Source organism: Schistocerca cancellata, chromosome 8, assembly GCF_023864275.1.
Source record: "Schistocerca cancellata isolate TAMUIC-IGC-003103 chromosome 8, iqSchCanc2.1, whole genome shotgun sequence".
Classification (NCBI taxonomy): Eukaryota; Metazoa; Arthropoda; class Insecta; order Orthoptera; family Acrididae; genus Schistocerca; species Schistocerca cancellata.
The window spans coordinates 362,379,632-362,520,430 of NC_064633.1; the positions used below are offsets into that span (position 1 = coordinate 362,379,632).

Consider the following 140,799-nt stretch of genomic DNA (forward strand, 5'->3'; position numbering starts at 1 on the left):
GCGCCCTCAGGAGGGCTCTGCATCTACCCATGCAGACGAGTTGCACGCCGCTGCTGAAATCCCTCTCCTCAAAGAAAGATTCCAATATCTGGCAAGGACTTTCTATGAGAGCTCTTCCACACCTGGAAATAACCACATTCACTCCCTAGGTCAGTATGACATGTCGCGCGACAAGCACAAACACCCTATGACGATCTTCGACGAGTGAGTCGAAGAGAAAAATCCCAAAATTTCCAAGTCCTAATACCAATACTTAAATCTTAAAAAACCCAACATCTTTCCAACCTCATGCAAGTACAAGACACAACCAGAACACTATATACAGACAGCCAAAACTATCAAAGATAATAATCACGCACACGCAAGCATTACATGTGGAGTAAAAGTCAATGATGGCGGAAAGGTTATTCGCCGAAATATCGTGGGACTTCAACGATCGCATCCGGCTGGACACCTAAGAGCCCTGGAAACAACACGAACGCCGGGAAAGCCTCCGATCACATGTTTTGGTTTCGTTCCAAACAAAAGCTAGTTTCATAGCTTTGTGTTCCTGATTATGAATTCATGTGTGCGTTGCACTCTCCGAATTGCATTGTGAGTCAACCTTGGGTAGAGTGATTCCACATTTTTTCTGCGTATCAAACAGAAGCTGGTTTCGTTGTGTAGTACTCTGTGGCTACTTGTTCCTGCCGACGAATTCGTGTAAGTATGATGCTCCTATTCTACTTTCTCTTTGTACCCATCCGTTTTACGTATTTTCTCGCATTTAATGGAAAACTCCGTGTTAGCAGCAACTTTTGGCATTATTGGTCTTTAGCTGTATTACATTTTGTCATGGGACAAATTTGTTTATCCGGTTTGTATGGTGTTGCGTCTTGCCAGTGAGTATGTCACCGTCGCCATACCTCTGTATAATAACGCAGGACAGTATTCCAATTTGAGTCTTTTGTCATGTGACGATATGATGTACATTCATTGAAAAGCTAAATGACTTACGATGAAGGCGCAACTGTATTTATTTATATATTTGTGTGGAGCTTTTTAGCGTATTAACCAGATGGCAACAACTTGCTGTAACCGGTAAAGTGAATATTTTTTTATACGTCTAACCGATCGTGAAGTTATAAATTATCAGATAAACAGAGAATAATAAGAATAAGTAGTGTTGTTGTTGTGGTCTTCAGTCCAGAGACTGGTTTGATGCACCTCTCCATGCTACTCTATCCTGTGCAAGCTTCTTTATCTCCAAGTAACTACTGCACCGTACATCCTTCTAGATCTGCTTAGTGTATTCATTCCCTGGTCTCCCTCCACGATTTTTACCCTCGACGCTGCCCTCCAATACTAAATTGGTGATCTCTTGATGCCTCAAAACATGTCCTACCAACCGATCCCTTCCTCTACTCAAGTTGCGCCACAAACTCCTCTTCTCTCCAATTCTATGCAGTACCTCCTCATTAGTTACGTGATCTACCCATCTAATCTATTCTCTTCTTGTCTAAACCATTTATCGTCAATGTTTTACATCCATACATGGCAACACTTCATATAAATACTTTTAGAAAAGACTTCCTGAGACTTAAATCTATACTCGATGTTAACGAATTTCTCTTCTTCAGAAACGCTTTTCTTGCCATAGCCAGCCTACATTTTATATCCTTTCTCCTTCGACCATCATCAGTTATTTTGCTGCCCAAATAGCAAAACTCTTCTACTACTTTAAGTGTCTCATTTCCTAATCTATTTCCCTCAGCGTCACCTGATTTAATTGAACTACATTCAATTATTCTCGTTTTTCTTTTGTTGATGTTCATTTTATATCCTTCTTTCAAGACGCTGTTCATTCCGTTCAACTGCTCTTCCAGGTCCTTTGCTGTCTCTGACAGAATTACCTCAACGTTTTTATTTTTTCTTCATGGATTTTAATTCCTACTCCAAATTTTTCTTTCGCTTTCTTTACTGCTTGCTCAATATACAGATTGAATGACATCGGGGATAGGCTACAAACCTGTCTCACTCCCTTCTCAACCACTGTTTTCCCTTTCATGCCTTTCGACTCTTCTAACTGCCATTTGGTTTCTGTACAAATTGTAAATAGCCTTTCGCTCCCTGTGTTTTATCCCTGCCACCTTCAGAATTTGAAAGAGAGTATTCGAGTCAACATTGTCAAAAGCTTTCTCTAAGTCTACAAATGCTGGAAACGTAAGTTTGGCTTTCCTTAACCTATCTTCCAAGATAAGTCGTAGGGTCAGTATTGCTTCACATATTCCAACATTTCTACAGAATCCGAATTGATCTTCCCCGAGGTCCGCTGCTACTAGTTTTTCCTTTGGTCTGTAAAGATTTCGTGTCAGTATTTTGCAGCCGTGACATATTAAACTGATAGTTCGGAAATTTTCACACCGTCAACACCTGATTTCTTTGGAATTGGAATTATTATATTCTTCTTGAAGTCTGAGGGTATTTCGCCTAGTCTCATACATTTTGCTTATCAGATGGTAGAGTTTTGTGAGGCCTGGCTCTCCCAAGGCTGTCAGTAGTTCTAATGGAATGTTGTCTACTTCCGGGTCCTTGTTTCGACTTAGGTCTTTCAGTGCTCTGTAAAATTCTTTACGCAGTATCATATCTCCTAGTTCATCTTCACTCACGTCCTTTTCCATTTCCATAATATTGCCCTCAAGTACATCTCCCCTGTATAGACCTTCCATATACTCCTTCCATCTTTCTGTCTTCACTTCTTTGCTTGGAACTGGTTTTCCATCCGAGCTCTTAATATTCATTCAAGTGGTTCTCTTTTCTCCAAAGGTCTATTTAATCTTCCTGTAGGCAGCATCTATCTTACCCCTAGTGATATATGCCTCTACATCCTTACACTTGTCCTTTAGCCATTCCTGCTTAGCCATTTTTCACTTCCTCTCGATCTTATTCTTGAGACGTTTGTTCTCCTTTTTGCCTGCTTCATTTATTGTTGTTGTTGTTGTGGTCTTCAGTCCTGAGACTGGTTTGATGCAGTTCTCCATGCTACCCTATCCTGTGCAAGCTTCTTTATCTCCCAGTACTTACTGCAACCTAAATCCTTCTGAATCTGCTTAGTGTATTCATGTCTTGGTCTCCCTATACGATTTTTACCCTCCACGCTGCCCTCCAATGCTAAATTTGTGATCCCTTGATGCCTCAGAACATGTCCTACCACCCGATCCCTTCTTTTTGTCGAGTTGTGCCACAAACTCCTCTTCTCCCCAATTCTATTCAATACTTCATCATTAGTTATGTGATCTACCCATCTAATCTTCAGCATTCTTCTGTAGCACCACATTTCGAAAGCTTCTATTCTCTTCTTGTCCAAACTATTTATCGTCCATGTTTCACTTCCATACATGGCTGCACTCCATACAAATACTTTCAGAAACAACTTCCTGACATTTTAATCTATACTCGACGTTAACAAATTTCTCTTCTTCAGAAAAGCTTTCCTTGCCATTGCCAGTCTAAATTTTATATCTTCTCTACTTCGACCATCATCAGTTATTTTGCTCCCCAAATAGCAAAACTCCTTTACTACTTTAAGTGCCTCATTTCCTAATCTAATTCTCTCAGCATCACCCGACTTCATTTATTACGGGTTTTTATTTCCTCCTTTCATCAATTAAATTCAGTATCTCTTCTGTTACCCAAGGATTTCTACTAGCCTTTGTCTTTTTACATACTTGATCTTCTGCTGCCTTTTCTATTTCATCTCTCAAAGCTACCCATTCTTCTTCTACTGTATTTCTTTCCCCTGTTCTTGTAAATTGTTTCCTAATGCTCTCCCAGAAACTCTCTACAACCTCTGGTCTTTCAGTTTATCCAGGTTCCGTCTCCTTAAATTCCCACCTTTTTGCAGTTTCTACAGTTTTAATCTACATTTCATAACCAATAGATTGTGGTCAGAGTCCACATTTCCCCCTGGAAATGTCACAATTTAAAACCTGTTTCCTAAATCTCTGTCTTACCATTATATAATCTATCTGAAGCCTTCCAGTGTGTCCAGGCCTCTTCCACGTATATAACCTTATTTCATGATTCTTAAATTAAGTGTTAGCTATGATGAAGCTACGCTCTTCGCAGAATTCTACCAGGCGGTTTCCTCTTTTATTCCTTACCCCCAGTCAACATTCACCTATTACTTTTCCTTCTCTTCCTTTCCCTACTATCGAATTCCAGTCCCCCATGACTATTAAATTTTCGTCTCCTTCACCATCTCAATAATTTCTTTTATCCCATCATACATTTCTTCAATCTCCTTGTCATCTGCGGAACTAGTTGGCCTATAAACTTGTACTACTGTGGCAGGTGTGGGCTTCGTGTCCATATTGGTTACAATGATGCGTTCACTATGCTGCTCGTAGTAGCTGACCCGCGTTCCAATTTTTTTATTCATTATTAAACGTACTCCTGCATTACCCCTGTTTGATTTTGATATATAAGTAGTAACAGTCTAAATCGAAATATTTTTTATTTATATTGGTGGTGTCTGGTTTCATTTATCATAACCAACATTGTACCACAGTTTATGTACGCAGACCACTTGAGGAGTCGTCCAAATATAGCCGTCATTGCTCGGTAAACTATCTTATGCTATAAAACAGCGTAAATTAATTGTGGCTTGATGATGGTTATGAGAACCGAAACCGTTCGTCACCAATAAAAATGTAAAAATATTACAATTTAGACTGTTACTATTTATTCTTATATAAACCCAAAAGGCGCTGAAGTTTCAATGTGTTGCCAAAATCTTTCCGAGATTGATGTTGAATAAATGTTTTACGGAGATCTTACCTCAACAGATTTGTCAGACCCAAGCTTTCGATGACTTCCTTCATGTCATTGCGAGAAGATTTCAGGTCTAATTAAGTAGGTCGAATTATATTATGGGGATATCACGAAGTATTTCTTCAGAAATATCGCCGCGAAAAACTACGTTGTCTCCAATAGTGTCTTTCATCACTGTTCTCTACGTTTGTAAGTTCACGTCAAATTAATAATAAATTAATACCATGTAATGCGTTTTGCGATGTACCAATACTAATCTATTTATTGCAGACTCGCCGTCTATTCCCGTACATACGTTGATATGAACTCTGTTATTCATTTTCCGTCAAGAATCGCCACCTGAATTCTGTTCCAGTTAACTATACACGAAAAACTTTACCCGGCAGGTAAAATCGACTTCGTCTTCCGTGGTGCAAGGCTGCCAGCTTTTAACCACTGATTTGATGATATTTCTTTGTTATCTTGAAATGATAGCCTTATCTTTCATACCTAGTATCAAATCAACGCACAAAATCAAGTTAGTCCTTTTTCAGATGTTTCAAAGATAGCTCTATTTCAAAACAAACGATGAAGGAAACATGTGTTCTTATTATCAGTGCTATAGTAGTAATAATTCTACAGACTGTTAGCAGAACATCAACTTTAAAACCAGCAAAGCGAGCACTTACGTAGAACATCAGCTAGAAACCTTCCCACTGAAGATGCCTTTCGAAAAATAAAGACGAAACACGTATGAGGTGACAAAACTGAAGTTATTCAGCTGCATACAAACGAACCAAACGTGACAATTATTACACGCAACAGAGAACGACAGTACAACGCAAGTTAGGGACTATATTTCCACAGTCTCCAAGCGAACATATTTAAGGAAAACCTCTCTAAACTCTTAAAATTCTTGTAGAACCAGATTAAAGTGTCCGAAATTCATTCGCTCCACTTCACTTTTACGTTGCCACTCTAGCATAGCCATTTACAATCTTTTGGTTTTAACAAATTAATATTCCTGATGTAATAAAGTATTATTGGTATACCTAAGTGGACTATTGTATTACTTGTATATAAATTCAGACCAGAAAGGGCGCAGAAGAATGCACTGGTATCAGCGCTTTTTCTCAATACGTTTCGGTCGCTAAGTCTGGTGCAAAGAGGCGTAAAATACCCAAGCACAAAAATCTTCAGCACACTTCCAAGTAATATTAAATATCTACGAGGTAATAATACACTATTTAAAAGTAAACTAAAGGAATTCTGCTTGTAGAAAAGTTTCTATTATCTAAATGAATTCCTTAGCATAGGTAGATAAGATTATTTCCCGTGTATTTCTGTGTATTCCTGTTTCAGTGTAACTTGTTGCTTTAATTGCAATAATTTGCGTACTGTAAGTCAAGAGCATGCTCTTTTTTGCTGTACAAGTAACTGTTTGAATAATATCTGAAAATTGTACGTTAAACTCCGTTTGTGAGTGTAATTACGCCTTATTGGTTGCATTTTTACTATTATTTTTATATTTGTCTTCTTGATCTTTGTTTGTGGCCCTTAATGATACGAACATAATAATAAATTAAATATTTTGGCTCATTCTACATCCATGGGTTACAAAACAAAAATGAAACTGTGGAATATGTATTGCAATAAACAAATGCAATTAACATTATAAACGCTAGGGACGATATTCCATCACACTTACTGACCGACTAGACCTTGTGCTGTGCACTACGCGGTTTTACGAACCTTCACAACTAGCATTTGGGCGTAGCGGGCAGGTTTTAGGCTGGAACAGTGGTATCAATTTTGTGATGAGTCAGTGTATTTGCGGAATTGCGCTTGAAATTGAGGAAGATATGCAGTGCTCATGTTTCTGTCGTTGCATAGTGTACCGTACTGCATTTTGTTTGAATCTAACCGGGAAGCAAGCCGGCCTGTGTGACCGAGCGGTTCTATGCGCTTCAGCTGGAATCGCGCAACCGCTACGGTCGAAGGTTCGAATCCTGCCTCAGGCGTGGATGTGTGTGCTGCCCTTAGGTTAGTTAGGTTGAAGTAGTTCTAAATTCTAGGGAACTGATGACCTTAGATGTTAAGTCCCATAGTGCTCAGAGCCATTTGAACCATTTGAACCGGGAAGCAACGCGTTTCCTGGTAACATTCTTGTGCTGCCGTATTTGCTTGCTAAACTCAGAATTGTCAAGTCAGCTGCCTAATGTGCTTTTTCCGGCTGTAAGTGGGGAATAACTAGTCTGGTGGCGATTGAGGAAAACCACAGACAGTGTGAGATCACTTTTTCCTGGAACCGACGTTGCAGAAAGCACGTAGCGGTAGTTTTAGAACTCTGTCAACCGAAGCCAGTGGCACTAAGTTTCAACACCGAGAGCCACAGACTAAAATTTCCTTGTGCTCTACAGCAGCACAGTAACAAATGCTGTGTTGCAAGAGAGGAACTCCAGAACCACATTGTGGTTCCTTAAAGCTTTGCAACGTCACTGCCCGTTATTAAGCACGACCTCTGAATTCCATTTCGTTATTCAGTCAGATCTGGATAAGATTTGAATGTGGTGCAAAGATTGTCAACTAGCTTTAAATGCTCATAAACGTAAAACTGTCCGCTTCACCAAACGAGAAATCAATAATATCAGTGGGTCACCCATGACTATAATATCAATGAGTCACGGTTGGAATCGGCCAATTCATACAAACACTTGGGTGTAACATTTTGTAGCGATACGAAATTAAACGATCACGTAGGCTCAGTCAGCGAAGCAGGAGGCAGCGTGCAGTTTAATGGTAGAGCTAGCTGACAAACCCGGCTTTGCACGGTTATTCATTTTGCCACTTGTCTATTAGAAACGAAACCTTATATGTACTCCTCCAGTAGACTCAGTGTGACACTATCCCTAACGCTGGACACAGCTGCTTCGCGTGCCTACAATACGATTTTGTAAACGGCTCAATGGCAACGTCTCTTCGCAGCTCTACAGACGGCTAGTTTTCACCCACAGCCGCTTGCGCTTCGCAGTTCAAAGCTGCCAAAAGCGCTGCCAGATGTTAGGGATTTCCTTACTTTCACAGCACTGCAAGAGTGTCTTAGCAGTAAAGCTGTAGGTGTAGTAAAACTTCGTGCATGATGTGGCATTTTTTACGCATCTCAGTTTTTATGGCGTCATATTTCTTGAATTATGCGTTGTACAGTGATATATTTGTGTATTTACATTCAGCGGCATGTGTGGATACTGTCAGCGAAATATGTTGCGAATAGAGCCAGTAACAAAGGCATATAATGGAATGAACTCGATTTAAATAATATGATGCTAAGAGAATTAGTTTAGGCAACGAGAACTTAAAGTAGTTGATGAATTTTGTTCTTAGGGCCGTGATGGCCGAAGCAGAGAAGATATAAAATATAGACTGGTAATGGCAAGAAAGACGTTTCTCAAGAAAGGAAATTTGTTGGTTGATTTGGCGGAAGGGACCAAACAGGGAGGTCATCGGTCCCATCGGATTAGCGAAGGATGGGGAAGGAAGTCGGCCGTGACCTCTCAAAGGAGCCATCCCGGCGTTTTCCTGAAGCGATTTAGGGAAATCACAGAAAACCTAAATCAGGATGGGCGGACGCGGATCTGAACCGTCGTTCTCCCTAATGTGAGTCCAGTGTGCTAACCACTGCGTCAACTCGCTCAGTAAGATATTTGTTAACATCGAATATAGTTTTAAGGGTTGGGAAGTTTTTCTGGAAGCATTTGCTTGGAGTGCAGCCATGTGTGGTAGTGAAACGTGGTCGATAAATAGTTTAGACAAGAGAGAATAATAGCTTTTGAAATGTGGTGCTACACAAGAATGCTGAAGATTAAACGTGAAGATCACGTAACTGATAAGAAGATACTGAATAGGAATGGAGAAATTTGTGGAAGAAATTTGTGGAACAATTTGACTAGAGGAAGGGATCAGTTAATAAGACACATTCTGAGATATCAACGGATCACCAGCTTAGTACTGGAGAAAAGTGTGTGTGTGGTTTTTTTTTGGGGGGGGGGGGCTAAAAGTTATAGAGGGAAACCAAGAGATGAATATAGTAAGCAGATTCAGAAGAATGTAAGTTGCAGTAGGTGTTCGTAGTAGATGAAGAGGCTTGCACAGAATAGAGTAGCGTGGAGAGTTGCATCAAACTAATCTTCGGACTGAAGACAACAACAACGACAAAGTAATAAATCTATATAACATGCATGATGCGGCAGTTTTAGACGCATCTCGGTGCTTACGGCGTTATATATCGTGAACTATTACAGGTAAGTAGTTCTTACCCCAGAGCGATTGTTATCTGACAGAAAGGAATATGTATACCAAGTTTGGTTGACATGGTTGCATTAGTTTAGGAAGATATGTGGAAAATACACACACACACACACACACACACACACACACACAGTTTTTATAGTATGTTTCGATACTAGGGAAACGTTATCAGTCTATATAGGAGATTGCTTACAAATCACTCGCGCGACCCATCTTAGAATATTATTCAAGGGTGTGGGACCCATACCAAATAGGATTAAAAGGAACACTGAACGTATGCAGAGAAGAGCAGCGTGAATGGTCAGATTTGTGTGACTCGTGGGAGAGTGTCACGGAGACGCCGAAGAAATTCTTGAAAACAGATGTAAACTATTCCGAGAAAGTGTAACTACTAAATATCAATGACCGACTTTGAAAGATGACTCTAGGAATACACTACAACTTCTACTACTTATCGCTCTGGTAGGGTTCGTGGAGACAAAATTACATTAATTTCAATGCGCTCAGTGGCATTCAAACAGAAGTCACACTCGTATGCACGCACTGCTAGAGATGTGCAGCAGGGGAAACAAATTATTCCCCAGATTTACTAAGAAAAGTTTATTGAAGGACCCGGATGAACCGTCAGCTCTCCTACACCACTAAAACCTTGTAAATAAGCGTAGCTTTGTCCCGTCAGACACGGCTGAAATGGTCGCAACTCCTATATCACTGATAAATGGCCTGTAGCAATCAAACTACTTTCAAAATAATCTGAGATGCTTGCACGTGATAGGAAAACGAGCTTCGCCTTCACTGCACCGCCTCCAACAACACTGCCGGGAAATAAAATCCAGCGCCCTCAAAAACTGTGTCCAGTGGCTGAGTTGTCGTGCCTATGCAGGACGTGCTGAGTTTAGAGGTGGACAGGGTTTGAAACAATCATTCGATGGTACAACCATGCCCCACCGCCAAGTACGGACTCCTATTGAATAGCTTCAGCTATTTCAACGGCGTGACAATGGGGGTCTGTCGGAATCTGGATGCATGTATCGCCGGATTGCTGCACATGCTGGGCACAACGAATTGGAGCTCTGTCGCTGCCTTCAGCAGCGGTCTGTGGAACGTTCCCACACCTGCGGTCGTTGTTCTGGACGTACAAGTAGTATAGGCACACGTCAAGATCTACGTATTGTGGGAGCAGGGACGAAATCTGGGCACATGTTACACCTGCCGTGTCATCGGGAACCACTGAGAACCGTCCGCGCCGGCCGTAGTGGCCAAGCGGTTCTAGGCACTTCAGCAGGTTCGAATCCTGCCTCGGGCATAGATGTGTGTGATGTCCTTAGTTTAGTTAGGTTTAAGTAGTTCTAAGTTCAAGGCGACTGATGACCTCAGATGTTAAGTCCCATAGTGCTCAGAGCCATTTGAACCATTTTTAGAACCGTCCGCTTGCCGCACGATTAGGATCACGTGTGCCTTCGGCCAGGCTAACACTGATACCACGATACCGCAAAGTACGGTTACTCTGGTGTCGTAAAAGAGTTGACAACAAGAATGGAATGGCGCTCTCTTGTCTTCAGTGATGAGAGTAGTTTCTGTCTTTGTGAGAGTGTAGGACGTACATGCACGTATACGGCGTAAATCAGGTGAACTGCTTATTCCAGAGTTAATTTGCCCACAAGGCACAGGTCCCATCCCAGGCTTCATGGTGTTGGGAGCCATAAGCTACAATCCGCGGTCTTATCTGGTGTCACTTCTTACTAAAGTAACCAGTGCCCGCTACATTGCACAGGTTGTTATCCCTGTGATACTGCATTTTCTTCGACAGGAGAGTGCTGTGTTTTTTCAGCAGGGCAATGCACAACCACATATGACTGCCGTGACACAATGTGCTCTTTGTGATGTACAACTGCCCTGGTCAGCAGGATCACCATATCTCTCGCCAGCTGAACACATATTGAACATGATGTAGCGGTATCTTACTCATTCTCCGAAACCTGCATGAATCATTGCCGAATTGCAACAAAAGGCCCAAGATGTTTGGGACGGTCTATTGCAGTATATCATTCGGCACCTTTATGATCGTTTGCGTGCGCAAATACAAGCCCGCGTTCAGCCAGAGGGGGGTACTCTGTTGATGCGATTTTTTACCGCACTTTACCGTGACATGTGTGTTTCATTTGTTTGAAATTTAACTTAGTCCTACAATGATTAACCACCTGTCGCCTCACTTGTCAATAAAACGACCTTGTCCTTGAGGGTGTTGCAATTTTCTTCCAGCAGTGTAGTTTCTAGCAATTCTTGCCAAAAATCTCCTCCACGAACGAAACAAGGTAATAGTTTACGGTAAAACGTGAGAAGGACACACACAGAAGCACCAAACTTTTGACAGGAACAACCGAAATTTATTGTCTTGTGTTAGAACTCATGAATTCTACCTTGGTCATCAACCAAAATCTCCAGCTAATCAATGGCTTCATGATGTTCTACGTGGCCGTTTCCTACCAGATAGCTGTACACCTTTTAAACTGTAGCACTCATCTACAAAACCAGCAAATGACCCAGCTGAATCTCATTCCCGTGCACTGCAAGGCACTATCATAATCTTTCCAAGCTTTCCTGAACAGGTACGGCAACTCTGTTGATCCACAGGGCCCACAACACTCTTTGACTGGTACGTGTATCCTGGAGCTTCGCTGCTCGCTGCTGGCTTATCGCATCCCAGCGCTCCCTGGGAGTCTTATTGTACGAGGGCAGTTCAATAAGTAATGCAACACATTTTTTTTCTGAAACAGGGGTTGTTTTATTCAGCATTGAAATACACCAGGTTATTCCCCAATCTTTTAGCTACACAACACTATTTTTCAACGTAATCTCCATTCAATGCTACGGCCTTACGCCACCTTGAAATGAGGGCCTGTATGCCTGCACGGTACCATTCCACTGGTCGAGGTCGGAGCCAACGTCGTACTGCATCAATAACTTCTTCATCATCCGCGTAGTGCCTCCCACGGATTGCGTCCTTCATTGGGCCAAACATATGGAAATCCGACGGTGCGAGATCGGGGCTGTAGGGTGCATGAGGAAGAACAGCTCCTCTCGGGTGCGAAGACTTGTGTGAGGTCTTGCGTAGTCATGAAGAAGGAGAAGTTCGTTCAGATTTTTGTGCCTACGAACACGCTGAAGTCGTTTCTTCAATTTCTGAAGAGTAGCACAATACACTTCAGAGTTGATCGTTTGACCATGGGGAAGGACATCGAACAGAATAACCCCTTCAGCGTCCCAGAAGACTGTAACCATGACTTTACCGGCTGAGGGTATGGCTTTACACTTTTTCTTGGTAGGGGAGTGGGTGTGGCGCCACTCCATTGATTGCCGTTTTGTTTCAGGTTCGAAGTGATGAACCCATGTTTCATCGCCTGTAACAATCTTTGACAAGAAATTCTCACCCTCAGCCACATGACGAGCAAGCAATTCCGCACAGATGGTTCTCCTTTGCTCTTTATGGTGTTCGGTTAGACAACGAGGGACCCAGCGGGAACAAACCTTTGAATATCCCAACTGGTGAACAATTGTGACAGCACTACCAACAGAGATGTCAAGTTGAGCACTGAGTTGTTTGATGGTGATCCGTCGATCATCTCGAACGAGTGTGTTCGCACGCTCCGCCATTGCAGGAGTCACAGCTGTGCACGGCCGGCCCGCACGCGGGAGATCAGACAGTCTTGCTTGACCTTGCGGCGATGATGACACACGCTTTGCCCAGCGACTCACCGTGCCTTTGTCCACTGCCAGATCACCGTAGACATTCTGCAAGCGCGTATAAATATCTGAGATGCCCTGGTTTTCCGCCAAAAGAAACTCGATCACTGCCCGTTGTTCGCAACGCACATCCGTTACAGACGCCATTTTAACAGCTCCGTACAGCGCTGCCACCTGTCGGAAGTCAATGAAACTATACGAGACGAAGCGGGAATGTTTGAAAATATTCCACAAGAAATTTCCGGTTTTTTCAACCAAAATTGGCCGAGAAAAAAAATGTGTTGCATTACTTATTGAACTGCCCTCGTATAAACGCCACAGCCTCGCTGCTAGCGCATCACTGCTCGCTGGTCACACAGCATCTCGCTTTCCGGCCAGGAACATTTACCCTGCGGCTTTTCACGTCGCTAGTTGAGTGAATTACTTGCAGTGTCCGAAGCAAAAACCACGTTCTACGCATCGTCTGACGACAACAACAGCTGTTCGTTCACGCCAAAAAATGCGGTTACTGACAACGACAAGAAGAAGAGGTATGGATGGCCACATTGAATGTGGATCGTCCACGATGCGGATACACCGTCCAGTCCTGCCTAGTCACAATAATGTGAACACCTGTCAGAAGCCAGAACAACCAACTTTTTCGAGACGAGGCGTGCAGGAAGAGCGTCAACGATGTTCTGGAGGTACCGACAGGGATGTGGAGCCATGCCAACTCCAGCGCTGAGGCCGGTTAAGGACCCATGGTGCGAAAAGTCCGATGGAGATGGTCCCACTGATTCTCGATTGTACTTAAATCTGGGGAGATTTGTGGACAGGGTAGTGTGCTGAATTCGAACCACGCACGCTCGTACATTGCGAGGTGTTTGACACGTTGCTGTATCCTGCTTGTAGATGTCATTGTACTGAGAAAAAACAAGCAGCGTGTACGGGTGGACATCGTCCACTCACCAGTGAAGGAAATGCACATAGTGGGAAAACGTGGCGCAGAAGCGATAAAACCTGGGCTATAGAGCAATGAAAGGAAGTCATTTGGTCAAGTGACTTTTGTTTCATTGTTTCCAACTTATGACTGAGTTTACATCCCGAGACTGAAACATGGCTAAGATCTCTTGGCGACTTTGGCAGCAATATCATCGTATTCAACTGGCCCCATGTGTACTCTGCAAGGTCGTATTACTGCCTATGATTCTGTAACCAGTTTGGCTGATGAGCTTGTGAAATATGTGAGCCAATGCCGTCACAAAATTTAACCGCGTGAGAAGAAAACGGTTCTAAGAGATCTTCTCTACGTAATTTTGACCGTGAATTCATATGACAACTTAATCTGGAAAAGGTTGATGAAGTAAATTTTAGTTACTTATAGTCAAAAGAACCCACTGCACTTGTGAACTATAGTCACAAATACTGCTGGTACCGGCTGTAATTGTTCATTTATAGCTTTTAAAACCCATCATCTCGCACTTGGTCATTACTATGTGGTAATATGATGTTCTACTGAATATAAACACACTTCGTGCAGTTGGACAGTTGTCGTATTTATACTCTCCATCGATTGCGTGTCTTGCACCAATAACAAAAAAGCAGCTACACTATGATTGGTCAGTGCTCGGAATCTTATGGCGGACGTCACAGCTTATATAGGTTACCATATACCACAACAAATCACGTATATGTGCGTAACAGAAACACTGCACACATATAAAGCAACATATATGTCCAAAAGAAATGTGAAACACTTGCAGAAACCGCGAAAATAAATTAAAAGAGAAAAACGGAAATGATGAATAACAGTGACAGCTTTTAATGCTGAAATAAGTAACGTCAACACAGATTGTGACACACATCACTGAAACTATATTTATTTAAGAAAAAGAAATATTGAAAAACTTGTCACGAAATAAAAGAAATTACAATTGGAGCTGCTTGTCTATACGGACTCAGTGTGAGAGATAGTGAGAGTTTTACGTTGCAGCTTATACACTGAAGAACCAAAGAAACAGGAACACCTGCCTAATATCGTGTAGCCTCCGCGAGCACGCAGAAGTGCCGCAACAAGACTTGGCAAGGACTCGACTGATATCTGAAGTAGTGCTGGAGGGAAATGACACCATGAATCCTACAGGGCTGTCCATAAATCCGTAAGAGTACGAGGGGGTGGAGTTCTCTTCTGAACACCACGTTGCAAGGCATCCCAGATATGCTCAATAATGTTCATGCCTGGGGTGTTTGGTGGCCAGCGAAAGTGTTTAAACTCAGAATAATGTTCCTGGAGCCACTATGTAGCAATTATGGACGTATGGGACGTCACATTGTCCTGTTGGAATTACCCAAGTCCGTTGGAATGCACAGTGGACATGAATGGATGCAGGTGATCAGACAGGTTGCTTACATACGTGTCACCTGTCAGAGTCATATCTAGACGTATTAAGGGGTCCCATATCACTCCAGCTGCACACGCCCCATACCATCACAGAGCCTCCACCAGCTTGAACAGTCCCCTGCTGACATGCAGAGTCCATGGATTCATGAGGTTGTCACCATACGTGTTGTGTGATGGCCTTAAGTTAGTTAGGTTTAAGTAGTTCTAAGTTCTAAGGGACTGATGACCATAGATGTTAAGTCCCATAGTGCTCAGAGCCATTTGAACCATTTTTGTCAACATACCCGTACACGTCCATCCGCTCGATACAAATTGAAACGAGACTCGTCGGACCAGGCAATATGTTTTCAGTCATCAACAGTCCAATGTCAGTGTTGACGGGCCCAGGCGAGGCTTAAAGCTTTGTGTCGTGCAGCCATCAATGGTACACGATTGGGCCTCCGGCTCCGAAAGCCCACATCGATGATGTTTCTTTGAATGGTTTGCACGCTGACATTTTTTGTTGGCCCAACACTGAAATCTGCAGCAATTTGCGGAAGGATTGCACTTCTATCACGACGAACGATTCTCTTCAGTCGTCGTTGGTCCCGTTCTTGCAGGATCATTTTCTGGCCGCAGCGATGTCGGAGATTTGATGTTTTAGGATTCCTGATATTCACGGTACACTCGTGAAATGATCGTACGGGAAAATCCCCACTTCATCGCTGCCTTGGAGATGCTATGTCCCATCGCCCGTGCGTCAGCTATAAACCACGTTCAAATTCTCTTAACACGTTCGCTGCCTCTGTAATTGGCCTTGCGTTGCCACGTAACCAATTATGTTTTTAATAGAATCTCAAACTGTACTGGTAAAAGTAGTTTAAAATGTATTTATTTTATAAGTAAAAGATAAAATTTACTCTCGTGAATCAAATTTTTTTTCGGTGCGCACTAAGGCGTCTGTGGCTTATCAGACCACATTCTGTAGCGGGTGGCCATGGACACGCTAGTGCGTCTCGTTTATTTGTCCTGAAAATTGTGACACTTTAGAGTACTACATTTTTATTTTATATTCAAAAATAAAACGAAACATCTTACTGACAAACGACATATTTATTAAACAAAAAATATAGTAGAAACAGTATTCAAAATCAAACACAAGATCTTGAAGAAACTTCTGAAAAACAATGTATGTCAAATATCAGACGCATTCGGGAGGACGACGCTTCAATCCCACATTCAGCCATCCTGATTTAGGTTTTCCGTGATTTCCCTAAATCGCTCCAGGCAAATGCCGGGATGGTTCCTTTGAAAGGGCACAGCCGGCTTCCTTCCCCGTCCTTCCCTAATCCGATGAGACCGACGACCTCGCTGTCTGGTCTCCTCCTCCAAAGAACCCAACCCTCAAATCTGAGAAAAGATACGATCAAGAACTTTACCGATTGCATTCAAACAAATAAAATAAATACAAAGTTCAAGAATAGTACCTACACATAACTGTCGAAAAATGAAAGAACAACGAAAGTGCTATTCTTGGAGGGGCATTTTTGTGCCAGAATATTTACTGTGCGTTTGTCAGTATCATTTCCATAACGTGGATAAAAAGTTTCTTGTACTAGCGTATGGTTTTTCGTTCCGAGAGGTAATAAGATAACATCTGATCGTGCCGATCAACTCTCAACATAAACTTATTGTAGTTTACAATGGCCAAGGGCTTAGATTTCTTCTCCTTTGTTTTGTTTTTAACCTCAAACATTTCATTTGTAAATACATTATAAAAGTAGCAAATCTCCCTCTTATCACGCCACTTACCTACCATAACTCCTTCCGCAAATCTGGCAACGGCTTCACCTTTTCGTAATTTTGCCTTCTGTATTTCCTTGGGTGTATACTTCCTGTTCGCCCTCAGAGTTCCCGTACAGTGAGTCTTCTTACCCAGGAGCAACTTAGCCAATGCGAAACCATTATAGTAATTGTCCGTGTACAAGTGATGATCAGCATTCAACTTTTCATCCAGTAAATGAAGAAAATTTTTTTGCGCATGGCCTCTTTCTCCGAAATCGTCCAGCATGCCAGCGTATAACGCGAATTTTAGTACCATTCCAGGGGGAGTTGTCAAAATATATAACTTTATGCCATATTTGTGCCTTTTTTATGTATTGGCGGAAAAGTGATCTTCCACGCCAAAGGATCATTGATTCGTCCAGTGACAGTTCCCGTCCAGGGTAGTACACTTGGCACATCCCTTCATTGAAAAAATTGATAACTGGACGTATTATATACAACCTGTGGGATGATTTTGGTTCGCTCTGTTTTGGATTTTCAGAAAAATTCAATGCACTTAGCATTAGAAGAAAACGATTTCGTGAAATACTATCGGCAATTCCTTTCACGTGAAATAAAGGGTCCTTTTTCCAATAGTCCTGCAACTTCCTCATCTTTACGTTTCCCACGTACAGGAAAACTCCCAAGAACACCTACAATTCGCCAACCGTCACATCTTTCCAACAATTTGTTCGTGATTGTTCTTTGGTTCCCACAGAAACGAATAATTCAATTGTGTTTCGATTTGTTCCTTCTACAACCTTCAATAGAAATTAGTCCGTCAGCAAAAGACGAAAATAATCTAAGGGAGTGTTTCCCGTTGGTTGAATTAGCAGTCCTTCATTTTTTTATAAACGTGCAATTTACCATTCCAGCTGGCTCTCTTTCCCATGCAACACTTGTATCAGGTACGTTATAACTTGTTACCACTCCTTCTGCCCTTTCCCTGTCTCTTGGATTCACAGCCATTTCTACAGTCCCATCTAAAGAAAACTCGGCTCTGTCAGACTCTTCACTGGATTCACACCCATCCGCCCCACTGGTCAATTCCGTTTCCGAATCGCTTTCTTCTAATATTCGTAATAATTCCGCATCCGTTAGTTTTTTGTACGTTTATTGTGTCGCGTAATTTACGTTTCTTAGGTTCTGAAGGGCCCGCCGTGTCACGATTGTTTTCCATTTTCAGTCCCACAACAGAGAAAAACTGTAGGGAAAAAACGCGAACCGCACCCGTAAGAATTGAAAACAATACGTTCTTAGAGCGCCTGCGCAATAAACCACACCGAATGGCTGTGCCCGACTAAACCGTGGTGCCTCGCAACAGCTGAGTCACTCGCCGCGCAGGCGCGTCCGCGGCATGTGCACCAGTATCGGCAGGGCGCGCTGGTGCACCAATGGCAGCGAACGCGTTAAATCTTGATAACATGGCATTGTAGCAGCAGTCACCGATCTAACGACTGCGCCAGACACTTGTCTCGCATAGGCGTTGCCGACCGCAGCGCCGTGTTCTGTCTGTTTACGTATCTCCGTATGTGAATACGCATGCCTAAACTAGTTCCTTTGCCGGCCCGTGTGGCCGTGCGGTTCTAGGCGCTTCAGTCTGGAACCGCGTGACCGCTACGGTCGCAGGTTCGAATCCTGCCTCAGGCATGGATGTGTGTGATGTCCTTCGGTTAGTTAAGTTTAAGTAGTTCTAAGTTCTAGGGGACTGATGACCACAGATGTTAAGTCCCATAGTGCTTAGAGCCATTTGAACCATTTTGAACTAGTTCCTTTGGCACTTTAGTGTATGTTCGCGGTCGTGCGAAGTGAAGTCAGGGGCGGCTCGTTGTGGTAGCGGTATAATTACAGTGGTTCCGTCATTCATGTAATAACAGCAAATATCTCCTGTTTGGCAAATACTTCTTCCGGCACTTATTTTATACAGGGTGGTCGGAAATTCCCGTTACAAGCTTCTAGGACTTCTAGAGGGGAGTGAGTACGTAATATTTTGAAAAGGAACACATTTCCGGAAACGTACAGTTTACGTGCTACAACCGTTTGAAAACATGTTTGCTAGGTAGGTTAGCAACAGGATAGTCATAGTAATGGGTCCTTACGTCAGATCAGCTGATGTCATTTGACATCCTATTCTACCTCATTGACCTGGTTGAACCTCATTCACGCATCTTTCAGTGTTGGAGCAACACTGTTGCAACAGTGCAACAGTGTTGCAGAAAACACCGACTTGATCTTCCTCAATTCCGAATCTCACTGCAATGGAAGAGCTGCCCGTCGCCTTTATCAAGATAGTTCTCCACAACTTCAGACTACATCGCGTACCCTTTTCGCCACAATGACGCAGCGGTTTCGAGAAAGGGTATCTTCACCAGCAGCAGGCGTGACTGTGGCGCTCCAGGGAAGCCCCACACGCCCGAACTGGAAGAGGCGTTAGAGCATCACGTTGATGAGAAGCCGTCAATAAGTAGACGAGCAGTCTCATTGTCTACTAATGAGTGGAACTATAAAACAAGTGATTTACGGGATCACGCCCAGTCAACTACTTGTAAAAATGGTAGCATTAGCAACACGTTTTCAAATGATTGTAGCACGGATATGGTACGTTTCTGAACATGGGTTCCTGTTCAAAATATTATGTACTCACTCCCCAAATGTTCAAATGTGTGTGAGATCTTATGGGACTGACGTACTAAGGTAATCAGTCTCTAAGCTTACACACTACTTAACCTAAATTATCCTATGGACAAACACACACACCCATGCCCGAGGGAGGACTCGAACCTCCGCCGCGAACAGCCCCACAGTCTATGACTGCAGCGCCTGAGACCGCTCGGCTAATCCGGCGCGGCGGTTTGGCTTCCGCAGAAATGTTGGAACACGTGAGGCAATACTGACCCTACGACTTATTTTAGAAAATAGATTAAGGAAAGGCAAACCTACGTTTCTAGCATTTGTAGACTTAGAGAAAGTTTGGCGATGTAGACTGGAATACTCCCTTTCAAATTCTGAAGGTGCCAGGAGTAAAATACAGGGAGCGAAGGGCTATTTATAATTTGTACAGAAACCAGATGGCAGTTATGAGTCGAGGGGCATGAAAGGGAAGCAGTGGTTAGGAAGCGAGTGAAACAGATTTGTAGCCTACCCCCGATGTTAACAATCTGTATATTGAGCAAGCAGTAAAGGAAACAAAAGAAAAATTCGGAGTAGGAATTAAAATCCATGGAGAAAAATAAAAACTTTGAGGTTTTCTGATGACATTGTAATTCTGTCAGAGACAGCAAAGGACCTGGAAGAGCAGCTGAGCGGAATGGACAGTGTCTTGAAAGGAGGATATAAGATGAACATCAACAAAAGCAAAACGAGGAATGTAGTTGAATTAAATCGGGTGATGCTGCGGGAATTAGATTAGGAAATAAGACACTTAAAGTAGTAAAGGAGTTTTGCTATTTGGGGAGCAAAATAACTGATGACGGTCGCAGTAGAGAGGGTATAAAATGTGGACTGGCAATGGCAAGGAAAGCGTTTCTGAAGAAGAGAAATTTGTTAACGCCGAGTATAGATTTAAGTGTCGGGAAGTCTTTTCTGAAAGTATTTCTATGGAGTGTAGCCATGTATGGAAGTGAAACGTGGACGATAAATAGTTTAGACAAAAAGAGAATAGAAGCTTTCGAAATGTGGTGCTACAGAAGAATGCTGAAGATTTGATGGGTAGATCACATAACTAATGAAGAGGTATTGACTAGAATTGGGGAGAAGAGTAATTTGTGGCACAACTTGACTAGAAGAAGAGATCGGTTGGTAGGATATGTTCTGAGGCACCAAGGGATCACCAATTTAGTATTGGAGGGTAGTGCGGGGGAAAAAATCGTAGAGGGAGACCAAGAGAGGAATACACTAAACAGATTCAGAAGGATGTAGGTTGCAGTAGGTACTGGGAGATGAAGAAGCCTGCACAGGATAGAGTAGCATGGAGAGCTGCATCAAACCAGTCTCTGGACTGAAGACCACAACAACAAGATCTCTGATTTTCTCGTCTTGGTCATTTCTCGAGAAGTGTGTTGGGCGTGTAAATATATTGCCCTGTTCCTCTTGAAACATACGCTCTCGCAATTTCAACAGCAAACATCTTCGTGGTACACAATGCCTCTCTTGCAGCGTCTGCCTCTGTAGCTTTGAGCGCATCTCTGTAACACTCTTTACTCGACGCAACGTGCCACTCTTCGTTGGGTCTCCTCTGCCTCTTCTATTATTTCAGTTAGTTAAGGTTCCCAGACTGCTGAACATTACTGAAGAATCGATCTTAAAAGTATTCTGTAAACTACTTCTTTCGTGGATGAATTACATCTCCTGAAGATTCTCCCAGTGGGTCTCATCCTGGCACTTGTTTTTTCATTTATTTGTTTCATACGGTCATTTCACTTTATGGCGCTACTAGGTATTTTACAGTAGTTACTTGTTGTGAATGTAGTAACTGAATCTACTCCTAATCCATCTCCAACATCCACGGTAGCAGAATAACGTTTCCCTGTTCCAGTTCCTTAGTGGTGGCTGTTGCATGTTCTAATTATAAACACCTCTGTGATAGGAGTGCACTATAACAAAGATTTGGCAACACAGTAAAATATAACAAATAATATTAATTAAGAGTATGTTACAAATGGTATTTTGGTACAGTTTGTTGTATGGCACTTGATGTCGTAAAGCAAATACAGTAATACAACTAACTTTGCTGTCTCTTTGTATCTATGATATTATAAGTATCAGTGATAGTAATGTCTGCAGACACTCTGTTATTGATTCAAGTTCTCCTTAAATAGCGACTGCTAATGCGGAAGGTAGTCTTCAAAGCACACCCTAACCTCACTACAGTCGCTGAAGTTGGCAAGCGTTGCTGCCTGTGAATCACGGGATCCCAGGTTCGATTCCCAGCCAGGTTGGGATTTTCTCTGCCCGGAGACTGGGTGTTTGTGTTGTCCTGATCATTTCATCATCATAATTAATGACAATGGCTAGACTGGATTGTGTAAAAATTGGACTGTGTAAAAATTGGGACCTTTTTACGGGCGCTGACGACCGTGCAGTTGAGCGCCCCACAAACCAAACATCACCATCATCGTTGAAGTTAACTGTCTAACTGCTCGTGCAGAACTGTTTATTGCTGTTGCGGAACTGTGCGAGTATCTACGATGCATGGTGTTTTTGTGACTCCCAGCGGTCTGCAGTTGACAGCGTTCTCTATTGACTGTCGCCACTATACTCAGTTGTACAGCGTGCCGAAGGAACTGGTGCAGGAGCAGGAAGAAGTCCACGTTTGTGAGCGCCATCTGCAGGCTGTTGCCAGGTGAGTGGTTGTACATGTATGGTGGAAGCCTCTTGCAGTACCTGTTGTGTACCTCTTGCTTGGTACACAACGGTTTTTTACCAGTAGTGTAATCTAAACATAGTGTCCTTGCATCAATACTCAATCCTGTACATGCCCTCCTTCATTTTACTGCTGTCTTCTGGTGTTGCTTGTTTCCTATAGCACCTACTAACAGCATCACAGAGCCTCCAACATTATCCAGTTATCCAGTAGATATTTAATAAAACTTGAAGACACTAGTGACCCTGCAAATGTTTTGGAGTTCACCCTAAATTACCGTTCTGACTGTCAATTTCGTTCCATTAAGAGCGATGTTTTCAATTCTATCTGCAAAGAAATGCTGAATGGAATCGCAAATATGGCCTGATACTCGGTGAGCTCCTATTTTAGTCACTAAACAACACAGCGGAACCATACTGAATCCCTTCTGAAAATCAAGGAACACATCGCTGTGGGCGTCTCTGCTGCGCTCTCGACCTTATGAACGAACACAACGACCAAAATTACGCAATATCTTGTTTATGGAGTCCATGCTAATTGTTATAGAGGAGAGTTTCGTTGTCCTTTTTATTTTCGTTAACGTGTACCCCGATTTTAGGGTTCCGTATGTCATACTAGAGTCTACAGTCCCTTGGTCATGTACAACATGGAAGCTTCTAAGTCAGTGCAATGAAAAGATACGGGCATTTATCTTACATATTTCATATTCGCTATCGCACTTATCAAAACCTATAGATGAACTACCTATATATTTATTTTATTTATTTATTTAACCTCTCTTACATCGGACCAGTGTTTCACCTACACAGTGCCGTTTTTTATTACATAGTTACCTAATAAATGACAATTTCAATGTGAGAAATAGTATTAAAATGATTTGAGTGTCTATTGTGAACAATGCAAGTAAATACTGACTATGAACTAATAAAGTACTGGCAGTACTTTTGCTATGCTGCTGTTACTAATTGTGATAATAGCAATAATAATAATTAAATGGCAATAATAACAACAGTAATAACAATAATGATAGTGGCAGATATAAAGTGAATTTAAAGGTGTACAGAACAGCTGTTTTTTTATATAATGAGTTCTGGTGAATGAAAATTTAAGGAGTCTGCATCACCTAAGAATACTGGAAACTGAGGAAGATCTGGTTGAAAAGAAGGATGTACAAGGGTAACGACTGCATACAGGGACAATGGTAATCAATATTGTTGCTTCAGCAGATATGACATTAATTGTCTTCTGGAGCTGGGGATGTTATTCGGTCCTCTAATGTTGGTTGAAATATTTATGGATCATTTTGAACATACTTTTCTTAAAAGAGAACCTTTTAGTGCAAATATCAAACACTGGTTTAGATATGTGGAGGATTTCATGTGTATGTGAACTGGTACTACAAGACAACTCAACACATTTTTGGAAAACATAAAAAAATTCAGTTCACAATGGAGATTAGCAACAAATCTATAAACTTCTTAGATTTCATCATTGACATCAGTACACACACACACATTATTTCAAAATTTATAGGAAAACTACAACTACAGACACATAAATACCTTCTTGCTCACAACACCCCATAGCTCACAGACAAGCAGCTTTCCACTCAATGGTATACCGTCTCATATCTATCCCCATGTCCAGAGATGATTTTAAAGCTTAGATACAATAAAATTTATTGCCACAGTCAATGGCTACAGTCTAGTTCATATTGACCACATCTTGCATAGGAAACAAAAATGGAAAATTATACCTCTCCTCTATGTCCCATCTGCTTCCCCATCTACCGTCTGCAAGAAATGGTGTAAATTACCATATCTAGGACAGATTGTAGCCAAAACGATACACCAGTCACGCTGCACGTCAACAACCACCATTCTTATTAATCACCACATTGCCATTCGATTGTCAATTGTCGACAGTCAAAACCGGCGTTTTTATAGCAAAGGTATTAACAAATATATTGAAACCATAGACATACATTACTGGACTGGTAAATATGTAGCTTTTACTGAAGTCTGAAGTGAGGTAATATGGCGACGTCAGGAAGTGTGTGTGCCTAGTACTAACGCAATCTGCCATTGTGAGCTTTACGAGGTGCTTAAAGAATTTCTGCAGTTAAGCAAATATTTATACGCTAGTACAATGGAGAATACTACGAACAAACGGAGGGAGTCGCCATGGGTAGCCCACTCTTACCGGTGGTAGCGAATTTGTACATGGAGAACTTCGAGGAGGAAGCCCTGTCGTCATCCGAATGGAAACCTACTTGCTTTTTCCGTTACGTGGACGACACATTCGCAATCTGGCCACATGGTATGGATAAACTCCTTGACTTCCTTACACATCTGAACTCCATACACCCCAACATCAAAATCACTATGGAGACTGAAACGGAGGGTAAATTACCTTTCCTTGACGTCTTGGTCAAGAAAAGGGCTGACGGCACCCTAGGTCATGGGGTGCATCGGAAAACAACGCACACTGATCTGTATTTGCACGCAGACAGCTGCCACCACCCTTCACAGAGGAATGGGGTACTTAAAACTCTAGTACATAGGGCGCGCACTATCTCTGACGCAGAGAGTCTACCCCAGGAAGTGAAACATCTAAGAACTGTATTTCGAAAAAATGGGTACTCAGAGTGGCAGATTCAACGTGCTCTCCGCCCAACCACTACAGCACAACCTGTGGAGATGGATGAAATCACGAGGGAGGAGGTAGGCACTGCGTTTATTCCATATACAGGCGCACTCTCGGGGAAAATCGACCGCATTTTGAAGAAACACCGGGTCGGAACTATGTTTTGTCCTCCGAATAAAACTCGTGCACTGCTGGGGAGCGCCAAAGATGACCTCGGTTTGAGTAAGGCCGGCGTGTACCAGATTCCGTGTCAATGTGGCAAGTCGTATATTGGTCAGACGATGCGTACCGTCGAGGATCGATGCCGTGAACACCAGAGGCACACTCGACTGATGTATCCGAGCAAGTCGGCGGTCGCTGAACATTGTTTGTCGGAAAATCACGCTATGGAGTATGAGCACACGAGGATTCTGGTACAGACGTCTAGATACTGGGACAGCGTTGTTAGAGAGGCCATCGAAATTCGCACCAATGACGACCTCATAAGCTGTGACTGTGGCTATAATCTTAGCAAGGCTTGGAAACCAGCGATTGGGTTAATCAAGAGTAAATCGAGCAAACGTATAGTTGTGACGACCACGGCGGACAGAGCCATCACACCGACGTCTGTTCCACCGCGCGACCGCGGCGCGGGGCGCGGACAGCGGAGGGAGCGCGCCGCGGGCGGAGGGTATTTAAATCGGCCGCCACCGCGACCGAACCCAGTTCCCTCTGAGCAGCCATAGCGTACGGATCTCCGTGCCGGCACGTTCACAGGATTTCAGTCCGTCAGTTCACCTGATGATGGCGACATGTATGATCACCGAAATATTGTGCCCGTTGGACACTGTAGACCGGCAGTACACCCGTGGATATTTTGATTACCAGTGATACTGTATACAGTATAGCCAGTCTAGTAATGTATGTAATGATACATAGTACATAAACCATTATAAAAAAAACAAAATAGCGAAGGAAAAAAAATTATGTAGACCCAATAGATCTTCATTTATGCAATTGTGATCTTAGTTGCCGACATTGGATATAAGTAAATGGCCTTTATTTTTCGAATATGCATTTTATAAAACAGTTATATATTATCATGACTGTCATAGCCACTTAAAATTAACTATGCTCTCATTTTAAATTGTGAGGCGTTTGGCCTCATGTAAGAGATAGCCTTAATCTGGTCGTAGCAAGCAAGCTGACAAATATAAAATTACGTTTCCTTGGAAACTTCGAGAAACTAAAGCATGATACTAATTTTATCGTATTTCATTCCACGAATATATTACAGATAGTGCTAGACATCAGGTGCTTTGATTTAGTGTTCCAAGTGCATGCCTTCTTCGCACGTCACTTCGACAGTTCTGATGGTCTGCCCCATAAACATCTCAAATTGACACGGAATGCGCCATACACTAGGTTTCCTAGGGCCTGGCTCTTCCTTAAAATTACAAAGTAGAAAATCACTTGAGGCGCCAGAGGAACACGACTAACAAGTGAACATTCCCAAGTGTCAGTAAATGAACATGACGAAACTTAGCGGGTGTTTAGAGCGGGAATACTAGTGCAATGCATTTTTTTGTTTGTTTGTGCTCAGTTCCCCTTTTAGGGGTAAAACACACTCTGTGAGGTAATGTAGCATTTTAGGTTCAGAGGATATGTCTTTGAAATTGTGATGTATAAAAAGTGTTTTCCATATAGAAGTTGATATGTAATTAATGTTCTTAGAAACTCTATAATCAAGTTTTGTAATAATTTTAAATTTTGCAAAGACTGCATCATCATTTATTAATTTGAAAAATGAAAACTTTTGTTATAACATAAATTAAAGATGCTTTCAAGCCACATACATCGCTGTGTAATGAAGATGGTTCCTAAAAAACCATTTTTGGAAAATAAGCTGAACACAATGAGCTTCCAGGTTATTTTTAAAATACGTAATTAAATTATCTAAACATTTATTACTATTCTAATTACTTATCTTATTTATATTTATTTTACATTTTAAATTATTATTTTACATTCATGTTTTTTTTTGTTTTTTAGTTTTTTGTTTCACATACATACATTTTGTTAATTGAAAGTATGTAACTCACCATTAGTTTCTTTTAAAACTATGAAAATGTGGGTGGTCAGCGTGAAAAAAAAACGGTTTTGATCGTCGTACCCTAGGACAAGAAACATCTGGTGATCTCAAAGGGTTCAACGGCACACGTACAGCTTTTGATGCTGGAAGACCTTTGTGAGGAGACTTTCATATCTAGTTCTGTTGAATGATTATGATGTCAGTTTCCACCTGAGAGAAGATGCAATCAAGCTGCAGTTATTAGTACATATCAATTCTTTTCGCCAGGTCTTACCAATGTAGTGAAATATACCTGATACAAATCTGGATATTTAGAGGATCAGTGGCAACAACTTGAAATCCTCCTAAATTTTGTTTTAGAAATTTTGTTTTATATTATCTTCTGCCTCGTATGTATCACGGGAAGAAATTTCGTTCATCTTATGTGCATGATGAAATAATTATGTTTTAAGCATTGCCTTAAACATTATCATTATTTTCATTATTTTCTATCATAGTAATGAGTTACTTATTGCTTTCAGTTAACAAAACACACATATATGAAACGTTAAACTAAAAAACAAAACAAAAACCATGAACGTTGAAAGTGTAATAACAATTTAAAACAAAACAAATATAAGTAAAATAAAGAATTATAATAGTAATGAATGTTTAGTCATTTTAATTATGTATGTCGAATATAACCTGACAGCACAATGTGTACACCTTATTTTCCAAAAATGATTTTTCAGAAACCAGTTTTATTACACAGGGACCTACATGGCTCGGAAGCTTCTTTAATTTATGTTGTCACAAACGTTTTCATCTTTCAAAATAATTTATTGTGGTGGGATACTTAACAAAATTTCAAATTATTACAAAAGTTGATTACACACTTTTAGAGAACATTAATTATACACAAAAAAAGTTTTATATATCATCTCTTCGAGGACATTCCCTCTAAATCTAAAATGCCCTTAAAAGTGAAACTAGGCACAAACACAAAACGACATGTTGCACTATTTTGCCCCCTTTACACACCGACCAAGTTTCATCAAGATCGTTTATTGACACTTAGGAATATTCCCTTGTAAGAAGTCAGTCATCCGAACATAGTGCACAGAAATGGTATCATTAGTTTGGCTGAAACCCCGAAAATGTAACATCAATCAATCACACAGATCGGTACCCTGACGATCACAATATGAAAAGAGTTTCCAGAAATATTGGTGCCTAGGCCAACGTACATATACCAATGGACACAAGACGCCCACTTATTTCAAACTTCCTAGCAGATTAAAACTTTGTGCCAGAAACCTGGAACCCTGATTTTCGCAGACAGTTGCCCTACTGACTGAACTATCCGAAAATATCTCATAGCTCACGAATCAGCGCACACTGCACTGGAGAGCGAAAATTGAGTCTGGATTATCTCATTCATTTCCTTCAGTTACCGTTCCCCTCGCTATGAAAGAGGGAAGTATTGGCAAATGGAATTTATGTATAAAAATACTGCGTTATTGCAACGGGGACGACTACCCTGGGTAACGGAGCCTGTAGCGGACATAGAGAGAAGAACAAAAGATCTTGAAAGACATCAGGGGCACGAAAATCGAACGGACATATAGGTCAAGATAAGAGTGTAGAACCAACCCCACGCATGACACAGAGGTTTCAGATTCGCCGATGAAGAAGATGGACGGCAGCATCTTGACTGAGAAGATATGGAACGCAACATGCTTAATAGAAAACAACTGAACGATAGATAATGGTTCAAATGGCTCTGAGTACTATGGGACTTAACTTCTGAGTTCATCAGTCCACTAGAACTGAGAACTACTTAATCCTAACCAACCTAAGGACATCACACAGATCCATGCCCGAGGCAGGATTCGAACCTGCGACCGTAGCGGTCGCGCGGTTCCAGACTGTAGCACCTAGAACCACTCGGACGAAAGAAGTGATACAGGATTGGGAAGCAATTAGAATAAGAGAAATAAAGTATGTACACAGTGTTAAGTGCCTGTCTCCTGTGCAGAAACGCTACATGAATGAAGCACTCATTCAGAAATTCCTTACCAATTGTCTTGATTGAGGTAGCGCCGCCGGTCCCTGTAAAAGTACCTGAGAATTGAAAGACAGTTTGCCAGAGCTTGGGTATTTATTACGAAGCGCTTTTACTGAGGTATCTACAAGATAAGTTATTTGTGTGACTGCGTGGTGCGACATACCCACACACCCAAATATATTCAAAGAGGCTACTTCGGCAGAAAAATGAAATCATGCAGCTAAATATTATAACACATCTCTTTCTAGCCTGTCTTTAATAACCCATATTACACGAAGTATGAAGCATGACCCTTTTATGAAAAAGTGTTATGAAACGATCAGTGGTATTACACACGGTGGACCACTAAACCCAGTATACCGTCTTGCCAAAGAGTGCATGACCTACACGAATTTTCACCTGCTTTCTCAGCGCGTGCAAAGAGCTTCTGCACCTCAGTGCCAACATATATGTGTGTCTCTGGCGTCAGCAGTCAGACTGAAAACTCCCTTTCATGGGACTGAGTTAACTGATCATGCGACCGAGGAATGGAAGATCACACTGTCATTTTACATAAACAGAAATAGGACCAGGCACGCTAACAAGGACACCTCAAACAGCAGTTTAGGATCGGCGCAGCTATAAGAACGCAATGGGAGGCCACAGGATCAAAACAAAAATCTTGGAAGCAAAGGTAGAGGAGTCATAGAAGTGAGAGGTATAGGGAAGAAACGAGACGTATTGAACAAGACACTTGTTATGAAAAGGGCCAAAACAAACAAAATTCACTTTGAACATTTTTTTGTAGGCGACTTCAAACAACATTTTACAAGGTATTTTAAAAAATTTATGACACAGAGCAGTATTAATACTTCTTATTATTCTTCAAATAAATTTATATGAACACTTACAAGAAGGTGAAACACCGAGAAGACATGGTCGTATGTAAACATAACTTCATAGACGTTCACACCAGGGGAAGGTGTGTTAGCGATTAGAGCTTCAATTGTGTGTGACAGGTAGGACAACCACCAGAAGACATTAGCGTTTTTTGTGTTTAGTATTGTTACCAGGCGTGGGAGGGTATATGATGGGTGTGAACAGCGTCAGATGTTGAGTGATCACTGTGAAGGACACAGAGATACCGCGTCTTCGTGTGAGACAGCGTTGTCAGCACCTGTCAGAGATTAAAAGGGCACTCATTTTGGGTCTCCATTTGGGCGGCAGGTCGAATCGTCAATTATCCAGATTCATGAAACAGTCCCCCAGTGTTGGACTGTATGGCAAGATGAGCGTAGGCATATTCATCGTCAAGGTACTGTTCGACCATCTCTGACTACCACAAAGAAGAATCGCATTTTGCACAAAGCACGTCTAAACCCATCAAATTTTTGCTTGCCATCAGAGAGGAAGTAATGAACTCCGTGCAAGATTCTGTATCATCCCGAAGCATTGGTCAGAGACTAATAGTAGCCGGACTAGGGCATTAGCACACCATTCTTAGGCTGCCGTTAGCACCACGGCTGCATTTGGAGTGCTGCCGTGACCAGAAAGCATGGATTGCTGATAAACGACGTCACATTTTGATCAACAGTGAATCGTGGTACGCCACGACCCTAGATGACCATCATTGTCGAGCATGGCAGCGACCTTGGGAGAGGTCTCATTCTTTCAATGTTTTGTAGAGGCACGGTGGTGTTACTCTTGATGTCATGGTGAGGGGAGCCATCTGGTATGACTTCAAGTCCCAGTTGATGTTTTGGTGTTGTCAGTTGTCGGTAGTACTCTCGTGGTGTGGTCAGCCGCTCAACGCCAGATCTGGACATCTGCTTCCATAGGGAGGTGTAGAACGTACTGACAGCTAGATTTTAATCCAGCAACAACTTGAGGAAACTCTGGTGGACGTCCTGCTTCCCCGGGTATTAATTCTCATGCGACAGTAACGTAGAGCCATCATTCAACAAGGCAACGCTCGTTCACACATGGCAAGTGCCTCTATGAACTGTCTGCATCACGTTAACGTACTACCATCTCCAGCAAGTCCTCCAGGTAAGTCCCTGCTGGAACATGTGTGGGACCATGGGACCAGCTAGGCACCAATTCCATCCCAGTGCCAGTATTTAGGATATTGTAAAACAGTGACTTTGTCAAATACATAATGCACGTGGTAAGGCTACTGCGTTTGTCAGGCCAGTCCTCACCGCAAAGGAAGGAGGGTAATAAAGTTAATCCTTTAATTCTGATCACAGATTCGAACTCCCACGGACTCTTTCAACCGCGCAGTTGAGCGCCCCACAAACCAAATATCATCATCATCCTTGAACTCCCAACAAATGTCGTGTAAATTGATACTATACTCAGAGTGGTCAGTAAATTAATTTACAATTCGTGCCTTAATTGCACATTTAATACTACTAAACTAATTTCCCCAAGTCCGCAGACACTATCGAGGTATCCTACATAGAGGATAATCGGTTGGTGGGGGCTAGGATAATTTTGGCATTCCCCATTTATTTAATGTAGATAACACCCAAGATGGTGAACTCTAGCTTGGTTTGCTGGCCGTTATTTCGAATGACCGTTGAAGCCACGCGTTGGCGGAGATATACAAAGTCTTCCGCACTCTGGGAATCTGCTCAAGTTCGGGCCACCCAACTTGAAGGAATGAACCTGGCCGCTCAGGCCAGCCAGAACAGCAGGAACAGTTACATCTAGAACATCTATTGGGCTGGCTACAAGGACCTTTCCGTACTCCACGGAGGTGCCCTGTAGTTCATCGACCGAATCCTTAAGTAGCCCGGAGCTCAGCTCACCTACTCCGTTGCAGTTTCTGAAGGTGTCGACACTGCGAGGTTCAGCGTGCAGCGGTTACCGCCATTTTGTGGCAAGCGTTTTCCTCGATTATCTTGGGAGCAGCATTGCGTACGTATCCGCGAGCTGTTCGTGATGTTTATACTTATGAAGCACGCCGCACCTGTGATGATTGCGACTATGCTGTCGCTACATTTGCACCGTGAGATACCGGCGCTGCAAGCAGCGTGGTAAGCTTTATTATTTGGGCCCTGTTGCTGTAATCGTATTCCTGACTCATGACTAGTTTCTATTGTGAAAGTTAGTCATGTTAATTCATTTCCTCCGCTCTCTAGAGACTGGTCTTTATTCTGAAGACGTTATAGTTTGTGTGAAGTTTTATTCTTTTGATTTTCCCTACAGCATGTCCATTGCTCGCCCAATGGTTGTATTACTGTGATTGATAGTTTAAGAAACTTGTATCAGAGCTATCTCTCATTATTTGTCCTTTTCTAAATAGATGTACTGCCAGACTACACTGAATTTCATTAGCGTGTAGCTTTCCTGCTGTCCCTTTCTGTTAATCAGTTCTTTCCTAGGCGACGGAACACCTGCTGTAAGAAACGAAGTTCGACGCCAGGGAGAGAAGATCAGCAGGCAAGTGATCTGCTTGGGGACTATGACAGATGGTACATCTCCGAAGGCCATTTTTTCCATCTTTCGATAATCTGTATTAATTCAGGCTCTTAAGAGGAGAGACAGCAGAGACCTTAGCCACAGATATATACGGGGTTGGAGCGTTAATAGTGGCAACTATCTATTTAGAGCTCGTACAAAATAGATAGGTGTTTCAAAGTTTTACTGACCTTCAAAGTAGTCAGCATCATTGTGTATAACGTGTTGCCAGCGATGTGGAAGTCGTAGGATACTCTTAGTAGTGCCAGTTGTGTTGACAGTTCGAGCGGCGCGGTCTATTGCCCGACGAATTTGTAGCAGTTCTGAAGCGAATGCCGTGAAGTGTTTCCTTCAGTTTAGAAATCGAATTCAACTCACGAGGGGTTACGTCAGGGGAGTGCAGTAGGTGGATAGCACTTAGCAGCCCTATCAGTCAAACGAATCAGTAACAGCTTGCATTACACGTGCTTGAGCATTGTCCTGCAAAATGATGGTCATATCCTGCAGAAAGTGTCATCACTTCTGTCTCTATGCTGTTAATTTTTGGGACACAACCTACGACCAGCTTAGAGACAGAAGTGATGACACTTTCTGCAGGACCTGACCATCATTTTGCAGGATAATGCTCAAGCACGTACAGGCAATCTGTTACTGATTTGTTTGACTGATGAGGCTGCTAAGTGCTATACCACCTACTGCCCTGCTTAGAGACAGAAGTGATGACACTTTCTGCAGGACCTGACCATCATTTTGCAGGATAATGCTCAAGCACGTACAGGCAATCTGTTACTGATTTGTTTGACTGATGAGGCTGCTAAGTGCTATACCACCTACTGCCCTCCTCTGATTTAAGCCCTCCTGAGTTCAGAACGATTTATAAACTGAAGGAAACACTTCATGGCATTCGCATCAGAACTGCTACAAATTTGTAGGGCAATAGACTACGCCGCTCGAACTGTCAACACAACTGGCACTGCTAAGAACATCCTACGACTTCCACATTTCTGGAAATTGGTTATACATAATGATGGTGACTACTTTGAAGGTCAGTAAAACTTTGAAACACGTATCTATTTTGTACGAGCTGTAAATAAATAGTTGCCACTATTAAAGTTCCAACACTAGTATTTTCGGTTACGCTGAGATGTTCCAGTGTTCAGGTTAATTGTTAGTAAATCTCTTTTGTGATGTGGTCAACCACTCGACATCCGATCTGCATATTAGCCCCCATAAGTAGGTGTCGAGCGTATCGACAGCTAGAACTTGCGTCCGACAATCATCCATAAAATCACTCCAGGTATTTCAATATGTTACAGGGTGGTTATGAAAGGGTAGTTTATACGCCAGTTATGTGTACCTGATTAATCCTATGGTATCTTACCTATGCCTCTGAGTCGCTGTAGATCGTTTACATTCGTGTGATCCACGGACAGCATCGCAATCGGCGCAGTGTAAAGTTTTCTTAAATTTTATTGTTCTCCAAGATTAAAGTATATCACACAGCAATTCATCAAGTTCTTTTAATTAAAAATCAGATGTGTTACAATCTTTCACACCTATCTTAAGTACGCCTTGGGTCCCACAAGGCTTTTGATGCCATCTCCAAACATTTTCTCGCCCTCTTGATTCGCTTCCTCGTAGCCGCTAAAAGTGCTTCTACAGTTTTTCAACCAGTCCCGAATTTTCGGATAAGCACTAAAGTCCACTCCCATCGCCTGTTAAAAAGAAAAGTATTTTTAAATACTCTGCTGATTAAATGCTGAACATTTAACTTGCTATTATACTTCTAGTGTGAAGTAATCACGAATAAACTAACAGAACTTCTAATTTTTGTAATGGGTTTCTACACATAAGGGATACTTGAGACAGAATTTTAGTATATTAGGTTTTGTGCCTGGAAGTAATACACACCACTGAATTGAAAGTTCGTTGATCAGAGTATTCATTCTATAGTTAATTAGTTCTTTATAAATAGTTAGCCGTGCGGTTAAAGGCGCTGCAGTCTGGAACCGCAAGACCGCTACGGTCGCAGGTTCGAATCCTGCCTCGGGCATGGATGTTTGTGATGTCCTTAGGTTAGTTAGGTTTAACTAGTTCTAAGTTCTAGGGGACTAATGACCTCAGCAGTTGAGTCCCATAGTGCTCAGAGCCATTTGAACCATTTATAAATAGTTACACTTAGTAAAAAATATTAAGATGTCCATCCATTAGCTTAGGGACAAACCACACAAAATACACCACATTCGATGACAGAAGCAGGAAGCCTGTACAGGTCTATGGGTGTTGTATTACGAATAGTGATAGACATTCACCACGTGACTGAATATCGACAGTAACTCATTGCTTTTAGTTCCCGATACCCCAGCCATGTAATTATCACCACACGTGGCTTCCATTTGCTGTTTCCTCAGCGTGCAATCTCTGGGGAAGATTTTCAGCAAGTCCGTCTTCGGAATTAGGTATATGCCTGTCGGTCTTCACAACATTTGTTTCCATCGTTTCCTTGGTGGACCTTAGTCCGTCCTTTCTTTCGAGTTGTAGTTCAGAATTTTCCTGGTACGAGTTTCATCTCTCATTCCATTTGATGTTTCCTCCTATCAATGTGTTCAGTTATTTCGCCATTAATAGCATGTGAAGGGTGGCGCACGAAATGTGTTACCAATTGTTTCTTTCACAATTTACGACGCACATTAGAGTATCCCGCTGGCATCTCTACAGCAGTACCAGCAAAGCTTGGAAAAACAAATGAGTTACGAAATGACGTGTAATTCACGATCCACTAGGAGACTAGTATGCTGACAATGGAAGACTGACGACACAGCAACGATCGGCAATTGTGTTACTTTTTCGTGAAACAAAAAGCCTTGTTGTGACTCAGAGGCGTTTTCGACAACAGTTTAACACACGATGGGTCCCTTGCAAGAAGACCATCCACAGGTTTTACGATAAATTTGTACAGGAAGGAACAGTATTGGAAGCGAAGCGACTTCGGCGTAAGCCTGTTTGTTCGCCGGAGAATACTGAAGCGGTACGAGTTGCTGTACAGAGAAGTCCCGGGAAATCGTGTAGAAAGGCAGCAGGCAACTGGGAATATCCAGACGCTCCGTTCAACGCATTCTTAAAAGTGACCTCCATATGTACCCATAGAAGATGACCTGTGCGCAAAAGCTCATTGAAGAACACAAGCAGCGGAGACTACTGTTTGCTCAGTGGGCGGAGGATAGGGAAAAAACTCTCAACAACGTTTGGTTTTCAGACGAGGCGCATTTTCATTTAGACGGTGTGGTTAACAAACAAAATTTACGCTTTTGGGCCACTGAAAACCACAAGTGCTTCATGAACGACAACATTATGCTCCGAGGATTACAGCGTGGGCAGCAATTTACAGTCATGGACTTATTGGACCCTTTGTCTTCGAAGATCTACGAACAGCGAGCGTTATTTGAGCATGCTTCGCAATAGCTTCATTCCACAGCTTCTTGCTACTGCCTTGCCCTTCAACACGCAGTGGTTCATGCAAGATGGAGCAAGGCCACATACTGCAAACACTGTGTTGGAGTTTTTACACGAACATTTCGACATGTGGATCATTTCATTCAGGTTTCCAGGTCGCTTCAATGACGGACAAAATTGCCCCCCCCCCCCCCCCCCCAATAGTCCAGACCTAAATCAATGTGACTTTTTTCTTTGGGGGTACCTAAAGGAAAAAAAATTCCCAAAATGTCCACTTGATTTAATGGAGTTCAGAAGACTTATTCTTCAAGCTTGCAGTGCAATTACGGAAGACATGTGTCGTAGGGTAAATACTAACTTCAGTGTTCGTTTGAAGGAAGTTTGGAAACGAAATGGTGGATACATTGAGCATGTGCTGAGTTAGAACAAATCACCATGGACGGCTCTTCATTGTAGTATATGTTCCTTTCAGATTGTATTGACAATAAAGTTTCTACTCAAAAACAAAGTGGTAACACATTGCGTGCGCCACCCTGTACATTCAGTTCATTTCGAATGTTTTCACTTTTTATTAAGTTTTTCCTTGTGCAACCTCTCTCCCCCTCATGATTCTAATCTGTGCTTCTTGTATTTTGTTGCCATCTTTATTTTTATTTAGCAGACTCTCGCTTCCATAAAACGGTCACTGAATCGCCATTGTTTTATGAAATTAGTTTTTATATTTTTTCGGGCTTTGTATCTAAGTGTTCTGTTTATTGTTCCATATATGGATTTCCGGATTTGCAACGCAGAATTCGGAGTGGCACTTGACGGGCAGCAACCAGCAGCCTTCCAAATTTAAGAGGCATAACAGGAAGTGACATCATGATAATGTGACTGAAAGTATCGTAATCTTTTATCTTTAGATGATATAAGAAATTTTGATAGCTACATTTGTTCTGTACTTCGAGATATCAATAATGGTTCCTCTAGAGTGCTTAACATCTCTTGGATTTAAGGAAGACGAAGATAAGACAAACATGAACACTGTGGTTTGTGAAACTTTCTCGCAGATTAAAACTACGTGCCGGACCGAGACTCGATTCATATCAGCGCTCACTTCGCTGCAGAGTGAAAATTTCATTCCGGGCTTTGGTTTGTGATTATTATTAGAGAACACGGAAAATTTGTTACTGAAGTAAGTAATATAAATTGCACTGAAAATCAGACTCTCCGTAGCAAGAAAAATTTAAATGTTGCTATACCAACTGCAGAAATGTTTTATGATAACATTATTATGCGAAGAACAATTAGAGAAGAGGCAGCATGTTATGTTAAAGAAGGAAATATATGATGCATCTACACGGTAAATTCTCCAATTTAATCTCGAGAGATATGTCGTTGAGGCAAAACTACCATTTCTCCTACACGAGAACGACAATGCGGCATCTAATACTGAAAAAAAAATCAGCGGGGAAGCACTGGATCGATTTAGAGAAAATATAAAAATCCTTGATTATACTATATGAATTGGAACTGGCTGACACTAAAAAGGCTGTACTAATGGGTGAACTGCCTGTGATATTGTAGAAGGTTCAGGGGAGTATGTTTTCACGCTTGTAGATAGTTTATTTACAGCTGCAAATTTGAGGGGATGGAGTGACGAGCAGTATGACACGGTTAAAATTGACAAGGGATGCCAGGACATAAGTGATGACCTACGAGAATTTACAAAATGCACGATCTTTCGAGGACCTGGAGGAAGGAGAGGTGGAATGGTGTGGTAGTAGTATTAGTAGTAGTAGTAGTACGGTAGATCTTCTACAGGATGCTGAATATATCCTAGTATTACAATTTAAGAACAACAAAAGTAAAGTAATTCATATATACAGACTTACAGGTCTTGTACGACAAGGATGGAATAAATAATCAATCGTGGCCGTATAGCAGAAACCAACCGGCCATTTATCTGAAATAATTAAGGGAAGCAACGGAAAACCCAAACAAGAATGACCGGATGAAGACTGGAGCCTCCACCTTCCTGAATACTGGCCCACTCCGTTTCAAACAGCGCTACCTCATTCGGTTCACCCCTGGTATACAACACTGTTTTACAAATAAGTTATTTAATAGTAAAAAGGCTAATGCTGCACTGTTCGTTCATTTCTCACTCTCAGTCACTGCACACACTATACACACATTGGTTCATAGCACTGCACAGACTAACAGCTGATGTCTGCACCACTTTGAGCATCACAGCTTCCCACCTGCTAGCCGGGAAAACCGAGTCAGCTTCCCTCTATAACGAGTGACATGTTGAACTCAGAAAGAGTATAAGTGTTAGTATTTTATTGCGTAGCTTTGCGAACAATTTTTCCCAGAAAATGAAAAAATGAAGGAAAAAACGTAATGTGAAAATGAAGTGTTAGATGTTTTATTATCGTTATTATTATTTATATTACATTTTTTACAAACCCTCTATTCTGTGTTATGTAAATAATCTTTCAGTGTAAAGAATATTTGCGTTGATAAATACTATTTAACTGCGTTTTTAAAGAAATTTGTTTCAGTAATTTCTTTAAGATCCTTCGGTGATTTATTGTAGAGTTTTTTTTCTTAGTAGAAAATGGTGTTTTGAGTCTAATGGTCTTGCTCATGAAGGAGGAAAACCACGCATAAGTATTTTCGTTAGTAGCTCAATTCAGTGCTGTCCAGTCACATTAATGTGACCACCTGTCAAAAGCCTGAATAACCACCTTTTGCAGTGCGAACAACTGTGAGATGTGCAGGAAGAGAGTCAGTGAGGTCCTGGAAAATACCTACCATGATGTGGAGCCATGCCGACTCCAATGCAGTGGTCAGCTGCGCTACGTTTCTCGGTTGAGATTCCTTGGCGCCAACAGCCCGATCTAACTGATTCCATAGATTCGCGATTGGTTTTAAATACGGGGAGTTTGATGGTCAGCGTCGCATGGTACACCCCAGGTGTTACATGCTTCACCCACTGTCCCTGCTGTCGAGACATCTTCGCGGGTACCGGGCACGGGGAGTGGCGGGTTCAGCGGCGTTCTCGGCGCACCAGGCGGAGGGTCAATGTGAAGGCTGGCCGTGTGGCGTCGCCCGCTCTGCCTGTGAGTGGACATGTGGCCGCTCCTTCAGCAAGGTCCGAGCAGGCACACGGGGGGAGGGGTTTATTAGTTATTGGGAGCTCCAACGTTAGGCGGGTGATGGAGCCCCTTAGGGAAATAGCGGAAAGGTCGGGGAAGAAGGCCAGTGTTCACTCTGTCTGCTTGCCGGGGGGTCTCATCCGAGATATGGAGGAGGCCCTGCCGGCGGCGATAGAGAGCATTGGGTGCACCCGACTGCAAATTGTTGCTCATGTCGGCACCAATGACTCCTGCCGTCAGACGTCATCCTCAGTTCGTACAGGCGGTTGGCGGAATTGCTGAAGGCGGAAAGCCTCGCTCGCGGGGTGGAATCAGAGCTAACTATTTGTAGTATCGCTCCCAGAACCGATCGCGGTCCTCTGGTTTGGAGCTGAGTGTAAGCCTTAAACCAGAGGCTCAGACGATTCTGCGGAGATCTGGGGTGCAAATTTCTCGACCTCCGCTATCGGGTAGAGAAATGTAGGGTCCCCCTGAATAGGTCAGGCGTGCACTACACGCCGGAAGCGGCTACAAGTGTAGCGGAGTACGTGTGGAGTGCACATGGGGGTTTTTTAGGTTAGAGAATTCCCTCCCTAGGCCCGACAAGACGCCTCCAGAGCCGCGGCAAGGTAGGAGTAGGCATAATGCAACAGGGAATAACAATATTAATGTGCTAATAGTAAACTGCAGGAGCGTCTATAGAAAGGTCCCAGAACTGCTCTCATTAATAAACGGTCACAACCCCCATATAGTACTAGGGACAGAAAGTTGGCTGAAACTAGACGTAAACAGTAACGAAATCCTAAACTCAGATTGGAATGTATACCGCAGAGACAGGCTGGACAGTGAAGGGGAAGGCGTGTTTATAGCGATAAGAAGTGCAATAGTATCGAAGGAAATTGACGGAGATCCGAAATGTGAAATAATTTGGGTGAAGGTCACGGTTAAAGCAGGCTCAGACATGGTAATTGGATGTCTCTATAGGCCCCCTGGCTCAGCAGCTGTTGTGGCTGAGCACCTGAAGGATAATTTGGAAAATATTTCGAGTAGATTTCCCCACCATGTTATAGTTGTGGGTGGAGATTTTAATTTGCCGGATATAGACTGGGAGACTCAAACGTTCATAACGGGTGGCAGGGACAAAGAATCCAGTGAAATTTTTTTAAGTGCTTTATCTGAAAACTACCTTGAGCAGTTAAACAGAGAACCGACTCGTGGCGATAACATATTAGACCTTCTGGTGACAAACAGACCCCAACTATTTGAAACAGTTAACGCAGAACAGGGAATCAGCGATCATAAAGCGGTTACTGCATCGATGATTTCAGCGGTAAATAGAAATATTAAAAGAGTTAGGAAGGTTTTTCTGTTTAGCGAAAGTGACAAAAAGCAGATTACAGAGTACCTGACGGCTCAACACAAAAGTTTTGTCCCAAGTACAGATAGTGTTGAGGATCAGTGGACAAAGTTCAAAACCATCGTAAAATATGCGTTAGATGAGTATGTGCCAAGCAAGATCGTAAGAGATTGAAAAGAGCCACCGTGGTACAACAACCGAGTTAGGAAACTGCTGCGGAAGCAAAGGGAACTTCACAGCAAACATAAACATAGCCAAAGCCTTGCAGACAAACACAAATTACGCGAAGCGAAATGTAGTGTGAGGAGGGCTATGCGAGAGGCGTTCAATGAATTCGAAAGTAATATTCTATGTACTGACTTGGCAGAAAATCCTAAGAAATTTTGGTCTTATGTCAAAGCGGTAGGTGGATCAAAAAAAAATGTCCAGACACTCTGTGACCGAAATGGTACTGAAACAGAGGATGACAGACTAAAGGCCGAAATACTAAATTCTTTTTCCAAAGCTGTTTCACAGAGGAAGACTGTACTGTAGTTCCTTCTCTAGATTGTCGCACAGATGACAGGATGGTAGATATCGAAATAGACGACAGAGGGATAGAGAAACAATTAAAATCGCTCAAAAGAGGAAAGGCCTCTGGACCTGATGGGATACCAGTTCGATTTTACACAGAGTACGCGAAGGAACTTGCCCCCCCTTCTTGCAGCGGTGTACCGTAGGTCTCTAGGAGAGCGTAGCGTTCCAAAGGATTGGAAAATGGCACAGGTCATCCTCGTTTTCAAGAAGGGACGTCGAACAGATGTGCAGAGCTATAGACCTATATCTCTAACGTCGATCAGTTGTAGAATTTTGGAACACAATTCGAGTATAATTACTTTTCTGGAGACTAGAAATCTACTCTGTAGGAATCAGCATGGATTTCGAAAAAGACGGTCGTGTGAAACCCAGCTCGCGCTATTCATCCACGAGACTCAGACGGCCATAGACACGGGTTCACAGGTAGATGCCGTGTTTCTTGACTTCCGCAAGGCGTTCGATACAGTTCACCATAGTCGTTTAATGAACAAAGTAAGAGAAGCATGTCATTGTCAATGGAGAGAAGTCTTCCGAAGTATGAGTGACTTCAGGTGTGCCGCAGGGGAGTGTCATAGGACCGTTGCTATTCACAATATACATAAATGACCTTGTGGATGACATCGAAAGTTCACTGAGGCTTTTTGCAGATGATGCCGTGGTGTATCGAGAGGTTGTAACAATGGAAAATTGTACTGAAATGCAGGAGGATCTGCAGCGAATTGACGCATGGTGCAGGGAATGGCAATTGAATATCAATGTAGACAAGTGTAATGTGCTGCGAATACATAGAAAGAAAGATCCCTTATCATTTAGCTACAATATAGCAGGTCAGCATCTGGAAGCAGTTAATTCCATAAATTATCTGGGAGTACGCATTAGGAGTGATTTAAAATGGAATGATCATATAAAGTTGATCGTCGGTAAAGCAGATGCCAGACTGAGATTCATTGGAAGAGTCCTAAGGAAATGCAACCCGAAAACAAAGGAAGTAGGTTACAGTACGCTTGTTCGCCCACTGCTTGAATACTGCTCAGCAGTGTGGGATCCTTACCAGATAGGGTTGATAGAAGAGATAGAGAAGATCCACCGGAGAGCAGCGCGCTTCGTTACAGGATCGTTTAGTAATCGCGAAAGCGTTACGGAGATGATAGATAAACTCCAGTGGAAGACTCTGCAGGAGAGACGCTCAGTAGCTCGGTACGGGCTTTTGTTAAAGTTTCGAGAACATACCTTCACCGAAGAGTTAAGCAGTATATTGCTCCCTCCTACGTATATCTCGCGAAGAGACCATGAAGATAAAATCAGTGAGATTAGAGCCCACACAGAAGCATACCGACAATCCTTCTTTCCACGAACAATACGAGACTGGAATAGATAGCGGTACTCAGGGTACCCTCCGCCACACACCGTCGGGTGGCTTGCGGAGTATGGATGTGGATGTAGATGTAGAGGAGCCCAGTAAACTCATCCTGGTACTCTTCCAATCACGCACATACTTCACTATCTATGTGACATGTTGCGTTGTCCTGCTGATAAATGCCATCGCACCGAGGAAGAATAACCTGTTTGCAGAGGTGGTTGTGTTGATCCCAGAATGACGAGATCACCCAAGGAATTCCCTCTGTCGTGGGCCCCTCCGACTATTGTTGGCAGGTATTCACTTCCAGACGTTTCACGCTGTACATGCCATTGACCATCTGCCTGATGGAGCATAAAACGTGATTCTTGAAAAATCTGCCTGTCGCCACTCAGTTGTGGTATCGGCCAGAGAACTCCAGCCTTCGTCGCCATTGAACAGCAGTCAGCATGGGTGCGTGGAACAGGTGTCTACTGAGGAGGCCCTCACGGAGCAACGTTCGCTGTCACTGAGCAGACGTTGTTGGTAGCCTTTGTTTATCTGGCGCTCGTAGCTCAACAGTTGCACGTCTATTCCCTCGTATACATCTCCGCAGACCCGCTCATCCCAGGCGTCTGGCCTGTGATGCACCACAGTTGGCTTGGCGCCAGCTTTGGTTAGCGCTATTTTATCATGCACGGTACACTTCATAAATTTATTTGTCCGTCGCTGACATAGTAGACCGCAAACCTTCTTTCCTTCCCGTCTGGGCAAGCTGTGCAGTGACTAGAGTACATGTAACTTACTGGGACAGGGTAAATGCTAGCTACAATGAAGTCGATAATTCGAGTGTAATATTGGCATTTTAATTTGCTATCCCACACAACTGACAAAATTTACAAAAAAAACTGAATTTCTTTGTCCACCCACACACTCCTGAGAATGGCACATTAACAATTTGCAATTACGCGCCCGTTTTACTGGCAGCTGCGTTGATAAATACTCGGCACCTCGGATGGATAACTACCAGATCAGGAATATTAGGTAAGTCGATGGAAGTGGTTAACCGTTGGTGAAAATCTCGCTTCTGAGCACACAAAGAGCTCTAACCGCAGAACTCTGCACGGAACACGCGTTGGTGTAGTGCTGCGATACAGACCGTATAAGACGATGGCCAAGACGGCGTCTCCAAGTCTGTACCGCTCGATGGTTGAAGGCGAAGTCCTCTCTCTCTACAATTCTCTCGTCTCCCACACGTACGAAAACGCGGCGGAAGAATACTCAGTTTCGGCCAATGTCGAACGCTCTACCATCGCCGAAATCCCTCCAACGGCATTTCTGAGATCTACCCAATGATCGAGTAGGTCATAACGCCCCTAGGCAAACGAAATTCCCGTCTTCGCCACGTGTTGCCCAGCACAGGTGGCTCCGTATGTCGGGCTATCCCGAAAAGCGCCGTATTGTTACGCGTTTCCGGTGACCGCAACCTGCCGCCCACGGCGGCCCGGAGAGCTACGACCATCTGCAGACTTTACATTCTACAATTCTCAACTCCCGAGACTTTTCACCGACGCTTAAGTTAGTGGCTCAATCATGCAGACATGCAGGGAATACTGCTCGAGAGTGCCTCATATTTATCATAATTCAATAGAGTGATGATCTGATGCCCTTGCCAGTCGCTTTATTATTAATACTAATGTTGGTAAGCTAACGTGTAAGTGCCCATGGCCTGGCACCTTACAACTTAACCACGGCGGTCGGCGAACAGTTCACAAACTCAGCCGTTTCGGAAATGCCTTCACCCTTGGCCCGAACGCTAACGATTTGCCCTTTTTGGATGTCAGATACATCGCTCCGTTCCCGCAACGACTGCACTGTTTCCAGGTCCCTCCGACATGCTTCATATAACCTCCATTGCTAGTGTTATCAACTGTCGTCTGTGAGTGATTATTGGTTGGTTGATTTGGGGGGAGCAGACCAAACTGCGAGATCATCGGTCACATCGGATTAGGGAAGGATGGGGAAGGAAGTCGGCCGTGCCCTTTCAAAGGAACCATCCCGGCATTTGCCTGAAGCGACTTAGGGAAATCACGGAAAACCTAAATCAGGATGGCCGGACGCGGGATTGAACCGTCGTCCTCCCGAATGAAGTCCAATGTGCTAACCACTGCGCCACCTCCTCCTTAAACGGAACTGTGTTGACTGCAATGACTTTATCACAAACTTATGCAGTTACCAGCACTAAGACAGTGGTCAGCCAATCACATTCTGCGAAATTATTGGATATCTTATTGTGGGAGATATAAAAGAATGGGACACTCGGCAATGTCAGCGCAGGTTTTCACAGGCACGGGAAAGTAGGTCTAGAATTAGAGCATTCTCCCTGGCATTAAGCGAGAAGAAGAAGACCGGTTTGGCCAATGGGCAGCGTTCTCAGTATATGAGAGCACTGGAGACATGTGTACATAATCAGTGGCAGGTTATTGTTTGATCAGCTATGTAGGAGGAAGGATGCGTAAATTTCTACTAGAGACAGGTATGCAAGTATCCATAGCAAGTTATGGAGTACGTGGTGTAAGGAATTTGAACATACCTTATCGTATTGCAAACTAAGTGATGTAGGTGGGATAGTACTCATTCGCTTGGTTCGTCATTTATGAACTTCTGTGTGAGACGCGAAAAATTCTGGCTTCGCTTGGAAGTACTTCCTCGACTTTGCAACAGCTGCGATGTCATAGTTGGACCGTATTTTCTGTTTAAACATCACGTGAAAGTCGATGTGGAACAACACATAGTCGAGATGGATGGGTCGCTGTTCAGTTTGGGTTTTACTCCAGAAAAACTGAAATGCCTTCCCAGACTTCAGGGAAGTTGCGTCCACAATCCCTTAGAAACAATTCACCAGACAAAATACCGAAAGGTATAGGGTAGTTAGTCTGGGTGGACGTAGGAACAGATTTTAGTTAATATTTTGTGTGTAGGTGAACTCTTGACGGAAAACAAGGAACGGGATATGACAGCATTTTGTATACCGTAGTGTATCATATGTGAAAGAGGCAGTGTCCATCAGCATCAGTCTGCATCTATCACGAGACGCATTTATAGCCAACCTAGAAGTCCTGGAGAAAGAAGTATTGGATAGGAGTCTCAAAGTAAATTGCTCTAAGCTAGGAAAGTCTGCAAATTTAGTCACACTGTGCAATGAAGTGACAGGGAGGAGATAGAAAAATTGTTAGTAGACTACATAGATTTGTTTAATCCTTCTAGATCATTGGCAGATACACTGATAACACAGCATACGATTCCCACTGGGAATGAACCACAGGTATGTAGGAAACCGTAGTGAGATCTACATCACCTCCAACTGGTGATGAAGAAATTCATAAATAGTAACGATAATGCTTCATTTAAGACGTGATGGAAATCTTTGTGAATCTTTTATGGATGATGAATGATTGTACAATATGGTGGCATATAGGTCAGTCTTTGCAGTGCTGTCGGTGGGAGGTACAAGTGAGAGAACGTTTCAAGTGAGCTCGGTGACTGGTGGCAGCAACGAGGAGGTCAATTCAAAATTTAAAAAAGAAATTTATGTAAATTATAGTAAGGACTTAAAGGAATCAAACCTTAAAGCCAGTTACAAAGAGCCTATTAAATTAGGCGAATTGCACGTGTAAAGATGATTCCAAACAGTAAAGAACGAAATCTATTGAAGTAAAGATGCAGCAACGAACGACGGACGTTTAAAAGGAGGGCAAACAGCTGAATGTCGTGTGATGTCACGGACGGTAGCAGAGAAAGAGGTCTGGTAAGGATCAGACATCGCGCCTTGCGAATTAACAAAATAACGTCAGGGCAGAAACTTGATTAATTTTTTTACGGAAACCTGATACGAGAAGTGCCACGAGCCAACAGTAATTCTAGAAAATGTATGCAACAGACTTTCTTAAGTTTGTAAAAAGGCGGTAAATCACGGAGTTTGACCAACAAATGACACCTGTAAGTCGGTAATGTGCACGCTGATACAGTGTGGCAAAAATGAGAAGAATGATTATCCTAACAGAGAACAATGGAATTCGATGTTAACTGTGTCTGGTATCGCAATCATGTTAGGTAGCTAACATTTAACTGAAAATATTTGATGAAAACAATGTGAAGTTCATTTCATCACATCATGTGACAGATAGATTTCCTGACCTGACGGCGACCATACAAAGTCATCAATATAATTGATTCAAGAAGATGAAACTATTTTTTTCCTTGTCACAAATATTACTCCATGTAGTCAGTGAATATCTAAATGTTTTTCAGTTCCTCAAAACGTCTAAAGCACATTTCCAGTACACATATTAGGACGAAAGAAAGGAATTCCAACTGAAGCTGTCTGCTGTCGCTACAGACATTGAGAAGAGATAGCCTCTGATGTCTTCTCACTGTTAGTAACCTCCTAATACCTATAGAGTGTCCAGTGATACTATACAGAAAGCATCAACTCCTGGAAGACAAATAGTAAACTTTTATTGACTTAACATTTAAAACTGCAGTTCAAGTTATATTCCAGTTTAGGTAAACTAACAGATTAGTAGTTCGCTGACTTTCATGCAAGGTCCATCATAAACGATATCCACTAATTCTGTTCGTTTTGAAAAGTCTTTACCACTGAGACATTATGCAGTTAGTTTTAGCACAGAAAATTTATTATACACACATCAAAAAAAGTTTTCCATCACCCCAGTTCCCAGATCTCCTGAAGACAGACGCAGACTGTGGCTATTGTATCACAGACATACTCGCTTTGACTGTTCAGAGATGTCACTAAACCCCCCAAAAGATGTAAACAACCATGCATGAGCAGTGCCTATTAGACGGAGGGGGTCCGACAGATGATCAGTTTCAGTTATTCCACCAGGAAGGAGGTACACGGCTCGTGTTGTCTGTAGTTCAACCATGCCTAGACGGTCAATGCCGCGGATAGATCGCGCCAGGAAGAGCTCTCAACAAGGGAATTAGGGAGGACGACGGTTCGATCCCGTCTCCGGCCATCCTGATTTAAGTTTTCCGTGCTTTCCCTAAATCGCTTCAGGCAAATGCCGGGATGGTTCCTCTGAAAGGGCACGGCCGATTTCCTTCCCCATCCTTTCCTCACCCGAGCTTGCGCTCTGTCTCTAATGACCTCGTTGTCGACGGGACGTTAAACACTAATCTCCTCCTCCTCCTCCTCCTCCTCCTCAACAAGGGACGTGTCCAGACGTCTCGGAGTGAACCAAAGAATTGTTGGTCGGACATGGAGGAGACACAGAGAGACAGGAACTGTCGATGACATGCCTTGCTCAGGCCGCCCAAGGGCTACAGGGCTACTATTGCAGTGGATGACCTCTACCTACGGATTATGGCTCGGAGGAACCCTGACAGCAACGCTACCATGTTGAATAATGCTTTTAGTGCAGCCACAGGATGCCGTGTTGCCACTCAAACTGTGCGCAATGGGCTGCATAATGCGCAACTTGACTTCCGACGTCCATGGCGAGGTCCATCTTTGCAACCACGACACTATGCAGCGCGGCACAGATGGGCCCAACAACATGCTGAGTGGACTGCTCAGGATTGGCATCATGTTCTCTTCACCGATGAGTGTCGCATATGCCTTCAACCAGACAATCGTTGGAGACGTGTATGGAGGCAACTCGGTCAGCCTGAGCGTCTTAGACACACTGTGCTAGGAGTGCAGCAAGGTGAAGGTTCCCTGCTGTTTTGGGGTGGCATTATGTGGGGCCGACGAACGCCGCTGGTGGTCATGGAAGGCGCCGTAAAGGCTATACGATACTTGAACGCCAGCCTACGATCGATAGTGCAACCATATCGGCAGCATATTGGCAAGGCATTCGTCTTCAAGGACGACAATTCACGCCCCCATCGTGCACATCTTGTGAATGAATGGTTCAAATGGCTCTGAGCACTATGGGACTTAACTTCTTTGGTCATCAGTCCCCTAGAACTTAGAACTACTTAAACCTAACTAACCTAAGGACATCACACACAACCATGCGCGAGGCAGGATTCGAACCTGCGACCGTAGCGTTCGCGCGGTTCCAAACTGTAGCGCCTAGAACCGCTCGGCCATTCACCCCCATCGTGCACATCTCGTGAATGAGTTCCTTCAGGATAACGACATTGCTCGACTAGAATGGCAAGCATGTTCTCCAGACACGAATCCCATAAAACATGCCTGGGATAGATTGGTAATGGCTGTTTATGGACGACATGACCCACCAACCACTCTGCGGGACCTATGCCGAATCGCCGTTGAGGAGTGGGACAATCTGGACCAATAGTGCCTTGATGAACTTGTGGATAGTATGCCACTACGAATACAGGCATGCATCAAAGCAAGAGGACGTGCTACTGGGTATTCGAGGTACCGATGTGTACAGCAATCTGGACCACTACCTCTTAAGGTCTCTCTGTATGGTGGTACAACATGCAATGTGTGGTTTTCATGAGCAATAAAAAGGGCGGAAATGATGTTTATGTTGATTTCTATTCCAATTTTCTGTACAGGCTCCGAAACTCTCGGGACCGAGGTGATGCAAAACTTTTTTTATGTGTGTAGTTGCGTAACTGTGGGCCCAAAATCTCCAATCTTGGAATCAACTTCCAGCATTGTGGCTTCTAACGTTAGTTCACATACATGGGCGAGCATGTCACTGGGTACACACCTGTGACCAAATCTTGATCTAAATACCGATAGACGCAACAGAATCTGCGTGCCATCCTATTGTAGGGGCTTATTAACTGTCGACAGGCCAACACTTAGACAACCAAGCCTAGCAGACAGACTTAAGGTTGGTCACAGGAAGCAGACAAAAACAGCCACATATGCATGCAGTAGCATCGTGACAACGAGGTATCAGCTCACCAAGAGGGAAAGCTTTGGCCAGCAATAAAACTGTAAGGCGGCCATGTGCAGTGACGGGCCTGCCTGAGGATGCTGGCCAGGCTGCAAATAACTTATTGGTTCATGTGGAGAGCGAAAGAAAATTAACTCAAGTGAAAGTAGATTGATTACTTGAATTATTAATTTCCTAACATTCGCCAGTTGGTTTGCAGTGCAGTCCACTACAAATTACATAAATTAATTGGACAGAGTGTCAGTCATTCAGTTGAGATTGGTTTGCTTTACAAGAAGACGATTTGCAAAAGTTAATTAGCGTACAGCGAGAGGTACATCGCAGTGGGATAATAGAAGAGAGTGCCAGCCCATGGAGGACACCAGTAATAATTGTAGCAAAATAAAGCTCAGTTGGGACCAAGGCACACAGATTCTGTTGTGTCTATCGGTATTTAGATCAAGATTTTGTCACAGGTGTGTACCCAGTGACAAACATCACAGAAACTTTAGATGATTTGCGGTAATGCCGTTATTTCACAACCAAGGAATTGTGAATTGGTTGCCGTCAGCTGGAGGGAACATCAGAGGATCGACCCAACCCTGCATTCACCATTCCACCCAGTCACTGAATGCCATTCAGACTGAAGAATGCGCTGGTGACATTTCATCACCTATTAGATGGAGTACAATGAGGCCTGAAACCAAAGTAATACACGGTACAGTTACATGACATTACAATTATTTCCAAGTGCATTTGGTATGTTTAAGGGACATCTTTATTTAAGGGACATCTTTATTCGATTACAAATGATAGAACTAACACTTAGTTCTGAAAAGTATCATTTTGTGTTGAAAGAATTTCATTATTTGAACCTAAGCCCCCAGCTCATGCAAGCGATCCAGGAATTTCCTACTCCTAGTCTGGAAAAAGCGCCATAGTCCTTCTTAAACTTGGTTAATTATTACGGGAAGTTTGTGCCGAAATTTACGAAAATAGCGAGACCCTTTGTATTTTTGTTAAAGAAGGGTACAAGAAGCTTTTGCTCGATTAAAGGACGTACTAGCTACTGGTCCTGCCTTCAATTTCCCAGATTATCAGAAACTATTCGCATTATCTTCTGATGCCCACAGCCACACCTTAGGGTGCATACTGAGTCACGAAATAGATGGAGCAGAGCATCGAATACCTTAGGCTTCTAGGCACCTATATAAGGCAGAAAATAATGCAAAAATGAATTTTTCACTGTGCAGAGGAGTGCGATCTGGTAAGAAACTTCCTGCCAGATTTAAACTGTGTGACATGCTGAGATTTGAACTCGGTACTTTTTTCTTTCGTGGACAAGTGTACTACTGAAAGGCTATCCAAGCATAACTCTCAAACGGTCCTCACAGCTTTACTCCTGCCATTACCTCATCTCCCATCTTTTGAGCCTGGGTATATGAAAACTAATGCCATGAATTTCAGTTTGAAGAAGGAAAATGACATTGTTAAATTAAATGTAGATGGCACCTCTACAGACTGTGTAACGAATGCAAACTTTCTAGGAATGAATGTTGATTCTCAGTTGAAGTGGTGTGAACACACAAAGATACTTGCAAGCAGAATGTCATCAGCATGTTATGCCGTTTGAATCCTGTCATCAGTGTGTAACATGCAGTGTCTTTTAGTTACATACTATTTATATGTACACTCAATTCTTAGCTATGGCATTCTTTTTTTGGGAACAAATGCACAAAGTACGAACATAATTTTCAAACTTCGGAAAAGAGCCATAAGAATAATAACCAAAAATAGTACTCGAGCTCATTGTAAAGGTCTGTTCAAAACACTAGGGACTTTACCTGCTGGTTATTACTGCACAAGCAGCTCTGTCCATGACCATGGAACAAGAGCTAGACTCAACTTACGTTTACCAAGAAAAAATAAACATAAAACTCAAAACAACGTTTTCTACCAAGGAATGAAACTGTTCAATAAATTACCAAAAGAGATTAAAGAAATTGCAAAAATACACTTACATAAAAAGCGAGCTAAAAAGTACCTGTTACGCAATACATTTTATACATTGAAGGATTAATTAGATAAAACAGAGTAGGGATGTGGTAAAAAAATGTTATACAAATAAATAATAATAATGATTATAAACATCCAACATTCCACATAATACCTTCACACTATGTTTCTTTCCTTCTTTTTTCCTTTTCTAGAAAAACTTACCCCCAAGCTATGCATAGCACAATACTAACACCTCTTTCTTAGCTCATCTCACTTATTATAGAGGGATGCTGACTCGGTTTTTCAGAATAGCAAACGGGAAACTGTGGTACAGAAAATGGCCCAGAGAACACCAGCGTGTCAGCGTGTGTGTGTGTGTGTGTGTGTGTGTGTGTGTGTGTGTGTGTGTGTGTGTGTGTGTGTATAGTGAGTGAAGTGTTAAGAAACGATGTGTGTATAGTGTGTGCAGTGACTTATAGTGAGATATGAGTGAACAGTGTGGCATTACATTATTTAATGAGTTATTTGTAAAAAAAGTGTTGTTCACCAGGGGTAAATCTAATGATTGCCTCTAACTAGAAGTCTGTAAATGTATGTGTATACGAATTAGCTTATTTTAAATTGGTCTAAACTTGGAAATACTTTGACATGTCCTATATCCTTGTAAAAAGAGATCTATGGATGCATACAGCTACTACTACTACTACTACTACTACTAGCCCAGACAAGGTCTGCAATAGGATGCGCGCAAGGGTTGTGCAGAGCAATGTAGCGCACACCCAGGAATGTTATTAGGCTCAGATCGACCATACGCAGTACACAGATGGCTGAATGGTTGCATACCTTCACTGTTCTGACACCAAAACGAATCGGAACAGACCGTCACAATCTTTCGTTCTCAGATTCCAACGCTTTCCAGCGCCCAAGCCAGTCGTTTCCAAATAGGGTTCCTGCTCAGAAGCCCATCAGTTTACCTTCGCGCAAAACATACCAAGCATTGCCGGTTTTTTTTATTATTATTTAATACACAAATGCCGCACACAAGTGCTAGTTAATACATATTGTAATTGCATCACATTTACGACCACTAGAACGTATTCTGTTTGAAGAAATGAACATGAGAGGGATTACTGCGAATCTTATGCCACGACTGCTTAATGATCAGCAGCAACATCACATGGAGTTCTGTAGGGAACTTGAACAGTTGCTTCAAGACTATCTATACTTCCTTCCCAACATTGTCACTGATGATGCACGTTGTGTTTATGGCTGTGACCCCGCAAGAAAGCAACAATCGTCGCTATGAGAGATTCCTACGTTACCTTGACAAAAAACGCTAGACTAGTGAAGAGTAACGCTAATGCCTTGATGATATGTCATATTGATGAGCATCTACATAAATAACTCGTTCCTCTGCCACGGGCTTTCCTCAAAGTATTCCACCACGATGTTCTAAGGCGTTTGTAGGAGAATATAAGGAGAAAACATCCACAGAAGTGGCGTACGAACGACCGGGTTCGCCACCAAGACAAAGCACGACCGAATTCATTCTTTATTATTTAGGAATTTTTCAATAAAAACAAGATACCAGTTGTCCCCTGTCCGCCTTACTCACCAGACTTAGTTTCGTATGAATTTTTCTACTTCCCCAAGATGAAAGTTCAATTGAAGAGACAATGATTTGATACTGAGGAGGAAATTCAAGTGAACTGCAGAGGTTACTTAACACCCTAACAAAGACAGACTTCCAGGATGTATTTCCAGAATAGCAGAAACGTTGTGATCGGTGATTCCTCTCCCAAGGTAACTGTTTTGAACGGGAAGATTCTGAGTAAGATCTAAATAAGTCGTAATAATTTTAACTAATATATTCGGGAACTTTTGGATACCACCTCTTATTTCCACTTCTCTACAGAAGACAATGTGAAGATAATGCTAATTAGACGTCCCTGAGAGGAGCTTACCTGCAGAGTGCTGGCTGTAACCCCACAGGAGATGTCTGCCACAGTCGCGTGGTGTCCAGCTACCCATCCAGTTGGCTCCAGGTACTTCTCCAGGTTTCCAAGAGCATCATATATGGCGTCTCTAGCGTCCGCATCCACATTTCTTTTCCCCAGGAAGAAAACAGGAAACTGCAATTATGTAAGAGCGTCAGTAAGATACCGTCTGCTACTTTAATCTGGAATTCAGGGTGATGGATACTTAAAATGACTGGACACTATCGACGAAAATACATAACTTAATAAAAAATCATAAAATAGGAAACTTAAGTTCCTGTTTCTTCATTTTACAGCTACATCTCTACATCTTCCACACAGGTAATTAAACAGTCCGTGTAAGCACAAAAATCGTGATTCATGTCTGGTTACTAGTCTTTGGCTTATCACATACTCCTTCTTACCTGAAATAGTGGAAGATATTGATTAAAAAAAACTGTGACCATTACCGTATTATCTATCATGCAAAAAACGGCACTCGACTACGTAAATTGTAGTATGTGGCTAAATAAATCTGAACATAATTAAATAAGGTACTCTTCAGTCTTAACTAGGTATAGAAAATAGTATGTATCCTTAGATTCTCAAGTAACTAGAAATGAGGTAGCATCTGACTGGAGTAACGAAACGTGAAGTGTTCCTCAGGGTTCTCTACTAGGGCGGCTTCTTTTCCAGACATACACAAATTGTCTACCTTAGATGCAACTGGACACTCTAGTACTGTTCTGTTTATGAATGATACAAGTTCAACTACATCTACGTCTACACTCTGCAAGCCACTTTATAGTATTTGGCGCAGGTTACTTCGAATGCTAATGCCACTTGTCACTTTTCCTGCTCCAGCCACAAATAGTTTATGGGAAGAATCAATGCTAGTAAATCTCCATGTGACTTCCAATCCCTCTAATTTTACATTCATGGACGTTTTGCAAGGTATACGTTGGAGGCAGCACATATTGGATGACTCTTGTAGAGATTGACAATCCCAGAACTTTAACAGTAAATCACTCAGTGGTCCAAAACGTGTCTCTCGCAGTGTCTGCCACTCAAATTGGCTGAACATCTCCATGATAGAGAAGGGGAAAACTGTTCTTTTCAGAGATTGGATCAGAGCTGTTCACTCCCTGAAATGAACTAGCTCTTTTTCATGACTCACCACTCATTCACAATAGAAAATAAATGGAAGGCACATTGCCCTTTAAACTTGGTTTATTCCAGTACTATACCTGTATTTTGATCTTATTTGATCCTATTTTGAAGTAACACAGATAATGAGTAAGAATTTTGTATTGTTTATTGAAATTTCCATGATATGACAAAGTTTTTGATTGTTGATTTATTTTCCACTATCGTGGTTTTGGCTTTGTAGCCATTATCATGTGCAAAGGTGAAATATTTATTACATATCTGAATGATTGTAATATTGTGACAACAATCATTCAGACATGTCAGATATGTAATAAATATTTCACCTTTGCACGTGATAATGGCTACAAAGCTAAAATAGCATGCTGATAACGACACTTTTGAGTGCCCCGCAAAACAAACCTCCACATCTAAATAGTGATAGTGTGAAATGAAGTAATAATAAAACTTAATCAAATTGTTGCATTTTCATTCATAAAGTACAGTATGACTGTAGCCCGCAATGAAGGAAATATCACTGATAGGTTTATATTACATCCTGCATCACTTTGAGATAGAAAAGTTATACATTTCATCCGGTGGAAAAAATAAAAATATTACAATAAAATTCTAAGTATTTCTATCAGGTAGGGAAATTTTGAAAATAATACTGATTCATATTATGTAAACAAACTTTAATTGCATAAAAAGTAACATACAAAAACTGTAATATATTTTAGTATGCACAGTCGACACACACAATGGGTATATTTTATAGGAAAAACTAATCAATGTTCTGGTTTATAAATAAAATTTGTTCAATTTTACTAGAAGTGAGTCTGTTCCTTCTGTTGTTGCATATTTGTCCTGCTTTTGAGAAGATACGCTCACAGGGAACTGATGTAGCCGGGATGCATAATATTTGCAGGACTAGTTCATACAGTGTTGGGTACAGCAACCTTCTAGTGCCCCACCAGTTTAATGGATCGCTGTTTCTACACAAATATGTCTCAGACAAATATTTGTCTAGTTCGACAATTGCTGCACATCCCGGGTCATGACTTCCTTGGAGCTGATTTATTGTTTCATCGAAGTCCTCCCAAATTCAAGAGCTCTCGCCTGTTATGGTGGTAACTGGTTCAGATCGTTGATGTGTTTCTTCTTGTTGAGCTAGCAGTGATTTCATTTTTGCTATTACACTCGTGTAGCAGTCATGGAACGTCGACTCATCAGCAAATCCTTGTTTTTTGAACCGGGAGTCCAATAAAGTTGCTTGTGCAACCACTTCATTGCTGGAGATGACCCCAAATCGCTCTGACACATTTTGCGATACGTTTATCGGTTCGCTCGCAATTAAAACGTAAACTCGAGTGTCCATAATAAAAAAATCCTATAGTAAGAGGAGTCGTCAGGAACCTAATCTGATCAGTTTAAACAAATAAAAATAAAATAAAAACAAATGATGTATACATAACATAATTACGTAATATACATACCGGTATTACTACGAAGAACAATATCCAGTAGAGACGAACTCCAATGTAGAGGCGCTGAGTCAAGCAGGTCGAGCCGCGAGCTGTATTACTGCGTGAGCTAAGACCGCAGAGACCAGAGTGACACCTGAGTTGCTTTGCTCAACACTCTGGCTAGAGTCGAGAACGGTGGGGTGAGCGTTGAGCAGGCGAGTTCCGAGGGTGGGGGGAGCGGTGAACGGCCACCAGTCACCCGCTCCGAGACAAATTGTCGGTTCTCTTACGAGCAGGTTGTTGCAAGTAGTTCTTATGTTCTCCGCTAGGAGGCTCTCTGTCCTGTTGCTTGCATCAACTGCCCAGAGGGCAGGACGTGCGACTGAAATGAGCGCCGACGGAGTGCAATGCTAAGTTAAGGTGCGCCAGACACTGCACGTGGCAGAGGAAGCACAGAGATCGTACGGCATATGTGAAACACAAAATCCAATGGGGCGCTGCACAATGCAGGCAGCCAAGGCAGAAGCAGGGCAGAGGCCGGCGCTGGCTGTGTTGTGTGGTGTGCAGTGTGCTCTGACCAGCAGAGGCCCCGCTGATCTGCTCTGACTCTCTCTCTCTCTCTCTATCTATCTCTCTCTCTCTCTCTCTCTCTCTCTCTCTGCTGTGGGTAATGTTTGGAGCTACCGTTCTTTTTTTCTGAATCACTGATTGTTCACTCCTTTGAAAGATTCAGCTCTATGAATCAGTTCAGGAGAGGGTCCCCCATCTCTAATCAGGAGACCGCTCTGGTAGCTGAGTGATCAGCGCGACAAAATGTCAATCCGAAGGGCCCGGTTCGGAAATATTCTGCGCTCAGGGACTGGGTGTTGTGTTGTCCTAATCATCATCATTTCATCCCCATCGAAGCGCCAGTAGCCGAAGTAGTGTCAAATTGAAAGAACTGCACCCGGCGAACGGTCTACCCGATGGGAGGCCATAGTCACACGACATTTACATTTTTTTACCATTTCAGGAATATGTAATGAAACTTGACTTGGCTGATAACCCAAGAGAACTTCATCATCGAAGCTCGTTTGTTTGTGCATTTCAAACTGCCTTGTATGCGGCAGTGCAAGGATCTGCCTATGTATGTCAAACTGTATTGCATCCACCAAAAAAAGTTTCTAGCTCCATAACTAAAACTGATGGAAATTTGCTTTAAATTACATTGTAAGTGGTTTAAATACATCAATAACATGACAGAAAAAAACTTTTCTACTTTAAAAAAATATAAATCGTTGCTGCAATTCTCTAAGATATAACTAAAAAACTGTCTAATGAAACAAGTTTACTGTTACCTGTCACAATTTATTTCTACGACGCGTATCAGAAGTTTAAACCTCCATCATCAGATGGATTTACATGAATTGCCGCGACAAATGCGTGTTGTGTTACGACATTAGTAATGAGTCATACACACATTTCGCCTCACATTGTATTTTACGTGTACAAGTAGGGTAACTTTGTAACTGTCCATCACGGAAATGTACACACATCAAAAAAACTTTTGCATCACCTCGGTTCCGAGAATTCCGGTACCTGTACAGAAAATTGGAATAGAGATCAACATAAACAACATTTCTGCCCTTTTTATTCTTCATGAATACCACACATTGCATTTTGTACCAGCAAACAGCGAGACCTTCAGAGGTGGTGGCCCAGATTGATGTACCCACCGGTACCTGCAATACCCAGTAGCACGTCCTCCTGCATTGATGCACGCCTGTATTCATCATGGAATACTATCTACAAGTTCATCAAGGCACTGTTGGTCCAGATTGCCCCACACCTCAACTGCGATTCGGCGTAGATCCCTCAGAGTGGTTGGTGGGTCACGTCGTCCATGAACAGCCCTTTTCAATCTATCCCAGGCATGTTCGATAGGGTTCATGTCTGGAGAACATGCTGTCCACTCTAGTCGAGTGATGTCGTTATCCTGAAGGAACTCATTCACAAGATGTGCACGATGGGGGCGCGAATTCTCGTCCATGAAGACGAATGCCTCGCCAATTTGCTGCCGATATGGTTGCACTGTCGGTCGGAGGATGGCATTCACGTATCGTACAGCCGTTACGGCGCCTTCCACGACCACCAGCGCCGTTCGTCGGCCCCACATAATGCCACCCCAAAACATCAGGGAACCTCCACCTTGCTGCATTCGCTGGACAGTGTGCTTAAGGCGTTCAGCCTGACCGGGTTGCCTCCAAACACGTCTCCGATGATTGTCTGGTGGAAGGCATATGCGACACTCATCGATGAAGACAACGTGATGCCAATCCTGAGCGTTCCGTTCGGCATGTTGTTGGGCCCATCTGTACCCCGCTGCATGGTGTCGTGGTTGCAAAGATGAATCTAGCCATGGACATCTAAGGTGAAGCTGCTCATCATGCAGCCTATTGCGCACCTTTTGAGATGCAACACGACGTCCTGTGGCTGCACGAAAAGCATTATTCAACTTGGTGGTATTGCTGTCAGGGTTCCTCCGAGCCGGTCATCTACTGCAGTTGTAGACCTTGGGCGGCCTGAGCGAGGCTTGTCATCGACAGTTCCTGTCTCTCTGAATCTCCTTCATGTTCGAACAACATCGCTTTGATTCACTCCGAGACGCCTGGACACGTCTCTTGTTAAGAGCACTTCCCGGCACAAAGTAACAATGCGGACCCAATAGAATCGCGAAATGGACCGTCTAGGCTTGCTTGAACTACAGACAACACAAGCCGTGCACCTCCTTCCTGGTGGAATTCCTGGAACTGATCGGTTGTCTGACCCCCTCCATCTAATAGGCGCTGCTCGTGCATGGTTGTTTATATCTTTGGGCGGGTTTAGCGACATCTCTGGACAGTCAAAGGGTCTGTGTCTGTGATACGATATCCACAGTCAACGTCTACCTTCAGGAGTTCTGGGAATCGGTGTGATGCAAAACTTTTTTTGATGTGTGTAGTATTAAAAAGTGAATTGTTATACTTATTCATTTTGCCACTGCTGGAAACATAATTATTTCAAATTACCTTTATACTTAATGTTACCAACATGCCATATAGGTTACCTAAATGTGTACAAAGTATTAAGTTGTGTAAAAATGGCAAAAATGAATCTGTGGCAATTGGAGATATTTATACTTATATTTCTGTTCATTTATGCAACCAAAGAGCTCCACAACGTTTTCTACAAAATAGTGTTATGTTTTATTGTATGTTCTTTGTACTTATTAGATTCTACACTCCTGGAAATTGAAATAAGAACACCGTGAATTCATTGTCCCAGGAAGGGGAAACTTTATTGACACATTCCTGGGGTCAGATACATCACATGATCACACTGACAGATCCACAGGCACATAGACACAGGCAACAGAGCATGCACAATGTCGGCACTAGTACAGTGTATATCCACCTTTCGCAGCAATGCAGGCTGCTATTCTCCCATGGAGACGATCGTAGAGATGCTGGATGTAGTCCTGTGGAACGGCTTGCCATGCCATTTCCACCTGGCGCCTCAGTTGGACCAGCGTTCGTGCTGGACGTGCAGACCGCGTGAGACGACGCTTCATCCAGTCCCAAACATGCTCAATGGGGGACAGATCCGGAGATCTTGCTGGCCAGGGTAGTTGACTTACATCTTCTAGAGCACGTTGGGTGGCACGGGATACATGCGGACGTGCATTGTCCTGTTGGAACAGCAAGTTCCCTTGCCGGTCTAGGAATGGTAGAACGATGGGTTCGATGACGGTTTGGATGTACCGTGCACTATTCAGTGTCCCCTCGACGATCACCAGTGGTGTACGGCCAGTGTAGGAGATCGCTCCCCACACCATGATGCCGGGTGTTGGCCCTGTGTGCCTCGGTCGTATGCAGTCCTGATTGTGGCGCTCACCTGCACGGCGCCAAACACGCATACGACCATCATTGGCACCAAGGCAGAAGCGACTCTCATCGCTGAAGACGACACGTCTCCATTCGTCCCTCCATTCACGCCTGTCGCGACACCACTGGAGGCGGGCTGCACGATGTTGGGGCGTGAGCGGAAGACGGCCTAACGGTGTGCGGGACCGTAGCCCAGCTTCATGGAGACGGTTGCGAATGGTCCTCGCCGATACCCCAGGAGCAACAGTGTCCCTAATTTGCTGGGAAGTGGCGGTGCGGTCCCCTACGGCACTGCGTAGGATCCTACGGTCCGGTCCCAGGTCGACGGGCACGTGCACCTTCCGCCGACCACTGGCGACAACATCGATGTACTGTGGAGACCTCACGCCCCACGTGTTGAGCAATTCGGCGGTACGTACACCCGGCCTCACGCATGCCCACTATACGCCCTCGCTCAAAGTCCGTCAACTGCACATACGGTTCACGTCCACACTGTCGCGGCATGCTACCAGTGTTAAAGACTGCGATAAAGCTCCGTATGCCACGGCAAACTGCAAACTGGCTGACACTGACGGCGGCGGTGCACAAATGCTGCGCAGCTAGCGCCATTCGACGGCCAACACCGCGGTTCCTGGTGTGTCCGCTGTGCCGTGCGTGTGATCATTGCTTGTACAGCCCTCTCGCAGTGTCCGGAGCAAGTATGGTGGGTCTGACACACCGGTGTCAATGTGTTCTTTTTTCCATTTCCAGGAGTGTAGATGCCTTGTGGTGTAAACACAACAGAAAAAGGAGTCTGTGACTGCTGGAAGCATTTTTCTTTTTAACTTTGACGTTTACATTTTCGTTTAACCTTTCAAATAAATATCACTTCAGAACTATGAGCCATCTAGTGAAGTAATGTTACGTTTTCGTCTTCTTCTACTAGACAGTGGCAAAGCCGTAGCACAATGAATAACATGTATTAATTCAGATAAATCCACCTGACGATCTGTGTTTAAATCTCTGAAACTTCTCGTGGAAATAAATTGTAGCTGGTAACGGTAGACTTGTTTCATTCGACACCAGTAACAGCCACAGTAAAGACTAACCAGAAATAATCACATTTAAAGTAAATAAACTACATAGATAACTCTGCAGATACACATATCTTATTTTAACCTTTTAAACAAATATTTCTTTCACTTATTATTTTGTAAATTACAGGCAAAAGCACCTAATCTGAAACACCGTGTATATACACCAACCCTAAGGATTTTTGTGGAGGGTGTTGTGAGACTGGACAAATGCTCCAAGTAATTAGAGTGTCTTTTTTTATTTAGAAGTACGAAGAAACTATAGTAAAGGTGTAAATTTTACAGGAAAATGTACGTGTACATTTATTATCTTCACTTTAGAGATAAAACTTCGCTAATAGTTAGGACACGAGCGTAATTACTGGGACGATCACATCGCACTAAGGACTGAAGCAATAACGACACGTGTGAACATACATGATAAGCAACGTTCTAGGGTGGCGCCTAAGTCAGGTTCCTGTGGCGCAGGATTGGCCTAAATCATATCGCAGTTTTGTTAATTCTAAATCACGAGGAGTAATATTTCACTGCGTCTAAAGCTTGGTGCATTTGTAGACATCACAGACTGGCAATATTTTCGATTTTAACACTGACGAACTTTGGAATGTTTCCGCAGCAATAGGACTCTGGAGCAGTGTCACAGTCTCCCCTTGTGATTTAGGCGAGCGTAATGAGACGGCCTATTCAGGGCTACCCGTCAGGATGGGCGAGAGAAATGGTGGGGAAGCGGACAGATTCAAGCCGGAGTGTGCAGTGAAACTGTGGTAGCAATGACAGATATTTATTCAAGCAACCTTGTACAGCACTCCGGCCCGCCTCCGAGCTGCACTATGTGCGTGCAAACCCAGTCAAGCGCAAAATACGCTGACGCGTCCCGATCATGTGTGGTGGCGTCTGTTGTCCTGGCTCAAGGTGGTTGCTGCCACAACAGCAAAGGCGAGTGCGGACCACTCACGCCCTCCGGAGTAGTGTCGGCTAAGAACCTCCGCGTTTACTAGTTGTCCCTATGTCATGCACTTGAGTGCGTTAGCCGATGCTGGATGTCCTGATGCGGAGCAGTGCCCCGGTCAGCCCACAGGGGTAGACCAGGACGGTGGCCGAAGTCGTCTAGGTGGCTAGGAGGCCATGCGGTCACGCGCTTCCTCCAGCCGGATCGTAGACAGTTTGCAGTTCATCAGCCGAAGTCGCTCTGAGGGCGGAGGCTGATTTTACCCTAACTCCCCGCATTGGTGAAACTTCCCAAAAGTCCCACAGCAGCCACACAACAGGTATGGCGTGCCGGAACTCGATGAGTTAATCACCAGTAGATTGTCAACCGATTTCATCACAAAGGGCAGGTTATGGCTTTTCTGAAACCCAAAAGCCCGTCATTCTCTCCGATTCAACATACAGACAGAATGGCAGCACGGCTGTATCCCTTGGACCCCTAAGCTTCATTATTTATACCCTCACAGCTACTCTTCTGTCGTCGTCCTACCAGGTGGGAACTAGTAAGTTTACTTCGTCGCACGTGTCCTTTCAGCTTTTCCTAGCTCGCTCTGCCCCAAGCACAGGGAGCTAGGCCCACTTAAATTTGCAACATGTGAGTTTCTCGGTAGCATGCAAGGGCCCCAGTTATAGAATATTACTTCACTCTCGGTCATACCGCGTTAGCTGTTCCATGCACTCGACTTTGACAGGCGTCACAAACTCCCGTCTGCCCGAAGTGTTTTGTCGTAATGTTAAAATACTGTTCAGAGGCTTACTCGATTAACACATGGGTTGGGCAGGTCTCTACTGCTTGGGCGCGCATAGGAATTAAACTTTTAAAAAAATCATAATTCGTGCTCCGAACTTTTTTGGGGCACAGCACGCCTCCCTTCTTTCGAAAGATTCGTACCGAATCTTGGAAGATGCGTATTTAATTAAAATTACTCTTTACTAAAAAATTCCGTGATTGCAATACCCAGCTCCAACTCAGCTGTCCGACATTGGTTCCTCCCTTATCAACCACTAACATGAGCTCACTCTCAAAATGCGTCTCCAGGGCCTTATTACCAAACAGCCCTTAATCTACTGCTTATACTACTTCATACAGAGGTTCTACTTCAATGAACTGTTCCCATGGCCTATGTTGACTAACCACTCGACTGGCAGTTGATGCATCGGTTGACCTGTTGACTGTGTCTATATGTGATTATTGTAGAAATAAAATTGCAAATACCAAGTAGAAAAACGCCGCAACTGGTAGCTGAAATACTTATCGATATAATCTTATGCTGACGATTTTCTTGTAAACTTTGGACATGTTGTAACACCCGCTCCACTGAAATTTACCTCTGCTGTGATTCAATAAATTTTTCTACTGTATGCATAAGTTCAGGGTTGAGGGTAGCATTAAGGTAAGTTAAATTTGGGTCGGTAATACCCTTAGTGAACCTTCCAGTTCAAATGGTTCAAATGGCTCTGAGCACTATGGGACTTAACATCTGTGGTCATCAGTCCCCTAGAACTTAGAACTACTTAAACCTAACTAACCTAAGGACATCACACACATCCATGCCCGAGGCAGGATTCGAACCTGCGACCGTAGCGGTCACGCAGTTCCAGACTGAAGCGCCTAGAACCGCACGGCCACACCGGCCGGCGAACCTTCCGCCCAATAGAACGTATTTCGTGTCAATTTCATGACAATCCTATCAATGAGAACCGTCAGAATACAGAAATCCTTCCCGACAATCTCACAAGCCATTTCGTTTACGATAATACCGCTTCCTTGCAACTCTTCAACCTGTTTACCTTCTCCATAGCAAATTGCCAATACAGTTTCTGGCGAGAAGAGAGCGTATAGTAAGTGGCTCCCTTCCTTCTGAAACTAATACCGTGTGGACAAGATGTCCTTTTCGCAACTCGTTCATTCGTTTTCCCTAAAATCATACTCGCCTCAGATGTCCTCATATCCGCCTGTATCGGTCTTTCTGAACAATACTCGCTTGTGCACACTTCTCTAAAGTCGCAAACAAGATACCCACATGAGGTTCTCTGTTATCCGAAGTAAACAGTGCCTCGTGCGCCCTTATTATCACCCATTTCTCTATTACACACAAAGTCGCCACCTGAGAAAAGAAATTGCTCATCATTCCCTCCCTCCTTCCAAGACGACTAACCAATAGCAAAGAAACCTAACAATAATCCTACAATGATAAAAAAACACGTGGTAACGACATAAAAACACTAAATCCAACGGAACGGAACACAATGCAAAACATACTCATAACATAAACGTCAAGAATAAATCCAACACGACCATAAATAGCCAGGAAACTGAGAACATAACTGATTACGTGGCCTCAAAGCATAAGGCATGCCTTGTACCTTGCGCTGTCTAACTGCTAGAGGTTCTTTCTTCCTGCCTAATGCAGCTCTGCATGCCAGGTCGGTAGCAGTTAATTGTGGTACCGCATCCACCAAACTCGTAAAAGGTTTTACCCGACTGATGTGAACAATAGACGTTTCAGCAGGAAACTGTACTTTTACGATAACTGGTCAGGTCATCTCCACGACCCGATATAGTCCATGATATTTGCTCAATAGCTTCTTTGTGTTTGCCTACCGTTTACAGGGATCTGTGACCAACACACACTAACCTTTGCGATACTGCGGTAGTTTGCCCATGCACTTATTCGGCAGTTCCTGGCATTCCAGAAACTTCGTGTTCGTCTTTTGTAAGTTTCTCCATACCTCTCGTGTTCTTCTCTCAATCTTCTTCATTGATTCGCAAATCGGTCCTAATTTAGGGGGCCGCCATCTCTGTCCCGTACACTACCTCAGGTGCTAACAAGCCTGTTCCCGTATGGAACCTTCGAGTGGTACGCAGAAACCACACATAGAAAACAGGTATCCCAGTTGTAGAATCTAGAATTAACGTAAAAACTTAACATTTTTGAAATGGTCTTATGGACACATTCCGCCCTACCAGTAGTTTGAAGGTGGACCGGGCTCGTTCATAATTTCCAGATTTGTACCAGGATGTTGTTGTTGTTGTGGTCTTCAGTCCTGAGACTGGTTTGATGCAGCTCTCCATGCTACCCTATCCTGTGCAAGCTTCTTCATCTCCCAGTACCTACTGCAACCTACATCCTTCTGAATCTGCTTAGTGTATTCATCTCTTGGTCTCCCACTACGATTTCTACCCTCCGCGCTGCCCTCCAATGCTAAATTTGTGATCCCTTGATGCCTCAGAATAGTCCTACTAACCGGTCCCTCCTTTTTGTCAAGTTGTCAAGTTGTGCTCCCCAATTCTATTCAACTCTTCATCATTAGTTATGTGATCTACCCATCTAATCTTCAGCATTCTTCTGTAGCACCACATTTCGAAAGCTTCTATTCACTCCTTGTCCAAACTATTTATCGTCCATGTTTCACTTCCATACATGGCTACACTCCATACAAATACTTTCAGAAACGACTTCCTCACACTTAAATCTATACTCGATGTTAACAAATTTCTCTTCTTCAGAAACGCTTTCCTTGCCATTGCCAGTCTACATTTTATATCTTCTCTACTTCGACCATCATCAGTTATTTTGCTCCCCAAATAGCAAAACTCTTTTACTACTTTAAGTGTCTCATTTCCTAATCTAATTCCCTCAGCATCACCCGACATAATTCGACCACATTCCATTATCCTCGTTTTGCTTTTGTTGATGTTCATCTTATATCCTCCTTTCAAGACACTGTCCATTCCGTTCAACTGCTCTTCCAAGTCCTTTGCTGTCTCTGACAGAATTACAATGTCATCGGCGAACCGCAAAGTTTTTATTTCTTCTCCATGGATTTCAATACCAACTCCGAATTTTTCTTTTGTTTCCTTTACTGCTTGCTCAATATACAGATTGAATAACATTGGGGAAAGGCTACAACCCTGTCTCACTCCCTTCCCAACCACTGCTTCCCTTTCATGCCCTCGACTCTTATAACTGCCATCTGGTTTCTGTACAAATTGTAAATAGCCTTTCGCTCCCTGTATTTTACCCCTGCCGCCTTTAGAATTTGAAAGAGAGTATTCCAGTCAACATTGTCAAAAGCTTTCTCTAAGTCTACAAATGCTAGAAACTTAGGTTTGCCTTTCCTTAATCTTTCTTCGAAGATATGTACCAGCATAGGTGTTTCATAAATTCTGAAACAAGGTTCATAGCCTGATCCATGACTAAGGTATCAGGCGCTCCAAACTTAATTATGCAACCGCTAACTAATGGCTGTACAGCAGTTCTGACATGTTGGTCTGGAATTGCTACCATTACTAGAAACAATGAGAAATGATCGATGATCGTAAGCGCATACCTATTCGCTGTAGGCGTTCTGTTAGATGGTCCGTAAACGTCAAATTTGAAATGGCTTCGACACCTCTGGTAACCTCTGTAAACGGATTTTATGCCTAGAAATACCTGCTCTCTGTACGCATGGTGCACAGTCTCTGACATACTGCTCCAGGTTGTACTTTTTATACCTCCACCAAACCCGATCCGCAGCACGCCTATCTGTTGCTCGTGGGCCACCTTGACCTTACAACATAAGGCAATGAGGCCGTTGTAGCACTTCCTTTTGAAAAACGTGGTCTGCGTTTCGTGACTCCTCTCAACAGATTCTCATGTATGATAAAGTTCGGCTGTGACTCAAAAGCCTGGCGATCTTTATCTTCTGCTTGTGCCTGATACCAACCCAACACATTCTTGCCAATGTACCCAGTATGGCTATGCGAATAACATGTCCGCATTTGCATGTTTTCTAGCAGGTTCTATACAGCCTCGCAATCAAACTCACTAAGCTTGACAGCCCAACGCGTTAGACGGCTAGAAGGGTCTTTTAGGCCAAGCAACCATTTCAATGAGTACATGACCACTAACGCTTCCTTTTCAGTTGTTACGTTCCGCCTTATTCAGCCGTCTCGAAGAAAACGCTACTGGATGCTGCTGTACATCTGCCCCAAAAGGCCGGCCGGAGTGGCCGAGCGGTTAAAGGCGCTACAGTCTGGAACCGCACGACCGCTACGACCGCAGGTTCGAATCCTGCCTCGGGCATGGATGTGTGTGATGTCCTTAGCTTAGTTAGGTTTAAGTAGTTCTAAGTTCTAGGGGACTTATGACCACAGCAGTTGAGTCCCATAGTGCTCTGAGCCATTTGAACCATTTTTTGCCCCAAAAGACAGCTGACTGCTTCGTTACAGGATGAACTCTTTTTCAAAATCTGAAAAAAACAGTACTGGATCCGCTAGCAAAGCCTCCCTCAACATCTCGAATTCTAGTTGACACTCCTGTGTCCACTGAAACTTCACCTCCATTTTGCGTAATATGTTCAGTCACACCGATTGTTTTTGCGAAATCATTCACGAATTTACGGTAGTAGCTGCACAACTGACGAACGACTGTACTCATGTCTGTATGGTCGTCTGCAGTACAGGAAAATTCTGAATTGCTTCTTTAAGACGAGGATCTGTCTGCACACAGCGCTCACTAATTACGTGTCCCAGACAATTACCTCGAGAGTGAGCAAAATGGCACTCCATGCTCAGGGTGAACTGTGCTGACCATAACTTACTAAAGACGTCTAGAATCGTCTCACAAGTTTTGGAATATCATCTGAATAGACTAATTAATGTTTTCGGGAGGACGACAGTTCCAATCCCTGTCCGGCCACCCAGATTTACGTAACCCTGATTTCCCATAAATTGTTACAGACGAACGCCAGGATGGTTCCTTTTGAAAAAGGCATGACCGAATTTCTTCCCCATCCTTTCGTAATCCGAGCTTGTGTTCTAACTCTAATGGCCGTGCTATCGACTGGACGTTAAACACTTATCTTCCTTCGTTCATGTATACTGCAAAAATTCAAACTGAGCATTGACAAAAACTGTGTAGTTTGTTCCTTGATTGCAAATCAAAACATTCTTTATTTATTCCAGTTTTTTCATCACCATCATTATCATCATCATCATACTGGCATGTGTAAATCCAAGGAGAATTGTTAGAGAGTACAGAAAATAACTTAGCCCACATCTAAGCAGATAGAATGGTAAATAAATGGACAGTGGCAGAGGTGGGGTCTCCTATAAACGTGACTACAGTGCAGTAGCGATAGGGGCAGTTAAACAGCCTTCTCACAAGCAGAACTTCTAAGCTACGGTCAGAGAGTCTGCAAACGATCGTAGTAACAGGTTATGCCAGTGGGATCAATAATTCGAGAAATTAAGTGTCTCACTACAGTACAGAATAAGAAAAGCAGCGCATAAACGACTGAGATTACAGCTCCTAACACAGGAAGCGCACAGCTCAGCAGACGGCAGCAAACTACGGCGGACATAACTTCGGAACAAAGCAGTGGTTCGCCCAAGGCTGAGAAAGAGAATGCATATCTGCGAACATGCAAGCTTTTTTTTACCGAGCTCTACAGCCTGTGATTAAACTTTTCCTTAGCAGTCTTGAATGACGTCTCAGATGTGCTCTGCTGCGAGCATGCCAGCTTTTTTTTTTTTTTTTTTTTTTTACCGAGCTCTACAGCCTGTGATTAAACTTTTCCTTAGCAGTCTTGAATGACGTCTCAGATTTGCTCTGCTGATGGACCTGTGGTTACGGTTTCTTTTGGGGTTCTTGTGTTAGGAATCCGTTTTTCCTCATATTTATGTAGTTCAATATCGATTGCAGTCCAAGTTATATAGCACCTTTTCATTTCTTTTTCTGACCCATTTTTGTGTAGCTTGCTGTCGGTGCGTATCATTAGCAGTTGTTCTGCTCTCATTCCTGCTATGTAGTCTCTGATTCTCTGTTAGGTGATGCAAGACAGAAATTGTACCCTCTCTTGATAGGATAACTGCAGATCAATATAAAATCAGCACCTCACTTCGACAGTCGTTTGCGAAAAGTAAAGTCAAAATAGAAGCAAATTCTGCAGCGTTCATAAAACCAAAAAACAGATACTTGAAAGTCAGACACACGATACAGATACCCCAATTGCTACTTCACATCATGTAATGGCAAACCCTTTCAACTAGAACCTTGGCAAGAGGAGAACGTCGAGTGGCCCACACTACCAGCGCGATTAGTAATGGCTGTAACGACTGCATCACTTCTACCACCACCAGCTGCAGTCTGGCCAAACGTGATTGCCCTCTGCGTAATTCCAGTTTATGGATGGAGTGTTTATCAAAATGAGGAATGGTCTAAAAGCTCCCGATCTCTGTCACCCTCCACAGATAGCAGCGTTTGCCTCATTCTAGTAATATAACAAATTTAAAGGGTTTGTCCTTCCCAGACAAGTACTGGACATTACAATTTCTCAGACTTTCTCTACGATTCGTTGTCATGTCGTAGAATCGGATGTGATGCCAGCGGGCGGCGTCTTTCCAGCACAATATTTTGATGTCGTAAATCGGCGTCTTCATCAGGTGTTTCAACATCGAGTTTGGAAGACACGAACCACCGGCAGTACCGTACTGGGCATGTTTGCTTGGGAGTCAAGTTTTGCATCTTTTTCTCTGGGAAGGTGCGCTGCCGTTCTGGTCTCAAGTTCCTATTTGACACCAGAAGACGGTCAGTGAGTCTCAGCAGTAGGAGCAAAGGTCCCCAGGGAGTTGAGCAGTTTTGTAGAAGTTGGGCTGCGGCCCATTCTGTTCTTTTTCTGGCGGGCGGCGGCACCCATACTCGCTGGGTGTAAGGGGCGCCGAGCCGCTACTGCTGTCCCCAGAGAGTAGTTAAGCACGATGCTTTGCCTTTTCTGAACGGACATCAAATGATAGGCCTCTGTGGCGCCGTCCGACCAGCCTCACAAAATCTGTTACTTTCCTCCGAAATGTGGTGTATTCAATTGACTAGGTCACTCCTGCCACCACGCGTGGCGCAAAGAGGCTGTCCAATTGGTGGTACTTTGCTTTGTGCGTTTTGCAAGCCTAAAGTGATAAGTGTCTGCTGCATCCCACAGTTTTTGTGTGAAATAAGCGATATTCTCATTTGTCATATTGACAACAGTATTAAGTTGCACCCTCCATGTGGAGTTTCATGAGAGTGGGCAGTTGAGGGCTGTGAACTAAGATTTTACGCAGCCGCCTGGTGCTGAGTGGCGCACGCTACTGATTTTAGGAAAATATAAAATGTCGCAATTGCGGTAGCCTGATTCGTATTCTGAGCAGCCGACAACTTAGCTAAAACTTCCTGGCAGATTAAAACTGTGTGCCGGACCGAGACTCGAACTCGAGACCTTTGCCTTTCGCGGGCAATTGCTCTATCATCTGAGCTACCCAAAATATCCTGAGCTAACCCAATATACTTTCCTTCAGGAGTACTAGTTCTGCAAGGTTCGCAGGAGAGCTACTGTAAAGTTTGGAAGGTAGGAGACGAGATATTGGCAGAAGTAAAGCTGTGAGGACGGGGCGTGAGTCTTGCTTGGGTAGCTCAGATGGTAGAGCACTTGCCCGCGAAAGGCAAAGGTCCCGAGTTCGGGTCTCGGTCGGGCACACAGTTTTAATCTGCCAGGAAGTTTCATATCAGCGCACACTCCGCTGCAGAGTGAAAATCTCATTCTGGAGACAACTTAGTTGTTCCGCAAACAGCTTGTGTTGCCTAATTGATTACAAATTTTTTGGTCTTTTTGTTTCGTTATCTTTGCATTTTCGAGCTGCCCAGATGAGGAAATCTTGTTGCTCTTTTTCTATGCAGTCTTCCACACAATTTGGTACCTCACACAATGTTAGCGTCATTTTCTGCAGTTTTAGATAACTTCGCTCTCTACCAATTTTTACGTGTGTTCTAACTCTTTGGTGGAGCTAAGTAAAAATTTGTTGTGCTCAATATTAGATTTCGAAATCCCTTGGCGATCTTACACTACTCCCGTGGTTAACACAACAACAAATATAACCTTGTGTGTACCTAAGTTGTTGTCCTCATTGTGACGGTGTATCCATTGTACACAGTGGCCAAACCAAACATAAAAATCAGCTGTTTAGTGTTCAGACAAGGTAACTAGCATTGCACTCGCTTGTCTAATACGGCAATAATTTGTTTTATTAAACTGTGAGAGATATTATCATCTCCCCAAGGCCTAAATCTTTGTTTTGTGTTTTTCATGGAAATTTTGATTAACAACCTTGCACTGTTCAGGTAGAGCAGTCAACATTTTATAGCAAGGTTTTATCATAACTCAGGTCAAGGGTATACTGTTTGCCTATGATTAATAACAACAGTGGCAAGATAAACGTTTCAAATGTAGCAATCCTTTTACAAAGACAGTCTGTGAAGTATAATGTAACTTACAGGCTCATGCAGTTGTGGCTCCGCATATACATATTTCTTGATGAAACGAGCGTGGTGGGCTATCTTACAGTGAAAGCTGGTAAATATTCTGGTATAAATTGTATAGAGACTTCGCGGGTGCCAAATTATTAATTAAAATAGCTACTTATCCCAATACAGAATTCTCTACACTTACATATATACTGTGCAGTTAATGGTAAAGGGAATGCCCTGTTGTATAATGTCTTACGGTTTTCTTTCAATGAATCTGTAGCAAGAGATGCGTGGCAACTTACATGTGTCTGTACGGTCAGTAACTAGTCAGAGGGTTGGCCTCTCTAAACCCTGTGCGATTTCAGGTTCTACAGCATTTCCCTGATACTCTTTCGTTATTAAAACAAACTTTTGAGCGTTTGTGCTGCCCTTCTTCGTGTACTTTCAGTATTCCCAGTTAGTACTATCTGGTATGAGTCCCATAGACTTGAGCATTAAACTAGTGTGAGTGGCACAAGGATTTTGTAAGCAGTCTCTTTTATGGACTAACTACATTTTCCCAGCATCCTACCAATGAAACGTAGTCAGTCAGCTGCTATATTTACGGCAGAGCTTACACGATTATTCCTGTTCATATCCCTACAAAGTGTTGCAGTCTGGTGATTGTGCAGGTGACTGATTCCATTGTAACTCAGGGACATTATAGTCATAGAATACTACATTTTAGCTTTTTGTGAAGTGCATAAGTCCACTCTGAACATTTGAAGTAATATGTCAGTCTTTGCACCGCTTTGAAATTTTATCAAGATTCATTTAAATAACTGCTCGCTTCATTAATTTTCATATTATTTCAAAATTAGACGTTCTTCTAACAATTTGTAAGGTTTAAAACAAAACTTTGCAAAAAATCTATACAAATACACTTACTGCCGTAGCCCTTAGACGAGGGAAGAGTTTCGTCCCATGGAAAAATAGCCTCTGGTCGACCAGCGCCCTCTGCTTCACATCCTTCGGATAGAGGGAGTCATCTTTGCCGTACTTCGATACAAGGTAAGTGGCGATTGCGTGGCTACCACAAGTGGAATATCACTCTTACAGCGTTACAGTGGTTGTGAGAATGAAATGTATGAGATGGCACAGAAATTCGTCTCTGAACGTACCTGTCGTGAAGAATAAAACCATTGTCGTCCAAGGATGGCACTGTGTGTTCGGGATTTATCTGAAACAAAAGAAGCTTGTTTTCAGCAAGTCATACCCTTTATACACTAACAGAGTCAAGTGAAGACTAAAATGCCCCAATTTTTCACTAACTACTAACAGAAAAATCATACAACACACCAGAAGAGTGCGTAAGATTCGTTTGTTGTAATATTCGCAGGCAGTGACGGCCATGGTTTCCTAAATAGCAATAACATTTTTTTTTTGAAAGGTGCTGATTACAAGGGAACTAGTCGAAGTCCATTTCTTATCAGAACCATACAATCCTTCACCAGTAGTCATCTGCACAGATGATTACCTCGTTATTTTCGTTGGGACACAAATAATTAAGCACCAGGGCAAGTTCTTCTCAGATGTACTTTCAGAATGTTTATGGGCGTTTTGCGAAGTGACCACAACAAAACACTGCAAGTGATAAGTAATGGAATACAAGTGTCCTTAATTTTATTCTTTCCTTTAAGATTGTGGAGTTCAAAACCTCCAATAACTTTTCAACTGAACTTAGCGAAAAAATAGGTGCGTTTACTTCAATTCCACTATTACTGAGGTTATATATGTAATCATGGCAGAGTCATATTCAAAAGTAGAGAAGAAAGGCTTTGGAGATATGTCTCCGAATTCGATTTTTATACCAAAATGAAATAGAATTTTAGAGAGACCAAAAATTGTCTATATTACTCAACAAAATACGTACGGATTCCTGCTACAAGAGTACAAAACAAATATGCCTCACTGATTGCAACTACTGATCTAAGTTACTGGTTAATTTACACTTGATCCCTAAGTCCGACTGTGGTTCCATCTTCGTATCCCGAATAAGCCAGTCGTATAGCTTCTGGGTAAGCACACAGATATTTAGATCTCCCAGTCACAACCTATTATTTTACTGGGCATTAAAATAAAACAGCCAGTCAGTATGTACCCCAAAGTTGAACATCTTGTTCTTTGTACCTCACTTGGCGAATAAACATGACTGTTCTTCTGTCTCTGTACCCACTTGTTGCAAGGCACAATGAACCCTCAAATTAACTGTCACAATGTTATTCTCACACCAAAATTGTCTTTATCCGTGTTCTAGAATAGTAAAAAACACTTATGGCTCACCTAATGGCACTACTGGTCTAACTCACAGATTTAATATACACTTGGCGACGACCGTGGTTCTATCTTCGTACAAAAGTAAAAAAAGCATATTAAAGAAACCAAACGTAAATATTTCTTCTGTAGCCTTACAAAACACACATGGCTCACTTATTGGCACTAGTGATCTAACTTGCAGTTTAAGGTGCACTTGACAATGGCTGTAGTTCTATTTTTGTAACAAAGTAAAATAGCATTCAAAAGAAACCAGGAGATGACTGTATTATTAATCAAAATATACAAACATTTCTTCTATTGCAGTACAGAACACATTGACACTACTGATGTGAGGCGTCATTTGCTTCACCATGTTGAAAAATACATCTGTCCTTTTTGATGATCAATTGTCCCTTAATTAATATCATTGGACAAAGTTCAGAATGCAAAGCAGACTAAGAAGCTACCATTCACTTATTATATCCTTTTGTCAATAGTAGTTATTGCATCAGGATAATAAAATCATGCCACGAGATTCTAATAACACGTTCATAAATGATTCAATCCTGAACGACATTCCTTGAACTTCAGTCAATGTTAAATATTCTCCATACACCACAACGAACACACATTATGGCAAAAGTTTAACGTCGGCTCTTAACGACTTCCTGCTCATCTTTCTGCCGAGAACGGCCCCAGCCGACCCCACGACAATTCGTACCGCCTTGCTGCGAACCCATAAACGATCAATGTAATATCTGATTGTTGTTCCGACAGACGTGTAGCTAAGCATTGTCAAGCTCATCGAGGTTATATTTATTCTGCTAACGGTCAAAGTGCAACAACTGTAACCTAATGTGATGTAATTTGAAAGACTAGCGACGTCTATGGTCCGATCTTTTTGTTCTAGGCCAAATGGCCCACAAATTAAGAGCCACTACGTTATTTCCATGTCTAAATAATCTGTATCATTTTTAAAAAGTCGTCATAGTTTATCTAAAACTGCTACACCATCTGCCAGAACCCAGTGATCAGGACGCGGGTTATGCAGCGACCAGAGGCTGCCTCCGTGGCACTGGAACATGTACAACATCAGACACTGCACTTTCGTACAACACTTCTTCTCGCTGAGAAAATGTTAATATTGCCTGTTATTTCTTGCATAGTTATGTTGCTAAGAAATTCCACATCGTCTGTAGTGGAAGACGACAACCATTATCCATATTCTAGCGAATTTGCGGAAAAGTGTACCACTTTGGCAAACTTATGATCGTTAAATGTCGTTATTCTATCAGTTTTAAACTCCACAAATGGCTGCGTCCAATCTCTCCCCCACTCTCCTTGCCATATGCGTGCACACGCGTAGTCTTAAATATCTCAAACAAATTGAGACTTGCTGACGTTTTCAAACCTGCACATGTCTTATTTCTCATATTCCAGAGACATGACTGCACCTGTATGTGATTGCCACCAGAGGGCGCAGCTATGTACTAGTGCACTACAAGAACAGTTAGAGAATGGACATCTTTAATGTTAAAGAAGAAAACCTGCCGTGCCTTTCACAATTAGCAACATAATAAATTCTCCATGATGAGCTGCCTGGGATAATGCAGTAACTCCGTGCACGATACTATTATCTTAGGGGTCTCAATATGCTGCAAGATTTTTCTGAGATTTTAATAAAATAGAAATGTGTGGTTACCTAAAATCAAACCAAGACTTCTGTGTAAAAGAAGATAGCCAAGGAACCAACAAAGTGGTTGTGTCAACGATAAGACAGTTGAAATAGACAATTTAAGATGGATGAGCTTCAGCTGTACCTGTAAAAAATTTATATGTCAAACGACAAGCCCAGCAGTGAACAATGCTACTGGCAACAAAGCAGTTTTATAAAACGCCCTGATACACACTGAATGTTGCCCGTTCATTTTCAATTTCATTTTTTGCTCACCATAATTATGCTTCACTTAATTCGCGACATAATCTTTGCAATGCTCTGCGTGTTTCTTCTATAGTCAGCTTCGATTTGTCGAAATAAGCTCTTTGAGTAAAGCAGTTGTAACCCCACTGTTGCATTCGCATCTGTGGTATTTAGGTTGGCCATCTGTGGTATTTGGTTTGGCCACCAGTCAATGGACAGTTTTTGCGATATGCTCTTGGTTTGAATGACCGATCGTCATTATCTTCCCTATTTCCGTTCTGCATGGAGTTTTGTTCTGTTTTGGGAGGAACACTGGCTGTACATGTACACACTACTCTCTTCCCTGTATCTTCGCTCACCTCCCCCTCCCCCTTTCTGTGTCCACCTCTCCCTCCGTCTCTGTGTCCACCTCATTATCCCACCTCTATCTGTCTTCCTCCCCATTCTCTCTGTCTCTAAATCTCCTCCTCCCCTCTCTTTGTCCATCTAATCATACACACATCCCTAACTATATCCTCCTCCCCATCTCTCTGTCTATATACTCCCCTCTGTTTATCTCCTACTCCCTCCTCGTCCTTTCCCACCTGCCTTCTACCGCACTAAGCCTTTTAACTGCCTTCTGCATCTCCCTCTCTCTAACCATCTCCTTCTAGCGCCTCTAGCTGTACATCTCCTTCTCTCCTTTTCTATGTCCATGCTATCCTCATGCCACTCTTTGTCTATCTCCTATAACCCTCCCTATGACCACTTCCCCCTCCTCCTACTCCTTCCTATCTATCTCCTCTTCCCCCTCTCCCTGTCCATTCCCTCTTGCCCCCTCTCTCTGTCCATCACCTCCCATCCCTCTCTCCGTATCCATCCATCCATCTGTCCATCGCCTCCTACATACATCTCAACTTTCCCTGAGATATGCTCATCTGCACTTGTACCTCCTATAAAACGCTTTGATAAAGCAGCCTAGCACTGTTTCCACAACACGCCCATTTTGAAGGGCAGCCTACACATCAGAGGCTTGAAGACCGTATTCTATTCCTGACATACAGGCTACCATGCAAATGAGGTCGATAAACTGGGGCTGATACTACTACAACACAACACACATCATGCAAGGCAGCCTATAGATATGGGACTGGAAAACAGTTTTTCCCCTGACTTTTAAGTTGCCCTCCAAAACATGTCGATGAAGCAGACTGATACTATTACTAAACGATATGCCTGTTGTGGTGGGCAAGCACTATATGGCAGGAGCTGTAAAAACACACTTCTGCCAATATCTCCACTTGTATTGACGCCAGCAAGTTCTGAACTGAACAGTGCTGATACTCTCGACGTTTGGTTTGTGTGACAAATTTTGTTGAAATTAATCCATGGATTTGAGAAAATATCATATATATAATCTGCTTTAAAAACCTGCTTTAAATGTATGTATATTCTTCTTCAAACTGTTTTAATCAAACTGAGACACTTCATTTCTTCTCTGCTGTGACGCCATTGTACTTTACAGACTTGTTGATATCGACTGTGGAACATAAATGCTCTGAGATGACACGAACAGTTAAGTGAATTATTTATGTTTTTCAATTGCAAACCACTAATAACAATCACTATTTCTTAGCATGAAATAAGGTGTAAAGTGGGGCAAGGCAAGTCAGCAGCTGCTGTTATGCATGATCATTTTCGAAATATAGTGCAGAGTTAGCTGTTATGTTATTGAGATATAATATGGAATATATGATAGCAAGGGTGAAAAGCATATTCTCAACTTCTATTCTGATTCGAATGGTCCAGAAAAGTATTTTTAATTAGTCTTTCAAATCTATAATCAATCATTATATATCAGAGGGAACATCCTCAACCGCAGTGGTTGGAGCTATAAGCCAACTGCAGACATACTATTCGATTTTATGACAGTTTCTCGATGAAATATTACTTATTATTTAATACTGTAACAGGTAGCTATGTAAAATTCATTTTAGTTACAACTATGATATTGTACATGACTATTATGTTAAACATTCATGGTCAGATAGCATTTCCAGTTTGTTTTCTGTGGCATAAAGGTTCATATATTACTGCATAGCTTAACAGTTTAGGACTTCATTTGACTGCTCATGGAAGTAGTTCACTTCGTCACACTCACAAAAGCCTTACAATATCTGTGAGAAACTTTTATGTCTTCCTTGGCTAAAGAATATGCTGTTACTGGATTGGAACCTTGGTTTATAGCTACAGTGTTTTTCATCGTATGGAAGACAGGCTAAGTGTATTAAATGCCAACAAAGTGTGTTTACAATACTCGAACTCTGTCCCAAATTCCTTTAAGTGTTGTAAACTATCAGATAGTTTACAGAACAGCAGCTGTATTGTGTTTAACAGCCTTCTACAGTTTGTCTATTGGAGCAATAAATCTACACGAAAGTTGAATGGTGTGAAAGTAAACTTTTCAGATAATATACACTCCTAGAAATTGAAATAAGAACACCGTGAATTCATTGTCCCAGGAAGGGGAAACTTTATTGACACATTCCCGGGGTCAGATACATCACATGATCACACTGACAGAACCACAGGCACATAGACACAGGCAACAGAGCATGCACAATGTCGGCACTAGTACAGTGTATATCCACCTTTCGCAGCAATGCAGGCTGCTATTCTCCCATGGAGACGATCGTAGAGATGCTGGATGTAGTCCTGTTGAACGGCTTGCCATGCCATTTCCACCTGGCGCCTCAGTTGGACCAGCGTTCGTGCTGGACGTGCAGACCGCGTGAGACGACACTTCATCCAGTCCCAAACATGCTCAATGGGGGACAGATCCGGAGATCTTGCTGGCCAGGGTAGTTGACTTACACCTTCTAGAGCACGTTGGGTGGCACGGGATACATGCGGACGTGCATTGTCCTGTTGGAACAGCAAGTTCCCTTGCCGGTCTAGGAATGGTAGAACGATGGGTTCGATGACGGTTTGGATGTACCGTGCACTATTCAGTGTCCCCTCGACGATCACCAGTGGTGTACGGCCAGTGTAGGAGATCGCTCCCCACACCATGATGCTGGGTGTTGGCCCTGTGTGCCTCGGTCGTATGCAGTCCTGATTGTGGCGCTCACCTGCACGGCGCCAAACACGCATACGACCATCATTGGCACCAAGGCAGAAGCGACTCTCATCGCTGAAGACGACACGTCTCCAACCGTCCCTCCATTCACGCCTGTCGCGACACCACTGGAGGCGGGCTGCACGATGTTGGGGCGTGAGCGGAACACGGCCTAACGGTGTGCAGGACCGTAGCCCAGCTTCATGGAGACGGTTGCGAATGGTCCTCGCCGATACCCCAGGAGCAACAGTGTCCCTAATTTGCTGGGAAGTGGCGGTGCGGTCCCCTACGGCACTGCGTAGGATCCTACGGTCTTGGCGTGCATCCGTGCGTCGCTGCGGTCCGGTCCCAGGTCGACGGGCACGTGCACCTTCCGCCGACCACTGGCGACAACATCGATGTACTGTGGAGACCTCACGCCCCACGTGTTGAGCAATTCGGCGGTACGTCAACCCGGCCTCCCGCATGCCCACTATACGCCCTCGCTCAAAGTCCGTCAACTGCACATACGGTTCACGTCCACGCTGTCGCGGCATGCTACCAGTGTTAAAGACTGCGATGGAGCTCCGTATGCCACGGCAAACTGGCTGACACTGACGGCGGCGGTGCACAAATGCTGCGCAGCTAGCGCCATTCGATGGCCAACACCGCGGTTCCTGGTGTGTCCGCTGTGCCGTGCGTGTGATCATTGCTTGTACAGCCCTCTCGCAGTGTCCGGAGCAAGTATGGTGGGTCTGACACACCGGTGTCAATGTGCTCTTTTTTCCATTTCCAGGAGTGTACATCTACATATAAACTCCACAAACCACTCTAGGTTGTATGATGGAGGGCACCACATACCACTACTAATCATTTTATTTCCTGTTCCAATTGCAAACAGAGCGAGAGGAAGGCGACTCTCTGTATGCCTCCACATAGCCCTAATTTCTCTTACTTTATCTTTCTGATCATTACACGAAATGTTCGTTAGTGGCAGTAGAATCATTCTGCAGTCAACTCCAAACGCCGGTTCTCTAAATTTTGTCAGTAGCGTTCCTTGAAAAGAAAGTCACCTTCCCACCCTGGACACCAATTTGAGTCCTAGAAGCACCTCTGTAATACTTGTGTTGTTCGGAACTACCGGTAACTAATATAGTAGCCCAACTCTGGATTGTTTCTGTATGTTCCTTTAATCCTACATGTTGGGGATACAAAACACCCAAGCAGTACCAGAAAATGGTTGGCACTAGTATTCTATTTGGGTCTCCTTTACAGATGAATCACACTTTCCTAAAATTATTCCAATAAATCGAAGCAGACCATTCGCCTTCTCTACTACAATCCTTACGTGCCCGTTCCGCTTCCATGACTGTGTCAAGCTGCTTCGTACTAACGCTGTATTTACCATTACGGGATTGTGCTCGAACTTACATTTTTCTACAGTTATATAAAGCAACCGTTCAACACGCTGACTAGGAATACTGTCTAAGTCACCTTGTATATTCCTACAGCCACTCAACGACCACACCTTCGAATACGCCACAGCGTCATAGCCAAACAACCGTAAATTGCTTCACCCTGTCCGTCAGGTCATATATGTGTACAGAGAATAAAAGCGGTCCTGTCACACTTCCCTGTGGCACTCCTGACAATTCCCTTTCATCTGATGAACACTCGTCGTCGAGGTTAACGTAGGGACTATTCCGCATGCTCGTACCTTCGTTAACAATCTGCAGCGGGACACCGTGCCAAACGCTTTCCGGAAATCTAGGGATGTGTAATCTGCCTGTTGCCCTCCATTGATGGTTTGTAGCTTATGTGAGGGAAGAGCAAGTTGAGTTTCGCATGAGCGATGCTTTCTAAATCCGCTCTGATTTGTGGTCAGAAGCTATCCTGTCTCGAGGAAATTTGTTATATTCGAACTCACAGTGCGTTCAAGAATTCTGCAGCAAACCGATGATACTGGTCTGTAATCATAAGGGTGCCACTCTTTTACCTCTGTTATATACAGGAGTCACCTGCGCTTTTTTCCGGTCACCTGCGACTTTGAGTGAGAGATTCGCGATAAATGAAAGCTAAGTAAGGGGCCAATTCGACGCAGTAGTCTGTGTAAAACTGAACTGGGATTCCGTCTGGAGCTGGCGACTTATTTGTTTACGGCTCTTTCAGTTGCTTCCCCGCACCATGGATGCCTATTTCTATTACTGCATGTGGGAGTCTGTACGACAGTCAAGTAACAGTATGTTTGTTCGGTACTCGTGTGTGAATGATTTCTTAAACGTGAAATTTAAAACTTCAGCTTTCCTTCTATTGCCACCACTCAAAGCTGTGTGCCATTGGGTTGGGTTCTTCACAGCCTAACAGAAGACCATAAGGAGTAACAACAGGCCAACTGTGCCGGAACTGCTTGCGCATTATAAGGCTCGTGACAATTTTTTTTTTTTCGAACATCGTCACAGGCGATGAAACATGGGCTCAGCACTTCGAATCGAGGACAAAACGGAAATCCAAAAAAGGTAAGCCGCACTCTCAACTAGTGAAATCATGGCAATGGTCTTCACGGAACCTGAAGGGGTTTTTCTGTTTAATTCTCGCTCGTGGTGCAGCGATCAACTCATGTGTACTGTACTACCCTCAGAAAATTGAATAAACGACTTCAACATGTTCATCGCCATAAAAAAAACCTTACTTCTCCTTCTCTATGACAACGCAAGCCTCACACAAGTCTGAGCAGCCGAGAATAGCTCACAGAACTTCATCCGACTGTTCTTCCTCATCCACCATACGGTCCGGATCTCGCACCTTCTGACTTCCATCTGTTTGGCTCAATGAAGGACGTACTAAGTGGGAACAGTAGGTGGATTGGGCAGATTACTGATGCAACAAGACGTTGGCTCCTACGTCGACCAGTAGGGTGGTACCATGCGGGGATACAGGCCTTCCCAGTAAGGTGGCGCAAAGCCGACGCATTGTCTGGAGATTATGTTGAAAAATAGCGTTTTGGAGCCAGAAGATTCGGGTATGGTATCGTGTATTGGAATACTGAATAAAACCAACCTGCTTTCAGTAAAAACGTGTTGCATTAATTATTGAACACACTTCATAATTTTGCCTCCTATGTTTTACTGGTAGTAAGGGAAATTTGAAATAAAGAATATATTCTTTTCCAGTGCATCGTTAAAAGCGCCGCACTTTTCAGGAGCAGTCACTGAGATGCTTTGCGTGGCTACTTTGGAGAAGTACACCGAAAATTTACAGGAATTGAAAAACCGCAGTGTTATTGCCATTCTCTCTCTATTATTCACTGCATTTGTATAATTAGTGTACTGTTTCATTACCATTGGTTGAATGACGGCCCTCTACTGAAATTTATCCAGGAGTGATGGCGGAGGACAAGACTCTAAAACTGCAATTTGTTATAGAAATGAGCTGATCCGTTTCGAGACGTGTCAGGCTACAAGAACTAAATTTTATAGGTGACCAAAAAACTTACACCCTAGAGATTTTATGGTTGTCCTTGGTGTAGGAGAATTCTGTAATGAAGAATAATTCAATAGCCCAGATTACGGAGGTGGAAGAGTGGACGCAATTGCCCCCTCTTGCGGACGCCTACGGCTTCAGTAAAACAGACCAAGTGTTCAAAGTACTCTGGATACAAACTTCCTATACTCTTTTTTCCAGGGTGGGGGGGGGGGGGGCGTGAGGCACTGGTACTCAACATCCTCATTAAGTTATTTGTTGGATATATCCCAACTTCTCTCTTATGCTACTGTGTTTACTTCCTCCTGCTTCCTCTAGTTCAATCGCAGATATTCCCTGATTTCTTAACGCATGTCCTATCATCGTCTCCCGTGTTGTTGTCAATTTGTTCTACATGTTTCTGCTCTCACCGATTCTGAGGAAAACCTCTGCACGTCTTACTTTGTCAGTTCATCTAATTTGGAATTTAGTTCTGTATCAACACATCTCAAACACTTTGATCCTTTTCTTTTTAGGTTTCCCCACAGTCCATTATTCACTCCCATAAGACGTGCCTTTTATGTCCTTGCTTTTTCGGTCACATGTTGTTTTGCTTCCAAGACAGCAGAATTATTTCACTTCGTCTACTTCGTGGTTTCGATGGTAGGTTTCTCACCTACTCTGATTTCTGTTACTCCTCATTACTTTCGTCTTCCCTAGGTTTCCGTATCCTGTGGTCAGTAGACTCTTCATTCTCTTCATTGCGAGGTGCATTCAAGTTCTAAGGCCTCCGATTTTTTTTCTAATTAACTACTCACCCGAAATCGATGAAACTGGCGTTACTTCTCGACGTAATCGCCCTGCAGACGTACACATTTTTCACAACGCTGACGCCATGATTCCATGGCAGCGGCGAAGGCTTCTTTAGGAGTCTGTTTTGACCACTGAAAAACCGCTGAGGCAATAGCAGCACGGCTGGTGAATGTGCGGCCACGGAGAGTGTCTTTCATTGTTGGAAAAAGCCAAAAGTCACTAGGAGCCAGGTCAGGTAAGTAGGGAGCATGAGGAATCACTTCAAAGTTGTTATCACGAAGAAACTGTTGCGTAACGTTAGCTCGATGTGCGGGTGTGTTGTCTTGGTGAAACAGCACACGCGCAGCCCTTCCCGGACGTTTTTGTTGCAGTGCAGGAAGGAATTTGTTCTTCAAAACATTTTCGTAGGATGCACCTGTTACCGTAGTGACCTTTGGAACGCAATGGATAAGGATTACGCCCTCGCTGTCCCAGAACATGGACACCATCATTTTTTCAGCACTGGCGGTTACTCGAAATTTTTTTGCTGGCGGTGAATCTGTGTGCTTCCATTGAGCTGACTGGCGCTTTGTTTCTGGATTGAAAAATGGCATCCACGTCTCATCCATTGTCACAACCGACGAAAAGAAAGTCCCATTCATGCTGTCATTGCGCATCAACATTGCTTGGCAACATGCCACACGGGCAGTCATGTGGTCGTCCGTCAGCATTCGTGGCACCCACCTGGATGACTCTTCTCGCATTTTCAGGTCTTCATGCAGGATTGTGTGCACAGAACCCACAGAAATGTCAACTCTGGAGGCGATCTGTTCAACAGTCATTCGGCGATCCCCCAAAACAATTCTCTCCACTTTCTCGATCATGTCGTCAGACCGGCTTGTGCGAGCCCGAGGTTGTTTCGGTTTGTTGTCACATGATGTTCTGCCTTCATTAAACTGTCGCACCCACGGATGCACTTTCGACACATCCATAACTCCATCACCACATGTCTCCTTCAACTGTCGATGAACTTCAATTGGTTTCACCCCACGCAAATTCAGAAAACGAATGATTGCACGCTGTTCAAGTAAGGAAAAGGTCGCCATTTTAAGTATTTAAAACAGTTCTCATTCTCGCCGCTGGCGGTAAAATTCCATCTGCCGTACGGTGCTGCCATCTCTGGGACGTATTGATAATGGATGCGGCCTCATTTTAAAACAATGCGCATGTTTCTATCTCTTTCAAGTCCGGAGAAAAAAAATCAGAGGCCTTAGAACTTGAATGCACCTTGTACATCCTGTAAGTCTTCCTCGTGTTATCACTGGGGATAGTAATGCCATCAATTCCTTACTGTAGGAACAGTGCTACAAGAAGGAGTTATTACTGCTTCGGGTTATATTACCAACGACAGTCTAATTGATCACAAGTGTTAGACTGGTTCTAGCAATGTGTATAAATATACCTGCTCTCTGGCACATAGTCACAGCAAAGAAAAAGCTATGTGACAAAACATAAGTGTTCGCTTTGACTGCAAATATATTTCAGTTCTCAGGACTGAAGACCACAACAACATATTTTATGCTGGCAATAATCATGTCATTTATCACCTGTTCCGAACCCAATTCATTTATTATAACCTCTCACAACATACTTTTCCTCCCATAAGCTGGTGATAGACGTCTACGAAACCAACATTTAGAGTTTCCAAAGTTTCGTCCTCCTTTTTCACTGACGAGCGCTGGCTTACATCGGAACCATGTTCCGCACCTACAAACAGTCTGCTCAGTCGTGCGCGGTTCTGCGCCGTTCTGCGCTGCGTGACGCGACCCGTTCGGTGTGAACACGACTTTAGGCTAAGCAGTCAGTTTTGTGTGATTCGAGCTGTATTGCGCTGCAGTTTCAGTGGTAATGTGTTAGACTAAACTACTCGCAACTCCGCTTATGTATCGTTGTGTCTAGCCTGCTAGAAATGGAAGCCTACTACATGATAAGATATATGGTGAATATGATTTTCTGCTATGATTTATCAAATAATGCATCCAGCGAGCTAATGCCCTCTCTGCGAGTAATTTTGTATCTCGTAGAGTACCATTTGACAAACTGTTTGGTTGACTTTTCTAACGTGTTACGGACAGAGGTTCTCCAGCGTCCGAAAAATTAAACAGCGGAAGGACTCGTCAAATTTGGATTCAGTAGGATTTTAGAACATATACTGTAGTCGAATATTATAAATTACCTCGAAGAAAACGATTTATTGAGAAATTTAGAAAATATCATACTTGTGAGACACAATTAGCTCCTTATTCTCACGAAGTAATGAATGTTATCGACAGGGGATGTCAAATTAATTCCACATTATTAGATTTTAGAAGGCTTTCGATACCGTTCCTCACAAGAGACTTCTAATCAGATTGTGTGTCTAAGGAGTATCGCCTCAGTTGTGTGACTGTATCTGGATTCGTGTCGTCCGCTCAGAAAGACCACAGTTTATAGTAACTGACGGAAAGTAATCGAAATATCTGGCGTTCCCGAAGGAAGTGTTATAAGCCATCTACTGTTCCTGATCTACGTAAACAACATAGGAGACAATCTGAGCAGTCCCCTTAGATTGTCTGCAGATGATGCTGTCATTTACCGTCTTGTAAAGTCATCAGATGATCAAAACCAATTGAAAAGATTTAGACAAGATATATGTTTCGTGCTAAAAGTGACAACTGACTCTAAATAATGAAAACTGTGAATTCATCCACATTAGTACTAAAAGAGATCCGCTAAACTCCGGTAACACAATAAATCACATAAATCTAAAGACTGCAATTCAACTGCCACCACCCTGTACTCCCCAGGACAGAATCAGTGTACCCCAGCTGTCTGCGTCTAGTGTAAACCATGAAATAGTGTGAACATATTTCAAATGTCTGCAAGTCGTGTAACTGAGTGGAGACGTGGGGACTAGAGCGATAGTCACCTATCAGGATGTGGAAAACCGTCTAAAAACCACATCCAGGCTGGCCGGCACACCTGCCTTCGTTGTTAATCCGCCGGGAGGATTCGATCCGGGGCCGGCGCGCCTATCCGAGCAATTCAGCTAGACACTTACGGATTACAATTACGAATAACTTAAATTCGAACGGTCGCGTAGATAATATTGTGGGGAAAGGAAACCAAAGACTGTGATTTATTGGCAGAATCCTTAGAAAAGGCTGCACTTCTACTGAAGAGACTGCTTACATCACTCTTGCCCGACGTCTTCTGGAGTGTTGCTGTGCGGTGTAGCATCTGCGTCGAACGGGACTAACGGTGAACATCGAAAATGTTCAAAGAAGGGCAGCTAGTTTTGTATTATCGCGAAATAGGAGAGATAGTTTCACAGACATTATATGTGTATTAGCATGTCTATCAATAAAACAAAGGCGTTTATCGCTCCGACAGTATCTTCTTGTGTAATTTCAAACACCAACTTTGTCCTTCGATTGTGAAAATACTACCTATATAAGTAGAAATGATCACCATGATCAAATAAGTGAAATTAGAGATCGCTCGGAAAGGTTTAAGCGCTCGTTTTTCCCGCGCACCTTTCGAGTGTGGAACGGTAAAAAAGTAGCTAGAGGGTGGTCGACAAACCCTCTGCCAGGCACTTAATTGTGAATTGCAGGGTATTCACGCAGATGTAGATATTTCCCCAATTTTTGATTCTATATTCCCATAGTTTGACTTCATCTCCTCAAGTTCATTTACTAAAGCTAGATTTTATTTCCCCAAAGTTGCTACCACATTCAGTATTGGCAGAAGTAAAGCTGTGAGTAGCGGGCGTGACTCGTGCTTCGGTAGCTCAGTTGGTAGAGCACTTGCCCGCGAAAGGCAAAGGTCCCGAGTTCGAGTCTCGGTCGGGCACACAGTTTTAATCTGCCAGGAAGTTTCATATCAGCGCACACTCCACTGCAGAGTGAAAATCTCATTCTGGAAACGTATTCATAATTAATGCAAATTTATTTCTTGGTGCTCTGCACCCGGTGCCACGTGATGTCGATGTTGGTGCTGTCGTCGACTAGCGCTGTGACGCTAACGCCAGTGAAGTGACAAGATGATGCTCCCGACATGGATCGCTGTCTGATGCTCGGACACTGCCTGTGATGATTAGACACTGCCTACGATGACGGAAGCCAGTGTTAGTTGTACGGACAGTCGCCTGCTGTGTTAGGACTAGAGTTGCGTTCTACCAAATCCACGGTTCGGTAGTTTTGGTACAGCACATAAATGACAAATTAAATGGTACGACCACCAGTAGTGTTGGTAGGGAGAGAAACATAAAAGATTGTTGAGAGAAAATGGAAGCCGGAGACTTGTCTTTGTTTTTTATTTGTTTGCTTTGTACATAATTAAAACCCCGCACATCTTTCAGTGTTAGTCTGTTGTGTATTTTTGTATCCTTAGAAAATATAAATTGCATTTTATAAGTAATAAAAATTAGTTGGTAGCGGAACTTTTGCGCTTTTATGTACCAAACCAGTTACTTTGATGCAAATACAGTTTACATGCATAGACATAAAAAACCTATATAATTATTGTTGTTATTTTGTACTCAAGAGCGTTCTTCATCATGATCTAAGGCAGAAGTTTCATCTTATTACTGATAAGTGCGAAAGCTGTATTGAAGCGATGTTTGATGTGTTTGCCATTTTGTTTGCTTTTATCTTTCTTGAGGAAATTGCGTTTTCTAACGCTATATAATAAATCCGAATTTTTAAAATCTTTCTACAGTTCCCTCTGTTTCATGTCACAAACCATCAGTTTTCGAATAAAACCTGAATTAAACATTGACAACTTCAGTTTCGCTATAAATACTGTTTATTTTTAAGTAACAGACGAGAGGAGAACTACATAAAACAAAAATGTTCCATAAGTTATGTGACAGTTTATATATTGTCATTCAGTTTATAGACGGTCGACCGCTTCTAGTTCTTAGGGGAATCTAGTAAGACACTGTTCGAACTTGCAGACAAAGTGATCGAAAGGAAGTAATGCCTGATAGGTATGCAGGACACCTAATACACAAGTAACGCGGTTACGCTCTTAACTTACCAAAGCTACTAGGAAAACTACCCTAGTCTACGCTTACTTATGATAGCCTACGGTAGTTTTACAACTCTACTAGGGACACGGCCCAAAGCCAGGCTACGATATGATGCCCATGTCCACTACTGCTGCACTGCAAAGTTGATGGGTAACTGCCATCAGCTGCCACTCTGTGATGTAATCCCACACCTTATGAATCGCTCCAATCGACAAGAAATGAGGTGGTGTTTGCAACCAGTTTCACGTGAATGAGCAAGTGTACACTCCTGCCTGCCGCTGCTCCCTGCTGCGCTGCTAACGCAACAAATGGAAGCGGACTGCTTCTGTACCAGTATGTGATACCGTCAACTGACAAAGCTACTAACATGTGCTTCCGTGCCTTACTACTGCAATCTACTGTACACACCACTGCTGTTGCCGCTGCTGCTACATTCCAAAGAGCTCTTGTGCCCAAACGCTCTGAGTTTGAAATTGTATTGGGGCAACCAACACCGAAATAAAATCTGAGTGAAGTGGCAAAAGCAGTCGTATCCCGAAACGGCAAAAGTAGTCCTATCCCGGGGAGTCAATACAACGAACACTACCACCTATGTAGTATGAACAAAACCAGTTGGTCTGTGACGTGTTCTGTATGTTCATATGTGTCTAAAATTGCAAATACAACTTAAGTCATCAAACTATGGTTGCTTATACTAGGGGCGTTCACTTAGTAATGCAACACATTTTTTTCTGAAAGCATGTTGGTTTTACTCAGGATTCCAATACATCAGATTGGCTACAAAACTCTATTTCTCAACATAATCTTCGTTCAATGCGACGGTCTTACACCACCTTACTGGAAGGGCCTGTATGCTCGCATAGCACGACTCTGCTGGTCGACGTTGGAGCCAATGTCTTGCTGCATCAGTGAGCTCCCCACTGCCCACCTACTGCTTCCTGCAGAGTGCGTCCTTCATTGGGCGAAGTCAGAGGGTGTGATATCTGGGCTGTAAGGTGAGGAAGAATAGTCCAATGAGGTTTTGAGAGTTCTTCTCGGGTGTGCAGACTTGTGCATTGTGGTCTCATGGGGAAGAAGAAATTCCCACAGAAGGTCCTCTGTTGCCCTTATGGTCATCTTTTTCGTGGCGAGGAACCCAGGAGGCACACACCTTCGAGTACCTCAACTGGTGTAAGAGTGTGTCAGCCCAGCCAATAGAGACATATAGCTATGCAGTGAGGTGTTTGATTGTGATACCTCGATCACCTTGGATGAGAGTGTCCGCAAGTTCCAACCGCAGGAGTCACATCCTGCATCAGAGAGATCAGACAGTTCTGTGCGACCTTGTAGCGATGATGATAGATGTCTCACCCAACGACTAACTATGCTTTCTTCAGTGCCAGGTCCCCATAGACTTTCTGCAAGCGCCTATGAGTATCTGTCATGCCTATACAGGGTGTTACAAAAAGGTACGGACAAACTTTCAGGAAACATTCCTCACACACAAAGAAAGAAAATATGTTATGTGGACATGTGTCCGGAAACGCTTATTTTCAATGCTACAGCTCATTTTATTACTTCTCTTCAAATCACATTAATCATGGAATGGAAACACACAGCAACAGAACGTACCAGCGTGACTTCAAACACTTTGTTACGAGAAATGTTCAAAATGTCCTCCGTTAGCGAGGATACATGCATCCACCCTCCGTCGCATGGAATCCCTGATGCGCTGATGCAGCCCTGGAGAATGGCGTATTGTATCACAGCCGTCCACAATACGAGCACGAAGAGTCTCTACATTTGGTACCGGGATTGCGTAGACAAGAGCTTTCAAATGCCCCCATAAACGAAAGTCAAGAGGGTTGAGGTCAGGAGAGCGTGGAGGCCATGGAATTGGTCCGCCTCTACCAATCCATCGATCAACGAATCTGTTGTTGAGAAGCGTACGAACACTTCGACTGAAATGTGCAGGAGCTCCATCGTCCATGAACCACATGTTGTGGCCTACTTGTAAAGGCACATGTTCTAGCAGCACAGGTAGAGTATCCCGTATGAAATCATGATAATGTGCTCCATTGAGCGTAGGTGGAAGAACATGGGGCCCAATCAAGACATCACCAACAATGTCTGCCCAAACGTTCACAGAAAATCTGTGTTGATGACGTGATTGCACAATTGCGTGCGGATTCTCGTCAGCCCACACATGTTGATTGTGAAAATTTACAATTTGATCACGTTGGAATGAAGCCTCATCCGTAAAGAGAACATTTGCACTGAAATGAGGATTGACACATTGTTGGCTGAACCATTCGCAGAAGTGTACCCGTGGAGGCCAATCAGCTGCTGATAGTGCCTGCACACGCTGTACATGGTACGGAAACAACTGGTTCTCCCGTAGCACTCTCCATACAGTGACGTGGTCAACGTTACCTTGTACAGCAGCAACTTCTCTGACGCTGACATTAGGGTTATCGTCAACTGCACGAAGAATTGCCTCGTCCATTGCAGGTGTCCTCGTCGTTCTAGGTCTTCCCCAGTCGCGAGTAATAGGGTGGAATGTTCCGTGCTCCCTAAGACGCCGATCAATTGCTTCGAACGTCTTCCTGTCGGGACACCTTCGTTCTGGAAATCTGTCTCGATACAAACGTACCGCGCCACGGCTATTGCCCCGTGCTAATCCATACATCAAATGGGCATCTGCCAACTCCGCGTTTGTAAACATTGCACTGACTGCAAAACCACGTTCGTGGTGAACACTAACCTGTTGATGCTACGTACTGATGTGCTTGATTGTGGCACTGTAGAGCAATGAGTCCCATGTCAACACAAGCACCGAAGTGAAAAATTACCTTACTTGAATTGGGCCAACTGACGAAACTAAAATGAGCTCTAACATGGAAATTAAGCATTTCCGGACACATGTCCACATAACATCTTTTCTTTATTTGTGAGTGAGGAATGTTTCCTGAAAGTTTGGCCGTACCTTTTTGTAACACCCTGTATATGCATGTGAATAAAAGTAATGTGTTGTAGCTATTACTGAGATTGTTAGCTATCGTATGACATAACATGAATGCATAAATCCATGATCGGTTCATTTATTATTAATTTTTATCACCTGTTATAATTAAAACATTTGTAAGTTTTAAAGTATATAGTTTAGAGTCAAGATCAAAGTAGCAATCGGCTCATCTGATCACTACAATTTTTTGGTGTGTCTGGTTTTCTGATAGCACACCTGTAAGGCATGTTACATTTTTTCATAAATATGTTTTTAGGTATCTCTTTATTCCACCGTATCGAAACTTCCATCTTGCTGCTGTCTAACGACAGAGCAGCCCCACACCCACGCTAGGGATTTCACCCACGTCATCTGTGGTGAGTCGTAGCTTACAAGCACACCTGCACCTAGTGCCTGGCTTCTCCAACCTAGCTAACTAGCGACACTTCAGGTGGCCATGTGGTCAAAATACTACTGTCCCCGTCTTTCGTCTCACTGGCAAGCTACTCCTAGCGTCACATCTCACAAGAGAATTCATATTCTGAATGCGTGAGCTGATGAAAATCCCCAATTTACTGTAAAAAGAAACAATCAGATCAGTTTCTCGATCAGCCTATGGGTAGATTTTCTTTGCAATAGTCTGAGAGTCATAAGTGCTACTACAAAGCCTATGTGGGATATATCTACATCTACGCACATACTCCATAAGCCACCGTACAGTGCGTGGCGGAGGATGCCCCATACCACAACTAGTGGTTTCCTTTTCTGCTACACCTGAAAATAGAGCGATGGAAAAACGACTGTCTCTGTGCCTCCGTATGAGCCCTAATTTCTCGTATCTTATCTTTGTGGTCCCTACGCGGAATGTATGTTTGCAGAAGTAGTGAGCCTCAAACTACTTTTTCAGAAGTCTTTTACGAAATGAGCGTCTTCTTTCCTCCAGAGATTCCCACTTGATCTCTCGACACATATCAATAACACTTGAATGCTGATAGAACCTACCAGTAACAAATCTAGCAGCTCGCTTCTGAATTGCTTTGATGTCTTCTTTCAATCCGACCCGGTGCGGATCCCATCGTATATGCGACCTCCTTTACATCTGGAGCGGTGCACTATATGGTGCGGAGATCTGGACATTGAGGAAGGAAGATGAAAGAATATTGGAGGCACTAGAGATGTGGATAGGGAGAAGAATGGAAAAAGTGAAATGGGAAGACCATGTAAGGAACGAAGAAGTATTAATAAGAGTTGGAGAAGGAAGAAACATGCTGAAAGTCATCAGAAAGAGAAAACGGCACTGTATTGGACATTGTTTGAGGAGGGGCTGTTTATTTAAGGAAGGAATAGAAGGAATGGTGGAGGGAAAAAGGGGAAGAGGAAAAAGAAGGTGATGCTGGACAATATCAAAGGAGATAAATATTCAGAAATGAAAAGACTGGCTATGGACAGACAAAAGTGGAAGAGACTTAACCCATGACAAGACCTACCGTAAGGCAGAATACCATACGACTACTTACAGATGAGTTACACTTTCCTAAAATTCACCTAATAAACCGAAGTCGACCATTTGCCTTCTCTACCACAATCCTCACATGCTCTTTCTATTTCATATCGCTTCGCAACCTTATGCCCAGATATTTGAACGACGCGACTGTGTCAAGCCGAACACTACTAATGCTGTATCCGAACAAATGGTTCAAATGGCTCTGAGCACTATGGGACTTAACAGCTATGGTCATCAGTCCCCTAGAACTTAGAACTACTTAAACCTAACTAACCTAAGGACAGCACACAACACCCAGCCATCACGAGGCAGAGAAAATCCCTGACCCCGCCGGGAATCGAACCCGGGAACCCGGGCGTGGGAAGCGAGAACGCTACCGCACGACCACGGTATCCGAACATTACAGTTTTGTTTTTGCTACTCACTCATGTTGTATCAACCTTCCTGTACACTACGGCATCGTCAGCGAACAACTGCCCGCCATGACTGCCAGATCATATATGTATATAGAAAATAGGAACGGTGCTATCACACTTCCCTGGGACACTGTCGATGTTACCCCTGTGTCCGATGAATAGTCGCCGTCGAGGACAACATGCTGGGTTCTGTTACTTAAGAAGTCTTCGAGCCAGTTACCTACCTGGGAGCCTATTCCGTATGCACATATCTTCGTTAACAGTCTGCTGTGGGGTACAGTATCGAATGCTCTTCTGAAATCTTGTTGCCCTTCATCCATAGTTCACGGTATTTTACGAGGGAGAAGATCAAGCTGGGTTTCGCACGGCGATCCTTTCTAAAGCTGTGCTGATTGGTGGACATGAGCTTTTCGGTCTCAAGGAAAATTATTATATTCGAACGCAGAATATACTCTAGAATTCTGCAGCTAACCGATGTTACGGATATTGGTCTGTAATTGGTCCGTTCTTTTACCTTCTCAAGTAGTCAACTCTTTAAGGAAGCTGTCATGCTGACAATAAACATAGTCATGTGTTCATAGTCTAATAATGTTAATAATAGTAATAATAATAATAATAATGACATTTATACTGATTAATTACGAGGAATATATTCACTATCGGCTATTTAAGAACCTTACTAATACCACAATTATAGTGCACAACCACCATTGTGAAAATCAAACTTGATGTATGAACAAAGAAAATTTTAATAAATTACTGTCGTTTCTATTTTGAGGCTCTTCTTTCTTCATACAGGAATTAGTAAACGTGTGTGTGTGTTGTGTTTCAAAACTGTACAACTAATTTGGAATTGTAAACAAATGTATACAGGACACATTTGTGTAAATGGATTGCACACAACCACAATGTCAATGAGCCATTTAACACAGATATGGTGTTTATGGCTCTTGGGGGCTATAACGAATATTTAATTCACTACTTGCATCTTACCTTAAGATACTCGTCTGTTAAGTGTTGCTTCTTAAAAAGATCGATGATTTTCACAGTGACAGAGACCCCAATGGCCTTAGCAGTAGTCAAAACTGCCCTCGATGGTGGGCTGGGAAGCCAGTGATACAAAATTAGAGGCATGATTCACACGTCGTCTGAAAAAAAAGAAAATGTGACTCTTTATAAGAAAAGGAGCAGAAAAATCTAAATAATTATTGTGTAATTTCCTTTCTGACCTCTTTGTCCACAATATTCCAGCGACAACTGAACTCGAGAGATGTGTAACATCGAAATAGAAACAACGTCCTTAGCATGTCACAGTTTGGACTTCAGCAGGGTTGCTCAGCTGGGGGTCTTATATATTTGATATTTTATTGCGTGGATACCCACTAAGAACGGCTTGTATTGTATGGAATTCGTGATTAGTTTATAAACAACTGGTGTGAATCATTCTTAATCATAACGAACACGAAAATTCGTGTTCAATAATTAATTATAACGGTGCTGTGAGAAGAGAAACTTTATTGACTGGGGAGATATCATGAAGCCTGACCCACAGGGTTAAATTTTAGGTCCGCTCCAATTCTTTACATATGAAAATAATCTTGCATTTGACAGCTGTCATAAAATGAATACCTTTGGATGTAACAGAAGTGCTATAAGCTCACAGGATAAAACAACAGTCATGCCCATAGAAGAGGTCACTGCTGGCTTTGGAGCATTATATCTTATGAAGAGCTGATAATTGATGATCATGTGACCCTACATGGGTGATGTAAGTCATGGCAATGAAGTGATGTGTATATGCAAATGGGTTGATGGCCAACTGTGACACAGGCAAAGAATTCCCCTCCCCTAGAAACAGTTGGACCAGACAAAGGCTCCACCACAACCACAACCATCAGTGTGAAACTAGCCCACTTGTGCATATCATCAGACATTATAAGACTGTGTCGTTTTTATTGAAAAACTTATGGCATTTAAACAGTTACCTGTGTTGGTGTTTAAACAATTACCGCCATAACCAGTTACAGCTACATTTGGAAGTCACTATTCCAAAAACACACGAAAGTTATATACACACAGGACGTGCCCTCTACATTTGGGAGCAACACATGGTGATATGAAGCGACAAGGTGAATAACAAACATCAAAAACATCCCAAATAAATACAGGAAATGTATTCGCAGTTGCGAATATGGACAACCATCAGCTGTATAATGGAATGACAACAATGAAAGTTTGTTCGGGACCAGGACTTGAACACGAATTTCCCGCTTATCGTGAGTTGTCACCTTACCATTAGACTCTCCGAGCACACTTCATGGCAAAACCAAAACTTCCATGTCATCTGCCATGTGTCTACAGCTTGAACTCATACATCCATTATGCATATTCTCATACAGGGGAGACGTTTTAATTGAAAGTCGCTTGCCTGAATTTCCCACTTATCGTGAGTGATCGCCTTACCATCAGGCTGTCCAAGCACACTTCACAGCCAGACCCGAACTTCCATATATCGTCTACCACGATACTGTAGTGCCTGTGAAGTACGATGCAGTGTTCCTTAGGACATGCATACGTGTCTGAAGGAACGTTGCATCATACTTCTGAACAATGCAGGCAATACAGTATCATATTTACAATGTAATGTACCTTTGGATATGCATGCATGTCTGAAGGAACGTTGCATTGTATTTCTGAACAACACAGGCACTACAATACTGAATTTATCCGCTGACACCAGGCAAGCGACTTTCAATTAAATTGTATGCCCTGTATTGGGATATACACAATGGATGTATGAGTGATGGTTGTAGACACATGGTAGACATCATATGGAAGTTAGGGTCTGGCTGTACAGTGTACATAGATAGCCTAAAGGTAAGGCGATCGCTCATGATAAGCGGAAAATTCAGGTTCGAGTCCCATTCCAGCACAAATTTTCATTGTTGTCATTCCATTATATAGTTGATGGTTGTCCATATTAGCAACTGTAAATACAATTGATGTATTTCATAATGGCTGTAGTCGTCACTGTGTCTGTTCCTTTATACAGGCATGCATGTCCAAAGGAACATTGCATCATACTTCTGAAGAACACAGGCATTGCAGAATTGTATATATTCTAAATGAAGGTGACAAGAAAAATGACATGTTACAACAGTGGTGGTTGACAGCGTCAGTGTGCAATGCATTTCGAGAACAAAACTATGCATGTTGTGTTTGCATATTTGTATGTGTGTGTGTGTGGGTGGGTGGGTGGGTGTGTGTGGAGGGGGGCAGTGGATGGGTTTGCTGGCCAATGTGAGTACATGTACTATACCTAAATCTGCTAGCATTGCTCCTGCAAACAAGAAGTCAATATATGCAGAATTTACAGAAGGTACAATTGCATCTATTATTACTGCTATCGTTTTGAATAAATATAAACATTCAATGGCCAAGACTGTACATAGATTTCAGATGACACTACCTAGTAGAGCACCTCATCAGATCCTTCAAGCAGACTGTTAAAACCACCAGGGGTTCGCCTGTAAGGACACTCATTTACAATATGGCTCATTGTCTGAATGCACCACAGCCTCACATACTGTCAGCACTAAAGCCTCAATTGTACATGTTATACTTGCACATACTTTTTCCAGTCTGTAATCTATTATCCTGTACCCACACACCCCTAGAATGATGAATGCCTGAAACTTTGACAGCTGGGTTATCAGTAAGTTCATGGTTATGGGTGTTTGTGGCTTGCCATTTGCATGTTCATTCAGCATCCCAGTTGAACCCTGTGAAGATCTTCTGTACTCCTTCTTAATATGCTGGTCCTCTGGTTGGTTGGTTTGTTTGGGGAAGGAGACCAGACAGCGAGGTCATCAGTCTCATCGGATTAGGGAAGGATGGGAAAGGAATTCGGCCGTGCCCTTTGAAAGGAACCATCCCAGCATTTCCTGGAGCGATTTAGGGAAATCACGGAAAACCTAAATCAGGATGGCCGGACGCGGGATTGAACCGTCGTCCTCCCAAATGCGAGTCCAGTGTCTAACCAGGGCACCACCTCGCTTGGTGCTGGTATTCTGGCTTTTCCACATTTAAATCTTTGTGAAGAGGGATTGTTTCACTTTTAGAAACTTGTTGGCATCAGTTGTAGAGAGCTACCATTAGACAAGTGTGAAATTGACAGTTCGACCTAAGTTGGTAGACAGCATGTAGGTGTTGAGCCGATAGTGCTAGTGATGGTCCTCATAGCTGCATTTAAATATACTTCAACTTCCTTCACAAGAGCGCTGCAATGCCAAACTGGTGCACAACATTCTGCCGCAGGGTATACTAACGCAGGGGATGCTCTGTGGAGAACTGATGTACACTCCTGGAAATGGAAAAAAGAACACATTGACACCGGTGTGTCAGACCCACCATACTTGCTCCGGACACTGCGAGAGGGCTGTAAAAGCAATGATCACACGCACGACACAGCGGACACACCAGGAACCACGGTGTTGGCCGTCGAATGGCGCTAGCTGCGCAGCATTTGTGCACCGCCGCCGTCAGTGTCAGCCAGTTTGCCGTGGCATACGGAGCTCCATCGCAGTCTTTAACACTGGTAGCATGCCGCGACAGCGTGGACGTGAACCGTATGTGCAGTTGACGGACTTTGAGCGAGGGCGTATAGTGGGCATGCGGGAGGCCGGGTGGACGTACCGCCGAATTGCTCAACACGTGGGGCGTGAGGTCTCCACAGTACATCGCTGTTGTCGCCAGTGGTCGGCGGAATGTTCACATGCCCGTCGACGTGGGACCGGACCGCAGCGACGCACGGATGCACGCCAAGACCGTAGGATCCTACGCAGTGCCGTAGGGGACCGCACCGCCACTTCCCAGCAAATTAGGGACACTGTTGCTCCTGGGGTATCGGCGAGGACCATTCGCAACCGTCTCCATGAAGCTGGGCTACGGTCCCGCACACTGTTAGGCCGTCTTCCGCTCACGCCCCAACATCGTGCAGCCCGCCTCCAGTGGTGTCGCGACAGGCGTGAATGGAGGGACGAATGGAGACGTGTCGTCTTCAGCGATGAGAGTCGCTTCTGCCTTGGTGCCAATGATGGTCGTATGCGTGTTTGGCGCCGTGCAGGTGAGCGCCACAATCAGGACTGCATACGACCGAGGCACACAGGGCCAACACCCGGCATCATGGTGTGGGGAGCGATCTCCTACACTGGCCGTACACCACTGGTGATCGTCGAGGGGACACTGAATAGTGCACGGTACATCCAAACCGTCATCGAACCCATCGTTCTACCATTCCTAGACCGGCAAGGGAACTTGCTGTTCCAACAGGACAATGCACGTCCGCATGTATCCCGTGCCACCCAACGTGCTCTAGAAGGTGTAAGTCAACTACCCTGGCCAGCAAGATCTCCGGATCTGTCCCCCATTGAGCATGTTTGGGACTGGATGAAGCGTCGTCTCACGCGGTCTGCACGTCCAGCACGAACGCTGGTCCAACTGAGGCGCCAGGTGGAAATGGCATGGCAAGCCGTTCCACAGGACTACATCCAGCATCTCTACGATCGTCTCCATGGGAGAATAGCAGCCTGCATTGCTGCGAAAGGTGGATATACACTGTACTAGTGCCGACATTGTGCATGCTCTGTTGCCTGTGTCTATGTGCCTGTGGTTCTGTCAGTGTGATCATGTGATGTATCTGACCCCAGGAATGTGTCAATAAAGTTTCCCCTTCCTGGGACAATGAATTCACGGTGTTCTTATTTCAATTTCCAGGAGTGTATTTGCCCCCCATGCACTGTCTGCCAGCTTTCTCGCCAGGTTCCCTCATGTCTGCGCCTTCTTAGCTGTGTTGGAAAGGTGTTTATGGTATATTAGCATTTTGTCTAATGTTAGAAAAGGTATTTTGGCTTCTCTTTGTATTCGACTATACCAAGAGGGCAAAATCGTGGGCTTAACTTCACTGATGCTGGACAATTTGAGAGGTGAAAAAGACATATGTCTGTTTTAGAGACATCAGGTTTAAGACGCCATGTCTTAAAATATTCATAAAGTTCAATGAGGCTGTTTATTAGGTGTTCTTCACATTCAGGAAGATCTTCACTCTGATATGAAATTGCAAGGTCATCTGCATAGATGAATTTCAGGCAGCTTAAGTTCGGCTTTGAGTACATGCCACCTGGTTACCTATTACCCTTGGTGTACTTTAAACTGCTGAGTGCTCAATATGTGGCTTAAGATGACCTAAACTCTTACAAGGTTTCGTTTTTAGAAATTTCAATATCAGATCCTTGCATCATACCACCTCATTAGCTGCTGACATGTCAACGAAAACCACCTCAGTTTTGATTTAGTTCTGGCAGTCAGGTGTTGTGCGACTAGTCAATGAGAGCACTTGGTTACAGCAGCTTCTAAAAGGTCTAAATTCAGCTTGTGTAGACGGTATCACAAAATTAATTTGTTCTTGTATTCGATCTAAGGTCGTTCTTTCCAAGAGTTTGTTAGCACAGTTAATTAGTGTTTGGGTGAAAATTTTCTATAGCTGTTCCTTCTTCGCCTGACTTTTTAATAGAAACATTTTTAGCTCTTAAATTTTGCTGGTAATGTTCCTGCACGAAGAATTTCGGTAAAAAGCCACACTAGCCCCACTCGCGTTGTTCAACCACTGCATACCTAAAATTCAAAGTAGAGCCCATCTACACGTGCAGCTTTTCTACATGTCGTATGCTTAAAGGCTGCCTCCAGTTCAGTAATCTTAATGCAGAAGAGAATTTTAGTTTGATTCTAGAAATTATTTAACCTCACTAAATTCTTTCTTTACTTGCCGAACATTTTCTTTAGGTGCTGGAATCTTGGAAATAGTCACTAAGTGACTGAACGTTTGTGTCGCAGGAGACGATTGACTGCTTTGTGTTGTGGGAAGGGTCTTCCCCCAGCTTTCAAATCAGTGACCAAGCTTTTCTATTGGAATGTGTGAAGTCAGGTTCCCTTGTTTCTTTGTGTTGTTTTCCTCTCCTTCGTTCATTCAAGAAATTCATCAAATTTGTAGCTGTTTCCTGGCCTCTACTTTCCTTGAATTTATTGTATAGCCGCCGGTTGAGCTCATGGTTCCACCCAGGAATGCACTCTTCACGTCACCGTCAGAAACTCTGAGGATGAGTTCGGCAAAGCAGAAGTCTCTTCTACTGAGAACTTTTGAGAATCTACTCCAAACTGATTCTCCATGTTGCGTCCAGACGTGACCACTGTTGACTGGCAGAGGTCACGTGTGTTTCCGATACCCCGCCGTCTAGATTTTAGTGTACTCTTTCCTTCGTTATCATAACTGAGCCGTAAATTGTTTGCTTTCATCCTCTTTAGCACAGCCCCATTTATGGGAGTGGCTCTTAAAGTCCACATGCTTTCAGTCGGTATTTGGAAACTTTGGGCCATGTATGGTATTAGTTCTTAATCATGCTCCGAACTTCATCTGTGTTATTTTTCCAAGTTTGTGTTCTGAAACTGGCATCTGTCACATACGGGTTGAGGACGGTCATATTCAACGCCGTGAGGATCGCAACAGCCCCACGTGATTAGCGTCCAAGACGGCAAGCATATTGTTAGCTTGGGCGTGGAGGATCGTACAGTTACGAAAAATGCCATGTGTTATGAGACGTGATTCATTCAGCAAGAGAAGTATCCACACGGACAATGCAATGAGAGCTGGAGTACCACTCACCGTCAGCACAACGAACGTTGTTAACAGTTTCCCTTGATGTGGCAGCAGGAGGAGGCATGCTGAAAGTGGTGTGCCCAACAACACTGCACGTAAAATGACACAACTTCGTCTTTTCAAATTAGTCCCGGTTTTGAATATAACATCACCGTAGGCGTATCTGTGCCACTTTCTATTAGTAATAGCCATATGAGCTCATCAACTGGCATGATCGTATAAAGTGTCTTTGAATACACAACACGACCATCTCTGGTTCGCAAGGCCAGTAATTTGGTCGGGAAATGTAACATTTCGGACGTGTTAAAGCCTGTGACGTGCCCTTTCGAGATATCCGTGACATTACCTTCCAGCATGATAATGCAAGACCTCAGGTTGCCCTTGAACTACTAAAATACCTATACACAAATGATGTTCTACTGTTGTCCTAGCGACCACATTCTCCAGATCCCTCAGCCAATGAAACGATCTGGTCATTGGTTCCTGAGAGATTCGGACGCCACCATTCACAAGCCACTACAATTAACAAATTGTGACAGAGAGTTGACGCAGCGTACAGCTACGCACGGGTACGCGAATCTGTCATCAAAGTTCAGTTCGACTCGACGTCCAACCGTGTTTGAACCATTGTTGTTGCCAGAGGTGGCTGCTCTACGTACTAAATTTCGCGCTTTTTATAGCATCCCCCCATCCCGCTCGAATTGCTGTGTATTTTTAATCGAGTGTTCTTTATACTGTGCTGCGAACGCCACAATAAACCAAATTTCATCATCTTCTATTGTTATTGGTGTTGCAGTTTTAACGATAAGCGCTGTAGGTTGTATTTTACGCGACAAAGGTAGTCTAATGTGACGTCATCGTAGAACTGTACGATGAATCAGTGCTGAAAATGTATAATTTTGTTAGCCACAACATGGTTAGGAATTATATTATACCATGAGTGGCGTAGTAGCTTTAAGAACTTGATAATAGGATAATAAAGTCCCGAAGCATGCTGTGGTAAAAAAAAAAACGCATTTTCGGTAAGTGGTGCGTAACATTATCAGTACTGCGACAAAGACACTTAGAAAAGATTATATCTTCTTTATACTTTTGACAAAATTAGCTGCAAATTGTGTACTTTGTGTTGATTACGCAATGTCACGACTAGCTTGTTTCGGTATATTTGCCATTGTTACTCTTGACATTCCATCTATACATATCATTTCATTCTTCGTTTATGTAATAGTACTGTGAGATTTTATCTTAAACTTACACCTATGGAGTGACGGCCATAAATCATCTTAGAACGTAAGTTCTTTTAGGTACTATGTTCTTAAAATAGGTCACGTACTTCCTTTCAAAAAAGTAGGGAAATTTCGTGTTATTTGTTGACAGTTATAAAATGATCGATCGTTCCAATGACGCTTTACGTTTGCAAGTAAATTATTTCGAAGGTAGAGATGTTTTTTGTCGGAGATATTGTGCATTATGTAGATGTGCAATCTTAATGTTATCTATCGTGTTTTTTATCGTGTTTATTTATCCCTTTCCTTTTTATATTATGTCAGTAAAGTTTCCCAGATAATTTTCATGCCTGAGGTCCGTCTATTCGTTTAGGATGTCATTCGGATATTTATTGGTGTGTGCACAGTACATAAAAGAACTTAACCTTCCAAGATGATTTATGGACGTCACTCCGTCTAGACGTAAGTAACAATATGAGATAAAACTTCTACGCACAACGAAGAAATTATGCGAATGGGCTGGGAAGCACATGTACAGGCAAACAACTGATTGCAGTTTCAAAAATGCTAGAAGATTTATTCAATAAAAGAGCTTCACAAATAGAAGAAATCAGTAACGCTGTGGTCTGCCCCAGGCAGGCCAGGCAAGCAGTTATTCGGCTTGGCATTCATTGACTGAGTTGTTAGACGTCCTCCTAAAGGATTTTGTGCCACGTTCTGTCCAACTGATGCGTTATATTGTCAAAATCATGAACAGGTTAGAGGGCCCTGCCCACTGTTCTCAACTGGGGAGAGACCCTGTGATCTTGCTGGCCACTATGTGCAGGCGGGCATTTTCTTGCTGGAATGTAAATTCAGGATGGCTTATCATGAAGGGCAACAAAACCAGGCGTAGAATATTGTCGACGTACCACTGTGCATGCTATAAAAAGAATTGGCACCCCAGTCCGTCACTCCTGGTTGACGGAAGTTATGGTGGGCAACAGTCAGGTTGGTGGCCTGTCGCTGTCCGAGACGTCTCCATATACATCTTCGGCCTGGAATCTCATTCACTGGAGTAGAATTGTCTTCAGAGATGAGTACCGCTTAGAACAGAGCCGCGACGACCATCGAAGACTCTATACAGGTTGCGAGCCCAGCAGAGAAGAAATTATTTAATAAAAGATAATTTGATAGTAAAATTAAGGAGCCCACTCTCGAGTTTGAGTTCGTAATTCGCACCGAAACCAAGTTCCATACATTTTCAATCAACGATATGTCGGGTTGAACGTGGGGACTTCGCAGATATTATGGTTTCTTGGACTATCGAAGAGATAATGGAACGAGCATGGTCCAGCTGGATTACTGTACTGTGTCGACCGCCACATCTGACAGCCTCGATGTAGTCTGATAATGTTATTATTGACGATCAATTAAAATATAACATTTCCTGTTGCAGATAAGGTTTTGCGGTCAGAGATAAGCGATACTCTCAAGGCCTGTAGCGTAATCCAGCGTCCACTGGGACATACATCAGCACGTACAACAACAACGGGAGTAGTTCAACGTTACTCAGGAAAACAGCACTTTCTCTTGTTACTTTTTTCTTTTTGCAAATCCATAATAATTTTGTTCTTCAAAGCCATATCCAAGCTTCATTCTCAGTATTTTTCTTTCTGATATATTCCATTTTTTCTTTATTTTTATCGTTTTTCTAATGTTTTCAAAATTTGTATCATTCACAATTCTTAGTATTGATTTCTATATTTCAAAATTGTTTTTCAGCTCGAATATTATAAGGTACCGATTAATTCTCATTGCTCTTGTGTTTTAGGTTGAGTATTATTAGGTAGCGATTAATTTTCATTGCTCCTTAGTGTTACCACAGGTTTTCCGATGCTAATGCCCATACTCGAAATTAATTCGTCCAATATTTATGATTATTGTTCAACATTTATGTATAAATTGTGGAAGTGAATGAAGCTGCACTATCCACGGTTGCTTGCGTCGTATGTTGGGGCAACTTAACATAAACAGCTTACTGTTGTAACTGTGAGAGGATTCTCAACAGGTAAGAAAACAAAAAGTTTTACGCCTACAGGGCCACCGCAGGCAGGACAATTGACTATATTGAAAATGTGGCGCAAAGGTCTAGTTGCAATTTTAATAAAACGCCGAAAGCACAAAAAAAAAGTTCACTCCTCTGCCATGTCTTTAAAGAATTGGAACAAATGATTCATAACAGTACCCTCTAACGTGGTATTCACACAGAGGAGTAGTGCGAAAATTCGTTTTAGTGTGGTGATGCTCTAATCAGAACATGATGCAGAATTTCAATGACAGATTTCAAAGCCGCACGGGGTAGCCTGCCGGTCTCAGGCGACTTTCACAGTTCTGGCGGCTCCCCCCCCCCCCCCCCCCCCCCTGCGGAGGATCGAGTCCTCCCTAGGCCATGGGCGTGAGTGCTGTCCTTAGCGTAAGTTAGTTTAAGTTAGATAAAGTAGTGTGTAAGCCTAGGGACCGATGACCTGGTCCCACAGTTCTTACCACAAATTTCCAAAGAGATTTCAGAGACATTAGATGCCGAATGCGACTTTCGTTAACCTAGGTCAGATGCCGAATGCGACCGTCGTTGACCTAGCAGCACCATCTGATGCAGTAATAAGAAACTGTTTAAAAATTAGTATATCAGCGCGAGCATGCGGATCACATTTTATATGCACAATGATGGAATGTTGCTTAATACCATACGGCACTTGCAAATCCAGGTTCGAAACAAATGAATCGTATGCCCAGCCGTTTCCACATCCCAACTGTTGCTGGTGTTTTCTAGTGAGCAATAATGCATATTTTGACAATTGGTTTGCGACGCAAATTTTTTGTTAAAATTTACTGTGCATGGTATAAACAGATCGATGGCTCTTACAACTAAACGTACACAGAAACGAAAGCCGGCCTGTGTGGCCGTGCGGTTCTAGGCGCTTCAGTCTGGAACCGCGTGACCGCTACGGTCGCAGGTTCGAATCCTGCCTCGGGCATGGATGTGTGTGATGTCCTTAGGTTAGTTAGGTTTAAGTAGTTCTAAGTTCGAGGGGATTGATGACCTCAGAAGTTAAGTCCCATAGTGCTCAGAGCCATTTGAACCAGAAACGAAAGTCGTTGCGCAAACAGATGTCGTAGCTCTCTGTTTAGTTAGCTGTCGCGTGCGGCTGGTAAACTAGGTAACGAATGCGCTCAAGAATTCTCACTTCAGTAGAGTGACAGCATTTCTGTTATAGAACAGTTTGTGAATTCTTCTATTTTCAACACTACTAGAATATAGGCTGGATGTCTCCAACGACGCCATTTTTCGCTTTCATTTATATGAAGAGGCTAATTGTCCACAAAATGGTTCAAATGGCTCTGAGCACTATGGGACTTAACATCTGAGGTCATCAGTCCCCTAGAACTTAGAACTACTTAAACCTAAGTAACCTAAGGACATCGCACACATCCATGCCCGAGGCAGGATTCGAACCTGCGACCGAAGCGGTCGCGCGGTTCCACTCAATTGTCCATAAATATGTCAAGAACTGTAATTGCATGAATAGGCGTATCTAAACAAATTCTTGCTGAGTGTGTTCCACTCAATAGCAAACGTGCGTTACACCAAGTACGCAACAAAGACTAAGAATTATATTGCCTGTGTCCGGAAGACTTCAAAATGGTTCAAATGGCTCTGAGCACTATGGGACTTAACATCTATGGTCATCAGTCCCCTAGAACTTAGAACTACTTAAACCTAACTAACCTAAGGACATCACTCAACACCCAGCCATCACGAGGCAGAGAAAATCCCTGACCCCAGCGGGAATCGAACCCGGGAACCCAGGCGCGGGAAGCGAGAACGCTACCGCACGACCACGAGCTGCGGGCCCGGAAGACTAAATCGGTGTTTAGCCACTACTTGCAGTCGCAGGTCAACCTAATTTCTATCGTCTACAGGGTTGCCGCTGCTACCGCATAATTCAGAGTATAGTTACTGATAAACTGTTACTCCTACACATGCCCTATTAAAAATATATTCGGATATTGTTCTTCCGGACATCCCTTATAGTTTCATTGGGCGTTAGGTAATGTGTAAGACAAAATGTGACTTCTAGTTCTACAGCTGCATATATACTGTGACAGAAGTCATGGTACAGCAATATGCACATGTGCGGCTGGCAGTAGTATCGCGTACACAAGGTGTAAAAGGGCAATGCAGTGGCGGATCTGTCATTTGCACTCAGGCAATTCATGTGAATAGGTTTCCGACGTGATTATGGCCGCATGACAACAATTAACAGACTTTGACCGCGAAGTGGTAGTTGGAGTAGGCGCATGGGACATTCAGTTTCGTAAATCGTTAGGGAAATCAATATTCCAAGATCCAGTATCAAGCACGCGCCAAGAATTTCAGACATTACCTCTCAACAAGGACAACGCAGTGGCTGACGGCCTTCAGTTAACTACTGACAGCAGCGGCGTTTGCGTGGAGTTGTCAGTGTTAACAGGGAAGCAATAAGGCGAGAAATAACCCAAACATCAGTGTGGGACGTACGACGAACGTATCCGTATGGACAGTGTGGCGAAATTTGAGGCTATTGGGCTATGGTTGCAGACGACCGACAAGAGTGCCTTTGTTAACAGCATGATAACGCCTGCACTGCCCCTCCTGGACTCGTGACGATATGAGTTGGACCCTAGATGACTGGAAAACGGTGGCCTGGTCAGATGAGACTCGGTTTCAGCTGCTGTGAGATGACGGTAGGATTTGAGCGAGGCGCATACCCCACGAAGCCATGGACCCAAAATGACAACAAGCTAGTGTGTGTACTGGTGGTGACTCCATAGGGGTGTGGGTTGTACGTACGTGGATTGGACTGGGTCCTCTGATCCAACTGAGCCGATCTTTGACTGTAAATGGTTAGGTTCGGCTACTTGGAGATCATTTGCAGCCATTCATGGACTTTATGTTCCAAAACAACGATGTAATATCACAGGTCCACAATTGGTTGCGATTGGTTTGAAGAACATTCTGGGTTATTTGAGACAATGGTTTGGCCACGCAGTTCGCCCAACATGAATCCCAATCAATATTTATGGTGGCAAGTGAGAGGTCAGTTCGTGCACAGTGTCCTGCACCGGCAACACTTTCACAAATGTGGACAGCTACGGAGGCCTCATGGCTCATTATTTCTGCAGACGCTCCCAACTTTCTGAGTTCATGCGACATCGAGCTGCTGCAGTATGCCAGGCAAAATGAGGTCCGACACAATTTTAGGCGGTATCCCATGACTTTGGTAACCTTAGTGTACAGGGTGCTTCAGAACCCATGTCCCATAGGACTAAATCTAATTTCTTATATGGATATGGTGTGTATTCTTTCGGGTATGTCCGAAAGGACAGACACCATTGATGAACTGCAACTAATATATTAATACTTTTAGCTGCTGAAGGGCGTTGATATATATCAACGGAGACAGGAGAATATGTGTGTCCCGACCGGGACTCGAACCCGGGATCTCCTGCTTACATGGCAGACGCTCTATCCATCTGATGGGTAGGACATTACGAACGTAGTGTGTGGACATACAAGGTAAGAATGTGGGTCTCGCGGGAGGCGTGCGCGAGATAGTCCCTGCAGTCGCACTGTCCTCTGCGCCCTCAGTGGCTCAGATGGATAGAGCGTCTGCCATGTAAGCAGGAGATCCCGGGTTCGAGTCCCGGTCGGGCCACACATTTTCACCTGTCTCCGTTGATATATATCAACGCCCTTCAGCAGCTGAAGGTATTAATATTAAATTCTAATTTCAAATCTATTTTGGTGATTTAATTGTCTTGCTCCACAGGACGAAATGGTATTCAGGGATATGAGAGAACGATCATTCGAAGCACAAAATCTAGTCAACATGGGCTCTAAAATGGATGCCTTAGGTTTTTTTTTTATGGCTCTGAGTACTATGGGACTTAACAGCTGTGGTCATCAGTCCCCTAGAACTTAGAACTACTTAAACCTAAGTAACCTAAGGACATCACACACATCCATGCCCGAGGCAGGATTCGAACCTGCGACCGTAGCAGTCGCGCGGTTCCGGACTGCGCGCCTAGAACCGCGAGACCACCGCGGCCAGCTGGATGCCTTAGGTGATACGAGCGCTTGTTCATCTTCGATACTGAGAAGTAAGTCTCTTTTATTGAAATCTCTTTGCTTTCCATATTTTGAGAAATGGTAATATGGACCAAAATAAGGAAAAAGTGCAGTAAACATAGGTTTTAAAATGCTAGGAACACTTCTTCATCTTCGCTACTACGAAACATAATTGTTCTACTAAATAAGTTCTACTAAATGAGTTAAGCATTTTAGAGTCTATGGTTACTAGACATTTTTTTCTTGTTTTGGTCCTCACTACTTCCTCCGAAAGTATGGAAAGCAAAGACCTTGCACTAGAAAAGATTCGTTTCACAGAATGGAACGTAAATATGTGTTCATAGCTCTTAAGGTATGCATTTTAGAACCCATGGTCTCTTGACTTTCGGATGATCGTCCCTGTCGTATCCCTGAATACGACTACTGAATCACTGATGTAGCCTTGTCCGATGGGACATGACTTTGAATCATCCCGTTTATACCGTATAACATTGTATTGAGGACACGGAGAATACGTCACACCAAGAGGACCTACTTTCTTTCCTCTTACACTACTGGCCATTAAAATTGCTACACAAAGAAGAAATGCAGATAATAAACGGGTATTCATTGGACAAATATATTATACTAGAACTGACATGTCATTAAATGTTCAAGCAATTTGGGTGCATAGATCCTGAGAAATCAGTACGCAGAACAACCACCTCTGGCCGTAATAACGGCCTTGATACGTCCGCACATTGCGTAAAACAGAGCTTGAATGGCGTGTACAGGTACAGCTGCCCATGCAACTTCAACACAATACCACAGTTCATCAAGAGTAGTGACTGGCGTATTGTGACGAGCCAGTTGCTCGGCCACTATTGACCAGACGTTTTCAGTTGGTGAGAGATCTGGAGAATGTGCTGGCTAGGGCAGCAGTCGAACATCTTCTGTATCCAGAAAGGCCCGTACAGGACCTGCAACATGCGGCCGTGGATTAATCTGCTGAAATGTAGGGTTTCGCAGGGATCGAATGAAGGGTAGAGCCACGGGTCGTAACACATCTGAAATGTAACGTCCACTGTTCAAAGTGCCGTCAATGCGAACAAGAGGTGACCGAGACGTGTAACCAGTGGCACCCCATACCATCACGCCGGGTGATACGCCAGTATGGCGATGACGAATACACGCTTCTAATGTACGTTCACCGCGATGTCACCAAAAACGGATGCGACCATCATGATGCTGTAAACAGAACCAGCCTTCATCCGAAAAAATGACGTTTTCCCATTCATGCACCCAGGTTCATCGTTGAGTATACCATCGCAGGCGCTCCTCTCTGTGATGCAGCATCAGGGGTAACCGCAGCCATGGTCTCCGAGCTGATAGTCCATGCTGCTGCAAACGTCGTCGAACTGTTTGTGCAGATGGTTGTTGTCTTGCAGACGTCCCCATCTGTTGACTCAGGGATCGAGACGTGGCTGCACGATCCGTTACAGCCATGCGGATAAGATGCCTGTCATCTCGACTGCTAGTGATACGAGGCCGTTGGGATCCAGCACGGCGTTCCGTATTACCCTCCTGAACTCACCGATTCCATATTTTGCTAACAGTCATTGTATCTCGACCAATGCGAGCAGCAATGTCGAGATAGGCTAAATCCGACCTTTATCAAAGTCGGAAACGTGATGGTACGCATTTCTCCTCCTTACACGAGGCATCACAACAACGTTTCACCAGGCAACGCCGGTCAACTGCTGTTTGTGTATGAGAAATCGGTTGGAAACTTTCCTCATGTCAGCACGTTGTAGGTGTCGCCACCGGCGCCAACCTTGTGTAAATGCTCTGAAAAGCTAACCATTTGAATATCACAGCATCTTCTTCCTGTCGGTTAAATTTCGAGTCTGTAGCACGTGATCTTCGTGGTGTAGCAATTTTAATGGCCAGTAGTGTACATTTGCATATTGTGTGATGGAAAATGTCTATATGCCTAAACGTGTATATGCCCCAATCTCTCTTATCTTAATCTCACTCTCTCTAAGCATGATATTCGATGATGGCGGGCGCAATAAGGATCACGGAGTTTTCTTGGAATACAGATCATCCCTTCCAACAAGTCTAAGTCTGTCATTCGCCTTCCGTCATACTGATTGTATGTGATCGTTTCATAACGCACCACTTCTTAGTATCTAGCCCTATATACGTGTATCGTGTAAGGTGCTCAAGATCTTCACCATTAACCTCGTAATCAGATACGGTACCGTTCTTTCTCTTCGTTATAGGCAGTATCTTACATTTACCCACATTTAAAGAGAGCGGCCAATGATTACAACAAGTATACATTTTGTCCATGTCTTTGTGCAGTTCCTTACGATCATAAAAAGACGAAACTCTCATGGAGGTCGCAGTGAATGAATATAACGTTTGTACTCGTGGGACCTAATTGGATCTTGTAGCATTTATAATATGAAGCATAAACACAATGTTGCCGGTGGTATGTGAGTGACTTACGTTGAAGTTGTTGACAACTGTAGGAAGACTTGGCCCTGAAGCGTGCGCTACCGTTCGCCTGGCAGATAACGGAGCACTGCAGACGAGTGTGAGCTGTTGGCACGTGCCGCTATCGCCGCTTGTTTACGGGCTGTGATATCGCGAGATCCCGAGAGGGGGAAGCGCTGTGTAACGCCGAGGCGATAAAAGCAGTCGAACAACTGGAAGCTTTTTACCCTCCAACAGATATCCCTCGCCGCCCGTTCCGTTTTCCAACTAAAAACGTACTCCACCTACTCCAACAACCAGGCCCATTTCACCTTCTCCCGTCTTGACACCCTCGTCTAAATCCCTGTCATGGCGCGACAGCATCGTATCCTTTTCAACAATATCCGCTCCCTTCCCGCCAACAAGAACCTCTTCCTGCACCGCGTGGATGCCTTCCCCCTCAATGAAACCTTCCTCCAACCCCACCAAACCGTCCACACTTCGCCCTACCTCCTCCACCGCCCCGATAATCCCCTACCGATTGCGCGTGGCGGAGTTGCCATTGGTCACCACCGCCAGATCCCCGTTCGGCTCCAACCTCTTCTTCCCGACCCCACCAAACACCTGATCCTTAGTCTCTTCGTCCCCGGCCTTACCGTTACCTGCTCCACCACCTATGTCCGCCCTAACGCCCCTATTCCCTTCGACTTCCTCTCCCACATTGACCATACCTTCTCCTCCTACGTGATCGCCGCCGACCTCAACATCCATAGTCGTTCCGCTGCCCAGTTATGGCGGTGGCATCGGTTCCTCTCCTCCCTTCAAGGCGACCTCATCCCCATCCCCCAGCACACCCATCCCGAATCCAACTCCACTCCCGATGTTATCCTTTCCTCCCCCAACCTCCTTGGCCGCATAACGGTGGATGTCCTGGAGCCTATTGGTAGCGACCATCTCCCTGTCCTCCTCACCGTTTCAGACGGTCGTCGCCCCCGCCCCGATCCTCGTAATGACCCTCCCCCTAAGTACATCCATAACTATTCCCGTGCCAACTGGAATGCCTACTGGGATACCCTCTCCACCCAGGTCGATAGCCACCCCTTCACCTACCACCACCCTGACGATGTCACCCATGCCGCCTCCTTTCTCCAGCAGACCTTGTCTGAGGCCGTGGAGGCCCATGTCCCTACTGTCGCCATCCACCCCCACCGTCCTACCTTACCCTCACAGGCCGCCCTCCTCCTCCGTGAATCCCGCCGTCTCTACCATGCCTTCCTCCGCACGCGTGACCCGGACTCACTACGACGCCACCGGCAACTCCAGTGACACATTCGTAATTTGCTCGCGGCTATGAAACGCCGGAACTGGCGACAGACATGCACCCGTTTAAATGCTACCCTACCTATCAACTCGTCCAAGTTCTGGTCAGCCTTCCGTTGCCTTACCGGAACTAAACCCTCCCCCTACTAGCCTCTTCTCCATGATGATCACCCCTTCCCTGACACCCTTAGTAAGGCCAATCACTTTGCCTCCTATCTCTCTGATGTATTTTCCATCCCTGATGATCCCCAGTTCGATTACTCCCTCTTCCTGGATGTCCGCGATCGAACTGACACCTCTGTCCCTCCCCTCGCACCTGGTTTCCAGTACTTGGACAACATTGCACACACGGAACTCAATGCTCCTATCACTACAGAGGATCTCATTGCTACACTCCGCACAAAACGCAACACCGCTCCTGGTCACGATCGTGTCACCTACCGTCACCTTCGTGAAGCTCCTGTCTCTTTCCTCTCCACCCTGGCCAGGCTCTACAATGTAGTCCTGTCGACCGGTTACTACCCCGACCTGTGGAATACCTCCCATATCCTGATGTTCCTTAAACCTGGCAAACTACCGTCCGCCGTCTCCTCCTACCGTCCCATCAGCCTTACCTCGGTCTTCAGCAAGGTCCTGGAATCTATCCTCACCCGACGCATCCACCAGCATCTCCGCCAGCACCGCCTCCTTCCCGTTGCCCAGTGTGGCTTTCGGCCGTCCTTCTCTTCCGACAACATTCTCCTTCACCTCACTCATCTCCTTTCCAACCAGCTTAATTCCCGTCGCTCCTCAATCTTCCTCTCCCTTGGACCTCTAATGAGCTTATGACCATGTATGGCATTCCGGTCTCCTCTTCAAGCTCCAAAGCTTCGCCCTTCCCATTAACTACGTCCGTCTGATCGGCTCCTATCTCTCCCACCGTCCTTCCTACGCCACCATCAATAACACGAATTCCTACACCTTTTTTCCCTCCGCCAGTGTGCCCCAAGGCTCCGTCCTCTCCCCCCTTCTGTACCTTTTGTATATGGCGGACATGCCGCCGCTGTCACCCCCCGTCCACCTTCTCCAGTTTGCCGATGACACCTCCTTCCTTGCCCTTGCCCCCACCCTGCAGCCCTCCCAACACTTTCTCCAATCCCATCTTGACCGTTTCACCGCTTGGTGCAACCAGTGGTTGCTCAAGGTCAATCCCTCCAAAACCCAGGCGATCATTGTACGCAAAACCACCCCTTCCTTCCGCCTCCTTGATTTCTATCTCACCATCTATGGCCGTCCTATCGCCCTCACCCCCACCCTCAAGTACCTTAGCGTCACCCTCGACCGTCGCCTCTCCTGAACCCCCCATCTCCAGACAATCCAAGCCAAGACACGCTCCCGACTACGTCTCCTCAAGCTCCTTTCCAGTCGTATATGGAGTCTGGACCCCTCCACCATCCTCCACACCAATAAATCCCTCATCCGCCCTATCCTTTGTTACGCCCATCTGGCCTGGATCTCCGCCCCCCCCCCCCCCCACCTTTTATAAATCCCTTCAAATCCTTGAACGCCATGCTCTCCGCCTCGCCTATCGCATCTGTCTCCCCTCCCCCACGCGGATCCTGTACGATCTCATTCCGTTCCCCCACCTCCTCCTTTTCCTTGAAAGGATACAAATCCTGTACACCTCCCGCAAACTCGATCCTCCTCACCCACTTGTCTCGCCCATCCTCTCCCACCCCCGCCCGCTGCTGTGCCTGTATTCCCACGTCCCACCCGGTCTCCATCTCTCCACCCTCCTTACCCTCTCCCAAGGTGGCTTCCGACAGCTCCCCCTCCCTGATGATGTCCTCCTCCCCTCCATCTACCCCTCCTATTAACTTTGATCCTCCCCCTTTCCTGTGTCCTTTCCTTTAGGCACCCTCCCTCCCTTCTCTTTCCTTTTCCCCCTATCTCCCCTGCCCATAGCATCTGCTCTCCCCTCTCCCTCTCCCACCCCCCTCCTCCTCTCTTGGCAGATCCCCGGACTCGTACACAGTTAGTGAACTTTCGCGCGCCGGAGATCAACGTCTCGTGTTTCTGTGTGTGCCGTCGTTTTGTGCTTAAGTGGTTCAGTGTTATTCGTTTTGTGCACCTACCACCATATTTTTATCTCACACTGTCTTCATTTGTCTCTTTTGTGTTTCTCTGAGGCCAAAGAGCGGCGTAGTATGCTGCTGCTAGCCTGCCTGTAAACAGGTTTAAAAATAACAATAAAGAAAAAAAATGGAAGCTTTTTACAGAGACTCGGCACAAGTACAAATGTACATAAGTAAAGCCGTAGTTTCATGCACATATTGCGACGTAAGCTGCATCTGACAAGCTGACACTGAGGCGCAGAACCTTACTTCGTGCCTGTTCACATCGTAACAGACACGTAATATGAGTTATGAGTGACGCGCAGGTCAGGTGGCATCAGATACCCGGGAGTATGTAGTTGCTGTGTGGTCTAGTAGAGGTCACTAGCTGACTGGCACTGTTTGAGCTGCAGTCAGAATACCGTAGAGTATACTTGCGGTTCTGTTTGTTTAATGTCTAATTGTCCAAGATGCGACTCCAGGCGGATGTAAAATGAATGTGCGCAACGGAAAATAATAAACTCTGAAATGAAGATTTGGCCCTGTCTGACTACCCCCTGAACCAGATCTTAGGATCTCTTAATTCTATAAATTATAATCTAAACACAAATGAATGATGAAGGCAACTAATCCTACTATATATATATATATTACAAAGTCTACATTTCCTAAGTAAAATTACTAATCAATTGCCCAACTCTGCTCCTTATTATGACTGCGCGGTCTAATATCAATAACGCGAAATGATTGACATCGTCTATGTACCAAACACTACAAGACACTAATTGCAAAGATGATTTGTGGTGGTATGGAACTTCAGTGGAAATAGACTAACGTGATCACAGCTGGTTAGCTTTTATAGCCCTAATAAACTGAAGCAATTTGCGACATCACCGTATTTACTGCGTCCGGTGCGTCGAAGTGATGTTTCTCGTACTCGTCTGCGACGATGGAAGAACTCAAAAATGGCTCTGAGCACTATGGGACTTAACATCTGTGGTCATCAGTCCCCTAGAATTTAGAACTACTTAAACCTAACTAACCTAAGGACATCACACACATCCAAGCCCAAGGCAGGATTCGAACCTGCGACCGTAGCAGTCGCGCGGACTGAGCGCCTAGAATCGCTAGACCACCGCGGCCGGCGATAGAAGAACTCCAGCCACAAATAAACTCTTTCAAACACAAGGACGGCAGAAGACGGTTCTCTGACAAATATACTCTAATACTGTCTTCTCCTCTCTGAGTTCTACAGACGAGAAACGCGAACTCCCAGCCACAAGCACGGATTTCAGACAATGTTACAATAGGCCGAGGAAGTGCTCTCAATTACTGAATGCTGCGTCCTCAACGACGACTTCCAACCCGGAGTTGAAGTCCAGAATCGTATAGGTTCGCATCAGTACAGTGCCTAACTGATCTAACTATAAACTCTCCTGAGAGCAGGGACAGCAAGACCGTCTGTACCAACAAAGATGATACCGAGCGATCATCACACACAGCGCTCACAACGGAAGACCTCGTCTCTCCACCACTGGCCTCCCAACAAGACTCGACTCCCCACCCTCGTAAACGAATCATATTCTCGAAACCACGAACTATTCTCCCTCTCTACAGATTCTTCTGAACGCCGACCAACCATATTTTAGTCTTTTGTCGTCCAGCGCGGAAAGCTTGCGAGGAAAAACCTATACTCGTACATAGGTATGCTTCTGAATAAAAATCCTTGGAAAATAGCCCAGCCGGCATGGTTTACGAGGTGACGCTTCCTCGTTCCTTTCCAAGATTTTCGTAGTTTCCAAAGTATAATCCTTCCCGTCCGGCTACACTACCAGCCGGTCGTGACTCTATTCTGCCCCAGCACTCAGGTGTCACAACGTCCCTCTTGCTACTTCCTGTGTTTAAGCAGAACAAACACACCTGTGTCTGCCTTCCACCCAGGGCTTGAGTTCCGCCTGCCGTTTCATTTCCACTGCTGTTCCAACCTCTACTAGTATGATAATAAAGACACTCCGGCAATAAGCGTTAACAATTACTTATGAGGCGTACGTGACAATGTCAGTCTCCTTTAAATACTCATATACACGATGTACAACCTATCAAATGATATTTAATTGTGTTGTAGTTCACGGCAAAGTATGTGGATGAGTGCTTGTAAGGTGTGAAATTATAGCCACCTTACTACAGGGCTATTACAAATGATTGAAGCGATTTCATAAATTCACTGCAGCTCCATTCATTGACATATGGTCACGACACACTACAGATACGTAGAAAAACTCATAAAGTTTTGTTCGGCTGAAGCCGCACTTCAGGTTTCTGCCACCAGAGCGCTCGAGAGCGCAGTGAGACAAAATGGCGACAGGAGCCGAGAAAGCTTATGTCGTGCTTGAAATGCACTCACATCAGTCAGTCATAACAGTGCAACGACACTTCAGGACGAAGTTCAACAAAGATCCACCAACTGCTAACTCCATTCGCCGATGGTATACGCAGTTTAAAGCTTCTGGATGCCTCTGTAAGGGAAAATCAATGGGTCAGCCTGCAGTGAGCGAAGAAACGGTTGAACGCGTGCGGGCAAGTTTCACGCGTAGCCCGCGGAAGTCGACGAATAAAACAAGCACGGAGCTAAACGTACCACAGCCGACGGTTTGGAAAATCTTACGGAAAAGGCTAAAGCAGAAGCCTTACCGTTTACAATTGCTACAAGCCCTGACATCCGATGACAAAGTCAAACGCTTTGAATTTTCGGCGCGGTTGCAACAGCTCATGGAAGAGGATGCGTTCAGTGCGAAACTTGTTTTCAGTGATGAAGCAACATTTTTTCTTAATGGTGAAGTGAACAGATACAATGTGCGAATCTGGGCGGTAGAGAATCCTCACGCATTCATGCAGCAAATTCGCAATTTACCAAAAGTTAATGTGTTTTGTGCAATCTCACAGTTTAAAGTTTACGGCCCCTTTTTCTTCTTCGAAAAAAACGTTACAGGACACGTGTGTCTGGACATGCTGGAAAATTGGCTCATGCCACAACTGGAGACCGACAGCGCCGACTTCATCTTTCAACAGGATGGTGCTTTATCGCACTTCCATCATGATGTTCGGCATTTCTTAAACAGGAGATTGGAAAACCGATGGATCGGTCGTGGTGGAGATCATGATCAGCAATTCATGTCATGGCCTCCACGCTCTCCTGACTTAACCCCATGCGATTTCTTTCTGTGGGGCTATGTGAAAGATTCAGTGTTTAAACCTCCTCTACCAAGAAACGTGCCAGAACTGCGAGCTCGCATCAACGATGCTTTCGAACTCATTGATGGGGACATGCTGCGCCGAGTGTGGGAGGAACTTGATTATCGGCTTGATGTCTGCCGAATCACTAAAGGGGCACATATCGAACATTTGTGAATGCCTAAAAAAACGTTTTGAGTTTTTGTATGTGTGTGCAAAGCATTGTGAAAATATCTCAAATAATAAAGTTATTGTAGAGCTGTGAAATCGCTTCAATCATTTGTAATAACCCTGTATTGTTTATTAATTACTATTATAATTGTGCACAGTTATGAGTGAATGGAGGTGTGAATGTGAAATAATGTTTTATGTGAAGCTCTTATACTATAAATTGAAGTAGCTGGTCTCGTGAGGATTGTTCGAGAATGATATGTGTGTGTGTATCATTCGTACTGGTGAATTGGTTATAAACTGTTTCGTCAGTTTATGGTGCTGAGGAAATATGATCACGATTTCGTTAAAGTAGTTTTGTTAAGAGGGAATTAATTTTTTATTTGTGGATTTTCAGAATTTATTTATGTTAATTTACTGTTCTGATTCAGTGACAATTTTGATTCTTTCCGTACATATGCGAGGCATTAAGCGGGTTTGATGCTGCTTTCCCATTCATTGGCTATGATGTTTCTCTCCCAATCATAAATTAGCAAATTCGTGCGCATTTTGGGAACTAGAAACTTCTTTTGAGTAGAGAGATGAGCAGGGCCGGGGCTTGGATCTCATGGTGTGTGTGTGTGTGTGTGTGTGTGTGTGTGTGAAATCTTATGGGACTTAACTGCCAAGGTCATCAGTCCCTAAGCTTACACACTACTTAACCTAAATTATCCTAAGGACAAACACACACACCCATGCCCTAGGGAGGACCCGAACCTCCGCCGGGACCAGCCGCACAGTCCTTGACTGCAGCGCCTAAGACCGCTTGGCTAATCCCGCGCGGCGATCTCATTGTGATCAGACCTTTTCATAGGTGCTCCGATGAAAATTATTAATATGGTGATGTTTCGGTACCAAAATATTTTAGAAGTGCCGTAAAGTGTGGAATATAGTTGAATTTAATGTGCGTTGAAATTTATAACTTTTGGTGACATTTTAAATAAGTGAATTCCGCCTGCCGTGTTGCTTACTCACGAACTTGAATATTTTGTTACGTGAGACTGATTATAGTAACATTTGAGCGGGCTGTTCTGAAAGAAATAATCCGTTTGTAAACTTTCGGTGGAAGATGGTAATTACCATAAACTGGCCAAGATTGTGAATGATGTGTGCGTTTGGACTTTCAGACTTTATATAGCTTACATTAAGGCTTGTCAGTAACTGCTGTATGCCAGATTCATTTTATTTAACCGTTATTAACATTCCACCGACAAAACCAATTTTAGTGCGACTTATGGTTACTAGGTGTACAGCTGTTTCTTCTACAGCTTTTTCCGGCTGAGAACTACATTTCAGCGTGCGGTTAAAGGCGCTGCAGTCTGGAACCGCAAGACCGCTACGGTCGCAGGTTCGAATCCTGCCTCGGGCATGGATGTTTGTGATGTCCTTAGGTTAGTTAGGTTTAACTAGTTCTAAGTTCTAGGGGACTAATGACCTCAGCAGTTGAGTCCCATAGTGCTCAGAGCCATTTGAACCATTTTTTTGAACTACATTTCAGTAACTTCAAGGAGGCGTGAGTGTGAGAAGAGATTCACCATAAGGTGAGTGGAACTTTTTACGCAGCAGAATCGTACCGCGCCGCCGCAAGACGCCAATTTATTTTCGGCAGGAAGGCGGCAGGGAGTGATCTTCTCGCATTGCATGTTTGATGTATGACCTCTGCACACATGACTAAACCTAATACCTCAGATTTCCAGCCACGAACACTGAACATTTTTCTGCAGTGTACAGTGTCTGAAATTTCAAGACAATTTAGCATTTCGTATGACACTGTGACAGTCACTTAGAATCAGCCACGCGTGATAATCATACAAAATTCAACCGATATTAGGACTGAGTATCTACAGTGTAGTGGATGAGGAGAAGTCTCAGGACAAACGATTTCCTCCCCCCTCCCCACTCCCCTGACCTACTTTGACCGGGTTTTCCCATCCGTTCTCCTTCCCCATACCCTAGGCAGCTATGATGCACAATTTGGAGATGTACATTTGTGTGTAAAGGCTCTGTGTTTAATGCTTTAAGACAATATAGTGCAACGGGGCTACACCTTCCCTGCCACCACCTTCGTCAGATATGTGTGCAACATTATCAGGATTAGAGCGGAGGTGTTTTATTTGATATAACGATTAGGAATGGTTTACTCCGCGTTTAAACATTTACACAGACGTCTGCGGGGCGCTAACACTTCCTAGTAGCTAACAATCACTGCACACAATGCCGCATGGTCACTATGCACTACGTTTATCTCACACGGGGCTCCACAAGAGGTGTTGGCTGGCTACTAGCTGACACCAGAGGGCTCTGCCCAGCTCAGAGGTTGCACGCAAACTGTCGAAAGACCCATCGAGCGTGCCCTGGCATCAGCCCCACCAATGTTTGCGTCTACACTTCAGGGAAGTAATCACTTGCTATCTCAATAGATCTAACACAAGCGTTTCTGAGACTACATAAATATACTCTAGACCACGAGGGTGTACACCTTCACCTGCCTGACATGATGCACAAACAACCTACGATCTCTTTCTGATGCCTCGAACAAATGCACTCAGCTTGTATATGTGCCTGTTGGATAGTACGCATTAACATGTTTCTATCTCCAGTTTGGACTTAATCAAGAACCATAGTCGGTTTCGACACATACTGGCCATCTTCAGGTACTACAAAAGGAAGAAAGTAAAAAGCCTATATTGAGATATTAAAAAAAATATTTTTCTAGCTCTACTTGTGAATTAAGTAATGAGTAATTAAAATGCATATTGATCGTACCTATAGTCCATGGGTGGCAGTTCGTGAAGAAACGTTGATGCATTGTCAAACTGAACACAATACCAAGAATCAAGGAATTATGCTGAAACAATCAAATGCACGTTTTCTTTCCTCCCTCTTTGCGTTAATACACGCGTCCTTTAATTTTGGAAACAATAAAATATATCAGAGTTGCAATATAAGTTCGGTCAGTTACTCATAAAATACAAAAACAGAGTACAAGTTCTTAAAGTAGTAAAATTATATTTAAAGTAGAGCAAAGTTTTGACACAAGAGAAACAAAGGTTCGATAATTATAATAAATATTTCAGATGGCCGAGGGCGCTGCACTTCAAGGTGTTAGATGTTTACACCATTGGCCATTAGCTCAGAAGAGTCAACGTGGCCTGGATGACAATCACGGCATTCTGCTGCAATCTAGAGGCATTGCTATTCTTGCTGTGAGGTGTTTGCATTACCTGGGAAGATGCTCAGAAGTGAATTTGTGGCCCGGATGGCTCAATGCAGCACTCACAAGGGGAAGGCCTCAGACACGGCCAACCGATTCGTCTCAAATTTGGCAGGTCGCTTGCGTACAACCTAAAACGAAGGATTTTAAGATATTTTGGGTCAACACTCCCGCAAGTTTGAGAAAATCACCCCTAAAGGTTATGACGAGCAATCGACTCAAAATTGGAGGGATCGGTAGATAATTGTAAATAGAGAATTTTTCATCATCAGGTATAGGGTCCACAAACGCAAAAGTTTCCAGAAATCGAGGAAAGAAACTTTTACAACTGCCGCTTCTGTACCCACATGGTAAACGCCTTTTGCCGACAGCGCCGATAGCGCAATGGCCAAGGTAATTGGCTCGGAATCGGAAAACCCGGGTTCGAATCTCGAAGGAACGTAGCGGATGTTATTCTTTTCGTTTGTATTTTTCCATATCTCAGTTGCTGGGATAGGAGCGTTAGTAAGGTAAGTAAATCAATAAGGAATGGTAATAATACTTACCTTATTAACCCTTCTATCCCTATTAATTGAGATATGGAAAAATATAAACGAAAAGAACAACATCCGCTACGCTTCTTCGAGATTCTCCGATTCCCAGCCAGTTACCTTGGCCGTTGCGCTATTTTTTTAAATTTTTATCTCAGTTCGTTCTTTATTGTTCGTTCCATTTGTTCGAGGTGGACGTCCTATGACAACCATTCAGGTTCATCGTTGATCTATTAACTCAGTTTTTTGTTACAGAGGGCGACTAACCCTCTGACCGAACACGCTGAGCTACCGTGCCGGTGAGCTATAGGTGCTGTCGGCGAAAAGCGTTTACCATGTGGGTACAGAAGCGGCAGTTGTAGAAGTTTCTTTCCTCGATTTCTGGAAAAGTATGCATTTTCAGACCCTCTGCCTGATGATGAAAAATGCCCTATTTACAATTATCTATCGATCCCGCCAATTTTGAGTCGATTGCTCGTCATAACCTTTAGGGGTGATTTGCTCAAAATTGCGGGGGTGTTGACTCAAAATATCTTAGATTCCTTCGTTTTAGGTTGTACACAAGCAACCTGTCAAATCTGAGCTGAATCGGTTGACCGTGTCTGAGGCCTTCCCCTTGTCAGTCTCAGGTAGGTCCCATTTTCAGCTGGACATTACATGCAGGGTGTGGCGACTACCTGAACTGAATAGATCGTCGTAAATATTAAAATATCTGTTCGACATATGTAACAAAATTTAAAAGAATGTAAGGAAGAGAAATAAACAACACGTACAGCCTGTTTTAAATAAGGTAAAGTGCGTTGCTATGAGATATGTAGGCAAAACATCAAATGACATTGAGCAAACATTCCGGAGAAATTGGGTTAAAACTGCCTTCAGGACATCACTATGTCATAACTTGAGTAAGAATGATAAATATGGATAATCTGGGCCCCCATAAAATAACACAGTGTAACTACAGAAAAAGCTGTATTGGCCAGACATACAGGTCTTTGGACTGGAGTTTTAAGGAACTATGCCAGCAATAAAACAGCATAGAGCTTACATACCGAAGGAGACACATTGACGAATAATTGCATATTTTGCGCAAAGCTGAAAAAAATCAACGATTAGATTTTAAAAGAAGTGGAGGTTATGAAACAGAAGAGAAATCCGATAAACTCCTCATTCAGCAGAATGAGTTTGCAAGAAAAATCTTTAACATAATGCGGCGCGTCAGCAACTGTGAAATGTACAGAAAATAAAACAATTTTTTCAGCCTCCAGTTGCAAGGTAATTTTTACTCGTTTACCTAGGTTTCGATTCCAGTAATGGAATCTTCTTCAGAACAAAAAATTAAATTATTTTGAGAGCCAAACACTGGCCATGTCACAGATTAAAAATTAAAACAATAAAGACGTATAATCATAAGATTATGCGTCTTTATTGTTTTAATTTTTAATCTGTGACATGGCCAGTGTTTGGCTCTCAAAATAATTTAATTTTTTGTTCTGAAGAAGATTCCATTACTGGAATCGAAACCTAGGTAAACGAGTAAAAATTACCTTGCAACTGAAGGCTGAAAAAATTGTTTATTTTTTGCAAGGAAAAAATGGTTCAAATGGCTCTGAGCACTATGGGACTTAACTTCTGAGGTCATCAGTCCCCTAGAACTTAGAACTACTTAAACCTAACTAACCTAAGGACATCACACACATCCATGCCCGAGGCAGAATTCGAACCTGCGACCGTAGCGGTCACGCGGTTCCAGACTGAAGCGCCTAGAACCGCACGGCAACAACGGCCGGCGAGTTTGCAAGAGATGCATATTTTAATATTTATGACAGTCTTTTCAGCTGAGGTAGTCATTAGCCCTGCATGCACTGTTCAGGTGGTTATGGGGCCTCTCTGTGTCTAAGTGCTTAACTGGGCCCATATTCACTCCCGGTCATCTGCCCTCCTAACGTAATCACCTCACAGCTGGAAAAGGAGTGCCTGCTACCTGCAGCAGAATGCCACCCTTGTCGTCTGAGCCGCGTCCTCCCGCTTCTGAGCTTATGGCCAGTGTTGTGCACAACTAACTGTTCACACTGCAGGACCATAACCATAAGAAATATGTACCATAATTATCGCTCCTTTGTTCTGCTTATTAGAAAGACTTTATTCTGTTTTATATAATGTTTTATTAGTTTAACGACCTGCACTCTATTTTTATTTCTTGCAAATAACTGATTAAACTTTTGTTCTAACTTTGACCTATTTTATTGTTTTCACAAGTAAATATTTGTCTTATGGAGAATGTGTACATCCAGTGCAATGAGCAGGGAAATGAAAGTACACCCAGCTGTGCCAATGTATTTCCTTAATTGTTGGTATTGTGTTGAGCCTGACAATGCATGAATGTTTGTTCACCAAATGCTGCCCATGACCCATAGGTCTGTACCAAGCACACTTCAGTTGTACATTACTAAACTCAGAAGTAGATCTAGCAAAGAAATATTTTAATTGTTTTAATGTCTTAATATAGGCCTTCTGATTTTTCCTAATGTGGCATTTTAAGACGGCCAGTGTGGGTCGATACCAGTTACAGTTGTTCTGAGAAAGTGAATTTGTCAAAAATAAATAAAAGTGCATAACTAAACAATACTGGTGCCCTCAAACGAAATGTTTTCTTCCAAAAATATTTCGATCTATTCCTGAAACTATGTTTAAATGTCAACGGGTGCTGTGATACATTGGAGGACTGCAGTTTCCCTACAGAAATATTTAAAACTGAATTTGATGGAACTGTGAAGTTTATAAAGATATGATGTTATAGCCCAGTCAAGAAGGTAATTCATTCTCGTACAAAAAAATGACCATTATCATTCCACCTAATTGCCTAGGTTGTGTAGATCACACATTTTGTACCAAGGTAGAGATCATAGAAATACAATTTATATTGTCATATCGAAACCACAGTCAAATCCGAAGGCAGGTTTGTCAATGAAGTACAATGCTTTGAATTAAAAGTGCGTTAATTACTGACACCAAAGTACAGCCAGTACAGAATTTACCTCCTGGAGCACAGCTGTTTATGCAGACGCCGAATATTCCAGAATGCTGGCATTTATACAGCAATGAGTATTCCATAATATATAAACAAAACAAATAAGCCATTTCAAGAATGTTTCAGTACAGTTAAGTTCTAAATAACTGCTGGCGTCAGATTTGAGCTAGTGACGCACAGCAGGCCAGGCAGTGGTACCAACCATTACGCTTCATTGCATGTGCCACAGCTAGAGAGGCATTACTCCTTTTCCTGGAGAGACATTGGCCTGTTATTTCCAAAGTTCTCGTCGCCTCAAGCAAAGCACGCTGGATCTAGTTCTTGTCAATGATCCTCCATATTGCTGTGCACAAAAGAAATTCAGCATGCAAATTGTAATTATTTTAAAGTTTCTTGCAGCTGTCACCAACTAGTTGAGGCCAGCTCAGTTGATGTGCACTATTGTTGACATTACATCAAAACATCCTGGCAGGTGGGTTTGCAACATTGATGAAGACCGAGGTGTGCAGAACCACTGACACCGCAACACCATGTGGCCAAGAGTGAAGCGAAAGTTTATAACCCAGAGTACTTGCCTGATACCAAGAAACTCACATGTTGCATATTTAACCAGACCTATCGACCTGTGCTCGAGGCAGAGCAAGCTGGGAAAAACTGACAGGGCAAGTATATGACAAATCTACTTGTTGCACCCCCACCCCCCTCCCCCCTGTAGGATTATGTCAGAAGCGTAGATGTAAGGGTATAGATATTAGAGCTTAGGGGCTCAAGCCATTCAGTTGTGTTGCCATTCTGCCTGCATCTTGAACTGGAGAGAATGACAGGTTTTTGAGTATCAGAGAAACCACAGCAAATCCTTGTGATAATCTGCTGGCTACCTCCATACTGATTAACTCATCAAGTTTTGGCAAGAGACTCGCCATATCTGCGGCAAGGTGGCTGTGACATTTCAGGGAATTTCTCTGATTTGCGAAGCTGGTGTGCGTCGACCTTCTACCTTCTGAGGGACTTTGGACGAGGGATGCAAGCTGTCTATGATCTGGCTGGGGGAGGCACACCCTCATGGCCTTCTAGCTGCCTAGACGTCATCATCCATTGTCGGGGCGACCCCTGAGACGGATGAATAGGGGGGGGGGGGGAGGGGGTGACTGGGGAATTGCTGCTCAGCAACAAAATACTAGCGTCAGCTATCACAACGAAGTGCATGACATGGGGACCATGAGTATGCACAGGGGTGCCTCACTGGCATAACTCCAGAGAACCTGAGCAGATCACGCTCATACTTCACTTCTGCCGACACACACAGCACCGTGGTAGCTGCCAGGCCCAAACCAGGACAATGGATTCCACTGACGTCATCGGGGCGTCAGCACATTCCGCAATCAGCTGCATTTCCACACACGCAGTGTGGCCCTGAGACCAGCCAGAACGCCGAATAAGGGTGCCTGAATAAACACGTTTCGATACTACCACTGTTTAACTGCACATCCTGGCGTGAATCTGACCTCTCCATCGCCATTTCTCTCGCCCATCATCAAACGTAGAATAGGCCGAGTGTTCGCGAAACGACGTGTCGTCGAGAAGTGTTTAACCAAATGCTACGATTTGGGTAGCTTTCGACGCCAGAACGCCGTGGTTTGGTAGTGAGTAGAAGGATTGGGCATTTCGGTAATTACATGCAAGGACTGGTACTTGGCATATCTCCAGTCCAGCAAGATTGGCTCAGCACAGTGGAGTGTAGCGAGTCTCACTTTGTTCGATTCAGCATCTGTTCACAGGTATTAGATTTAATTTGTATGCATACATGCGTTATGTTTAGAGCTACGTTTTGAAGCCATGTGAACCCATGAACTTACCACTGTTTAAGGATAATGGTAGACCTGATAATACAGCACCAGTAAGAAGACAGGTTTACTGCCTTACAGCGCACTAATTTCCACGCACAGAGGCCACATCTTTTATTTATAGGTGAGGTCATCATTTGGCTCGAGATTGTTCAGAGTGTAGATGGGTGTTGATATGCAGGAAAAAGTAATTTGCAAGGTTCTTTTTAGTGTTTTGGCGAGTTATTTGTGTTTCTGGTATCAACTACAGTAGAGGTAAAGTACGTGAAATGGTAGAAACAAGTGCTGCTAATAGTACAGAGACTAAAGCTCCACTGACACAGAAAGTTCGTGTGTTAACAAATGAAAGTTCTCTCCAGAAATAGGGGAATAAGGAATTCCTTCGTAGATTTCAGGCTTTGGAAACGGCTCGGGCTCAGTCAGACTGAGTCACGAGAAAATAAGGGAGTGTCGGGAGTGGCTTCTTCTTTTAATCCGGCTGTAGCCACACTTATAAATCCCTTTTCGGGTAAAACAACGCGAGATGTGTTAATATTCGTTAATGATGTTACAGCTATTGTGCAATGAAAGGTTGGACAAACGAAGTAACTCTTAGTCCGGCTAACTTGCGTTTAACAGTGGAAGCCTTGACACATGTGCTGCATCATGAGACCCTCAGTAAAGCACATTCGCTTCAGCGTTACATAAAACTGAATAACACACGGTTCTCTCTCGAGGAGCTCATTACTTTGTCCTTGAAAAGTACAGAGTCAGTGGAGATATTTTCAGAGAAAATTCGCAAAGTCATTGCGCAGGCATATGAGTCAAACCAGAAAGTAAATGCCCGTGAGTTATTACTGCTGGAAGCAAAAAACAAAACATTAGTCTTTTCTTTCGCGCAGAATATCCGCGAAAATGCCATGAAGAGTTGACATTGGGAATCCTAGTGATTTAAAACCATCTATTAGAATTGCAGCGGAATTGAAGGAGATAGGTTTCAGATAGATTATATAATGGTAAGACAGAGATTTACGAAACAGGTTTTAATTTGTAAGACATTTCCAGGGACAGATGTGGACTCTGACCACAATCTATTGGTTATGAACTGTAGATTAAAACTGTAGAAACTGCAAAAAGGTGGGAATTTAAGGAGATGGAACCTGGATAAACTGAAAGAACCAGAGGCTGTACAGAGTTTCAGGGAGAGCATAAGGGAACAATTGACAGGAGTGGGGGAAAGAAATACAGTAGAAGAAGAATGGGTAGCTTTGAGAGATGAAGTAGTGAAGGCAGCAGAGGACCAAGTAGGTAATAAGACGAGGGCTAGTAGAAATCCTTGGGTAACAGAAGAAATATTGAATTTAATTGATGAAAGGAGAAAATATAAAAATGCAGTAAATGAAGCAGGCAAAAAGGAATACAAACGTCTCAAAAATGAGATCGACAGGAAGTGCAAAATGGCTAAGCAGGCATGGCTAGAGGACAAATGTAAGGTGGTAGACACTTATCTCACTAGGGTAAGATAGATACTGCCTACAGGAAAATTAAAGAGACCTTTGGAGAAAAGAGAACCACTTGTATGAACATCAAGAGCTCAGATGGAAAGCAGAAAGGTGGAAGGAGTATATAGAGGGTCTATACAAGGGCGATGTTCTTGCGGACAATATTATGGAAATGGAAGAGGATGTAAATGAAGATAAAATGGGAGCTATGATACTGCGTGAAGAGTTTGACAGTGCAATGAAAGACCTGAGTCGAAACAAAGCCCCGGGAGTAGACAACATTCCATTAGAACTACTGACGGCCTTGGGAGAGCCAGTCATGACAAAACTCTACCATCTGGTGAGCAAGATGTACGAGACAGGCAAAATACCCTCAGACTTCAAGAAGAATATAATAATTCCAATCCCAAAGAAAGGAGGTGTTGACAGATGTGAAAATTACCAAACAATCAGTTTAATTAAGTCACGGCTGCAAAATTCTTTACAGACGAATGAAAAAACTGGTAGAAGCCGATGTCTGGGAAGATCAGTTTGGATTCCGTAGAAATGTTGGAACACGTGAGGCAAAGCTGACCCTACGACTTATCTTAGAAGCTAGATTAAGGAAAGGCAAACCTACGTTTCTAGCATTTGTAGACTTAGAGAAAGCTTTTGACAATGTTGACTGGAATACTCTCTTTCAAATTCTGAAGGTGGCAGGTGTAAAATGCAGGGAGCGAAAGGCTATTTACGATTTGTACAGAAAGCAGATGGCAGTTATAAGAGTCGAGGGGCATGAAAGGGAAGCAGCGGTTGGGAAGGGAGTGAGACAGGGTTGTAGCCTCTCTCCGATGTTATTCAATCTGTATATTGAGCAAGCAGTGTAGGAAACAAAAGAATAATTCGGAGTAGGAATTAAAATCCATGGAGAAGAAATAAAAACTTTGTGGTTCGCCGATGACATTGTAATTCTGTCAGAGACAGCAAAGGACTTGGAAGAGCAGTTGAACGGAATGGACAGTGTCTTGAAAGGAGGATATAATATGAACATCAACAAAAGCAAAACGAGGATAATGGAATGTAGTCGAATCAATTCGGGTGATGCTGGGGGAATTAGATTAGGAAATGAGACACTTAAAGTAGTAAAGGAGTTTTGCTATTTGGGGAGCCAAATAACTGATGATGGTCGAAGTAGAGAGGATATAAAATGTAGGCTGGCAATGGCAAGGACAGCGTTTCTGAAGAAGAGAAATTTGTTAACATCGAGTATTGATTTAAGTGTGAGGAAGTCGTTTCTCAAAGTATTTGTATGGAGTGTAGCCATGTATGGAAGTGAAACATGGACAATAACTAGTTTGGACAAGAAGGGAATAGAAGCTTTCGAAATGTGGTGCTACAGAAGAATGCTGAAGATTAGATGGGTAGATCACATAACTAATGAGGAGGTATTGAATAGAATTGGGGAGAAAAGGAGTTTGTGCCACAACTTGAAGGGATCGGTTGGTAGGACATGTTCTGAGGCATCAAGGGATCAACAATATAGTATTGGGGGGCAGCGTGGAGGGGAAAACTCGTAGAGGGAGACCAAGAGATGAATACACTGAACAGATACAGAAGGATGTAGGTTGCAGTAGGTACTTGGAGATGAAGAAGCTTGCATTGGATAGAGTAGCATGGAGATCTGCATCAAACCGGTCTCAGGACTGAAAGCCACAACAACAACAGATTTTACCACGAAGCAGCGCTTAATGGTTCAAATGGCGCTAAGCACTATGGGATTTAACATCTGAGGTCATCACTCCTCTAGACTTAGAAACTACTTAAACCTAACTAACCTAAGGACATTACACACATCCATGCTCGAGGCAGGACTCGAACCTGTGACCGTAGCAGGTTCGCGGTTCCGGACTGAAGCACCTAGAACCGCTCGGCCACAGCGGCCGGCCAGCGGTTAATCACTAAGTATTCAGGGGTCAAATGTTTCAGGTGTGGTTGCGAGGGCCACATGCAGGAATAGTGTAGCCAACCGTATTCATGTGGGGAAGTGGGCCACCGAGAATTGGATTGTCACAATAGGAAGAATGGGAAGCGCCGTAGGGGCAAGAGGACATTAAACTCAAACAGCAATGCTTTGACTGTAGGAAAGCAGTCGTAGTGCCCCATAAAACTGCAGGAGTCAGTACACAGACGGAAACAAAGGCTTTTTGTGGATATGGGTGTGCATGTGTCCATTACTAGTGTGGGCCTAGTGAGCAGTAGGAGACTTTGGCTTCCATGAAATGTACGCAATAACAATGTTGCGTCTGGTATTGCTAAAACTAGCACATGTGGGTGAAGGACATTCATTGATCCTTGGGCTAGATTATCTCGTCAAAAATCGTGCTAGGATTGATCTTCGGCAATGCGTAGTTGAACCCAGTGGAACATTATTTCTGTTGGTTGATGCAGTTGCAAACAAAGCCATGCCGCAAGGCTCACCTACCATGAAGACAAACGAGTTTGTTAAAGACTGATAAGCAGGATAAAATACCAGCTGGTATGGGAAAGGTAGTGTAGGTTTTAAAGTGTACTGATTTGTCTTGTGGGGTTTTGTACGTGGTTGAGCCACCCGCGAGCAATGATGAGTTGGATGCTCCACACTCTTTTGTGTGCAGAAGCATAGCACACATGAATAATGTTAATAGGGAATACAAGGTTCCAATTAGCATGGATAACTATGGCAGAGTTGAACGTAGTGCATTGAAGGGTGTAGTTTTAGCCGCTCTAGAAGTAACAGGGGAAGAAGACTTCGATAGGTCGAGTCTGGATATAAGCCAAAAGCAAATTTTCAACACAACAACGTTATGAGAGGTGGGGGGGAGGGGGAGTTAGTGATTGCACAGCTATGTAAAAAGTACTGCTGAAGTTTAGTGACTTGTTTTGTGCCTATGAGCTGTTACCATCAACTCTGTTAACTCAGCACCGTATACCAACATGGAATAGTACACCTGTTTATAGGAAATGGTATTACATAGCAAGACATTTGCAGTTGTTAATAGAGTTCAATGAACATCAACTACGAAATGGGATCATGGAGTCTAGTGACAGCCTCTGGAGCACAAATATAGTTACTGTCCCTAATAAATCATTGAATGGAATGAAGACATATAGCTTTTACTATGATTATACGTTTCTGAGTGCACAGACCGTTACAGGTGTTTAACCAGTTCCTAATATGATGAAATCCTTGGATAATTTAGGTCAGTGTCATTACTTTACTACAATGGATCTCAAAAGTGGTTATCTTTAGTTAGAAGTAGCACTTGAGAGTAGACCAAAGACAGCTTTTATGTAACCTTGTGTACAAAATCAATTTAAGCGCATGCCATTCAGTTTAAAAAGAGCATCAACTACTTTTCGGCGATTACTAGACGGAGTTTTAAGAGAGTTAAAGTCTAAAGCCTATATCGTTTATTTAGATTACATAATGGTTTATCAAAAAGCTATACCAGAGCGTGTGAGATAGCTGAAGGAAGTGTTTAGTAGATTACAGTCGCCACGTTTGACACTGAGCTTGGATAAGTGTCATTTTGCTCAAACTTGTGTTAACTATCTTGGACATGTAATTAATGAATTTGATGTGCAAACTTATCCCCATTTGACAGAAGAAATTCACCATTTTCCAACTCAACAAACAACCTGACAGATACACTCGTCAGTTTGTGTAACAATTACTGTAAATTCGTAAATGATTTTGCAGAATTAGCTGAAACTTTGAAGAGATTACTCAAAAACAGGCGTGAGGTTTCAGCGGGCATAGGAGTGCCAACTTGCGTTGAGAAATTGAAGGAGGCAGTGATTTCGTTCCCAGTATTGGATTTTCCCCATTTTAAAAAGGAATTCATTCTCTCGTGCGACACTTGTAACGAAGCAGTCATGGCTGTATTCTGGGTTAAATTGTTAATGGACAGGGGCATCTAGTGGCATATGCTTCCAAGCAGTTAAATAAGGTGTAACACACCTGCTTGACAACTGAGAAGGAAAGGCTAGTGGTCGTATATGGCATTACGTATTTCTGTTGTTACTTCTATGGTAGAAAACTTAGGATTGTGACTGATCATGCATCATTCAGATTATTACTTGGTCTGAAAGGTCTGTCTAGTCATCCAACAAGCTGGGCTCTCAAGCTTAATGAATTTGATTGTAAAATTCATCCATAAGCCATGTAGCAAACACATGAATGCCAGCACATTAAGTTGAAAAGTGACGATGTACAGCACATTCGATTGGCAACAACCACAGGCAGAGAACAAAGACTGTCAGGGTTTCAAGTCACAGCTGCGCTTTATGGTACATGAGGATTTATCGTGCAGAGGCACAGAAAATGGACCACAACTCAGGGTCCCTGCAGTTTTTCAAAAGGAAGTACTACAACAGACTCATGACCATGTATTGTCAGGTCTGGTGGCTGACAGGCATAGACAAGCATGTTTCAGAATGGTTTTGATGGAAGAAACGCGACGTGGAGCGGTTTGTCAGAAATTGTGTACCAGGGACGCAAAGAGTGGATATTTTGCATCAGAAAATCGCATTGCCAGAGGCGTCGAAGCCATTTCAAATGCTTGGTCTCGACAATTATGGACCATTCAACAAAACACGTGCAGAGAATAGGTATGTGCTTACGATCATCGACCATTTTTTACCATTTCTATTATTGGTGCAATTCCAGACCAACAGGCCAGTACTGTGGCACAGGAATTAGTTAACAAGTTGACACTGAATTTTGCTGTGCGTGATACCTTAGTCACAGATCAGACACATGCTTCGGTCAAGATATTAAGAAATAGTTATGTCATGTGTTACGTATTTGGAAGTTGCAAACAAGCCCGTTCCACCCACAAATAGACAGCAGGATGGTGCACGAACATAAGGCCATTTTGAATGCTACACACGATGACTGGGATATCTATCTTCTATATGTGGTTTTTGTGTACAACTCGAAGTCTCATATGGGAACAGGTACGTCAACACCTGAGATGTTGTATGGGACGAAGACGCCATCCCCCTTTGACATCCTACATTGCGACTGGATTGCGACTCAGTAAAGGAGTTTGCAGTAAGAGTACAGGAAGTATGGAGAAACGCACAAAAGGCAAACACAAAGGCTCTGGGACGCCAGGAACAGACGAACAGGTGCATGGACAAACTACCACAGTATCATGTAGCGCAGTGAGTACTGATCACTGATCCCGATCCAATGACGGGAAAGATGAAGTTCTTGACGAAACATCATGGACCATATAAGATCATGGAGGTGACCTCACCTGTTAATGTAAAAGAACAGTTTCCTAACAAAACTTCTGTTGTTCACTTCAGTTGGATAAAACCATTTAAAGATATGATGGATGCCTTACCACAGTTATCTGTGACCAACCAAGTACGCAAAGACGCCGCAAGAAGAGAAAGGAAACCTCTAGCGGGTAGACAGCGCCAGGCATATGACATTCCTAATGTTTTGAGGTCGTGTAATGAATTATGTTGTTAGATTATTTGCAATGTTTTGATGTTGTCACATTTATTCCCTATATTTTATTTTGTAGATATGCCTTACTTCGTGTTTGGACGGATTTACAGTTTTGAAGTCATTGCCATATGTGTTTTTCTTTTATTGTTGTGAGTTTATTATCAGGTTTCTTTGCTGTAGTTTCTTGTTTCCTGCTCATCATTAGTCACTCGTTTCGAAGGAGGGGCGGGATGGACAGTTACTTTGCTCAGGTGATGAGATCTTGAGGACATCCTGTCTAATGCAAACGGTCCTAGTTTGGCCGTGCTTCATTGTGAGACGAACAGAACGTTTAACTCCCGTTCAGCCGTTGGAATCAAGTGTATTGTTCTCTAAACAATCGAATGCGTTGCTTACGAGCCATCAGTGCACACTTAAATCAACAGGTGTGGGGAAATCAGGAATTAAATTCGGAGATTGGAAGATGCACTGGCTGTACTCGGTCTTGTTGTGTTGACAGATTGCTGTGATCAAGGGAGAGCTGAGGAGTTGAGGAAATTAGAGTTACACAGAAGCTGTGTTATCGTTAACAGTGCAGTTTATGAGATATTCGGGATGGTTTTCCTCCTTCCTGCTACACACACTGGCACGACTGTCATCTCATTGAAGCGGAATACGTAGTATTGGCCAGAAGGGTCATTAAAGCACTAGCCACCCAAAATTTAGCTTACTTCAATGCCACCCTCAAACCTGAAGTTATGCATTCTTTAGACAAATTTATCGAGTGACAGCAGGGGAAAAGTTTAAATGGAGGAGATGTTATAATATGTTCAAAATTTTCAAGAAAATCGTCAGCACGCGATTATAGCGATAAGCATTTCAGCTATCAGTTGTGGCATGTTTCTAAGAAGTATACGCATATTTTATTTCTGTAATAAAGCAGATGTGCACAGTCTATGGATCAATACATCAGTCAAACGAGTAGTCGGCATGGGTTGAGGGAACTGTAACGCAGGTAAAAACACTGTCAGGGTGGCGAGTCTTCTGGAAAACCTGGAATTCTCAGGGAAATAAATTTTACCTGCAAAAATCAGGAAAATCTCAGGGATATTAGGAATTTCATAAAATCTCAGGGAATTCTGTGTTTTTAACTCAGCAAAGTATTTTAATTTTATTGAGCTTTGTAAACCACAAAATTTAAAATACCTAATATTTCATACTGTAACGTGCGCATGGGGCACACAATACTCATTAAAGCCTGTACTATGGTAAGTGAGCGGGGTTCACCTTACGAGACAGGATTTTCGTATAGATATTGACCGTGTGTACCTGAATGGTGGCAAATCAGACTTACACCCACTCTGTAATAACAATGATCCGTCAAGTAAGTTCAAAATGCAATTACACGTCAGTATGTACCAAAAGCAACACTGAAGATGCTGCCAATTTGATAATAATACGGTAGCCAGCCTAATTAGGCATTAACTGAGTTTCTCCCCTGTACAAGTTGATGTATATTCATGCAAAACAACACGTAGTAACACTGCATAATATAGTAAAATTTTAGAACCAGAAAATCTATTGAACTGATAGTTTCACGTTCTGTACTGATATGGGAAAACCATGAATACATAACACTACACTATAATATATACTACAAAGCTTCGTACTGTCTATTGATCTGATTAAAATCGGGCATAGGTTACCCTAGAAATAGCACTTTCGAGCCACACATAAAATGCCAATCTTGATAAAGATAAAACACTAATAAATTTTGACTTATATATTGACTTTAACTTTTGCTGGTCAAACCAATGTGGAACACTTCAGAATTCAAATGAATAAAGAGGGGGGGGACCCTGAAACTGTTATGATCACTATATTAAAAAAATTGATTACTGAAATTATCATGCGTTCAATATTTCCAGTATATGAGTTACTACTCTTTTTATCTTATTTACTTCTCATTTAAATACCTTTATATCTGTCTCGAAATAATTAAACTTAATTACTATATCAATATTAAAGTTACCTTTCAACTTCGTTAGACCTTCGTTATTCATTTACTGGTTCATTAACAAAACAGTTCTTTAAACACCATTCTAACATAACTAGGTCTGCAAGTAATTATTCTTAACACAAAATTTAATTTTTCATTTCAGGACACTCGGATTGCACAACATTTGGAAAGGACCCTGTCTAAGTTAGTTGTGAGGATAATTAAATGATAGGAAAGTTCTGGTAAAATTTAGGTTATTATTGAACAGTCCACTTTATGGTCCATACGAATACAGTACTAAAAGTTTCAACCTGCTTGTATCGATGCGGCGGTTGGCGGGCGGCGAGATGGCGAGGCACAGAGCACACATACAACCACAGCTATGGCTCTTGATGTATCGGCACTTTAATTCTTCTTAGCATCGCAATACTTTTCCGTTTAGTGCCTATGGAATTTTGCCATGCTGTGAGGGCGTTGGAACAGCTTACCCGAGGCTCAGTGAAATTACGTCTTCCAGGAGAGCCTCCTCGCTCCAGAAGGTGTTGCTCAGACCAATGCCAAACTCCAACTACTACTGCTGAGCCCATTGTGCCATGCAGTGCCCGTGCGCATTTTCCCGCGCTCGCCTGCCAGCCACCTTTTACCGCTCCCTGACGGGCCGGGTATTCACCCAAGGTTTTGCATTCTACACATCCTAACACATTGCCTACCTATGGACCAGACGCATATTTACAATTTTAAACATCTTACAGCAGTCTCAACATTTGTTACATTTCAATTCTATTACAATATTGCTTGACATTTGACATAAACATTAATATTCACATTGAAACTTGTTTACAGTTTTCTTAACACAATGACATGAAACAAAAAAGAAATGAAATCAGGACATCAATTACACTAGTTTATCGAAAAATCAGATGGAAAAAAAATTTACTTATATGTACAATAGTACAGCATCATTGTTGTTACACATGCCCCTGCTTCCAGTAAATTTCACTAAGTGCAAATTTGATGGGAACACTGAACTTTGTATTTAAACAGGGGTTCTGAATCTTTGTGTTAAGTGCCATCATAAAATTTTATATCACAAAACTTCCTTTCACTCACATTATATAGGTCTATAATTTTTAACATATGAAGAACATTTACCTATAATTTGCTCAAGTGCCTTTGGCACAGTCCAACCTCCTATCACAACATGATTTAAATAGCAAATTACTTATTATTAAATTTCTCAGAGAAATAAATTCAAAATCTGAAACACAAACACTTAACTACAAAGCATAGACAAATACCTATATACACTATAAAACAATTTGTTGCTGCTTGCATTAAATGGCAGTCCATTTCCTTATTTACTAATAAACACAAAATACTATTTAGAAAAATCACTACATATATTTGCTGCCTATTATTCATATTTGGTCAGTCCATTTCGCATCATTTCATCACATCACCTATAACACACTTACAATTCTCCTTTGACTATTTATCTGCCCTCTTTGGTGTTTGGCAGTCCCTTATATAATGACTCACGTACTGCCTATTTTGATTTTTGGCAGTACCATCTTTTATTTGGCTTGCAGCATTTACCCTTTCTTTTCAGCCCTTTTCTCCATACATCTTTACATTTATAGTACATTGGTAATCTGAAACGTCACTCACTCCTAGGAACATACAGTTTCAGGTCCACAATGTTTCTTACACCTAATGGTCTCTTGGATTTTGGGTAGATCAGGTAGTAAGCATTATCGTGTGGAATGTTCTGTATTATATACGGTCCATTACAAATATATTTAAATTTGAAAATTTCATGGTTCAGTTCACTAGATTTTTCGTGGGTTTTTAAAAGAACATAATCCCCAATTTTAAATTCTGAAACTTTCAGGTTTTTATCATGTCTTTTAGATCTAGATTCAGCTTTTTGCTTTGCCCTTTTTCTGACTAATTCTTTCGTTTGACTCAACCCCAAGCTTGTACAAGGTGCAAACTCTAGTTTTTTCTCAATTAAACTTTTACTTTTGCTGCCTAACAAAATTTCTTCCGGTGGGAACCTAGTAGTTTCATGATGTAATGTGTTCATGACATTCTCAAAGTCCGATATAAACCTGCCCCAGGCTCTATGGTTATGACTGCAGTACGTTCTACACAATCTTACGATTTCTCACATGTACCTTTCAACCGGGTTGCTAGCTGGGTGGTAGGCTGAGATATATTTAACCTCCACACCATTTTGCTCCATTCCTTCTTTCCAAATTTTCGATATGAACTGGGGTCCATTGTCAGATAGTACTGCCTTGGGTTTCCCGATGGTTCTGAAGTATTTGACCATCCTATTAAATACAGCTTTTGCTGTTGCCTTTTTTAAGGGGTATAATTTTACAAACTTTGAGAATACTTCCAAAATTACTAAAATATATGCACAATTTCCCGAAGTCTTTGGCAGGGGACCATACAAATCTACTGATAATAATTCTAGGGTGTCCTCAGGTAATGTACTTTGCATTGGACCTCTACTAGTTCTGTTCGGTACTTTGGCCCTTTGACAAATATCACACGACTTAATTCTTTCATTTACCTTCTTACTGACACTACCAGCAATCACTATTACATTATTCAGTTTATCCAATCATTTCTTTGGCCCACTATGCCCCAATGCTAAATGAAAATAGTCTATGACATCAGTATAAAACTGGTGTGGCCAACATACTCTCCATTCCTCAGTGACTAAATCTTTCCTCCTATATAAAATGCCTTTAAAGATTTTGTAGTATTCCTTAATTTGAGGATACTGCACACAGTCAAAATTTACCTTCACAGACTTCCATGTCGGATCCTCATTCTGATGGTACCTCATGTTTTTACATATTTGCTCAATTTTCCTTTTTCCTGAAACCTCTTTCATATACCTTACCTGAAAAGTATCCTCTTCACCATTTTCATCGGGCACTTCACTCATACCATTAGGCAATCGAGATAAAGCATCTGCCACGTAATTTTCAGTACCCTTAACATAGCAAATCTCGTAATCAAACTGCTACAGGTACAAAGCCCAACGAGTTAGCCTGCCATTAAGTAAACGACAATCTTTAAGAAAAGTTAAAGCTTTGTGGTCAGTATGTATGATGAGCTTATGGCCCCACAGATAACTCCTGAATTTCTTTAATTCCCATATAATGGCTAAAGCCTCCTTTTCCGATATAGTGTAGTTTCTCTCGTATTTTGTTAGAGTTCGACTTGCTAACGTGATAGTCCTGTGTTTAATTTCTTTGCCATCACAGATTTCTTGGAAAACTTCTATACCAATCCCATAAGCACTACTGTCAGTACTCGTGTGGAAAGGTTCTGACAGTATGGGGTGATGCAAAATATTGTCATTCAAAAGTTCACTTTTTAAATTTTCAAAATCTCTCATGCACCCTTCAGTCCACACAAAAGCACTATTTTCTTAAGTAAATTATTCAAATGAGGATTATTAAAAACTTGCCCCTTAACGAATTTTTTATAGAACCCACATAAACCTAAAAAGGCTTTCAACTGTTTTCTATTTCTAGGAGATGGACACCCTGCTATTGCACTTAACTTTTCCAGGTCCTTGCCAATACCGGTTGTAGTAATAATGTGCCCCAAAAACTTTATTTCCGACTTCACGAATTCATATTTCTTCCACTTAAGTGTCATGCCCCCTGCTTGTAGAGCAACAAAAACTTTCTGCAATAATTCACAATGCTCTTGCCATTCCTCAGTAGCAATCAGTAAGTCATCTACATAAATGGTTAGCCGGGAACTCAATTCTCTCCCTAATACAAAGTCCAGTTCCCTAATAAATACCGCCACAGAAGTGCTAAGCCCAAATGGCATTACTTTATACTGATAGCATTTCCCGGCGAATAGAAAAGCGGTATATTTCCGGGATTCTTTGCTCAATGGGATTTGCCAGTATCTGGCGGTCATGTCCAGACTGGTTAAATACTTCACATTATAAAACTTTTGGAGCATTTCGTCCAGAATTTCAGGTCTGTCTATTTCCTTCTTTGCAATTTTGTTCAAAGTCCTGGCGTCAATGACTACTCTTACTCCCCCATCCCTTTTATTCACGATGATAAGGGGACTATTATACTCGCTGCTACTCCGTTCGATTACACCCCATTCTATCATTTTATCTATTTCCACTTGAACAGCCTGCCTCTTTGACATGGGTACCGAAAACGGTCTTACAAAGAAAGGTTTATGCTCTAATGTCTCAGTCTGGTATTCAAAGTTCTTAACTAGGCCAGGTTTGTCCGAAAACACGGTGCTATTACTTTCTAAAAGATCAAGCAATTCTATTTTCTGATCAGGAGATATCTCCTTCAAATTTTCCACAATTTCTTTAAAGTCATGCCCCTGCCTGTCACTCTCATCTATTAACCTGTTGACATGGTACATTTCATACATGTTTGTCAAACCATCATTCCCTTGGTCGATCTCCAACAATAAAGAACCAATTTCTGAATCGACCACCTTCCCATTTTCCTCAAATTTTATTTCCAAATTCGTAGATGCATTATTAATTTTGACCACTTCCTGAGATTCCATGTTGGCATTCGTTTACGATCTCAGTTTTAAGACCGAAAACTTTTTCGTCTACTTTTGTTTCAACTAGAGGCTCCACTTTCTCTTGGATGTTGAGAATTTCAACATCAAACCTACTGTTAATGTCGTCAATTTCCCCCTGCATAGTATTCATATTTTTATTAATTGCGTCAATTTCAGACTTCATAGTATTTACTGCAGAACTTAAATTACCCACTTTTTGTTCTAACTGTTCTATTTGTTTACTAATTTTAATTCCTTGTTCTTCGACCTGTGCTTTAAGCTGACCAACTTGTGTTTTAAGCTGCTCATCAACGTGTGTTGATCATTCTGTGTTTTGAGTTGCTCACTCTGTCCTGCAATTTCTTTGGTTAATTGTTCAAATAAATCGTTCATGCTTAAAATTTTCACACTGTTTTGTTCTACGAAATCGGTGTGTTCCAATCCTACATCAAAATTTTCTTTCGGTTCTTTCTTTATCTGTGGTGAATCAAACATGTCAGTGGATTCGTTCACATACCCACTATCATCTACAACGTCATCCTCTACTTCCTGTTTTATTCCTTGCTGTGTTCTAGGCAATCTCGACATTTCAATCTGTTGGTTAACATGTTCGTGGTATTGTATGTACGCCAATTGTCAACCGCTAACGCCATCTGTTATCTGGCCGCGTAAACTCCTGTCATTGCCAACCGCATCTTTCATTACGCTCGGCACATCTACTGTGTCTACGTTCTTGTCCATACTGAACGCAAATTACACCTCACTACCGTACTTGACGTTCACTGCTATTTACTTTACTGAATAATATTGCAATTCGTGCCACTGAACATCCACTGTTTGGTATTCACTTTAATTTTTGAGCGACAACAAGTGGATGTCCTGTCACTGGGAGCCACTTCTAACGTGCGCGTGGGGCACACAATACTCATTAAAGCCTGTACTATGGTAAGTGAGCGGGGTTCACCTTACGAGACAGGATTTTCATATAGATATTGACCGTGTGTACCTGAATGGTGGCAAATCAGACTTACACCCACTCTGTAATAACAATGATCCGTCAAGTAAGTTCAAAATGCAATTACACGCCAGTATGTACCAAAAGCAACACTGAAGATGCTGCCAATTTGATAATAATACGGTAGCCAGCCTAATTAGGCATTAACTGAGTTTCTCCCCTGTACAAGTTGATGTATATTCATGCAAAACAACACGTAGTAACACTGCATAATATAGTAAAATTTTAGAACCAGAAAATCTATTGAACTGATAGTTTCACGTACTGTACTGATATGGAAAAACCATGAATACATAACACTATACTATAATGTATACTACAAAGCTTCGTACTGTCTATTGATCTGATTAAAATTGGGCATAGGTTACCCTAGAAATAGTACTTTCGAGCCACACATTAAATGTCAATCTTGATAAAGATAAAACATTAATAAATTTTGACTTATATATTGACTTTAACTTTTGCTGGTCAAACCAATGTGGAACACTTCAGAATTCAAATGAATAAAGGGGGGGGGACCCTGAAACTGTTATGATCACTATATTAAAAAAATTGATTACTGAAATTATCATGCGTTCAATAT

General features: G+C 43.1%; 1 protein-coding gene across 1 annotated transcript; it reads right to left on the reverse strand.

Annotated features, from left to right (window-relative positions):
• Positions 1–34,097: 34,097 nt before the first annotated feature.
• Positions 34,098–110,337, reverse strand: LOC126094787 (glutathione S-transferase 1-like). Its single transcript, XM_049909348.1, has 6 exons — positions 110,243–110,337; positions 93,655–93,809; positions 72,302–72,360; positions 72,069–72,210; positions 53,290–53,457; positions 34,098–34,308 (listed from the first exon to the last, which is right to left on the reverse strand). The coding sequence occupies exons 2-6, from the start codon at positions 93,793–93,795 to the stop codon at positions 34,150–34,152; spliced, it is 669 nt and encodes a 222-aa protein (XP_049765305.1). The 5' UTR covers positions 93,796–93,809; positions 110,243–110,337; the 3' UTR covers positions 34,098–34,149.
• Between the last annotated feature and the right edge of the window lie 30,462 nt (positions 110,338–140,799).

What these genes read in the sequence shown, in the direction of transcription:
- LOC126094787 (XM_049909348.1), bottom strand. Translation starts at nt 93,795, where the DNA reads ATGCCTCTAATTTTGTATCACTGGCTTCCCAGCCCACCATCGAGGGCA. An exon ending in TAACAGACGAGTATCTTAAG is followed by an intron (nt 72,361 to 93,654) that starts GTAAGATGCAAG and finishes CTTTTGTTTCAG; the next exon opens with ATAAATCCCGAACACACAGT. An exon ending in GGTTTTATTCTTCACGACAG is followed by an intron (nt 72,211 to 72,301) that starts GTACGTTCAGAG and finishes CACTTGTGGTAG; the next exon opens with CCACGCAATCGCCACTTACC.